The sequence below is a fragment of the Rhineura floridana genome, chromosome 9 (assembly GCF_030035675.1).
Source record: "Rhineura floridana isolate rRhiFlo1 chromosome 9, rRhiFlo1.hap2, whole genome shotgun sequence".
NCBI classification, from domain to species: domain Eukaryota; kingdom Metazoa; phylum Chordata; class Lepidosauria; order Squamata; family Rhineuridae; genus Rhineura; species Rhineura floridana.
The window spans coordinates 68,847,466-68,991,644 of NC_084488.1; the positions used below are offsets into that span (position 1 = coordinate 68,847,466).

Here is a 144,179-nt window from a genome sequence, read left to right on the forward strand (position 1 = left end):
CCGGAAATTACAGGCCAGTTAGCTTAACTTCTGTCCCTGGAAAACTGGTAGAAAGTATGATTAAAGCTAGATTAACTAAGCACATAGAAGAACAAGCCTTGCTGAAGCAGAGCCAGCATGGCTTCTGCAAGGGAAAGTCCTGTCTCAGTAACCTATTAGAATTCTTTGAGAGTGTCAACAAGCATATAGATAGAGGTGATCCAGTGGACATAGTGTACTTAGACTTTCAAAAAGCGTTTGACAAGGTACCTCACCAAAGGCTTCTGAGGAAGCTTAGCAGTCATGGAATAAGAGGAGAGGTCCTCTTGTGGATAAGGAATTGGTTAAGAAGCAGAAAGCAGAGAGTAGGAATAAATGGACAGTTCTCCCAATGGAGGGCTGTAGAAAGTGGAGTCCCTCAAGGATCGGTATTGGGACCTGTACTTTTCAACTTGTTCATTAATGACCTAGAATTAGGACTGAGCAGTGAAGTGGCCAAGTTTGCTGACGACACTAAATTGTTCAGGGTTGTTAAAACAAAAAGGGATTGCGAAGAGCTCCAAAAAGATCTCTCCAAACTGAGTGAATGGGCGGAAAAATGGCAAATGCAATTCAATATAAACAAGTGTAAAATTATGCATATTGGAGCAAAAAATCTTAATTTCACATATACGCTCATGGGGTCTGAACTGGCGGTGACCGACCAGGAGAGAGACCTCGGGGTTGTGGTGGACAGCACGATGAAAATGTCGACCCAGTGTGCGGCAGCTGTGAAAAAGGCAAATTCCATGCTAGCAATAATTAGGAAAGGTATTGAAAATAAAACAGCCAATATCATAATGCCGTTGTATAAATCTATGGTGCGGCCGCATTTGGAATACTGTGTACAGTTCTGGTCGCCTCATCTCAGAAAGGATATTATAGAGTTGGAAAAGGTTCAGAAGAGGGCAACCAGAATGATCAAGGGGATGGAGCGACTCCCTTACGAGGAAAGGTTGCAGCATTTGGGGCTTTTTAGTTTAGAGAAAAGGCGGTTCAGAGGAGACATGATAGAAGTGTATAAAATTATGCATGGCATTGAGAAAGTGGATAGAGAAAAATTCTTCTCCCTCTCTCATAATACTAGAACTCGGGGACATTCAAAGAAGCTGAATGTTGGAAGATTCAGGACAGACAAAAGGAAGTACTTCTTTACTCAGCGCATAGTTAAACTATGGAATTTGCTCCCACAAGATGCAGTAATGGCCACCAGCTTGGATGGCTTTAAAAGAAGATTAGACAAATTCATGGAGGACAGGGCTATCAATGGCTACTAGCCATGATGGCTGTGCTCTGCCACCCTAGTCAGAGGCAGCATGCTTCTGAAAACCAGTTGCCGGAAGCCTCAGGAGGGGAGAGTGTTCTTGCACTCGGGTCCTGCTTGCGGGCTTCCCCCAGGCATCTGGTTGGCCACTGTGAGAACAGGATGCTGGACTTAGATGGGCCACTGGCCTGATCCAGCAGGCTCTTCTTATGTTCTTATGTATGCACTTTGGTGTTGGGAAGTTGCCACACTAGTGTCCAAGCAAAACAAAATGTTGGAACTTTGGCTTGTTTTGGTGAGGGGAGTGAGTGCCTGAGGGGTTGGTGGTTGGTGAGAGGAGTGGGGTTGCCTGGAGGTGTGGTGGGTGGACATGGACTGTAAGGGGAGTGGGGGTTGGGGGGGGAATTGGTGGAGGTGGGGGTTGGTTAGCAGGGGCAAGCAGAGCTAGAAGGGATTGAGGGGTTAGTGAGTGGAGCAAGCAGGGGGCAGTGCCCCCCTGGTTTTACAAAAAACAAACACAACCAAAGGTTATATCATGTTAATTGCATACTGCCTATTATACATTTATCCAGTCTCCAGAATCTAGTTCAATTTTGTTAAAAAAATTGTTTCAGCTTCTCCAGCCTTCAAATTCTTACTGAACTATTTTGTGATGTTTTCCAAAATGCTTTGTAAATGTGATGAGAGAGTCTGCAGCATGACCCACCTAATCCTCGCAGAAGACTTATTTAGTCCTTGACTGTCACAATCCTATTTGAAGCTGTGCGCAATCCTAGGAAGAATGCATTTTTTTTAAACCATGTCTCCAGGCATCAGGAAGTCCATAAATGATTATACACAACAAAAGTGAAGAACCAGATTCTAGAGCATGGGAGTAACCTTAATTAGAAAAAGAAAGAAAGCTGTAGACATAATAAATATAATTTTATTTTCCAATTGTATATTTTAACATTTTGTTGGATGCATTTATTTTCCTTTTCGCTATCCAAAGTTTCAGAAACTATACAGTAAATTCTTTCTTTTAAATCAGTGGCTCAGAAAGAAGGCTTTCAATATACGAATAGAAACTTTTATTGTTGCCTATGGTTTGGGCTTTCCCCAGCCCCAGCTCTTTCTCAACAAGTACAACTTTCCTTACGATTAAGGCACAATTATCTCAGGCAAGGTAAACAGAATGATATATTTTTATTTAGTTAGTTAGTTATTTTTGATCCTGCCCTTCCCCATTTGGGCGACCTGTACAGAGTGCAAGGATATACAAATAATTAGATCTCAATATATACACACATGCCATTGGGCTGACATAGATTTATGAGTAATATTTCATATTTTGACTTCAGTCTTATGGATATGCACATTTGGTAAAAGGTATCAAGAAAAATTCCCCATAGATTTGGGGATATATGTATCAGCATCAATATACAGAACTGCAACATGTTGGTGCCATATCATGATACTATAGGATGTTATCGTAGAGCAGCAGAGGCAACAGTCCATCTCCAACATTTATTTACTCACACTGTTCTGTCTATAGATATAGTCCTCCAGGACATGCAGAAGCTCCAATCTGCACATATAGCTCTTGTGTACAACACTTTCCCATTTAGAGCAATGTCAGGTGCAGCTACATCTATTTCCAGTATACACACAATGGTGTAGGAATTAGAAGCATCCAGCAAACTTGACACTGGGCTCAAAATCCCCAGCCCTGCACTCAGACTGCAGGTAGGCATCCATACAACTGCAGCCCTAGACTCTTAGAACTAGAAGTAAGGATGTTATGGAATCCTCCTCTACCAGATTCTTCCCTGGATTTTAAAGTTCTGTCTTACTAGATTTGTTTACCAGAATGGAACTTATCAATTCCAGGATTGTTTCAGAAAATGTGGCAAGATTTTAAATAATAATAATAATATTTTTTTTAAAATCACAAGAATGGGCATCAGCCATTAAAAATAAATGGACTAGAGTTTTTTTAAATTTTCTTTGTTTTTCTTCCTGCAAAAGTATACACCTGTGAAGGAGATTTTTAAAAACAAACAAACAAACTAGGTATCAGCAATTAAAAGAAAAAATGTTGACACCCAACTTGTGTTCCAGCAGACTGTTAAAGAAAAGGGGAGGAAAGCCGGAGCACAGAATCAGTTGCTTTTGGGGGACCATTTTAAATTGGAAGAAGCATATTAAAACTTTAACAATGTAATTCTGTGCATGGCTACCCAGAAGTTCAATGGAACTTACTCACAGGTAAATGTGTATAGGTTTTCAGCTTAAATCCCATAGTAAGTATCTTGCTTCATTTAAAATACTGATATTCAGGATTTTTATTTTCCCCCACCCCTGCAGGATGGCTATTACGAACTTATTTCTTTTTATAAGTGAATGTTTTCTAATATTTTGAAAATGATTTTCATAGTTATGTACTATCATTGCATTTTATCATACCAGGACTTTGAATAACTCACTGTTACGCTTTCAGTCAACAGAAATCTTTTTTTAAAAAAAGATTTCAAAGATGCAATATAGTCTTTTTTGCATCACAGGCTGCTTCACACTCTTTTTTCCTCATGTTGGATTTGCACCATATGGTCCTATCAAGCTTCCTAGGAATATTCAGTTAAAATGGCTTGTTAAGGACTCCAGAACCCACATTATAGAAACCAAATACAAAGAGGCTCAAGGAGATCATCAGTGTCAGTCATGAACAAAAATATAAATTTCTCCAGTCGTTACTGACAATACCCCAATCGCTACTGGAATATGGAATGACCACATTCCAAGAAAAGCTCACATACACACAACTTTTTTAAAGTCATACTAGGTTTAGCCCTATTGTGTAAACCGAGCAAACTTTTTAAGGCATCCTGACTGATGTAACAGCAGGGTTGTTGCCAAGCTTGCAATGGCTTTAACTTACCACAACCTGTTCTATTTCTTTTGACCCAGTTTTATTTTCCCAGTTCTTTACTTCTAGAGGGCAAAAAACTATTCCTTCCTGCTACAGTGGGATATCTCATTAAACACTTCCTCAGTGTCAGTTTTTTGTCTCTCTGTTGCATCGCTGTGCAACATTCTTGAAGGTTTCTATAAAATCTGTATATATTTTTTCTTCAAATGTTTCACATGGTTGGCACTTGGATGTTTCTGTGTCCTGCAAAAATAAAAGGTTAAAGACATTAGCATTATTAAAGTGAAATAAACAAAAAGTTGAGAGAGAAAGGCACATGACAGAGTTTAATAGTTCCCAATAACAGAATTGCTGGTGTAGTTAGGCTGAGAATATTTTATTATAATTTCTTAGCTACAGAACCTTTCAAAATCCTGCCAATATTCTTCAAGGACCTGGTTTAATAAAACAATTTACAATGCACTGATATCCCATAAAGTTAGTGGGATTTATACATGCAGTCTCCAATGAACATCCATAAATTCTGAAGACTGTACCCATATGCCCAAATATAGCACACTTTAACTTCTTCGCTCTCAGTTAGAAATAGGCCTGTGGTAAAATGGGCTATACACATGCAGATTTGTTTGGTGAGGGAAATTCTAGCCAGGTAGAAATTCCAGATTACTAGATTTCAGTAAGGACAGTTTTCTAGCTGTCCCTGTCTGGAATTTGTTTCCCAGTTTGGGCCAAATAGAGTTCCCAGATCTCCCTCTGGGCCACAATGCTTGTAAAAAAGATTTTTCTCTCTGTTACTTAGTAGGTTATTTAGCAAAAATAACACAAAATGCATTGTATTAGGGAAAACTGCTTGCAAAAATGTGCATATTAGGCAAAACTGCATGCGAATGTGTATATTAGAAGAAATTTACACGAAAATGCTGATGCACTTTTATGAGGACTTTTTTAAAAAAAATCACAAACTTATGAAGAAATGTGGAGAAGCAAACTTAAAAATGAGACACTAAGAGAAACCTAAATTGTCAGATTTGCCCATCCCTACTTGGAAGCCTGCTGGAGTAAAAGCAAGTTCAGCGGAAATTTCGGGGGAAGGATTCAGCAGTCCCTTCTCTCTTCTCAGTTTTCTGAGAAACAGGGCCAGCCCCAGGCATGACTGGGCCCTTGGACACTAGCCTATGCTGGGCATGTGGCTCCTGCCTGTTCCACCTACCTCTTTCCTGTGTTCTGCTGCTGCGCGCTCTGCAGACAGGGCTGCCATCAACCAATATGGCGGTGGAGGCTTCTCCAAGGGGCTAATGCCCCTGCTGCCATCTTGGTTGATGGCACACATGCACGGTACACTACGTGTGCACACATGCCTGCCATCAACCAAGATAGTGGTAGGGGCATCAGCCCCTTAAAGAATCCTCTGCCACCATCTTGGTTGTTGCACACAGCAGCAGACCACAGGAGAGAGGTAGGTGGAGTGATTAAACAGGAAGCTCCATCCCTGGAAGCTCCACCAGGGATCCTGCCACGGATCGTGGAAGGGGAGTGCTATTCTCTCACCCTGGGTCACAGGGGCCCTTGGCCATGGTCTGACCTGGCTGCCCTTTGGCGTCAGCCCTAGATACAAATCACCTCTTCTTACGGTTCTTTGCCAGGGAGAAGGGGCTGTTGGAGTTCTTTGCATGCAGCTACAGAGCATCATGTAACATATAATTTTTCCATACTTTAACACTTACCTGACTCTCTAGTAAAAGTTTTCTAACATTTCTCAATACTTTATGCACTACATTGAGAAACTCTTCATTTTTATTATCTTCCATTTCAGATTCATAAAATATTACATCCATCTCAAGTTTAAAACACTTCAGAACTGATATATTACAGCCACTCTAGAAATAAAAAATTACAGGTTTACAATATGAACCTTCTACAGTCTCACTCAGACATGACACTTCTCATGAATTCAGGCCATCCTGCCTGATTCAGAGTATGGTCTTGCTCTTACAAGAGTACCACATGAAGCCATTCACATGGACATGTTATCGTGACTGCCTAATAACCAATTAATCAGATATAAATCATTAATCATATTAATCCATTATTAATCATTTATGCTTTATTTCCATTTTTCATGAATGACTCTAGAAGGCAAATCCAAACAATGCCAGCATATCCCCCACTGCCCACCCCAACAAAAGGGAGCAGTAAATATGGGAGTCCCTGACTTTCACATTCATTGTGATCCTGGGAGATCCATCTCCAGACAATGCAGTGAGTTACTCTAATATTTCTTATCTCTGTAGGCTCAACTGCTATCAGCATCAACCATAAGTCCTTAAAGTTCATTTATGAGCCCATTTTGGTTTTTTAAAACTTTTTTTCAATGTACAAACTGATATATTTTTGTTGTCTAGACAGTCCCCTGGGTATATAAAAAACATTACATCGTTTGGGGGCCCATTCACTTCCAGATTGATAGGAACTCAATCACCCAAACTCACTATTACAGGGAATGAATTTTAACAATGGATGTTCACTAATTAAACTCGCTCACTCTGTGTATGTATATAGATCTGCATTCCACAGTTATACAGAAGGCGGAAATGATAAAATCCCATAATTTATTGCTAATTAATTAATTGCTGATTAATTACAAACTGACAATCAGTTTGTCCTTGGGGAAATCAGCTAGGCTTCCATTGGGAGCGAGTTCCAAAGGCTGAGTGCAGCTGTTGAAAAAGCCCTTTCCATGGTTCCAACCATATGTATTTCAGCCGTTGCTGGGACACACAGGATGGTCTATTGACCAACCAGGCAGGCTCAAATAGGATGAGGTGGTCTTTCAGATATTCTGCTCCTAAATTTTAACAAGCTTTAAAAGGCTATCACCAGCATTATGAACTGGACCCAGGAACAAATCCGAAGCCACTATAGTTATTTCCACAAGGAAGTCACATGTTCCCATAAGCAGCTATAGTTAATAACCTGGCCACCACACTCTGGACCAACTAAAGTTTCTGGGTGCTTTTAAAGACATCCCACACAGAGTGCATTGCAGTAGTCCAGAAATGTTGTAACTAGAATGTGTGTATATACCATGGCCAGATCTGCATATTTGTTTAAAATACTGATCAGTTGCGGGTTGTAGGTTGTATACAGCATACTTTACTGAGATCAGTTTGAATTATAAAATGTACTTACAGGATAGTTTACATCTGCAGTATATAAAGTGGCATCAATCTAAAAAGCAAAACAATTGGCTATGAAAGCAACAGTTTCAGAACTGAGTGATAATAAACTGCTACGATTTTTTTTTTACAGCAACGTCATTGCTCAAAAGATCAAATTGGAAAACATTGGACACCTAGATGCTGACTTTTTTGAGACTAGCTTAACATCTAATCAGTATGATTTGGCACTCAATGAAATCAAGAGTAAATCTTCCATTTCTTAAGTGAATGTTGAAGAAAGCTCAAAGTTGGCAGCCTTTTGATATATCTGCCTTGCAGTGCTAATTGAATCATATCTTAATCATGCTTTTAAGAAAAAAAGTTCTTTGCTAATTTATTTTTTAAATTTTAAATAAAATTTACACAATTAAAAAATGAAAACAAAGATTTAAAGATTTAAATGTTCTCAAAGAAGTGGAAATGCTGGCATCAATCATACAAAGATGTGGATTTTTTTGTAAAATATGGTACTGGAGGAGCTTGGAAGATTATTTTTTAAAAGGAATAAATTACATTTACTGTTAAATGACCCCAAAAAGGAATAAATTACAATTAACATTACAATTGTTCTGAAAGGAACTGATTACTTCACTGTTACTCAAAAGCAATCACTACAATTACAGTTTAAGTTACTTTAAAAAAAACCCTAGAATGCCTACAAGGTTCTGGCCTTAGCTGCTGCATACCTAAGTAGCCTAAAACAACATTAAAAACAAACAGAGAGAAAGAGGGGAGTAGGTTTTTTTTAATCCATAAAATAGCAATTTACTCTCCACTGGTAAGGGAAACAGAGGCTACCGCTCAGAGCTTTGTGTGCCAAACCAAGTGCAACCCCCCCCCCCACACACACACTATCTCTCAGCCACAGGGGTCATCTCTCTCAGTCAACCATCTTCGAGATCCCACCTTGCCACCAACTAAGGCACATCCGCCCAGGCAAACATATTCCCCTGGGGTACAAAAAAGTATCCAGGGAGGGTGGCAGAGGCTGCTTCATGTGCCAAGTGCAAACACAGCAGTAACACACACACGTCATCATACCTCACCTTCACAGCTCTTCATCTCCATTCTGCTGCTGCCTCCTTCATCCACCTCCTTGCCCTCCAGCTCCTTTTCCCCTCCACTCCATTCCTCTCCACCACCATCTATTTTAACAATTTTTTCTCTCTACTTCATCCCCATCTCACTCTCCACCTCCTGATTTGTTGCCTCTTAAACACCCACAGAGTACAAGAGAGGAGCGATGCTGCGCAGAAGCCCAGTTTGAAACATATTATTTTCATCCACGAATCAGATGAGCAGACTTCCCCTGCTCCCCCTCAAAAGTAATGTCCAAAAGTCATGCTGGAAACTACAATTACACCGCAAAAGTAATAACATTATTCCTCATTCTATTACAATCAAAATGTAAAGAAATTACCTACTCGTTCCTCAAAAAAGTAATAAATTACAAGTGATTCATTTTTCCTAGTAAATTACTTCCAAGCTCTGGACACTGGAAAATTTTCTAAGACTGTTAATCAGACACTTGTAATTAAAGAGGGGGAATAATAAATTGCAATTAATTTTAGTGCCTTTTATTTGCAAAGCGTTTGGTGTGAACCTCTAACAAGGAATGCAATCCTATGCATTTTTATTTGGAAATATGTTTCACTGCGTTCAGTTGAGCAACACTGCATATCCTTGATTTAGAGTGAAAGAGGAGGCCAAACTGTAAAATCCTAATGATTGCACCAAAGAAAAAACATATTTAAAATACTGAGTTTAGCCATTTATGCTCAAGCATTGTTCACTCTGGATACATTGTGAAATGTTTATATCGTGCAGCCTTGCTTGCATACATTTGACTACAATGTACTTCCCAATCATTTCTTGCCTTTCTTTATTCAACTTGATAATCTGACTCCATGCCCTAGTTTTTGATTTGATAGCATTATTCATATCTTTCAAAGCAGTGTAAAACTATTTCATATTTTGGAGAAAAATTTAAATAATTTAATAAAAAAACTTTTAAATATTAGCAAAAGAGATATTTTGTTCTCTTTTGGCCTTTATCTGCATGTATTTGAGAAAAAATGTTGAAAAGAAAGAAAATGAGATGTCCCCAGGTATTTTTCCTGTAGCAAATAATTTTATTCTCTTCTGTTTCTGATCATGGTTTTGATTTCTTTAACATTGAGGCACAGATTTAAAATCTACAAGCAAGATAACCAGCAGCTTATATAAAAACACTATAGCAGAAGTGTGTATTCATTCATTAGTATGGACTAAAGACTTAGGCACTTTTGAATCAGGAGATAATTTTGTTTTTAAAAATTTCGTATGTATGAATTAGTGTTTGTCATTGTTTGTATTAAAAAACCTTTAAAAAATTCTTTTCAAAAATCCTGTATAAATTGGAATTGTAATGACCACATACCCTAACTTTTTGTAAGATACATTTGCATCTGTTACGGTTGATTTTGAACTTTAGATCTTAACATTTGATTTCTTTAACCCCACAGGAGAGGGGCAGTGCACTTAGACTCATGTGGGCATACACTTAAACATTCACCACATATACAGCACACACAAACTCACATACAGCACACACAAACTCACATACAGAACACACTCATTCAAATCACCACGCTCAGCCCAGCCCAGCAATGAAGTGATTTCTCCATCGCAGCACTAGGCTGTATGGTCAGCTCAGCACTGCAAGGGACTGCTTGATTTTGCCAAGGGCTGGTAGGCCACCTGGTGTTGTTTAGCATGCCAGATCCAGCCTGCAAGTTCACCACCCTTGATTTAGAAGGGTGTGTATGTGTGTTCCTTGTTACCACACTGTATTTCTGTTTTGAACATTGTGTTTCTTGAGCTTACCTTCTTACGAAAGTTTTCAATCTTTTCCAGATCCTCTATAACTGCACTGAAAATGTTGGAGGGACCTACTGGATTCAAACTGCCACTGCAGGTCTGTACCTGGAGTAGATATGAACTTGGTTGAAAGAAAGCAATACAAGACATTAGAATATTTCAGTGCTATCAGAACAAGAACAAACAATGCTGAAATCAGTTATCAAAGAAATGAGCACATACTATGCACACCATCTCTTACACATAAGCCCTTTTCAGGTGTTAGCACTCCAATGATATCCAACACAGAAGTGGAGACACACCAAGTAACCCTCCCCTTTACATCTATAGTGATGGAGTCTTCACACATACACCTGGAAACACAACAACTTCCACCCAGCCCAGAATCCTGCATGATTGGGGTTGTGAGTCACATGGAAACTTCCCCTCATATGGTTGTACCTGCCAAGGCTCCATTGCTACAGACAGCTGTGCTGTCCATGCAAAGGCTAGGGGTACTTGGTGTGTACCAACTCTCATGTGTCTCCACTCCAGTGATGGATAATGTTGGTGTATTGATACCTGAAGAGGGTTACTGTGAAACTACGTGATAAATATCAAAAAGGGCTAATCATAGGAAGTATTGGGTTGACTGATTGTAAAGATTTAAAATCAGTAAATAATTGTATTTTGCCGTCCCCACTGAACTATAAACTCATATTAAAACCAAAATAGGATGGCCTGATGCTGTACAAGGTCCAGGTCTGCTGACAGAAAGGACACAACAAAGAAAAATCCAGTTTGCCTAAAATATTAAGAGTTGTTTTCTTCTTAAGCATTTCATAATAATCTAATACTAAAAGTTTTAAAAAATGAGGCAGTGCTAGCAGTATGAACATAACTTCTGTGGGCCAAGAGCTTACGACCCAGATTCTATATATGCCTGAGGTGAGTTATCTGGACTAGGGAAGGATTGCATCAAGGACATAGAACACTTTTGTGAACTGCCCTGTTAATGTGCATTTTATTCCACAGTTTGCATATCTTCTCTTAAAGCCCCACTTCGGTTGCTGGGATACCCCTTTTTCCAGTACTCAAATTGCAAAATATTGCATGTGAAGAAATGTACCTCCTAATGGCATATGCAGTGTTGCTATAATTCCTGCTTGGAATGTGGTTGTGCATTGCATTCAAGACAGATGTTCTTGAGTCACTTTTGGATGCAATTTAACTAATCATAAGGGACACAATCCTGACCTGTGCACGCATATGATTTTGTGATTATTTGAAATGAACCACCATCACCATCATCATCATTTTTATTATGGTTCCTGTTATTTTAATTCTGTAGAAGTTATGCACTCGTTCCTCACATCACCTTTGCTGCACCACTCTGGTATTGCAGCACTGATGTAGACAATTGTTTAAAGTGGTGAACACCAACAAAGCAACTCCCACTCACTCTCCACAGTTATTGTTCCTCCTTTCCTGCCTTGGAAATGGAACACACCTAGATTGTTTTTAATTGTTTTAATGCCTTATTTTAAAATTGTTGTAACCCCCCAGGGACCTTTGGATGAAGGATGGGTAATAAATGTTACTACTACTACTACTACTACTTAATAATAATATTAATAATATTAATAATAATAATAGACCACAGCAACATAAAAACATAGGAAGCTGCCTTATAGTAAGTAAGATCCATTGGTCCATCTAGCTCAGTATTGTCTACACTGACTGGGAGAAATTTCCAATGTTCAGATGGGATATTCTCAACCCTACCTGGAGATACTGGGGATTGCACCTTGAATCTTCTGCATGAAAAAAAGCAGATGCTTTGCCACTGAACTATGGCCCTTACTCAGAGCTGATTTTGTTGTTTTTTGTTGTTCTGTTTTGTTTTGTTCATTTTCATTGTTTATTTTAAAGAAAACAAATATGGCTCTAGCAAGACTTCTTCCTCACCCACCCAATGATAAAGGCAAGGTAAAGTTCTACTAGCTGTGAAAAGTATTATCACATAAAGGCTAAAATGCTGAAGGAGTATGGTTTGACTGATTGTATAGAAAGCCCCATAATATCTCTCTGCCTCACTTCTTCTAACTGGAAATGGTGATTTATACTGCAGTGTTAAGCATTTTAAATCTCTCTGGAATCATACAAGTAAATAACAAGAACATTATTACTATTTCAAACTGTAATTACCAAACTATGAAGATGGTAACTTCAGGCTCATTAATTAAAGAACTCCAGAAATAACTGTTCATAATGACATACATTTGCTACTCAAGGCAAACATTCTCAAGTGGGTTTTCTGAAAGAGATAAACCAGGGGAAAAAAGTGATTGCAACACAAATAGGTTATATAATACAAAATTGCCTTTGCTTTGCACATATTTCTCTTAATAATTAGGAAACTCATTTGGTCAAAACAATACAATGCAGGCAATATGATGATGTTGTGCATTAAGGAATATGAGATTCGCTTATTGAAAATGTGTCTAGAGATACCATATAGGGAGATACATATATTGAATTAATTTATTGTTATTGCTTCAACAAAGATGTTTTGTACCCAGGGTGGGAAAACATTTTCAGCTGAAGGGCCACATTTCCTCATGACTAATCTTCTGGGGACCACCTGCCAGTGGTTGGTGGGCCAGAGCTAGCGCAGATGGGTCCACCCCACACTTTCTCTCACACACAAACACACACACACCATACAACACATGCATACTTGCACACATTCAACCTCCTGTCGCTACAATCTCCCCCTGATTAGAAAAGAGCTAAGCAGCAGGAAAGAGCTTCAGACAGCCCACCCCACACTCTCACACACAAATGTACATGCAAATACGCTACATGTGCACATGCACAACACATAAAGTCCCCTCCTCGCAATCTCCCCCCTGCATCTCAGTTGATTAAAACCAGCCGCATTTTCAAACATACATCTCCTAGTTTATCTCTGAATGCTGTTACATTCACAAGGTGCTTTTTTGTGAAAGACAGAGTACCATCTTATTTCTAAGAGAAGGGAGTTCCACAACTGTGATGCCACAGCAGAAAAGGCCACATTCTGGGTCACTGCATTTTAACACACAAGTAGGGCCTCATACACAGTGATTAAGTCTCAGGGGGAGGGAGGGAGATTTTGGGAGATGTGCTCCTTCAAGTACTAAGCAGCCAAGCCATTATATACCAGAAGGAGGACCTTCAATTGAGCCTGGTAGTAAATTGGCTGCAAGTACAATTCTTTAAGAATCAGTGAAAATGTTCCTTGTAGTATCACTCAGAAACCTGGCAACTACATTTTGTGCCCACTAGTTTCTGGACCATCTTCAAGGCCAGCCCCAAACAGCCCACTGCATAGATCACTGCGTCTAGGTTATCTTGGTCCAGGAAAGGTCATAGATGAGGAACCAGTTAGAAATGAAAACAGGCCAATGTCGCTGCTGCCTCCAGGCCTTCCAATGGCAATGTTGGTTTCAGAAATACCTCCAAGCCACATATAAGGTTCTTCATGGGGAGTGCAAGCCCATTCAGCTTAGATCACTTTCTCAGTTTCTGGACACACCAACCCACTACCATCACCACCTCCATCTTGTCCAAATTCAGTCTGTTTGTTGGTCTTCATCCCATTACTGCCTCCAAATATTGGTCCAGCAACTACATAGCCTCCTGAAGGTCCCAGGTTCAATCCCTGGTGTCTCCTGGCAGAACTAGGAAAAGCTCCTCCCTGAAATCCTAGAGAGTGGCTGCAAGTATAAGGCAGCCTCCTATGTTCCTAGATGGTTTGAGAGACACAGCTGGGTGTACATACTGGTGATACTGCACTCCAAATTTTCAGATGTCTTCACCCTGTGGTTCCAAATAGATGTTGAAGAATGTGAGGGCCAATATGGAGTCCTGCAGGACCTCTGAAGGACCCCCAAACCAGCAATCTTTCAGTGTTTCTATCTGGTAGCAGTTCTGCAGATATGAGCAGAATCGCCATAATATGGGGCTCCCAACTCCCAACTTACTGAGGTGCCCCACAGGAATAAGGACCAATAGGGTTGTACTTCCTGTCTCTCTCTCTCGCTACAAAAGGGTCATCAATCAGAGTAACCAAAGCTGTTTCATTGCCAAAATTGGAAGTCCTATTGAAATGGGTCTAGGTAATCAACTTCATCCACTTAACACCCAAAGTCACCCAACAACTCTCTCTCAGTCGTTTTGACCCCAGTCTCTGGGGTCAGGTCAACCTAGCTGGTCCACCACCCCTACAGATCCTCATCTGCCCAAACCTCACCAGAAACTGATCTCTTCTGACCATGGGGTAACATTAACCCCTCCTGCTCTGCAACTATCAGGCCACTCCCAATCTGTCCTGTAACAAAACCAGATAGAGGGTATGCCATGCAAAATGCATTGACCATCTTTGCATTTTGAACAAATACATACCAACCACCCATTGGCTTGTCCTTTTCAGGCACATAAATGAAGTAGGCATGCTCATGTCAAATGCTCATATCATATGATACCATGGAAGACCACAACCATTTCCCACCTCTTTTTTATGATGGATTTCCTACATGTCTCCACAGTTAATTCCTAATAGCCCAATAAGCCAAATCACTGCGGAATAACTTCATTCTCATACAATGATGGGAGCCGTTCTTGTCAAAGTGCTTTTAATTTTTCTGTGAGATTGCAGAAATTGTTTTTAAGATCCTAAGGGTTAATATAAGCAGTGAGGAGGTCAACTGATCCACAAGTCATTTTGTTTGCAATTGATTTGTTACTGGAAGTCCATTCCAGTTACTTTTGTCTGCCAAAGAAGTTAGCTTCATGAAGATTTCTAGTCAAACAATTTGTGTGTGAACAATCACAAAGTGATAACCTGTATTAAGGCAAAAACAACATAAATTATATCCTCACAATTTCTCCTTAATTAGTTAGCACACACAGAAGTTAGTAGCAACTTGTTGTTAAGTGCCTTCAAGTCGATTACGACTTATGGTGACCCTATGAATCAGTGACCTCCAGGAGCATCTGTCATGAACCACCTTGTTCAGATCTTGTAAGTTCAGGTCTGTGGCTTCCTTTATGGAATCAATTCATCTCTTGTTTGGCCTTCCTCTTTTTCTACTCCCTTCTGTTTTTCCCAGCATCATTGTCTTTTCTAGTGAATCAGGTCTTCTCATGATGTGTCCGAAGTATGATAACCTCAGTTTCATCATTTTAGCTTCTAGTGACAGTTCTGGTTTAATTTGTTCTAACACCCAATTATTGGTCTTTTTCACAGTCCATGGTATCTGCAAAGCTCTCCTCCAGCACCACATTTCAAATGAGTTGATTTTTCTCTTATCTGCCTTTTTTACTGTCCAACTTTCACATCCATACATAGAGATCAGGAATACCATGGTCTGAATGATCCTGATTTTGGTGTTCAGTGATACATCTTTACATTTGAGGACCTTTTTTAGTTCTCTCATAGCTGCCCTCCCCAGTCCTAGCTTCTTCTGATTTCTTGACTATGGTCTCCATTTTGGTTAATGACTGTGCCAAGGTATTGATAATCTTTGACAAGTTCAATGTCCTCATTGTCAACTTCAAAGTTACATAAATCTTCTGTTGTTATTACTTAAGTCTTTTTGACATTCAGCTGTAGTCCTGCTTTTGTGCTTTCTTCTTTAACTTTCATCAACATTCGTTTCATATCATTACTGGTTTCTGCTAGTAGTATGGTATTGTCTGCATATCTTAAATTATTAATATTTCTCCCTCCACTTTTCACACCGCCTTCATCTTGGTCCAATCCTGCTTTCCGTATGATATGTTCTGCGTACAGATTAAACAAATAGGGTGATAAAATACACCCCTGTCTCACACTCTTTTCTATTGTGAACCAATCAGTTTCTCCATATTCTGTTCTTACAGTAGCCTCTTGTGCAGAGTATAGGTTGCGCATCAGGACAATCAGAATCTGTGGCACCCCATTTCTTTTAAAGCATTCCATAGTTTTTCATGATCTACACAGTCAAAGGCTTTACTGTAATCTATAAAGCACAGGGTGATTTTCTTTTCAAATTCCTTGGTCTGTTCCATTATCCAATGTATGTTTGCAATACGATCTCTGGTGCCTCTTCCCTTTCTAAATCCAGCTTGGACGTCTGGCATTTCTCACTCCATATATGGTAAGAGCCTTTGTTGTAGAATCTTGAGCATTACTTTACTTGAATGGGATATTAAGGCAATAGTTCGATAATTACTGCATTCCCTGGGATTCCCTTTCTTTGGAATTGGGATATATATTGAATGCTTCCAGTCTGTGGGCCATTGTTTAGTTTTCCATATTTCTTGACAAATTGTTGTCAAAATTTGGACAGATTTAGTCTCAGTAGCTTGTAGCAACTCTATTGGTATGCCATCTGTTCCCGGTGATTTGTTTCTTCCAAGTATTTTAAGAGCAGCTTTCACCTCACATTCTATAATTTCTGGTTCTTCATCATATGGTTCCTTCGGGAATGAATCTGTCATACTTGCATCTCTTTTATACAGTTCTTCAGTGTATTGCTTCCATCTTCGTTTTATTTCATCTTGGTCAGTCAGTGTGTTTCCCTAATAATTATTCAACATCCCTGCTGATGGTTTAAATTTCCCTTTCATTTCTCTAATCTTTTGGAATAGGGCTCTTGTACCTTTTTTGTTGTCCTCTTCTATTTCTATACAATAACTATTGTAACTGTTCTCTTTGTCCCTACGTACTAGTCACTGTATTGTTGCATTTAGGGTTCTGACTGTGTTTCTATCTCATTTTGCTTTCCTTCTCTCTTTAACCATTTTAATAGTTTCTTCAGTCATCTTTTAAATAAATAGCAGAGCATTACTGTCACCCGCAGTGCATGGGAATGCAAACTACTTACACGTTCGATAACTTTCTGGCAAAACATTGGGCGCTAAATTGCTAGCAATATTTCTCCCATGTACTTGGTTGTACAAATGCAAATTTGTGTTTGCCTCATCTAAGGCAAAAATACTGCAGGCCAACCCGTCAGGAGTATTTTGAATGTCTTAGGAGAAATTTCATCAGTTTGCAATTCAGTTAAAACATAATGACTGCCTTTGCTCAGATAGAAAATACCATTGTTGCAAAGTGAGGGAGATTATCCATTCAAATAATTGTGGCATCCCTGGGTTCAGATGTTACCTTCTACAGATGGCAAAGGGAGTGGAGAAGGGGAAGAAGTGCTTGAGCCTAAAACCTGCTTCCAATCTCACCAATATGGAAAAGAATTCAAATAGGCCACTATATGTCAGGCTTTGCAGCATATGCTGCAATCGGAGTTTGTGATCCTGATAGCTAGTGATGATGTGCTTTAAGGATGTATGAACAATTTTTAAAACTTAGTTTTAGGGCCAAGATTATTATAAGATTCAGTGGTCACAGTATTTTGTACTTTGCCAGCCTTTAGAAGCTATACAAAAGATATACTATACTATAGCTTTAGAAGCTATACAAAAAGGAAAGTGTAATTCTTTTCACTCCCGACAGAATCACCTAGAGAAGAAGCCAAGTTTCAGAATTTTTCTTCTCCCCCCCCCCCATTTCTTTCTTTTCCTGCCTAGGAAGAGAAGGATTTTATGATCTAATGGAAATGTCTGAAAATGAATGGAGAGGCAAATGAAAGAAATGGTTCTCCTGAAGTAGATAGATTCCTTTCAATACTGAGCCTTTAAATATTTATCAAATTTTAATGGATCAAATTTTAATGGATTATGGGACAGGAATTAAAATAAAGAGTAGGGATGCACTCAGAATCTAATATTACTAGAATATCATTGAAGGGAAAACAGCTTCCCTGACGTGGCAATTCAAGAACTAGGGAAAGCCCTTGATTGGTGCCTTCACCTCACCTGGCTTGCTAGCTTGCTTGATCACATGCTCCAGAGTGTGAGGGTGACCAGTAAAGAAGCAGAGGAAGAGACACCACTGCTGTGGTCTGTTCCCTTGGATGCTAGAAGACCTAGAAGGAACCAAGGAGAAGTCAAGGAGAAGAGACCTACCAGAATCCATTCCACAGCTGCTGCAGTGACAGAAGGAGAAAACTACCATGGTCCTCTGCACCTCCTGCTCACTGTCTCCTCCACTGTAGAATGGCAGTGGCGGTAGGAATGCTGATGAAGAAGAGGTGGTACCACTGTCCTCTAGTAAGGGAGAGAACAAAGGTAGGTGAGCAGCATCAGTGGTGGTGAGAAAGAAGGGAAAGAAGACTATAGGAGAGGTCTCAGGAGGCATCATTTGAAATTGGCTTAACAAGAGTGCTTTGCTGAGTAAAAACCCAATACTTGGAGCTAGCCCTGTAGTTTTATATCTGTGGTCATAGCTCAAAAAGAAAAGAAAAATCCAGTTCCCAGATCCAAAATTAAGCATCCTCAAACACTGACTCTCCAAGGCAAAGAAAACAATTGACAAATGTGCCTAACCACTTAATGCTTAGGCTAGTTGACAATATAAACCTAGTTATGGGACTCACTCTGCACCCTATGAGCTGCACAGCATTATCATTAACTGTGGTGGGAAAGTGTCCTTTCCCCAACAGATTCTGTGCTGTTAGAGGGAACTGATTAAACCCATGTACCACTTCACCTTCCACATATGATCTGCAATCCATTTTATTAGGTGGATAGGAAAGGACAGGAGGCAATGACCGCCTCAGAAAAAGGATCTGAAAGTCCTGCCACTAGTGCACACAGATTACACTTTTGGTGTTACTGCACATAAAGCATGAATACAACAGACATGTTTACAAATACTGGTATCACATGGTACAGTCAAATGTATACTTGGTAGCAAACTTGTTTTTGCCACCCTGGAATGTACGAAACAGAGCTAGCTTGCAGAGCTAAACTAAAGCAGCCTGGAGGCAATGCCTTGGAGGCAAATCTGGAGCTTTTTCAGACAAAAAACAAATCTGGCAGCCTTAAGCATGGACTGTTTCCATTAGCCTCATTTAAGACACAGTATGATCTGGGCTTCGAACATGGGCCCTTACTAGTCAGTTTAAATTGTGATAATTCTGATCCTACTTAAACTCAATTTCAGATGAGAGATACAGAATTATTTAATGCACGTTAAATTCCATCCATGTAGCAAGCAGCATTTATCTGGCTGATGAACTAGGGAGATGGCAGTTCAAATGCCTGGCCCAGAATCTCAGGAAATGACAATCTGACTAATTTTAGTTGTTAGCACTTCATGCTCCAAGGCATGGCAAGAATAAATGAAGATAGCCTAATTCCTTCAATATATGGATGAATTAATTAATGCTAACTAGCTACCAATGGCTGAGAAAATTGCAGAAATTGAGAATAACACATTAACCTTTGTTCTTTTGCTGAAAATATGTTTATTGGTATTTGTTTTTCAATATTTGTGTGACAGACCATATGTCCTCCGCTCCTGGGTGGGGTGGAGAGAATGGGGCAAACAGCACTACTGTATATGCCTTATTTTAATTCTTTACGTAACAAGGTCAAGCTGCCTTCTAAAGCACAGGTGCCTAATCTGTGCCAATACAGATGTTGGACCACAACTCCCGCCATTCCTGACCACTTGCCACGTTGGTTGGGAGTAATGGAAGCTTCAGTCCAATAACATCTGGAGGGCCACAAGGTCCCCCCAGCACTGCTCTATAAAGAGTAACATATTCACTAATAGGCAAAAAACCTTGCAGTTTAAGAATATACCTATAGCCCACAGATCTTTCTGCCAAATTTTTAAAAACAGGGAAATTGGGCAGCTATAGTGAATACACCAGGGGAGAAGGAGACCTGCTCAGCCCTCTGAGATATTGTACTGCCATAGAAATTTGTCAAAATGCAAACACAATTTGGGTTGGTCTTTCACAGTCCAATCCACTTCCTGTGTAGCTTGGAAGAATTTGGTAACATGTGCCTCTGAGCATATGGTGAGTGGTGGCAATACCTGCCATCTCCAAAGATGGAGAATTATATTTTTGTATGTTTGTTGGTGTTCTTCTTACTTAGCTTCTTTCCTGTGTTACTAATGTTTCTACAGAGAATCTAAACTAGAAAATTTTATTTCCCTCTGTTTTGTGTATCGCCATGAAAATTTACAGGGTTGTTAAGCAAGTGTTTCTGAGTTCAGGACTTTAAGTTTTGTAAGGTTTTGTTTTGAAAATAAATTGAAAATACCCCCATGCCATTCTGATGCTTCCCATAAGCACATTTCAAAACAAACCCTTACAAAACTTGCTTAACCCTCTAAGTTTTCATGGTGATACACAAAACAGTTCAGAGAGAATCGATGGTTCAAAGTGTAAAACAAGAGGGGAAGAATCCAGAACCCTTGTGGACTTTTTTCTGTCAGTGGTCTCATAATTTGTTGAAATTAATTAAAAGAGCCATGTTCACAGAGTACTTGTAATCCTATTACTGACCTTGGCCCATTCTCTGACCTTCGTCTTCTGCAGTTTCAAAGTTAAAAAAATGCATGGCTGATTTTTAATTAATTTAAGAAATTTAACATTGAAGTACAGGCGTACCCTGCTTAACGTCGCTTCACTTAATGTCGCCTCGCTATATGCTCCGTATGCCTGTATTTCTCCAGAAACACAGCTAGCAAACCACTTACAGGGTTAGGGTTAGGGAGAGGCACGGCAGCACAGCAGCAGAGGCTTCAGCACGTGGGGGTGGAAATAGATGCTATCGCACCACCGCAAATCAGCTGGGAGGCATGATCGCTATCAGCTGGGAGGTGCGGCAGTGCAGCAGCAGGGGCTTTAGTGCGGGGCTTTGAGGCTCCATATGAAGGAGAGGGAAAAAAGTTTTAAAAGGTAGTGCTTCACTTTAAGGACATTTTCGGTTTACATACTCACTCTGGTCCCATTGAGTACGTTAATGCGAGGTATTACTGTATATTATAGCATCGGGCATGCTCAGTAAGAACCATCAGTGTTCTAAAAGCCAGACTCACAGCTGTTTGGCTTGGCTAATCAGGTGGCCACACCCACACCAGACATTTACTTCACTTTAGATAGTCATGGCTTCCCCCAAAGTATCCTGAGTATAGTTTATGAAGGGTGCTGAGAGTTGTTAGGAGATACCTATTTCCCTGACAGAGCTCCAGTAGCCAGAGTGGTTTAATAGTCAGCCCCTCTTCTGGGTATTGTAGCTCTATGAGGGGGATAGGGCCTCCCCTAGCAACTCTCAGCACCCTTCACTAACTACATTTCCCAGGATTCTTTGGGAGAAGCCATGACTGTCTAAAGTGAAATAAAGGTGTGGATGTGGCCAGGGACAGCTTTGGTTTAAATTTGGGTGGGAGGCTACATGTACCTGCTGTAGAATAAAAAGGTGGGGAAAACGCTGAAAACAAAGATACTCTTCACAAAGTTTTTCATTTGGAAAGGAAAGGGGCTTTCCCTTTGTACAGTAGCTGACGACTCAATATCCTCCCCTCCCCCTCCCCTCTCCTTCTTCCCCTTCTCTCTCCCCCTCCCTGCCCCTTCCTCAGGTCAGTTTCACGTATCCTAAGTATGATTGTACAGGAATAAATCCCATTGAACTCAAAAAGCATGCAAATGATCAAACCTCCTCTCCCCTCCCTACTATCTCCTCCTTTTTGCCCCTTCCCTCCCGCTTCCTTCACACTCCCTCCTCTCCTCATCCCCCTCTAATCTCCTCCCCCCTCGTTCCCCCTCCTGTCCCCTCCCCATCCTCCTCCTCCTCCTCCATGGTCAGTTTTACCTATTCTACGCATGATTGCATGGAAGTAAATTCCACTGAAAACAATAAGCATACAAATGATCAAACCTGCTCTCCCCTCCCCCTCCCTTTGTCCCCTCCAATATACTTCTTCCCTTTCCCCCTCCCCTCCCCTTTTCCTTCCCCCTCTATCCTTCCCCTCCCCCTTCCCCTCTCCTTTCCTCCCCCCGTTTCTTCTTCCATCTCCCCTGCCCACTTCATCCCCTCCCTCCCTCTTCTCCTTCCTCAAGGTCAATTTCACCTACCCTAAGCATGACTGCATGGGAGTAAATCCCACTGAACTCAATAAACATGCAAATGATCATAGTCCAATCCACTTTCTGTGTAGCTTGGAAGAATTTGGAAACATGTGCCTCTGAGCATATGGTGAGTGGTGGCAATACCTGCAAATCAGAAACAAGACATGCTGTGCTGATCTTGTTTTAACAGGTATGAAGCAACATTAAGACAGTTGATATAGTTCAGATAGTCACTTTAAATGTTTCATTTACTTTGCAATTTTAGTGAAGTTTCCTATAGTAAATAATTTTCTTTTCTGTGAATATGTGAAGTACAGCAACACTTTGCAAAATTTACACTAAAAAATCTCCAAAACAATTGTGGAATAATGGCACTGACTATTCTGCAGAATAGTCTCCAATGGACATGAGGAGTGTCTCAGTTTGCACAAGGTAAAGCAGTAGGAGATGAAATATATTCTAGCAAATTTCTAGGTCTGTTCTATTTTTTTAATTGACCATGCCCACCTTCCCTTAATTGGAGTGGTTTAAGCATAGCAGGCTGAAAACATGCATCTTGGGCAGGCCAAGTTTGTTTTTCCCCAACACTTAGATTCATTGCTTAAGTAGCAACATATTGTAATCAATCTGATTTTACATCAAACTGCAGTTTCAGATTCAGCTGTTAATGCACCCAATATAGAAATAGAACATAACCTCTAGTTTGACACACAAAAGGCTGTCTTCACCATCATATGGCACTGACCAATGAAAAGGCTTTGAAATTAATAAAGATAAATTTGACACAGATTTCTAGGATGAATACTGAGAGAAATATAATTTTCTAGATTAGATTCTCTGCAGAAACAGTAGTAACACAGGAAAGAAGCAAAGTACGAAGTACACCAACATACATACAAAAATGTAATTCTCCATCTTTGGAGATGGCAAGTGTTGCTACCACTCACTATATGCTCAGAGGCACATGTTACCAAATTCTTCTAAGCTACACAGGAAGTGGATTGGACTGTGAAAGACCAACCCAAATTGTGTTTGCATTTTGACAAATTTGTAGGGCAGTCCAATATCTCAGAGAGGAGGTCAGGTCTCCTGCTCCCCTGGTGCATTCACTATAGCTGCCCAATTTCCCTGCTTTTCAAAGTTTGATAGAAATATCTCTTGGCTATAGGTAAATTCTTAAACCGCAAGGTGTTTTCTGCCTATTAGTTAATGTTATTATTAAAAGCAGCTATTTCCAAAACAGCCTACATCACCAACATTAAGAAAAATACCATGGCGGTGAATAGCATAAAACAGTAACATACATTAATAAAACAGATATAAAACACATTACAAATCAGTAGATCAACGTAACCCATCAACATTGCTGGATCACGGCTCAGGGCAAGCCTGGGTGACTATATAGATTTGTTAATGATGCTCAGGCCAGTTAGAAAAATATACTGCCTAAACCTGCAACATCATTTTAAGACCTTCAATATAGTCAGCTTTTAGATGGAGCAGAATTGAACACAGGTCATCTTAAGCTGATCTCATGTCCGAAATATTTTGCCACTACAGTGTCTTTAATATTTTCCCTCATATAACAATAAGCTTTCAGCTTTAACAGCTTTCTTCATCTACAGACAGACAAATCTTTATAGGAATACAGCCACGTATAATCAGTAGTGATTTTCCTGGAGGCAATTGACAAATTTCCAGTCTGGGGGTGCTGAGGTGTGGTACAGATAGCAAGAGTAGTTTCAGATTGTGGTGATTTGAACAATCAAACAAGAAAACAGAATATAAAGTACTATACAAGTACCCTTGACTTAAGGGTTGGAACAAAAGAACATCCTACTTATTATTTATTTATTTTATTTTATTTATATCCCGCCTTTCCTCCCAGCAGGAGCCCAGGGCGGCAAGAACTAGCTACATTTCCTTCATTGCCAAGGTTTATGAGATTTGTCAGAAGATGGGCAAATGTAACAGATAGAATATTGGAAGGGAAAGCAGACAAAATCTGGAAAAAGTCTTTATTACCTCAGCTATTTAATCATTTCTCCTAGGCATTTCTTCGGTGTCTTTATTTTATAACTTTTCTTTTATCTTCCATTCTGACCACAGTCAGCAGTAGCCTCAGTCTTGGCTATACCAAATCACAACTCTTTCCATTCACATCCTTGCTCAGCATGGACTCAGATTTTTACCTTTCAATCTTTATAGTAATATGCCTTCAAAAACACTTTTAAAAAATCAATAAACCTTGTACTGCTTTGAGCTTCTAGCTCCCACTGCTGTGTTATTTAGGAAATTATGTGCCTCAGTGTTATAGCCTGCCTAAAATAACTAGTGAGGTCCAGGGGTCACCATGGGCTATGTCTTCACCAACAGTAAGTTCTGTACAACTTTCAGTACAGTTACTATAACCATTAAAGGACAATAGAGAGGTGGGGAAAGGGAACAAAAGAGGATAGAATTAGATAAACATACAGAAAAAAAAGGTTGCAGAAGGGAAGCAAATAATTAAGCACAATATCACATTGGCAGTGAAAGGAGAACATAGGGCTCATCCAAACGGAGCGGGATAATCCATGTTTTTCATATCTGGTTCGCCATCTGACAGTCCTCACTGTTATCCCCCCTGCTTTTTTCCGATTTAAAAAATGTGTTTTTTGCGCCCGCACATGCATCAGGAAGACCTGTACATCCTTTTCGCTTTTTCCAAGCCCCGCCTGTAAAACCACCCCCATCAGCCAAATGGTTCACAAAAAAATGACACGTGCTCCTTCTCCCATTTGCAACGCACAATATCGCGCATGCGCTTGAACATTAGAGTGCAAAAGTTTGAATTTCCCTGTGGCTGTAAAAGAGTTCCTTGCTGCTTGCTACTTACAGGTCTCTCTGTGGTGCAATCAGTTAGCGCCTTCGGCTGGTGGTTTGAGCCCACACAAGGACAATTTATGTTTTCTTCTGTTGTTACCCCTCACAATTATAATTCATTTTATCTGGGTTAGAACCAATCAGGGAGCAGGAGAGGGGATGTGAAAGGACAAAACTGCTGGCTCCCTTCTTTTGGCTGCCTTCCAAAAGCAGCTCCTCAAGGAGGGGCCCCCAAAGGGGGGTTCCTGCTCCCTGCTTTTCTACCTTTATACATATTTAAGAGCATCTGCCTCGCATGCAAACGGTCCCAAATTCAGTATCCGGCATCTCCAGGATGGGCTGTGAAAGACCCCCGTCCAAAATCTTGGGGCTTATAAGCCACTGCTAGACAGGGTAGCCTGTACTGAGCTTGATAGACCGATAGTCTGACTCGGTGTCAGGCAGTTTCCCGAGGGGGGGAGGAAGACGTGGGTAAGCGAGCTCCACAAGTCAGTGGGACGGATATCCCACAACAGATTGGTTGCGGGATGCATTTTTGTCCGTAGAACTAGAGCCCATCGAACTTCATGGGGCAACGAGGCTGCAACCCCCTGCAAAATGTCTGGAGAGTAATAGAGTGGAAATTTGCTTCTGAGCTTGAATGTTAAGAGCGCAAAAGTTTGAATTTTCCTGTGGTTGTAAAGGAGTTCCTTGCCACTTGCTACTTGCAGGTCTCTCTGTGGCGCAATCGGTTAGCGTCTTCAGCTGTTAACTGAAAGGTAGTTGGTTCGAGCCCACCCAGGGACAATTTATGTTTTCTTCTGTTATTACCCATCACAATTATCATTCATTTTATGTGGGTTAGAACCAATCAGGGAGCAGGAGAGGGGACGTGAAGGGACAAAACTGCTGGCTCCCTTTTTTTGCGCTGGAAAGCTGGGACTCGGCTGCCTTCCAAAAGCAGCTCCTCAAGGAGGGGCCCCCCAAGGGGGGATCCTGCTCCCTGCCCTTCCATTTTCAAGCACGCCTTGTCACAACCACTACCACCCCTCCCTCCCATTTACCTGCGTTTCTGGAGAAATAAGTGGAATTGTCAGCCCTGTGTATCTCCAGTAACGTTAATATGTATAAAGGTAGAAAAGCATACAGCCGTTTTTGCGCTATACCGCAAATGCAAGCTAACAAAAATACAGGAAGGGACTACACTGCTCGAGGAGGGGCCCCCAAAGGTGGGTTCCTGCTCCCTGCCCTTCCATTTTCGTTTCTTTTATTAGAAGGAACATCGGAAAGCCTGGCTGCCTTCCAAAGGCAGCTCCTCAAGGAGGGGGCCCCAAATGGGGGTTCCTGTTCCCTGCTTTTCTACCTTTATACATATTAAGAGCATCTGCCTCACATGCAAACGGTCCCAAATTCAGTCTACGGCATCTCCAGGATGGGCTTCAGCGCAACAGGGCAGATCTCACCCAGAGCGGCCGCCCAGTTCACAGGCTGGCTAAAAATAAACTTGGAATTTTGCATCTGCGCAGTAGTTGCAGAACCCCCCCCAATACCCCACCATTGTGATGATTGGTTCAATTTTCCTGGGCTTCCCCCCCCTGATATTCGTGCACATGCGCAAAAGTGCAGATACATTATTGGCTGGAATGAGGAGAAGGGGCACGGGGAAACGCCCAAGAACCGCCCATCAGCTGTAAAGTCCACCATATTGCGCCCTAGCTCCTGGAGGCACAGCGGATGATTCCTGATTTTAAAAGGCAAATCGCATTTTTTGCGGTATTGCCAGGAGTTGATTTAACCCATGATAAAGCACAACAGCGCGCAACATCATATGGATGACCGAAAAATAATGAAAACACAAAGCAATCGTGTATCACATTTTGCAGTCGTCTGGATGAGCCCATAATAGCAGGGATTAACTGAAGCCAGAAATAGCAGCTAAGTAGGTGAATAAGATCTCAATCTGAAATCATTCTTTTCTGGTCTAGCAGATTGGCAATTCACATGATTTCTTGGTGGTAGCCCCATAGTTATTGAACTCATTTCCATAAGACGTTATCAGGCTCCATCGCTTGAAACCTTTACATGGGTTTTAAAGACATAATTTTTTACTGTTGCTTTCTTTTAATGGCTCATCTCTGGATATGGTTCTGGATTTTGGTATGGCCATTTTATGTTCAGTACTCTTAGTAGGTGCTAGCTTTAATAGCCTATACCAGGCTTAAAATTGTATTATGGCTCCTTTGTTGATATATATTGTTGCAACCCTTTCCATTCAAGTGCCACTCTTTAATTAATGCTCAGTTGATATATTCTTCCTATTACATATTTTTCTAAGGCTGTTGTCATGCTGTAGTTTGCAGCGCCATGTACCAACAGATGGTGCTGCAAACTACAGCATGATGACAGCCTTCTAAATGCTGTTGAGCCATGCTGAGGGCAGCAGCGGCAGCAGGCGACTCAGCTAAACCACAGAGGAACAGTTATGACAGGCAGGGCAGCTCCTCAGCAACATCCTGCCCTGCTGTCACTGTTCCTGCCCACCTCACAGACAACACCGCTTCAGCATCTGCAGCAAAAGGCGAGGAGGAGAGAAGTGGTGGGAAACCAGGACAGTTGCTGAGGAGCTGCCCCGGCCTGTCCTGAGTGTTCCTGTGCAGCTCACCTCCCTTCTCTGCTTCCCTCCTTCTCTTGAGAGAAGGTCTGAAGGGGGAGCAGAGGCACAGCAATCTGTAAAGGAAGGGAGGAGGGAGGCTTGACCAGGTCGAACGGAAGGGGGATTTTGGTGAGTCCTAGAGGTAATGGGGGGTTTGGCAAGGGAGGGATAGGTGGGCCTGGCATTCCATTGCACCTCCAACACTAATATTACAAAACACCAGTGAGCCTCCAGTGAGCTCAAAGGATGTGTTCTGTAAAGGAATGTTGGAGGGTATGGATATCTGTGATACTAAATACTAAAATATATGTTTTGCCCTCATTATGAAGAGCTTTGAGTTATCAGGCAATTTAAATGAGGGAATCAGAATATTTATGCAGCACATAAATTATGTGTCATTTTCTAAGGACAGACATAAAACCTTGTGCATCTGAAAGCTATTTTCCATTGCTGGAGAGCAAATGATCAGTGAATTGTATTACCTCCCCCATCAGAGTCCTGCCCACCATTTTGAGATGAGCAAAGGAATTTTGCAATTCTATGCAAAATTTTATAGGAACACTCATGAAAAAATGAGGATGTGAAGGGAGGAAAAACCTGATGTGGTCAATATGCATATGTTATCAGCCCTATACAACCATAAATTTATGTTCCATTCAGATGCCACTCTTTAATTAATAATAAATGCTGGCAACAATCATTTTTAAGGTGCAAGATTATGTGCCACTTCTTATAATGTTAGTCATGCACGAAAGAAAAAGAAAAGAATAAGACAGTTGTAGTCTTATTCAGTATGCTGTTAAAAGTCATTGGTGTCAATTGTACTTGGTGATTTAATCATGCCAGTATCCAAAACATAAAACATTAACTGTTAATAGGTAGTTATCATTTATCAGTCATGTAAGAGAGCACTTGGCTAAATAAGGCATTCAAAGTATTTGGTGACCTTTTTAGGTGTTTAGTTTTACCTTTGTCAAAATGAACAATGAGATGAAGATCAAAATGAACAATGAATATATGAATTTGTTTATGGAACGCAGAGAAAGAGAATGCATGAAATACTCAGACTTTGTGCTTTTGGGTTGCCCAAGAGACTGAGGTAGAGATGGGGTAGAGAAGATATTGTTTTGTGCCCCAGGTGAGAGATAGGGTGGAATGCCTGTATAATATATTGCATACTTTGCTCAGATGAATGGTGGATTTATTTATTTAGTGGGCCCTATGAGTTCTGGCTATTGTAATTTGATGTTTACATGGCCTCATGGGATGATAAATTGTGTGTTTGAACCATTTTAGAGGGTGTTCTGTATACAAATTGTAACTCAGGGGAAGGAAAATGGTGTTGCAGGTTCTCAGTGATCCATCTCGGTGACTGAGGGGAAGGGCAGGTATGGTAAATGGAGACATTGGAGGCATGATGATAGGTGCTTGCACCTGATATGCCCCACTGAGCCCTTTTGCTCAACAACCTCCTTAACTGAGGTTGGTCTCAGAAGTGGTGCTGGAGGAACCCAGAACAATGATTTTGGTGATTTCAACATTCACACTGAGGTCCAGCTCAGGATTTCATAGCCTCCATAGCAACCATGGGTCTGTCTCAAATTATCATTGATCCAACACAAAGAGTAGGGCATTCCCTTAAATTTGTCTTTGCTCCATGTGGGGAGGGGGTGGTCTAGAAATAGATGGGATGGATACTACCCCAATGTCATGGTCAGACCACTTCCTAGTGTGGCTTGGATTTGGGACAACTGTTCTCCCCTGCAGGGGTGGGAGACCAGTTAGAATAGTCTGGCCCTGGAGACTAATGGAATCTGACAGATTCCTGACCATTCTAGAGGAGTTTTCCAGTGGATAGAGCAGGTGATTCTGTTAAGGCCCTAGATATGTAGGGCCACTGATACAATCACTCCTGAGGGCCCTCTCCAGTGTTATGGAACCTGGTTCGGTATACTGAGGAGCAGTGGTTGATGAAAGAGATTGGGCAAGGGCTAGAGTGATACCAATCTCACTCCACACTCAACCAAACAAGTGTTTGGGTTCATAATCGGGCCCACCATGTTGCTGTGAGCACATCAGATTTGGGACAAGTGGGGTTGCCATATTGCCCGATTAGCTGGGTTTTACCCGGATTCTTTGTATGCCACCCAGCGCCCGTTTAGCCCCTTAGGTGGCCCGGATTCTCAGCTTTAATTTAAAAAAAAATTAAGTTTCTAGGTGGTCCGGTTCTTGAGATAAAAACATCAGCCATCCCTTGACTGTTAAATCTTTCTTTAAACAGTACTGTATAGCACTTCGTAGCTTTAACCCCGCCCATTCAGGATTGCAGCCAATCAGTGAAGCCAGGGTTGTGTTTCAGTTTGATTGACCTGAGGCAGTGTCTAGAAAACCTCATTGCAATGCCAGAAAATGGTGGTTTCCACCCGTTTATCTGAAAATCTCATAAATTGGGTAAGTATATACATTTCAGTTTTTTTTCCCTCTTGTGTGCAGGAGTCAGATCCTGGGCAGTGTTTTGAAAACCTTCCCAATACTTGCTTTTGTAAAAGCAATGCTAATCCCATACGCCCAGAGTAAATCCCATTGAATTCAATAGGACTTACTTTTGAGTAGACATGGTTATGAATGTGCTGAAAATCAATGGGACTTTGGGGTGAATGTAAAAAAGAACTGTGTTTGTGTTCTAATTCTTTCTGTCCCCCCTCCAGTCCAATTTTAAAGCAAGTAGGCAGGGCTTACTTAGGTATTACAGTTTTTATTCTGTAGGAAACTAATACAGGTTTTTTTAAAACTAATACTGATTTTTCTGCAATGACCAACTGGTTTGACAATAAACTATTATATGGGCTGTATGTATTTATACATCTGCAGTGTGTGTGTATGGAGTCTTTCCAACAACCCTGTGAGGTAAGGTTGGAAACCAAGGCAGCTCACAACAAGAAATAAAGCCATTTAAAATCAAATAACCATAAAAACAAGTATAAACTGTTGCAAAACAGTGTAAAGTGCCATTATTTGGAATTTTGGGTTGTGTGAATGAAGTTGCTTATCACTTGAGGTTACATTTCTGTCCCTGTTTGGGTAAGCCCCACTGAATACACTGGGACTTGCTTCTGGATAAATAAACCTAGGATTGCACTATAAATATCTTTACAGTTTGTGTAAATAATAAATATATTTGATAGTCATGCTTATATAAACATTTCTTCATTTATCATATTTTTGGTTTTTGGTTAGGAATCCTGACTGGTTGTGAGATGCTTAGTTTTCTGCCTTACTCATAGGAATCTTGTTGTGGTTGGTATGGTATTGCATTCAGGAAAGTGTTACTGCCTTTTGTGTTGTTGTTTTCCTATTTGCATTTCATTTATCTTTAACCTCACTCCATTACAGCCATAGAAGCAACAGCAGCATATACAAGATAATTAACTCCCATTAGTGATAAGAGCAAGAATTTATAATTATTATTTTAATTAAAACAAGAGGCTTATCAGTACTATGAAGAGGACCAGATATTTATTTTCTTTCTGAGCCCAGGACTGGGTCTTTCATGATGCCCGGTGGGGGGGGGGAGCAGGAGAGTAGTCGATAAGACAGACATCCTGATGTTGGTAATCTAATTAGCAAGGTATGTGTGGGGTTGTTGTACACTTCCAGGCCCAGTTTCATTTTGAGTAGGGAGGTGGAACCTGTGTAGATGTGGTTGATCAAAGGGAGAAGAAATTTTGAGTTAAGCAAAGCTCTGCTTTTGTAAAAGCTAAGAAACATACAGATACTTTGAACGTCTGAGTGCCTGCACCAGTGGAATACTGGAGGAACTTGTAAAACTTGCTGCAACAGTATTTAGAACTGAGCATGTGGTGTGAAAGACTCCTTTTCCTAACATTTTGGCTTATTGTTTTTCTCCACCCACCACATCTCTGAAATATATCGTATATGTAATGGTTAACCGTACTGGTGCCCTGACTTACTTTATGTTTGTTGCTATTTTGTGTTTTTATTATGTTTTTATATTGATTGTGCATTTTTATTGTTTTTATTATATTTGTAAGCTGTGCTGACCTCTGTTTTTAACAGCAGAAGGGCAGGATATAAATCCTCTTAATCAATCAATAAATATTCCATAGTGTTGGAAACTAGAGTCTAGGCATTTAAGGCTGAAAATGTTGCTTTTTAAAAAAAAGATTTCTCACATCTTTCCCCAGTTTTTGGTGGTAATTCCTAGGCACAAAAACAAAACAACTGGACAATCCAAATATTAATATGCAAATAATATGGATAATATGCATATAATATGCATAATATGCAAATTAGCCTGCCCGGATTTGTGGAACTGGAATATGGCAACCCTAGGGACAAGTAAAACTGGATTTGGAATCTTGCTGAATAAATTTTTGAGAATAATTTTTAGACTCGCTCCTGGGGCATAATCTGCTCTTCTTAAAGCTAAAATAGGGTTATCATCTACTGCAACAAGAATTGATCTGTTTTCCTGAGATAATGGAGTAGAATAAATGAAATGTCTTTTAATATGTCTTTTAATATCTTTAACCCTTTTTTTAAAGATGTTTTTAACATTTTTAATGTTTTTACGTTGTTTTGTTCTGATGTATTTTAAGGTCTTTTTATGATGTTTTAAAGTGTTTTTAGTGTTTATGTTTGCAGCCCTGGGCTGCTGCTGGAAGGAAGGGCGGGGTATAAATAAAATAATAAATAAATAAATAAATAAATAAATAAAATGGAGAATATCAGCCTTACCAAATTTTGTTGTTTAGAATAATTAAGGGTAGGCGTTATGTCAATGTAAACAAGCAAATGATAACTACTGAAGGATTTGGGGCAGTAAGGCATTGTTGCACCAAAGGAAACTTTGTTGTTGTTGTTGTTATGATCCCCAGAAATATGCATTTTTAATAGTATGGTACTATGGTAAACCTAAGAAAGATCATGTCACAACATACTGTTTTCTAACACTAACCTTTCCCCAGTTACAGAGGGCCTTGGCATGCTGGACTTTGGCCAGGAAGACTGGGGTTTACATCTCTGATCAGTTTATCACCATATCATAAAGTATCAGGGTAATTTACAAGGTTACAACAGAAAACACCATTTAAAAAAATAAAAATAAAAATACAGATAATCATCAGGGTAACTGGCTAGTAGCCAGAGCTCAGAGGTAATTAGCTACAAAAATGAATTGCAATTCATTACTTTTTTGAGGAGCAAGTGGGTAATTTCTTTACATTTTGACTGTAATAGAATGAGAAGTAATTTTATTACTTTTGGGGAGTAATTGTAATGTTTCCAGCATTACTTTGGGGCATTACTGGAGGGGAGCAGGGGAAGTCTGCTGCTCCTCTGATTCGTGGCTGAAAATCATGTGCCTCAAACTGGGCTTCTGCACAGCAGCGCTCTTCCCTTGTGCTCTGTGGGTGTTTAGGAGGCCACAAGGAAGGAGATGGAGAACAAGATGGGAGTGGAGTGAAGAAAACAATTGTTAAAAAAATGGACAGTGCGGGAGAATAATGGAGTGGAGGGAGAAAGGGGCTGGAGGGCAAGGCATGTGGATGAAGGAGAAGAAGGAGGCAGCAATGGGATGGAGATGAAAAACTAGGAGATGAGAAACAACGTTTGTGTGTGTGTGTAGTGTATGTGTTAATACTGTGTTCGTACTTGGCACGTAAAGTGGCCTCCGTCACCCTCCCTGGCTACTTTGCTGCATTTGCAGTGTTTTAACTTTTTTGCACCCCAGGGGAAAATGTTTGCTTGGGTGAGTGTGCCTTAGTTGGTGGCAGGGCAGGGTCTGGGAGGTGGTTAAGTGAGAGAGATTATGCTGGCTGGCTGAGTGGGGAGGGGGGGTTGCATGTGGTTTGACATGCAAAAATCTGAGTGGTGGCCTCTGCCTCCCCTCCCTGTCTCCCTTACTAGTCAAGAGACCACCACTGCTATCTTATGGATAAAAATAATTATTCTATTACCTCTGTGTGTGTGTTTATTTTTAATGTTGCTTTAGGCGACTTACATGTGCAGCAGCCAAGGCCAGCACCTTGTAGACACTCTATAGGTTTTTTTAAAGTAACTTAACTATAAACGTTTCAGTAACGGTAAAGTAATCACTTCCTTTCAGAACAATTGTAATTGTAATGGTAATTTATTCCTTTTGGGGCCATGTAATAGTAATTGTAATTCATTCCTTTTAAAAAGTAATCTTCCAAGCTCTGCTAATAGCAATAAAAATTAAATAGCTGTAAATGCCTATCAGCAGAAAAAGGTATTCAAAAGACTCCTGAAAGTCAAAAGCAAGGATACCTACCAAATCTCTGCTGGAAGAGCATTCCACAGTATAGGACTGGTCACACGAAATGTTTGATTTCTAATTGAAGCCTATTAGGCCTGTGTGACACAGGGAACAACTAATAGTGTTCCTTCAGATGATCTCCGATAAGCCATGAAGTTTACTGGGTGACCTTGGGCCAGCACTGCCTTAGTCTAGCCCATCTAACAAAGGACTCATGGGCCAGGCCAGACTTTTCCTCCAATCTCCCAAGTTTGCCCCACTGGCAACTAACACTTCAGGAAGTTATTCCATCGCTCCTGTTGTGAAAAAAGGACCAGAGTTATACTCCCAGTTGTTGCTGCTGTTATATTTCTTTGTCACTCACTACAAAAAAATTTATCTCAAAGATGTCCTGTTCCACTGTACCACTGGTCTCAGTGTTTAGATAAAATACCACAAGTGTGTTTATTACTATTAATAACTCAAGTATTAATGGATAATCAGTTTTATATTACTTACACGGTGGCACTAATTGCCAGTGTATGCATAAGAAACTACGTGCACATTTTAAAAAAGTTTTTTTGGGGGTTATCTGAACTGATTTGATTAGTATGACGTGTATGCATTTTTAACTTTGTTTTTAATCATGCTCAGTTTTATGAATATTGTTAGCATATTTTGTCAATATATATTATAATTCTTGATAGCTTATTTATGTAACGGACAGATGAAAAGTTTGCAAAGTCCTTTGGCTCAAGGCATTTTTAAAGTAAGAGTTGTGTGTCCAAATGGACACCTGTCCTAGTTTTTGGACACCCAGTGGAGACAAATGGACACATAATTTAATCAATGAATCAAGAACACGGACCACCAGGGGGCGCGTGAAACCTGGCTGCAGCTCAGAACGACTTATCTGATTCCCGCCAAGCGCTTAACGGCAACTACAATGACTTTGTGGTAACACTTCTTGTTTCTTTCTTCGACCCCTGTTAAATGAAGCCCTGTAGCACGTTTGTGAGCACAATTTGCTAAGCTTTAAGGCCTTTTACTATCTTAATTTAGTGTTTTAAAAAATCGCACCTAACAAAGGCCCAAAATGGCGGCGAAAAACAGAAAAGCAGGGCAAGGGGAAATGGCATCTGTTAATATAGAAAACCTGTTGGAAATAGTAATGACTCGAGTTCAGAGCATGCATACCCTATTAATAGCTGAATGGCAAAAAGCCTTTGAATCCACAAAGGAAACACTGGATAATTTAGCACAAAAAACCCTGGCTATTGAAACGACAGCTAACGAAGCCATGGAATTAAGTGTTAAAACCTCTGACAAAGTCCAACTACTTTAAAAGCTAATAGAGAATTAAACACAAAATTGGACGAACAGGAGAACAGAGCAAGACGTCGGAATGTACGCTTTCGTGGGGTCCCCGAAGAAAAGGAACAGGGAGACATGATTACATTTCTTACAACATGGTGGTCCAAAGTACTCCCTGAAGTCCCTGTCACTGCACTAGATTTGGAGCGTGCTCACCATAGCTTAGCACCCAAACCTAAAAGTACTGCAATGCCACGAGATATCATAGTGGCTTTTACTCATTTTCAGTTAAAAGACAGATTTATGAGAGCCATTAGAGACAAAGGAGGCTTGAGATACGACAATAAAGAAATCATGGTTCTCCAAGACCTGAGTCTGGAAACTCTGAGGAAAAGACGAGAACTGAGGCCAGCAACAGAAAAACTGCAAACTGCTAAAATCAAATATCGCTGGGGTTTTCCTTTTCGTCTCTGCGTTGAAGTAGATGGCATATTACACACAGCTACCACAAAAAAAGAAACATGCCACATCCTTCGCCTATTAAACTTAGAAATTCCTTGGGACACTGAAGAACTGGATAAAGAGGAACAGCTAGATTTCCAAGATTCTGAAAAATGGAATACAGTCTTCTCCAAGAAAAAACGCCTCAGACTCAACAAACAAACAGAACCACTCTGCGCTCCACATCCTTTACGATCCAACTCTATCACTCAGAGAGGAAAATGAAATTCATAACCAAATTCACAGGTCTAATATAACACGGTTTGTGTCATGTTTAACACCTCACTGAAGCAAATTTCATTATTACAGGTCACCTTTTCTTTTAAATGCGACCTGGTTTTTCAATTTAGCCATGTTAGGGCTTAAGACATTCTGTTGTAAAATATATATGTTATTTAACAATATTAAATATACAATAATTATAAAAAGGGGGAGAAGTAAGGGGAGGGGAAAAATAAAAATAAATAAATAAATAAATAAAACAAGTCAAATTAAAAATGGCGGGAACGGGGGGGGGAAATAATGTTAACTAGTGGTTTTTTATTTTATAACGGTTTTACCTGCATAGGATAACACACTCTTAAAGAGGTGTTACAGAGTCCCACCAAGAAATAGGGACTCTGCCAAAAGTGGGTTCAATGGTTGTATTTTGTATGATGTTAACAGTTGTTATTGTTTCTCTCTGGCACATATCTGGCAAACTGAATTTGCTGATACTATGGGACATAAGTTATGTGGGCCGAAGCTGGGGATTGATGCATCCCTCATATCATCCTTAATCTGATTATGGAAGGTAATGTAAAAATTTACACTCTGAATGCTAAAGGTTTGGGCAACCCAGTCAAAAGAAGAAGAATTTCCAATTTTATTTTAAAAGATAAGCCACACATAATTATTCTCCAAGAAACACACCATAGCAAAGAGATTTCACGACTCTTACCCCATAACTATTATAAAGAGCAATATTCCTCTCATGGTTCATCCAAAAGCAGAGGAGTAGCTATACTGATAGCACGGTCTCTCCCTTTTAAACACATACAGACCTATAAAGACACAGAAGGTCGTCTAATATTTGTTAAAGGATAACTGGGAAATCAAAAGTTGACTTTAGCATCCCTATATGCACCCAACAAAAAACAATTGCATTTCCTTACCTCTTCCTTATCAAAATTATCTAAATTTGCAGAAGGTGAATTGATAGTGGGGGGAGATTTAAACTGGGCTGCTGATCCAATATGGGACAAATCAGTAAACACCGCTTCAGCTATACCTACTCAGTCTACCAACAAAACTAACTTTCAAGATATCCTATCTAAATTCAACTTAGTGGATGCTTGGAGATCTTTACATAAAATGGACAGGGACTACTCTTTTTACTCCTTTAGATATAAACATTACTACAGAATAGATTACCTCCTCATAACTGACACTTTACAAACTACTTTACAGGAATCACAGATTGGGTCTTTCTTAATATCAGATCATGTCCCAGTATGGGCAATATTAACTATAAGAGAGAAAGATGAAATAACACCTACCTGGCAATTTGATAACTTTTTACTTACCAATCAATTAGCAACAGATGCTATCCAATTGGCCATTAAGGATTACTTTACACACAATACAGGGATAGGAGTTAAAGAAAATATCATTTGGGATGTAATGAAAGCGGTAATACGAGGATGCTGTATTACAGAGAAAAATAAACTACAAAAACAAAAATCCATCCTAAAAAATAACCTATACGAAGAACTACAAAAGCTGGAACTTCAACATAAACAATCAGGCTCTATTAAAATTAGACATGAATTAGACACCATAAGGAAAAAAAATAGAAGCCCTAGAAATCTCAAAAATATCAAAATCCATGATTTATCTCAAGCAAAATTTTTATGAAAAAGTAATCGAAATTCCAAACTTCTAGCTAATCAACTACGTCATAAACTTTCTTCAAACAAAATATGGTGTGTGCAACAAGATAATGGCCAACTTACATATAAAACCAAAAAGATTCACTCTGAATTCATGTCTTACTACCAAACAAGCCCCAGAACCTAAGAATACAAGTATACAGCCTTTTCTCCAAAACTTAAAGCTTACAAAGCTAGATCAAGACCAACAATCTATTCTAAACCAAAAGTTCACCGAGACTGAAATTAATGAAGTCATCAAGAAACTGAAAAATAATAAATCCCCTGGGCCAGATGGCTTTTCTACAGATTTCTATAAGAAATTCAAGGCACAACTGGTCCCCCATCTATCACGGTTATTTAACACTATTTGGGAGGGTAAAGATATCCCGTTAACTTGGAAAATATCACGCATAATAGTAATTCCCAAACCAGGGAAAAATCTGAATGACAAGAATAACTATAGACCAATTAACTTGTTGAACCAAGACCAAAAGATCTTTATCTCAGTTCTAGCAAACAGGCTTAGCCTCATCATGCCCGCTATTATCAACCCAGACCAAACTGGCTTTATTAAAGGCAGACAAATTTCAGACCCAATCAGACGGCTATTGAACATTATTTGGCATAGCAAAAAATATTATAAACCATTAGCAATATTTAAACTAGATGCCCTAAAGGCATTTGACTCGCTACACTGGGACTTTCTTTTTCAGGTCTTGCAACACTACAAGTTTGGAAATACCTTCATTAACATTATACAAAGCCTATATAAACAAGGCTTAGCCAGCATCAGAATTAACGCATATGAATCAAGATTTATGAAAATTGGACTTCCGGGAAGGGTGACTTCGCTTGTGCCTGCTTTTGGGACGGGCTCCCGCCTCAAAAGAAGCTTATTCAGATATAAATCAGTCAGAACATTTTTTTTTTTTGGACTGATGAAATTTCTCCCGGGCAGGGAGAAACATAGAGATCAACCTCAAAGCCTGTTTTTGTTGGGAGGACTGGATTTCATTAATTTATGAGATAAGGTCCAGCCAACAATGCCGGACGGACTTCCTAACAAGCTCTATCTGCTTAAGCGATACGTTTATCTTTTCTTTAAAGAGAGAACGGACTAACAGGCAAGCACCCTTCTTTCTATTATTTTTTTTACTTGGTTTAAATTGTTGCAGCAAAAGGAGATTTGTCAGATTGATCGGCTTTGGACAACTTCTGGGTGAGATATAGCTTTTCTCTGTTATTCACGAAATTAACAGCTTATCTCTGTTTCTGTCGCAAAAAGCTGTCCTGGAAGTGCATTCTAAAGATAATAAACAGAAGAGGGATTTCTATTCCTGATTTCTATTCCGAGGAATATTATATTGTCTGGGACTATTCTCTTTTTGATCTATTTTATTTTGACGAATCTGCTTCTTCACGACGCCACTAACTGTTTTGATGCTGGCAACTAAATTTATTTTGCATTCTTGAACATAGAGAGATAAGGCAGGTTGCTCTGTTTATACTGTGATGTCATCAAGCCTGGAATATTAACCCAATTGTTGCTGAAATAAGAAGTGGTTCTTCTTTATTTTTGTTTTGCTTTGTTTTCGTGGTTTTAAAAATGGCAATCAAGAAAGTGGCTGAGAATCTGGAAGTAATTATGTTTCAGAAAATAATGGATGAGATTGAGATAACGAAACAAACCCTGCGACAGGGTAGTAAGGAGCTGAAAATTGAACTGAGCAAAATGACGCAGGAGTTTAACGAAATAGGGGACCCTGTGAGAGAGGAGAATGAGATCAGAGATGAGAAAAGAAAAAATAAAGGGAAGATACAAGCCCTGGAGATTGGAATAAATGTGGAATTGGAAAAAGATCTGGAGTTTATGGATTTTAGAAATAAAATCTACTGTTTGGAATTTAACGTTATCTCTGAAGAAATTAATGAAGATATTAGAGATAAAGTTATCAATGGCTTGGATAATCTTCTGGACTGGAATGACGTGATGGAGCTTGATATAGAGAAAATCTATGGAATTAACTGCAGTCATGTGACAATGGAAAAACTCTTAAGAGATGAGCCAGTGCATTTTCTAAAAAAGAAGAACACAGATATGAATTTACAACAATATTTCAGCAACTTATTCAGAATGGATGGCAAGAAAATATTTGGGATAGAGGAAATTCCCATCAGACTCTTATTATATGACTATGGCTACAACAGCAAGATTATTATGGAATACTGATAATGGAAGATTGGACACTGAAATTACTGGACTTAACAGGACTATTGAAGATGGAAGATGGAACTAATAGGGATAATGGAATAATGGCTATTGAAATTATTGGACCTAACAGATTCTGATGAGATGGATTAATCGAAATGTTTATTTGGACTATGATTATGACAATAAGATTATTATAATTATTAACGAGATGGATTAATTGACATGTTTATTTGGAGAAAAATTGATAGATATATTTCTTAAAGAATTGAAACCTCTCTTTGACTTTTTGTGGAAAGAATAAAGTAATGTTTATGAGATTTGATGATTAATTAAGATAACTACTGGAGGAAAGTGATTTTATAATATGATTTAAGAGACAGGATTGTTATATATTGTAGACCTATAACTGATTTGATATGTGACAAATGGGAAGTCAACATTTTATTTTTTTTTGTTTAATCTTTTTTGTTTTGTTTTGTTTTTTGTCTTTGAATGTTTTATGATTTTGTTTTCTATGTTTTATGAAAATTTGAATAAAAATTATTGTAAAAAAAAAAAAAAGATTTATGAAAATTGAAAAGGGAACGAAACAAGGATGTCCCCTATCGCCACTTTTATTCGCCTTAACCATGGAACCTTTGGCTCAAGCAGTGAGAGAGGAATCCACCATAGAAGGATACAACTTTAATGGATCCACTCACAAAATAAGCCTGTTTGCTGATGATGTGGCCCTCCTTCTCTCAGATCCACTAGCGTCCTCAGATAGCTTAAAAAACTTATTTCAAAAATATAAGGACATGTCGGGATTCACCATTAATTACACCAAATCCGAATCCCTGTTTATAAACATAGGTCCTAATACACAAAAATTAGTTAAAGCAGCATTGGGAATCTCTATTTGTGCTAAAAAAAATTAAATATCTAGGGGTCATTATATCAAAAAATATAAATAAATTGTTTTATTTAAACTATAACCCAATTATTAGAAAACTTAAAAGTAATCTCAAATCTTGGAAAAATAACTCTCTCTCAATGCTAGGCAGAATAGCTGCATTACAGATGATGCTACTTCCTCGATTCCTATTTCTATTTCAGGTTTTACCTATCCATATATCTAGCGATGTCATAAAATCATGGCAACGTACAATTATCAAATTTATTTTTCAGCAGAAAAAATCTAGATTAACCCAAACTTTAATCTATAGAAAATCAAATTTAGGGGGATGGGGCATTCCAAATCTAACATATTATCACAATGCCTTTCAAATTCGTCAAATGGTGTACTTAATTAAAAACATAAAGGAGAAACACTGGGTGGAGATGGAAATCAACCTTGCCGCTGATGCTTCACTTAGGTCCTTACCCTTTCTCTCAGTAAGACAGCAAACTATCAATAACATGGCCAATCCATTTACTAAATGTATGTTTCAGATCTGGAAATTATGGCAGAACAGATTGGCCCCCATAATTTTACCTTTGATACCTATTCCTTTTCATCCCAAATTTTATACTACTGACAGGGAATATCAGCTAAAAGAATGGAGTATGAGGGGACTCCGTAGATTATGTGATTTCTTTGCAAACTCTCTTCCCCTTTCAGTTGAACAATTAAAACTGAAATTGAGAGGAATTTATTTATTTTTATTTTATTTTATTCTATTTCTATACCGCCCACAGCCCGAAGGCTCTCAGGGCGGTGCACAACATAGGATAAAATACAACAGAATCACAAAAAAATAAAAGCATACATATTAAACAATTAAACGACCTGATATACATTAAAAGCTAAAAGATAGAATTAAAATTAAAATTAAAATGCCTGGGAGAATAAAAAGGTTTTAACCTGGCACCGAAAAGATAAAAGTGTAGGCGCCAGGCGCACCTCATCCAAGAATAAAACTAGACTGGCTAACATTAGCCCAGGTCCGCAGCTTTATTATTGTAAAATACACGAAACAACAAGCAACAAGATCTCTAACACAATTTGAGCACTTACTCCAAGATACACACAAAGGAGAAAAAGGTCTGGTCTCTAAAATTTACTTCATTTTGCTTAACTCATCTCTAAAATCCACTCTTTCTCTCAAGGAAATATGGGAGACAGATCTGGGCTCTGAAATACAACTTCGAGATTGGGATAGGTTATGGGAAACGAAACCGTTTAAGACTGTCTCTAGCTATGTCAAAGAACATTCATTGAAAATGATACATCGATGGTATCGCACACCTGTCCAGGTATCACGCATGTTTTCCACGGCCTCTCCACTATGCTGGAGAGACTGTGGGAACAAAGGAACATATTTTCATCTCTGGTGGGAATGTGAAACAATACAAGCTTTTTGGCTCAGGGTTTATGATGAAATGTTGTTGATTTCTAAAGAACACTTTGATTTTATGCCAAAATTATTGCTATTAAACATATTTGATGCTACAAACGCAAAGCTGCTCTCCAAAGAATTGATCATTTACATGACCTTAGCAGCAAAATTAACAATTGCATCGCAGTGGAAATCAGCAAATGACCTCTCAATAAAACAATGGTATAACTCCCTCTGGAATATAGCCATAATGGAAAAACTTACACATGAACTAAAACTAAGACAGGGTAAGGAAAAACCAGACTCCTTTTATTTAACTTGGCACTCCTTTATTGAATACACTTCGGAAGATACGTTTATGCATCGTCCATCAATGGAAGCCTGCCGGATATGGAGACACTTATAAACGATGTAATGGCCTAACAGAAAGGAAACAGAATTTATTCACAATCATTTTGACTGCATATCAGTTTAGTCAGAGGTTGAGTGTCTGAGAGATTTTATTTTCTTTGTTAGCATTTGAATACTTCTTTCTTTGTTGTTGTTGAATAACTATTGCTTCTTAATTATACTGGTGTCTGATGTAAATGAGAAAATTCATGTCATATAAAGATACATGTGAAGAAACAAAATAAAAAATAAAAAATCTATTAAAAAAAAATGAATCAAGAACACAATTGGATTCTAAATAGATGTTGGAGGCTGGGGCGGGGAGAGAAAACCTCCTTTGCAGAAAGGTAAAGTATTGCTATTTTTCTACAAAAATATAAACATGAAATAACAAATATTTTCTTTTCAGTCTTATCTAATCCCAGAACAATTCTTCTGTAATCTTAAATTCTGGCATTAGTATTTTTCGTTTGTATTGTGTACTATGCAGTTAATACCTTCTCCAAGTTACTGCAAAACAAAAATAAAAATAATCCCTAAATATATTTTAATAATACCAGAACAGTTGTTTTTAACCAATTTTTCTAAGTTCTGAAGTGAGAATTTTTGAGATGATTATTATACTTTTTAATTCATGTATTTACTGGTGGGTGGTGAGGCTAGTAAGAATTTTGGTAGACTAGTAACTTGTGTAAATGCATTTGCAAGGCTATATTCACTCCCTTTTTTTAGTCTCAACTACTTTTGCCTCAATCCAAATTGTACATGGTAAAGAGGCTTCTACATGCAAGTAATCTGAATGAAAAAATGGGCACTCAGTAACAATTCCTTCTTTAAAAAATGCACTGCTTTGGCTATATGCAATAAAGCCATGTCAGTTCACTTGCCCATAAAAGTGTTGTTTTCTTCTTGTAGCTCAATGTGGTAGAAAACTGTCTATACTTATCACTCCATAAATAATAAATAAAAAGGCTAGAGCCTTGCTTTTTTAAACATGAACATTTCAGAACATTCCCTGCAGCCTCTCACTCTCATGGAATGCTAGTAAACTATATACAAGTGCCAATACAAGATTTACTGAAGAGAAGAAAGTTCAATGATCATAATCTACATAACTATACAAACAACTCAAGCTGCAGCCTAGTTCAGGGAAACAGTACTCTGATCTTGGAAAGAAGAAAAACAAGCAGGTGCTATTTCCTTCTAAGGTGAAATTGTGACAAAAATGCTTAATTGTGGAATAAACAGTTTCTTTCATATGGGCGATATCAATTGTTACGTCATCTTCAGAGGAGACCCACTAAAATCAACAGGTCAAGTCCGAGTATAAGTTGAATATCATCCTATGATTAGCTTTCTTTATATTACTATGGCTGCTGTGTGACCATCATTTCTAAAGCTAATTGTTTGCTAACAAGGACAATTGTTTGAAGTTTTCTTAATAGGATCCTTGGAGTTGGGGATGGAGAAGCCATTTGGGCAATTTGAATTATCTCCTGAGCAAACATTTACTGAAAATGTTTTGCAAAGCTCATTGCAAAGAAGCAAATTTGTATCCATTTCTTTTTGCAAACTAACTAATATATTTAAGACTGTTTAGAATCATATTGTTATTCAGTGTAATCCTATGCATGCATGACTAGGATTAAGCACCACTGCACACAGTGACACTTCTCAGTAAACATGCACATGAACATATATTACATAATACATTATAAATTCATAATAATGTTGCTCAGTGTTTGGTTTCTGTATCAGAAATAAACAAATACAAACATCTCAAATACAAAAAAAATCAGCCAAACATTTGACAATTTTGTACTTGCATTTGTACGGCATCCCCAGCTCTGTTTTATCAGCTGTGCAAGAGTCCACCACTATGATCAAAGTTAAGAGGATTGAAAAGATCCGTTAGTTCTAAGGAAGTCGTCTGGTTCCTTGTATTCAGAGAGCAGATGTTTGCTTCATTTCCTTGCTTCCAGCAAATACCAACTTCTTTCCTTCCATTAGAAATATTTACAGAAATGGGTGGAGTCACACTGTAAGGCTGTACAAACACATAGCTTCTCTTTAAGGTGGCTCTGATTATATATATTTTTTAAATTGTGATTTAACTTTACTGCTCTGTAAATAAGGTTAACACAAGAAACAAACCAAAATGAAATGAAATAATGAATTTGTGCAAAAACTACTTTATATCTATTATTAAATGATCTGGATAATTTGTTAGAATAAATATTTATAAAAAGGGTTTGTTCACTACATGACGTGGCTTTTTCTGGGCAGCATAAGTATCGTTTAGTAGGGGCTATGCCCCTGCTGCTTTGCTCACCAACCCCGCCTACCCTCACAACTCACCAAACTCCCCCTACCCCTCACCAACCCACACTCCCCCCTGGGAACCCCTTGGACATTACACTTTCACCTCCTGCAACTGCTAAGGCCCCGTAAGCCCAAGGCACTCACAAACCACCCCCTGGCACTTTCAACCGCCCCCCCAGGCACACTCAAACTACCCCCTCCCAGGCACACTCACAAACCTTTCTGGCCCCCGATCCTCCCAGGCACACTCACAAACTGTTCCAGGCCACCTCTCCACTTGCCTCCTGGCCACTTATCTTCTTTCTCCATAGCCGCCTGCTCACCTTGCTCACCCGCCCCACAGCCTCTTGCATCGCTCATCTCCCCTTCATTCATCCACCCCACAGCCATTCACCTCATTCATCTGCCACATAGCTGATCACCTCTCGTATCATTTGTCTAACAGCTGGTCATCTGCCTCACAACCGCTTGCCTCAGTTGTCTACCTCTTGTTCATCTGCCCTACAGCCACTAGCCTCATTTACCCACCCAAAACCGCTCGCCTTGCTTGTCTTGCTTGTCTGCCCCACAATCACTCCTCCATCTCACAGCTGCTCACCTCACTTGCTCGTCCCTGTTTGCCTCACTTGTCTTCCCCTCATTCATCTGCCTCACAGCCACTCACCTTGCTCACTTTCCCCCACACAGCCACTTAGCTTGTCCACCCCTTGTTCATCCGTGCCACAGCTGCTCACCTTGCTTGCTTGTCCACCCCACAGCCACTCTCCTTGCCCGTCCACCCCATAGCCACCTAGTTGCCTTGATCCTATGCCAGCCATATTTGTTTCCTTGATGCCTTGCTAGCTGCCCTGCTGCACACATGCCCCCATGTCACACTATATCCCATCATGTTACGTGACTGTGTAACTTCTTACATTTTTATTATATAGGAAGAGATTAAATCATGGGGAAAGGAGTCTTATGAGGGTAGACCCTAAAGCATCATCAAAAGAAAGAAGACAAAAGAGGAAATGTAGGTGCATAAAATATGGCTATGGTAATGTTATGTATAGATGCAAATTCAGAAATAATTACTAAAATTTAAATTGGAATACAATACATTTCACCACAATGGGGAAGAATGTGGCCAGGTGACCAGTGTGCCTCTTCAGTCTGCTGTCCAGATGCTAAGTGGGCAGGTCAAGGGTGCACATAACTATAAGCTCCTGAAAGGACCATCATTGGCCTGAGAGAACTACATACCATAATCATTTTATTTGTTTAGCAATATGCCATTACAAACATAGATCATTCAAAGCTGAGATAGCTCTTAAATTCCTAGCTGCCTGGGCAAATAAGGAAATGCACAATGAGATGTATATTTCTTTGTCTGATAACAAAAACTACACAAACTCACTTGGTGAAACAAAAATTTTCCAACAACTGAATTCAGACAGATATTTCTCATGAGGACCTTTATATAAAGGACACTGGGTAACATAATGAATGACATCCTCTATAGCTGTTTTACAAAACACACAAAACCAATGGTCTAAGGGAAGTTTTTTATAACAACCATCAAGAAAGGCAGAGGGCATGACATTAAACCTTAACTCAGTAAAAGCGATTCTGTGTGGAGCTAAAGTAAAGCATGGATACAGCCTGGAGAATCTTGAAGAATGGATAGTTAGCATATAAGCTAAAGAAGCTCTCCTGTACACAAACAGCTTTAACTGTACTTTAGACACTAAATGAATCTCAGTCAGCTCAGTATCAAATTCTCTAACAAGTGTATGTAAAGCAGCAACTCTCTTTTGGGCATTTAAGGGCGACCCATAAGCTATGGAGACCAGGTGGGAGGGTGGCAAAGCTAATATTCTGTTGTGAAAATTTAGGAGATGAACCTGTATTCTGGCCTGGACTGAAGGCCAACCCACTTCTGCACGAACATGTGTAGCAGGAGTACCAACAGGTAGTCCCAAAAGCTTCTTTAAAAAAGAGCCTTGAACCTTCTCCAACTCACAAATTAGTGAGTGGCTAAGAACCCAAAGCTCTACACCATATAACATAGAAGTGACCTTTGCCAAAAAAATTTTTAGGGCTGGAACAACCAATTTCCCACCCTTGGTGTAAAAGAATTTCAGAATAGCGCCATCAAGACATCTTGCTCTAGCAGCAATAGTGTCCATGTGAACCTTCCAAAAGGAATTTGCTGCACAATGGACTCCTAAATAGCAACATGATTTAGTTGTTGGATAGGATTATTAAAAATTGACCAACTGAATATAGGAAATCTCTTACCAAATACAACCACTTTAGTTTTTGAGAAGTTGATAACGAGCTGTTCCTGCTGACAATATTTAGCCAACAAATCCATCTACTTGTTCAGGCCACCCCTTGTTAAGGATAATACAACCATGTCATCTGCATATAAGAGAATACTGACCCTCCTATTTCCTATAGCTGGAGGACATGCATCCAAATTCCCAAGCAGTTTGGCCAGATCATTTATATAAAGACTAAAAAGGAGGGGGGCCAGAACACATCCCTGTTTGACACCCTTCTTAATTGGGATAGGGTCAGACAAAAGGCCAGTCTTACCAACTCTGATTTTAGCTATGGCATCTAGATGCAAACTTAGGATCTGTATCAAGAACATGCAGTTTGGACCACAAGAGGTTTCTGTCAATTGAGTCAAAAGCTGATGGGTCAACAAAAACTGCATAGAGTCTTGAATTGTTTTTCAAGGTTTTCTCAATAAGATGGAACAAAACATAGCAATGATCGATGGTGGAGAAAGAGTTCCTAAAACCAGCTTGCTCTTCACACAAAATCGAACTGGAAGAGACCCACTACTGTAGTTTGTTAAGTAAAAAGGAAGTATATATTTTAGAAAAGATATCTGGCAGACTAATCAGACTAATCAGTCTGTAATTCTGGGGAAGTTACCCTTTTTGAAAATAGGACAGACAGACAGACAGACAGATAGAGCAAGCGAGCGAGCACATCTGGGCCCATCTTCTCTGGGACTGCTTCAGATCTGTGTGCCCTGAGGGCAGGCAAAAGAGAGGAAACCCAGGTCCAGGAGCTAGTGCCATCAGCTAATCACATTGACCTGATAACATTTCATAACATTTGCTTGTTTTGATTTTTTAAATTGTATACCACCTTTGGGGCCTTGGAAGAAAGGCGGTAAATAAATGCAATAAATAAATCTCTCCCTTCTTGTGGTTATCTTTAAACCAGACTTGGACTGGATAGCCCTTCAAACAGGACATTTTCAAATTCAAATTCTGACTGCCATTCCAATAGAGGACTATCCTCTGTACAGTAGGCCATGTGGGCACCCTATTTAGTGGCAGGAAAGCAGGATTACCATAGAAACAAGTTGTCGGGGTTTTTACTTACTTCAGACATGTAAATCTACTTTTTGTTTTACAGACTTCTCTAACATGATTGCCTTTATTGGCTTGTTTATTTGCTTTGTTTCTGCATTCCTATCCCAACTTTTAGCCAGAGGCTTGGGGCTGTCAAGGCAGTTAGAATCATATGGGAATATGCTAACTTTCCTTCTGCTATCCACTTCTACATTTGTGGTTTTGTTTAGTCAGCGCTGCTTGATTTTTTCAGTGTGTCAGAATGCATTCCTTCTCTTTTAAATGCATTATTTTCCATTGCTCTGCTCATTTTCTTTCCCCAAGCCTTTATGTGTGTGTGGGGGGGTGTCTCTTCTTTGCACTCTTTTTGGATCATTCCTCTTTGCTCATAACTCTTTCACTTTTATTAGGTATGGAATAGAGCTAGCCAGAATTTCCCTGCCTGTTTTCAGGTACCATTCTTCCACGGCTATGAAATTATCCTCATTCCACAGGGAAGGAAGAAATACAGTAATACCTCCTCAGTTAACACATCCTCCAGGAAAGCTCTTTTTAACAAAGCCTTTTTTGGGTGCGAGAGGCAACACTTTGACATAGTCAGAATGTGGCTCTTTGTCTACAGCATTGTGGCTGCAGCAGGCAGCTCTCTCACACGTGGCTGGAATGGCACTCCTTGCCAGGTGGGGCAGATACCTCGGGTGCCCTGGAAACACTGGGCACTGCAGACGTGTCTGCTGGAGTGCAGGGGAGTATGGCAGAGAGAGAGAGACCAAGCATAGGGTGGTGGCTGACCCTTGCCAGCCTGCTCGAGTGTACACAGAGGAGAACTGTGCTCAAAGCTGTAACAAGATGCTACATGATGAAAGAAAAAAGGCAAGGCTTATCTGACCTGTTTTTTTCATTTCAGACATGTATATTGTTCATTTAGAATAAAATGTCTGCTGAAATATGTTGAACTGCTCTTCTTTTCTGTGGTGCAGGAACCTATCCCTATTCTTTCCATGTTATTCCTACCTCTAGTACCAAAGTTTCTATTAAAGAAGTAATGTCTAGGAATGCATGTACGTCATTATTAGTATATCACAAAATTTAGCTGAGGGGAGAATTTAGCTTACCTTACTCCTTGAAGAAGCTGAGGGTTTTCTTTAAAAAAAAAAAACCTTGTAAACAAGCATCATGCAGCTACCCAGGGTGAACATGAGGGGCACCGCAACCATCAGATCCTGCTGTGCTCCATGCTGAGCACAGCCAGAATGTCTTTTTGGTGATGCTCCCATAGGGCGCCATGGGGAACCCCAGGCTGGAGGTCACCTGAAGGATCTCTATTCCACCACCCCATGCAGGCTTTTGGCACCAATGGAAGCTTTTGAAAAGCCTAATTACCTTGCAGACAGGCCATTTTTGAGCAACTGAGGAGGAAAGGGTCAAACTTGCCCTCCTCATGCACTGAAAACACTCCCATTTGGCGATAGGAGCAAATGGGAGCCAGTTTCCAAGCCTAACTGAAGAATGGGTGGTAGTGGTGGTCACAGTTGGAAAGGGATGGGGTCCTCCTCTCCCCTGTTCATGCATTGTGACCCCACCATCACCCAAAATGCCTCCTGTGCAGCAATTAGGCTTCAAAGAGCTTCCCATCGACTCCAGTGGGAGACATTTTGCCACATGGGGGGGGGGCTTTGTGAAGATTGGACTGCAGTTGTGAAGGGAAGAATTAATTCCCCTCTTCATTCACTGCCATTTCCACTGAAGATTCCTCTCGCCTCTTCATGCCAATTTTCCTCCCAAGCCTGACTGTGGAGGGTGATGTGTGTGTTACATGTGAGGGAAAAAGAGGAGTGTTATGTGTGGATGTGTATGAATGTGTGTGTGTGTTTGGGTATGTGGATAAAGATATGTATGTATATGAGAGAGGGGGAGGGACAATGTTGTTTACATTGGGCCAACTGGTGTGAACTGGCTAGACCTTTTGCAATGTAAGGAGGTCAAACTAGTCTCTAAATAAATTTCTGACTGTCTACCTAGACCACTGACATCAGAGATGGAGTATATCTTTCAATGGGAGCAAACTTAGGGGGCAGATTTGTTTGGTCTCAAATTCCCATAAACAGATGAGGCATGTTTTAAATTGTTTTTAAAAGATGTGTTTTAAACTTGTATATGTTTTTAATGTTTTTAGTTTCTGTAAACCGCCCAGAAAGCTTCGGCTATGGGGCGGTATACAAATACAATAAATAAATAAATAAATCACTTCAGTATTTAGTCTCTTGGAAACATCTAGCTAGATGAACAAAGATGCCCTCCCTCAGATTTCCCAAATAAAATTCTGCAAGAAATTCTCCACATGCTCTGAAACTCCACAATCTGCTCAAGCAGGTAACATACTAAGCTAGGCTGCAATCCTAACCCCTAACCCCCACCAGCAGGGCTTTGTGAGCCATCACCGCATCCACAGCCTGGATGCTCATAGCAAAAGAGGGGGTGGCAAGATAATTGTGCCTGATCCCTGCATCGGTTCCAAGCTGGCACAGGGATTAAGTCTGGATTGGGCCGCATGCCATCACCTGCCAACAGCTCCTACTGGGAGGAAGGGCAGGATATAAATCAAATAAACAAACAGCGAGACTGGCTCAGGATCCTCGGCATGCCTTATTTTGGGAGTTTCTGCTGGCATCCCACCCACCCATTCAGCGGACAGAAGTGGGAGGTTGGCACTGACAGAATGACACCAGCGTTACTTTGCCCCTCTTCACATGTTACATTCAACTAGTGTACAGTCCGTGTACCCATGTACACAAGTAGTTGAACTGTACACTCGCAGTTATTCACATGTAACATTCAATGAGTGTACAGTCTATGTACCAAGGTAGCTGGCCTGTACACTCATACAGTTATTCACATGTACAATCTCCGTTGTATACACATTTACTGCCAGGGAAAGAAAATGGCTTCAATGACACTTATTAAATGCGCCATTGAAGCAATTCCCTTTTACTGGCAACAAGGCAAGGCATGCTGGGTCTGTTATACTTCCTGAAACTGTTTCCTGTCAAGGGGTGCATTCAATAGAAAGAATTTTGGCAGAAACAGGAATGTAGTTTTACTCTATTCATTTTTCCTGCAGATTCTTAAGTTTTTAAAATCAAAACACCAACTTTTAAAAAGAAAATACCAGACTGTAACTATCATAATTATAGCTATTAAAATATTGCATTTTTCATTGCCTTTTGTTGGTTTCATTGCCGTATGTATGGTTTTTGAGGTAGGCTTTCATGGAACAATCATATACATGTCTATACAGTCCTACAGAGATCAATGGGACTTACTCATAGATAAATCTGTGAAAGTGCAGACCTAAATCTATTGAATATTTATATATGAAAATATTTTGAGGGGGCTGCAACAAAAACAAGCTGCTTAAAAGTTTATGAACTAAAACTATTCTTCCAACATGGTACACCTGATTCTTTCTTGAGGATATCATGTGTTTTAATACACAAAACTACACTCAAAGTATAAATGTGGGGGAAATTATTTATCAATTGGGCTTTCCAGGCTGCTGCTCCCACTGTAATATACTCTGTCCCCTGGAAAACCTTTCCTGGTATTTGGAAAAGCTCTGCGCTGTGGTTTTTGTGGTTTTTGAGTGGAAATTTTTGTAGCTCAGTATCAAAAAGTGATGATCAGTATCTCTTTTTATAGTCTATGTCATAACGTTTAGCTTTTGGATAGCACTTTAAATGCAGGGTGGGCAGAAAGCAGATCAAAATGTATTGGTGTATCTCAGGATGACTCGCAGAAGATCAGTGAGGATTTCAGACTCCTGTTTCACAATGAAAACAAGAAAATGACCACCCCACCATTATACTGCTGAAAAGAAGAAAATGGGGGGGGGGTAATCAGGAGTGGATATTTGTGTGGAAATACTGTGAGCTCAGTTCAATTTTGGAACTCAAAACAAATTCCTGGGCTAAGAATTATTTAACTCTAAGTGTATATATTTTGTGGCCTGCTTTGGTTGGTGGATCTTGGTTTTTTTTAATAATAATAATAAAAATCAATACCAAAAACCTGAAGTCTAACCATCCTGATCTAGAGTATTAGATCCTGATCTAGTCTAACCATGAAGTCTAACCATCCTGATCGAGAGTATTTGCCCTGGGCTCCTGCTGGGAGGAAGGGCAGGATATAAATCAAATAATAAATAAATGAACATTACAACCCTACAAGGCAGGTTTGTGTTACCATAAAACCATGTGATGCAGCTACTTCTAACAACAGTTTCTAATGGAGGCAGCCATTATCATGCATTTGGCCATCAGGTGTGTCTAATTTTGATGCATGACACTTGACACAGAAGGTAAGAGCTGCACAGAGATGAGCAAATCCACAATTTTTCTTCTCAATTTCTGGATATGCAGTAGAAAGGTGACATTACTTTTTTGAGAATGCCTTCTTTGGCAATGTTTTGAAGAGTCTTACCTGTGCTATTGTAGTTTCATTCTTGCAAGCACTCCTTTGAACCATGCTACAACAACCCTGCAAGGTAGGCCTGTGCTCACACAAATGATTTAGTGCAGGGATGGCCAGAAGATAGACTGTAATCTATTGGTAGATCCCTAGGAGATTTGTAGTCATTTGGCAAGCGCTTCTGGCTTCCAGTTGTTTAACAATAGCAACAAAAGGACACACACGCATTTGGAAATTTGACAATTGAAATTAAGAATACTGTGGAAAGTAGGAATAGATCTATGTGTGGAAAGACTGTGAACTCATCTCAGTTCTGATAACCCTGCACTCAACAACTTCTCAGAGACACCATGTTCTTTTATACTAGATGTTTTTTGCAGCTGGTTGTAGTTGGTGGCTCTTGAGGTTCTAGTAAAACACAGGGTAGATCCCAGATTCTGCAACAGCAGTGCTCTCTCAGTAATGGCAACATTGCCACTCACTGAATGGGACAAGGTGCCTGCAAGTTCAGGGCTGGTGGCATCACCATCCTGCAGCAGGTGGGCATACACCTGCAGGCTTGTGCTGCATTCCACCAAAGTACCCCCAACCTTGCCATCTCTGTGCCACTGCCATTCTGCCCCCCCCCCATGTATCACTGCTGACCTATGCCATCAAATTATTGGAAGAGTCCTGGCTATATTTCTCTCTCTTGACCTTTAGGAGGAAATATAAAGCACACAACAGAATTTACTTACCACTGATTTCAGTAGGTTTTAAAAGACCAAGAAAGAAAAGTATAGCGGGTAATTTATATTGGATTTATAGAGGTACTGTAGTGTACAAGTTCTGCAAAAGCCAGTGTGGTGTAGTGATAAGAGTATTGGGCTAGGGCCTGGGAGACCTGGATTCAAATCCTCATTCAGCCATGAAACTCACTGGGTAACTTTTGGGCTAGTCACCTTCTCAGCCTAAACTACCTCATAGGGCTATTCTGAGGATATATTGGGGAGGTGCAGGACTATGTATGCCACAGTGAGCTCTTTGCAGAAAAGGTGAGACATAAAGGAAATAAGGCATTAAATAAGATTAAGGCTACAATCCTATGCACAATTACTTGAGAGTAAGCTCCATTGAACTGTGAAAGTTACTTTTGATAAACCTGTTTGGGATTATGTTGTTAAGATACAAGGGGTAACTATTACCCAAAGTTTCTATTATGTATTGATAACTATAATTTCTGAGCAATGCGTTACCTAGCCATTAAGTTAGTTTATTATTATAGTTGTAACTGCAGCTATTATTCATTACGACACGGGGTTTGGAGCCAGTTTAAAGCAGACTTTTTGGAATCTATTTGTGGCACTATCCTGAAGAGTAGGTGTACTGCTTGTAACAAGAAACAATAAGAGTCACATGATAACACATTGAACATTTAACAGACATTATACATTTTATAATATTTATTGATAAATCACCTAGTATTTAAAGGAAAGGATTGAATTTAGAACTTAAAGGCTGTAATTCTATGTTCACTTTCAGTTCAGGAGTAAGGCGCAATAAACTCAGTGGAACTTACTTCTGAATAAACATGGTTAGGACTGCACTGTAACTTCAAATTCCTAAATCTTTCTCCCCATCCCTTTACTAGATTACTGGTACATTCTCCCGCCTTCTCTCAAGATAGCAATTTTCACTTGTCTGAGCCCACAGGGCCAAACAATTGTTCACGATCAGCTCCACGTGGACAGCATGCAGGGAGAATCAACACATGAACAAAAGATGTCTTTTTTCAGGACGTGGTGATTTTTCAAATCATGTGTAGACTCTTTCTCAAGAGCAGCTGTACCCAGGTACAGGGGGCTTCTACCTGGGTACAGAGTAACGTGTGAATACCCCCTTTGTCAGCAGTGTTCAACAGGAGGCATCTGCTCAATCCAAACCCTCCCCACAGCCTGGCATGGGGGGGGGGCTTTGAATGGACTGGTTTGCCTGTTTAATTTCATTTTAAGTCTCTCTGTGTGATTGTTTGCAATTGTTGTTTTCCCTTCCACTTCCCCACTCCATTCCCAAATAAAATTTATAGGACGTTTAGCTTCAGTGGTTTTAAAACAGGAGTTTTTCACTGAAATCTTCCTCATACACTAAAACTGCATGGTGGTTAAGCTACCTCATGTATTCTAAATATATTTCACAAGGTTTTGTTAAATTTCTATATGCGCCAGCCTTGCTGAAAGTAAATCCAAATCTCCTTACTAATTAATATTTCCAGAGCTGGGCTCAAGTGAAGGAGTCATTTTCAGTAAGCCTCTTAAAATTTCCAGATAGTTAAGACAGCTTAGACGTTTCGTGAGAGTTCAGCCTAACTGGTGTAATTTATCAAGAAGAACCCTTTTTTGCAAACCCTTATATATTTATTTAATTTATTTGTCACTTTCTAAAAAAAGACTCAAACTGATATGCAGCAATAACAATCATGCAAATGCAACATTTAAAACAACACATTAAAAGGGCTCATATTTAACAATTGTTAATAAACAAAATATCCTCTCTCCACAAAACGTAAGGATAATCACCAAGAATACAACTAACACGCCTGCAACCACCACCACCACAATATTATCATCCAAATGTCTAGGAGGGGGAAAAAGTATTTACCTGGCACCAAAAATATGTTATTAATGTTGGTGTCAGTCAAGCTTCCTTGAGGATGCATTCCACAAACAAGAGGCTGCCATCAAATAACCTCCTTCTCTTATTGTCACCCTCTGGAATTCCTTCACAAAAGAGGGTTCACTGTAGAGAAAGTGCCCTCCTTCCCAACCACATCAATAATTTATGGTTGGCATTCAATGGTAGTCTTGCTTAGAGTAGACCCACTGAAGTTAACACACACGACTAACTTAGCTTCATTAATTTCAATGGGTCTACTCTGAGTTTTATTGCAAATTATAATATGAAAAGGGCACTCACAACTAGCATATGAATATTCCATATTTAGAACAGCTGTATTGTAAGTGTTTGCTGAAAGGAAATTCCTCTCTTTTTCCACCTAATAATTCTAGATATGCATTCCACATTGTGAAAATGTTCAGCATTCTTGATGTTGTACAGGAACATCCCTAATTCACTAATCGAAGCAGATGATCTCATCTAGGAGTCTTTTTCCCCTCAAAATTAGATTATATTTTTGTTTATAAAACACCTATAATTAAGCAAAATAAAATAGGGGCAGTCTCTGCATTGTAAAAAGAATGTTAAAAGTTGTACAAAACTAGAAAGACATCTGAAACAACAGAGAAAGGAAATAGAAAGGGAAATCTGAACAGTCATCTAAAATCACAGGTAGCATCTTAAATCATGTTAACTAGGGAATCAACAAATTTGATGAGATTGCTCAACAAATTCCTGCCAGACTAGAAATCAGATCCCAGTACTCATATCAATAATTATGTTACAACTCTGAAGATTTTACAATTAAATCAGTTCATAGTGCGCTGTTAGCGAAGTGATGGGTCACATTGCAGCAATTCTGAGATCTCTGCAACTGCAGGGTATGCTCTATTCCAGTTTTTTAATGTTCACTGCTCTTTAGTACTGTGTTAGAAGATACAGTATATAGAACCAGGGATTTTCTGGGTTTATATTCGTCTATTTTCACTTGCTTTTTCTGCACAAGCCAGGCAAAATGCCTACCAAAGACATGATCTCATATTTATCTCAGTTTTAAGGATTTCTTGTACCTCAGAGTCTTAAGGATGCTTACTGAAAAGCAAGTTCCACTAAATTAAGCTCTACTAAATATATTTACTTCAGATTTACTTCAAGGTAAATGTTTTCTGAAACAGGAAGCTACATTGCATGTCTACAATTGTCCTAGGACCCCATTAAGTCATACAGGCTTACAGCACTTAAGCCACACATTCTAACACACATCTACACTTGACGCATGATCAGATGTTCCTGAGCAAATTTGATTATCACATGAATTCAATATTTTAAATAAAGAAATCCGCTTTTTATTTTATTTTTTAATGTCCATATAGAAAATTCAGTTGTCACAATTCTCCAATTTTGCTCAATCTACAGTTTCAAATAAAGTTGTTGTTACCAAACCCGGAAAGTTCCCAAGGCAACCCCCCCACACACGAAGTAGCAGGTGTATAAATCATATTAAGGAATTTTGCTTTGCCAGCAATGGAGCATTTCTTATTCTGCCAATGTCCAATAGAATCAAGCGACGTTTCGACAAAGTCTTCTTCAGGAGAGCTGAAAAAGATGGCGGCAGAGCTGGTCGAGTGTTTGTTTTGCTCCTATATCAATTTTACATTTCTGCGGCTGTGAGCTGTCTAATACAAGTGGAATTATCACTGGAGCTGGGTGACTCCTGTACTTCTGCTGGGCTCCTGAATTCTCTGAACCTTGAACTGTAGCATTGCATTTTGCGGGATTTATCTTGAAAAGAAGAGGAGGGGAACTGGAGAGATAAGTTACGAACCGGTTCATGCTGGCGTCTGGAGGAGTGAAACTCTTGGAGCAGGAAACTGAAAACATCTACGTTTGTTTAAGCTTCTTGGAGTTGGAAGCTGAAAGACTCTTGTTTCCCTAAAAGATCTCCTCACAGCTGAACAAACTAAAACCCAGCCCACACAGACAGGTATTTATTATTATTTACCACCACACTGTGTGGTATTCTGTCTAACTAGCCTAAATACTCATATAGTAGCAGCAAACACGGAGAAGCTTTGAAGTATTGAATTAACGTAGGAGGAAGAGCAAGAAAGCAGAGATAAACCTGAGCTCTTCTCCCCTGCTGCTTATGGGCGTTGAAAAGCGAAAGAGAATAAGGAGGGGGGAATAATCTACACTGACTGCCAAACAGCTACACCAGCAAGCCTGGCATTGTTGTATTTTTTGCACTTTATGTACCTTTCCTGCCTGCCCCCCCCCATGAAGGCAGTTGTGATGCTCTTCCCCTTTGAATTTGTGGCAATAGAGAGCAGCAAAAAGAACTTCAAGCGTGACATCATAAACAGTGTACCAGGGGGAAGAAGAGTACGGTGAAGAGACCATGCTGCTGGAGGTTCTGCTGTGAATAGCTGCTTACAGATAGAGTGTGCAGCTTGGCCAGCTCAACTGCAGGTTATCTCTTAAATTAGGCAAAATAAAATAAGGTTGCTTAAAAGCCTGTCCTTAAAAGTAATAACTACACAGATCCCCCTCCAACAAAGGCGGGATTTGGTCTGAACCTTTCTTCACCCCTTCTGACACATAGCTTGGAAAAGGGGGCTTAAGAGCTTGGTTTTAATTTAATTTTGTATCTATTTGTATTTGTGTAATTTTATTAATTTTAGCTAACGAAAACAGAGTTGTCTTACCATAGTTTTACTCATTGAAGACTAGATTGGTCTCCAGTTTTAATATGGTTACTATGCGTGCTCAATATCGTAGTGCCACATTTAATAGCTCACCATCTACCTTAGTTCAAAAATCAATATTAGACTACTGTGAGCAAAAAAACAAAGGAAATGAGTCAAAAGCAAAAGAGCACCGGATGGACCAAGAAATCCTAGAACTGCCATCTACGGAGAGTTTGGGCTTTCTAGATAGTGTCTGTGTAACAACTGAGGTAGGAGATAACACAGCCCATAGAAGAAACTCAAACATGCACTCCTTTAGCGAAGGCCCAACAAATTGGTCTATTGACCCAGACCTGAGAGAAGGCAATTCCTCATCACCTAGGCAAATCCAGTATTCTGCATATAAAGAAATATTAAACATTCTCAAGAACAGCATAGGTTAGCCCGATTTAGGAGAAACAGGAAGAAGCTCCCTCTTTGTGGGGGCTTTTACAAGATCAATGCTTTTTATCTAAGCAGACAGCAGAAAGAATTTTTTACAAAATGGATAAGTTGCAGCAGGAAGTATCTGGTTTGAAAGCCACTATTGGAACATTAGTTGGTCTCATAGAGTTGGAAATCCTGACTGTAGCCTCTCAGACAAGTTGCCCTACTCAAGGAATGGAGGACAGTGTGGGACAGGAAGAACACCATGCCAGGGATAAGCCAGATACTGAGGAATTAGACAAAAATACAGCAACTCAACAACTAAACGACATATTTGAAGATTGGAAAATGAACTCAGAAATTTACTTTCATGCCCGCAGTAATGAGCAAGCCCTCAGCATTGATAATACTTCTTTCATTTTAAACCTTACACCTTCTGATCCAAGGCTGTTAATAGCAGATAAATACTCAGACAAGGCCTCTTCTCCAATACCAGAGAAACATAAGAGCATTTCGCCTAGTGTCATCACACAAAGCCCTAAAATGTTATCTGCAGAAGAAGATTTGGATATGATACATCGGCCATCCACCTGTCCGGTACAGCAACGTAGTCTGGGGGAAACTGTGGAGTACGGAGGGTTATCAAATCTCCTAAAAAACAAAGAAAAAAGAGGAAAAAAGAGCAATTTCAATCCCTATTTTTTTAAAAAAGGAGCTTATCCAGGGAGAGACCTCCGGATGAACTCCAAGTGGTTATTCATAATTGGCCAGTGAGAGAACTAGGAGGAGGAATAAGATATGAGACTGAACTCTTAACTGAAATTCAATCGACATTGGGGGTAGCCTTGCACCTAAGAAAAGGAGTTTTCTGCAAATGCCTGTCCTTTCATGGACAGAGAGGCAGCACTGAACTAACATTCCAGGATCCGGAGCTACGATGTAAATTTTGGTCTTCCAATAGAGGGTTACTATTTGAGTTGAAAAGACTACAAAAAAGTCCTATCAAGGGCATAGCAACTCTCCATCATGGGTATCTAAGAGAGAAAGAGAAAGACTGCCTAAAAACAGCACCTGGAAAAGTAGGGGATGGAAGAAGTTGAGAAATAAGATCCCTCCATTCGTCACATACCCAAATAATATCAGGTTGTATACCTACAGACAAGAAAATCAGAAAAATCATTATATGTCTATTACCCAAGACAAATATTGGCCCAAGGATAGTAATAGAAGGTTTAATGATCAGCTTCCTAAAACTTTTTCAGTCAACTCCAATTGACTAGATACAAAGCACAAAGGGCTGAATATAATCTCTTTGTATTGTGGCGGGATGGGAAAATAAAATGGCAGATAAAGAACTTATTGAAATGTTTCAACAATATGATATAGTCTGCCTGCAAGAGACCTGGACTTATGAATCTAACCCCCCTCTTTTAATGGGTTATAAAACATTTAGCCAGCCAGCTATAAAGAAATCTAAGAAGGGTCGAGGTATGGAGGCCTGGTATCCTTGATATCTTTGGAATTAGCAGGAGAATCTCAATTGGCCAACTTTGGACTACAGAACAACTACCTTCTGTCACTACAATTAAAAACAGAGACAGGAGATCCCTTTTTTTGCATAAATACCTATTTTCCATCTACTACCTGCCCGTTAATAGCCCCTAAGATATGGAAAGATCTATTTCTTTTGCTGGAGCAGATAGATTAGAAGTTCCCACAAGCATATATTTTTATATGTGGAGACTTCAATGCCCGAATTGGGGCAGATTCTGAAGGTTTCTTACAATCGTTGGGCATAGATTTGGAAGATATTTTTCTTACATCCCATATCTCTATGGACGGTAAATATAATCAGCAAGGATTAAAACTTTTAGCATTTATATACCATCTGAATTTATACTCGCTGCATGGGAGCTCACTGGATAAAACTAGAGGCTTTTTCACCTACTTGAGTAAACTTGGTGCTAGTGCTATTGACCACGTTATGGTCTCTGCCTCACTATTTCCGTTAGTAAATAGCTTTGAAATTCTTGGACGAACTGAAAGTGACCATTTTCCCATATCGGTGTCCTTAAGCCTACTGCTTGAACATGTATCACCAACTAAAACAATAAACTTGATTGGGGAAATTTTAGGTGAGAGGAGACTGAAATGGTCCTGCAGACTAAGTAGCACTATCCAGAAGAAACTACAAAATAATTATTTGCTGAGCAAGCGACAATTATTTTGGGATAAATCCTTGAATCACATAGATATCTTCCAGCAAATTGCCACAGAGCTCAGGCCCTGCTTTGTAATATCTAAAGATAAAAGTACACAGATAACTTGCTATGGCTGGTTTGATGCTGAATGTAAAAAGGCCAAGAAAGTATTGGCAAAAAAAATAAGAGAATCCCGCAAGAAATCATCAGAAGAAACAATGAAAGACTTAATTAAATGTAGGATGGAATACAAAAGATTACTCAAAAATAAGAAAGGGGCATACATAAAAGCCCAGTGGCAGGAACTGGGACAAGCAGTAACGGAACGGAATGAAGGTAAATTCTGGGAGCTGGTCTCCCGTGGTCTAAAAGAAACAAGGTCTACTTTAGAGGCTGCAGTCTCTGCCTCCTCATGGATTAAGCACTTCTCAAATATATTCGGAGGATAGCTTAATGACAGGGTAGAGAAGAGGTATATAAAGATCTTGCTAACCTACCTGAGTGGCAACCAGTTACCACTCACGAGGTAAAGATTCTTATTTCTTCTTTGAAATCAAAGAAAGCACCAAGAGAAGATATGCTTCCTCCAGAACTTTTCAAAGAAAACGCAGATTGGTGGACGCCTATTTTAGCTGGATTATTCACCACAATAAACAGCACTGGTCAAATGCCTCTCGGGTGGAAAACAAGTATAATATTTCCAATGTATAAGAAAGGGGACAGGAATGACGCACAAAATTATCAGCCAATTAGCCTGTTAGACATTCCTTCAAACCTTTATGCCCGATATTTACTCCAAAAACTAACAGATTGGCTGCAAGAAAATCAAATCATTCATGAAGAACAAGCAGGATACGATAGATCAATGCTTTACCCTAAATTACATCATAAAGAAATATACCAAGAATAAAAAGCATCTTTACACCACCTTTATCGATCTTTCTGCTGCTTTCGACTCTATAAAGAGATCCAGGCTATGGGAGAAATTACAAGGTACCAAAATTGACCACAGACTCTTACAGTTGATTCAAGAACTATACAGCAACACAGAATTGAGGGTTAGAGTAGGCTTAAATGGTGCTCTGACAGAAGCCCTTAAAACAACATGAGGCGTGAAACAGGGATGCGTTTTGGCTCCCACTCTTTTTAATATCTATATTAATGATTTGGTGCCCTGGCTAGCTTGAGTAGACTCTCCAGCAATCAGTAATAGAAAGATCTTTATCCTAATGTATGCGGATGATTTGGTGCTCATCTCCCTTTCTCGCTTGGGTCTCAAAAATCTTCTGGACGCATTTAGTGGCTATTGTAAACATGAACATTTGACCATAAACTACTCTAAGACTAAAACCATGGTCTTTGGTAAACGTAAGCCAAAGCATAAATGGATTTTAGACCAACAGGTCGTAGAGCAAGTCCGTTCATTTAGATATTTGGGCATTATCTTCAGCGAGTCCCTCACATGGAAATGGCACAGAGAGGTGACGAAGCTGAAAGCAGAAAAAACGATAGGGGCTTTAACGAAGTTCTACTATAATAAGGGAGGACAGTTGATTGAACCTGCCTTAAAGATTTTTGGTAGCAAAGTGGACACACAAATGCTCTACGGCGCAGAAGTTTGGGGGTCTGATATAGATATCATAAAAACCTTGGAAATAGCACAGAATAAATTTTTTCGAAAGCTATATTCTCTTCCACCAGGAACTCCAGCAGCTTTTCCGAGAACTGAATCTGGTTGGCCGTCAATAAAGATAAAAGCGGAGTGGCTACAGTTAAATTATCTTAAACAAATAGCCACTCTGACAAATGAACACCTACCAGCATTGTGCTACATGGAGATGAATAATAAACAAAACTGGAAGTTAAAGTCCCATAGGCTTTTAAATAGTTACCACCTTCCCGAGTTGAATTCCCTCTTGGGTATGGATAAGAGGCACGTAAGGGACTGGCTCTTTTGGATTGATGCCAGAAGGGATTTGCAATTAATTAAGACCTCCAGATTCTCTCCATGGTTCAGTTCCGTGAAAACGGAACACTTTAGAGCCAGTTAGTTGACAAAATTAATGCCAGTCTCCCTAAGAAATGCTTTTATGGAGCTACGTGTCCAAGTTATGCCAACTGCAGTATTGGACAGACGCTACCAAAAGGTGCCATTTGAAAATAGACTGTGTATCTGTGACCAAGCTCAGGTGGAAGACATTGTTCATTACATGCTAATGTGCCCACTTTATGGACACCCAAGAGAGAAATTCCTGAAACCTCTGTTGTCTCAGGGAAGCAGGAATACCTTAGCAGAATTAGTACAATATCTCCTGAGTGATACTAACAGCCATGTGACTCACAAAGTGGCTCTTTTCGCTCTTGCTGCAAAAAAGATTAGAAAGAAAGAACTAGATAAAATAGCAATAAACTGCCAAGGAGATTCTGATTCTTAAATTTTGCTAGCCGACCCTAAGTCTGAAATTTTTATAATATAGGCCGCAACAACTTGTTCTTTGTATATTTTATATGTCTCTGTATGTTTTACATTTCACGTTTTTTTTTACATTTTAATGTATTTTAAGGTATTTGTCATGGCCTTTGGCTAGTACAATAAATATTTTTTGGAGTCTTGGAGTCTAGAATCAAGCTCCCATACAAGGAACTGATGTATCTTTCTGGTTCTTTTCACTTAAGGATCATTAATCATTACTAGTGGTCCCCAGTTAATAAGAAAGCAAATTAAATCTAAGTTGATCAATTAAATCAAGGTAATTCTTCTTTTAAAATGTCTGCCAGTTAATATTTCATGATTGATATCTTTTGTTAACATTTATACTTCCTACTTACAAGAAAACAGGTGGTTATTATTAGCTTGACTGGATAGTTTAATATTTATCTATTCAAAAACACAGTGTCCTAATTCAGCAAATGCAGCCTGCATACAGAAAGCATTCCAGTCTTCCATACTGCATACACACCATACATTTATAGATTCTCCTCCAAAGAATCTTCAGAAATGTAGTTTGTTAAGGATGTTGGAACTGTAGCTCTGTGAGGGGTAAACTACAGTTCCTGGGATTCTTTGGGGGAAGCCCTGTGCTTTAATGTATGATGTGTATGCCAACAACCAATCCTGCCAAAGCTACATTCCATAACCTATGCATTACCTCATACGAGCCCCCATGTGCCTAACATCTGCAGATGATATCATTTAAATGTAGGTGCTGCAGCATGAATTCTACATTCTGGAGATCCTACAAGGCTAGCTAGTAGCTCTGTGTGCCACAAGGAGAATCTCATCACTCTGCTGTGGTGCTGGGAGTCAGTTCTATCCCCTCCTACACAAGGGTAAGAGAAGTCACACAGGTACTTCAACACTGTCACTGAGGAAAAGACTGCCCAGAGCTGTTCATTCTTCATCCTCAGGTTTATCTTGTCCCAACTAGGCCAAGTGTATGCCACCAAATAACTAGCAAGGCTTCCATCACGCAGTCTCAATTCCAACCCATTGCTCCTTCTCCTTTTCCAGTCTGGTACACTTCCCAGTGCCTGTGCTTAGTTGTTCTTGGTGGTGGTGGTGTGTGAATAGTAATTAATCTTTAGTAATAGTTACAATGCCATTTTTGGTATACTAATGCTGTTACCAAAAACTAGGCTCATTCTTTCTCAAAATCAGTTGTACAGTTATTAGGCTTTGGGTTGTCTGTGAAAATATTCAACAGATGAAATGCAGATTCTGAAGGTATTAAGTAAAACTGCTAGCTTGTAGACCTCCTGATGTTGTCAGACTACATCTCCCATCATCCTTGACCATTGACTGCACTGTCTGGGACTGATGGGAGTTGGAATTAGCCAGTCCTAGAGGGTCACAAGTTAACCACTTTTTCATGTGAACTTACACTGCTCCTTTGGTGTAAGCAAACTACATGCAAGACAAGAAAAGGCTAAAACATTTAAGGATCATTATTAAGATTACATCAGCAAAATGGAAGAAAACAGATTTCTATCTTTATTTTGGGCACGATTGCAGAGATTACAAGAGGAACAGGTACCCTGTATAGGGTTGCCAGCCCTCCAGGTTTGACCTAGAATGACCAGAAATTGAGCTCTATCTCCAGGAGAATTGCCAATACTCCAGGTCTGGTCTGGAAGCCAGGAATTGATCTAGATCTCCACGAATCCCTTGCGGCCAATACAAGAGATGTGACTAGCTGCCACTGTGCTCACAGTGGCCTGCCACCTCAAGAGACCTGAGCAGGAACGTGCAGGAGATACAAATGGGTGTGTGTGTGTTAATAGTCAGTAAAGAGAGGGAAAAACCATGGCAACTATTTCTGAGTAAATATTGCAAAATGGAGTTAAGAGACTGGCAGAGGTGCAGAGAGAGCCAGGAGTGACAGAGAGGAGTAGCTGAGTTCCCTGTCTCTCTCTGTAGCTCAGCGTGTTGCAACTGCCTGCTGACTGAGCCAGGAGAAGACCTCTCTGCACTATACTGGTAAGTCATACAATTGTTCTTTCTTAAATTTAAACAAAAACATTCAAATCATGACAGACTGTGGTAGTAGTCAAGGACCTTCAGCCAGTGGCACAGTAAAAAAAAGAAGGTGTTTGTGCAGTTTTAATGATGAATAGTGCAAGGAAGATGTATTCAAAAATTGGCATCACAAAGTTAACACAGTTACAGCAGAATGCATTCTATGCCATCAAGGGTATTCAGTTAAGAATGAGGGCAAGAAAAGCAGTGAGAACAGGGCCAGCCCCAGGCATGCCGGGGCCCTTGGGCACCAGCCTGCCCCGGACCCCAGCACTCCCCTTCTGCAATCTGCGGCAGGATTGGTACCATGGATTGCAGTAATTCCTCCGCTCCACCTACCTTTCTCTATGCTGTTTTTTGCCACTGCACACAATGTGCGTGCAGGGTTGCCATCTATCAAGATGGCAGCTGAGGTTTCCCTAAGGGGCTGAAGCCTCTGCGGCCATCTTGGTTGATGGCACGCATGCATGCCCTGTGATCTGCGGCAGCAATCCTGCTGCAGATTGCGGAAAGGGAGCGCATAGCCCCAGGGGCCCCCGGCCAGGGCCCCACCTGGCCACCCTTTAGAGTCGGCCCTGAGCGAGAAGCCATACTGAAAGCATAAAACACAAAGAATTAGAGAAACAACAGAAAATAATGCCACAAATCTCTTCATTTTTTACCAAAAGAGACTCATCCCAAGAAGTCAGGTGACAATAGGTGAAGTAAGGCAGATTTACCAAGTTATTTCTCACCATTTAAGTTACAGAAGCCAAGACTGTGCAAACAAAATACTTCCAAGAATACCACCCGATTCTGAACTTGCAAAAAAAAAAAAAAAATTCTTGTGGGCAGACAAAAGCAAACAGGATACCTGAAAATATTTTGGCACCAAAATCACTAGAGCTTTTGCTTAAGAACTTGGCTAATGCACAATTGTATCTTACAACTCCAAGAAAGGACACAGGAAATTCTTTTCTGTATGTTACTTTTCTGTGACAGGGAATTAAGCATGGCTTACTTGATTTTTACAATGACAATGATGAGACAAGTGAGGCAATTGCAACATGGATCTCCAATAGTCTGCAGAAGAATTGTTTAAGCATTAACAGTGGAAATTTTGGAAAACACAAGTCAGTGCATCAGAAATTAAAACAGTTTAATGACCGCTTGACACAAGTGGAATACAAATGTCATATAATCCACAATTGCCTCAAACATGGAATGAAGACTTTGAGTTCTGATGTAGAAACATTTATCCTCAAGGTATACAATGAATTTAGCTTTTCAGCCAAAAAGGCAGAATCTCTTTTGTCCTTTTTTGACTTTGTAGAAATGGAATACAAATATGAGCTAGGCACGTACCAACAAGGTCACTGTCACTTCTACCCACTATTGAACACATACAACATTGGCCATGTTGAGAGCATACTTTTTTTCAGAGGAGGAAGAAAAATGTGTGAAGACTGTGTGGTCTGCTTTCAGTGAGGAAGAACAAAAATCTCTCCCTCTTTGTTATGTTTACTTTTTGCACAATCTCATGGTAATCTTTCAAGATGCTGTGAAAAAAAATTTGAAATGTAACAATGTCAGCTCCGCAGAACTCCATGGTGTCATAGAAGGCCTCCATTCAAAACTGAAGAGAAGAAGAGGACAAATTCTATGAAAGATCAGCCCAAGTCATTTTGGCCAATGTGTCTCCAGCTGACAACAGAAAATTCAGAAAGGAAGTCTATAAAACATTGAAATGATGCATTGAATGCCTGGAGAAATTGTATGATGTTGAAGCATCACTGTTTAAAAAACAAATGTCAGTTTACAATGATGTGAAACAAAAGTCACTTCACACTGATGTAAAATGGGCAAATTTACCGACTCTTGCTACAGCACTCCACATTGAGATTGACATTGACAAGCTGTATGACGACTACTGTGTTTTACAACGAATAAGGGAAGAGATTGTCTCCAAGCAGCAGAACATAGATCAGAGATGCGTGGAGGTTTTCATACAAATGCCAGAGGATAGTGGGAGCCAAATGGTCCCTTTTGCACTTTCCATTCCTGTGTCTAATGCCTACCGTGAGAGAGTTTTCAGTTTAATGACATAACGGTGGACCAAGGACAGAAACAGTCTGAGTGATACATCTGTGAAGGCAGAGATGCAAGTGAAACTGAATATTAACATAACCTGTGCAGAGATTCTAGACTTCTTTAAAAAGAATCTGGATCTGCTAAATATAGCAAGAGGCCAGCTCAAACACAAATTTAAAAAGCAGGAAGCTGAGGACAAGCTGACCCAGATAAGGTAAAACATCACATTACATTTCAACTATTTTCGTATGAAGGTGTCATGCTGGCTACCTAGCTGCAGAGAGGAAGAGGGTGACAGAAATGGCCTCCACTAGTGGTTGTCTTTGGAGATTCTCCCCAGGGTTTACGGTTTATATGTATATAACTGAGAGAAGTAAACACAAAAAGAACAAATATAATATAAAATAAATTAAAAAAATAAATAAAAAGGAGTGTGCTCTCTCGTCTCTAAAGGTCTGGTTTTCCAAGTTTGGGTTTAAACAGGAAAGGCAAATTAAAGAGATGAAATTGGGTCCTTGAATATAGAAAGGCAAAACAACATGAAATTCAATCTCAGATTGAAAAAAATCTCCAGGAATTTCCTCAGCCAGAGTTGGCAACCCTAACCCTATATCAGTTACCCCCTGCATTGAGCAGGGGGTTGGACTCAATGGTCTTATAGGCCCCTTCTAACTCTTCTATTCTATGATTCTACCAGCCTCCAACATTCTGGCAGGGCCCGTTTGCACCCTGTCCTCAACTGTGGAATTACATGATGGCAGCAGTGATGGGTGGCCATTTTAATTTCCCACAGTGTCCTAGACATAACATTACTCTAGGGCATTGTGAGAATTCATATGGAGGATGGTTCCACCAGAAAGCACACCGTTGAGTACCCCTTCAAACCTGGCGCTGGCCCTAGGGTGCAGTTGTGTTTGCGATCATCAAACCCACTGAACTGTTTTGGGCCAGCTAGGGAAGCTCCAAAATTCAAACTGTGTGAACATGCATCTACACTGTTAAATAATACTTAATTTGTTAAAAGGAATGACTGATGCAATAATTAAATCAGTCACCTCTCAAGTCACTTTAAGAGACTACCATCTGCTCAGAAGCTGCATCTGGCAATTATAAATTACAGCTAGGTTATTTAGAAACTTACAGATCCTAATTTTAAACTGTAATCTACCTAGAAACTATGCTTTAAGTCTATTAGTTAACTTTCATTAGTTTGACATGTTTATAGGAATATAAACTTAATTTCTTTCCTTTGTCATTATTTTACAAGTTAATTCATAGGATTTATTTTGTCTTTGTAAGGAATCACTCTAGCTTGGTGCATCCTTTCCTTCTCCCTGACCCCCCCCCCCCAGCACTGCTAGAACCAGACTAGAATATCTCTGAGACACTTGAAATGCCATCTATGGATGGTGGAAGTCTATAGTCACAACAAACAGCCAGGTGGAGCCTACTGGGCAGACCTGAGAGGTGGTGTCGCCAGGCAGTGAAGATGGGCCTTTTAATTTGCCCTCTGAGGAGGGAAGGAAAGCAGAGGTTACATTCACAATAGGGTTGCCTGGTGTCCCGTTTTCACCTGGAGACTCTGGATTTTTGGGGTCCTCTTCAGGTGAGTCACCTTAATCTTCGGACTCTCAACTTTCATGTTAAACAAAATTTTAGGTGGTCTGGTTCACAAGATACACACCAAAATGTCAGCCATCCCCCCCCCGCAAATTCTGTGAAATGATCTCTTAGCTGGCTGCTCTAACCATGCCCATTCAGGTTTGTAGCCAATAAGTGAAGTCAGGGTTGTGATTGTCAAGGAATTTCTTGGCCTCCAATCAGTATCTAGACCCGATTACAAAGGTAGAAATTGCTGGGTTTTTCCTGTTTATCTGAAAATCTCATAAATTGAGTAAGTATATAGCTTTCAGCAGTACCAAAAGTCTTTTTGTGAGTGTGTGTGTGGAACAGTCTGTTGAAGATGGCAGTGTTTTGAAAACCTTCCCAATACGAAGTTTTAATCCAATACTTGCTGTTGTGGAAGTAAAGTTGCAATGCTAATCCCACATACCCGGAGTAAACCCCATTGGATTCAATAGGACTTACTTTTGAGTAGACATGGTTAGGATTGCTCTGTAAATTAATGGGGCTTTTGAGTGAACATAGTAAAGAATTGTGTTTGTATTGTAAATCTTTCTCTCCCCTTCCAATCCTATTTTTAAAGCAATTGGGCAGGGCTTACATAGGTATCACTGCTTTTATTATGTAGGAAACTAATACTGATCATATTTTTTTTAAAAAAAAATGTTCTGCAATGACCAACTGGTTTTGACAATAAACTATTATATGGGGTCTATGTATTTTTACATCTCTAGTATGTGCGTGTATGTGGAGTCTTCCCAACAACCCTATGAGGTAGGGTTGGTGATTGGAAACCAAGGCAGCTCACAAGAAGAAATAAATCCCTTTAAAATCCAATAACCATAAAAACAAGTATAAACAATTGCAAATCAGCTTAAAGTGGCATGATTCTGAATCTTGGGTTGCGTGAATGAAGTTCCTTATCACTTCAGGCTGCAGTTCTGTGCACGCTTCCCTGTTTGAGTAAGCCCCATTGAACACATTGGAATTTGCTTCTGAGTAAACAATAATAGGATTGCACTACAAATATCTTTACAGGTTGTATAAATAATAAACATGTTTGACAGTCATGCTTATATAAATATTTCTTCATACTATGTCCCAATAAATAACTGATTTCACACTATGGTTGTAGAGTATTACTTCCTCTACAATTTAAGCGTGCCCTTCTTCCTTGGGGTGTTCATAGTTCCCCTCTATTGTTTTCATCCTGAGGAGCAGATTAGGCTGAGAGATGGTGAGTAGTCCATGGTCACCCAGTAAACTTTATAGTTCATTTTCATTTTAAAAAATTAATTAAAACAATGTACATGCAGGCAAAGTTTATTAAGTATATCCACACAGAATACATTAAAAGTATATGCATCTTGCATTTAAAGTGCATGACTTCCCCTAAAGAATCCTGGGAAATGTACTTTCCCCCTCACAGTTATTGTTCTCACCACTCTTAACAAACTACAGTTCCCATGATTCTGTGGTGGGATTCATGTGCTTCAAATGTGTGTTGAATGTGCTTTAAATAAATGGTGTGGATCTGACCTTGGTATGATGTGCATTCATTAATAAATTGAAAAGAACAATTTTAAAAGATAGTTTTTTTAAACAGGGAAAAGACTGTGGCAGAGCATATGCTTTGCATGCAAACGTCCAATATTCAATTTCCAGGAAAAGACTATTGCCTGGAATCCTGGAGAGCCAATGCTAGTCCATGTGATCGGTACTGAGCTAGATGGTATCAAATGGTCTGAGTCAGTATATGGTAGATTCCTTTGTTCCTAAAAGTGGAAAGAGACCCAAGTACCACAGTGACTCCAAAATTAATTTATGTATTTTATTTACAACGTTTATATACTTGTTTATTGTAAAAAAATCTCAAAGCAGTCTACAGAAGGAATTAAAACAATAAAATTATTAGCAAAAACAGTTAAAGACAGGTATTTTAAAACATTCAAAATAATAAAACCAACAACAAGTTAAAAACAGATTAAAAACACAATAGCTTCTACCTGCCTGGGTAGGCTTGCCTAAACAAAACTGTTTTTAGCAGGTACCAAATGAGTACGATGCAGGTGTCTGCCTAATGTCAATAGGTAGGCAATTCAAAAGTGTAGGTGCTGCCACACTAAAGGACTAATTTCTTACAAGAGCAGAACAAGTACTATCTGGCACCCGTAACATGGAAATCACAATTTGAACTTGGCCTGATAGCAAATCGGCAACCAGTGCAGATTTCAGAGCAGAGATGTTATGTGCTTATAGGGTCTCACTCATGTCAGCAATTATGCCACAGCATTCTGCACTAACTGCAGCCCCCGAGTCAGGTTGTACTGCATGGGGATTTCTGTGACCTTGGCTGATTGGCTGCCAGGATTTTTTTAGTTTTGGTTAGGAATCCTGACGGGTTGTGGGATGCTGAGTTTTCTGCCTTACTCATAGGAATTTTGTTGTGGTTGGTATGGTATTGCATGTGGTAGAGGAAATCATCACTGTCTCTTTTCCTTTTCTTTTTCTATTTGCATTTCATTTACCTTTAACCTTACTCCCTTACATCCATAGAAGCAACAACAGTGGTTCCATGCACTTAGCTGAACCTCCTTAAACGCACTGATAATGCACCTTGTTGGTTGCTTGACAATTTGTTTCTTGCCCAATAGTGGTAAAAAAGAATTCACATATTGGGAAGTGTGGCTGCAATTGCTATTGTTCCCAAGCTGCTGTCTGTGAAGGTAGACCGAACTATGTGTTTTTTCTGTCAGTTATTACTCACTGGAATTGCGTTGGCTGTCAAAGTGAGTTTATAGCAGCCCACAGGGTAGACAGAAAGGGTAGAGAATTTTCTTACTCTTACTCATTTCTCAAACCTCTTTCTAAAGTGAAAGGTCATATCTGTAAAGACGTTTGGAACAGCCATGTTAAAAGGAAGGGGCAGGGCATTCCAGGCAGGGTGTTGCCAATCCTGCGTGGATATGGATATCTTTGCAGAGGATCCCTAGTCAAGCTTTACCAACAGCACAAACCAAACCATATCTACTCAGAAGCAAGTCCTATTGAGTTCTATGGGGCTTAGTAAGTTTGTTTAGAATTGTAGCCTTCATGGGCATCCATCTTTACTCCTGAGCGTTCCCATCAAACATCTTCACAACACTAGGCTCCTTTCATCCTACAATGGCCTTCTGGTGACTGGCCTGGCCTGAGGGCACTTAAACTCTTCTTGCCAGAAGCAAGTAGGCTAGATTAAGTGTTCCCTACCCAGACTCCATCTTTTAGCTAAGATTTCTATCTTGATTTCCAATCAGAGGAATGTTTTTGATTGAATTGTATGCTCCAAGCAACTATGGTTGATGCTTAATGTATCATGCTTAATAACATCACTAGGGCCTGCCCCGTGACATCACTAAGGCTCACCCCTATGACATCACTAGGGCCTGCCCCATGACAGGGTTTGGGATGCTTCTGACCTGGCAACCCTAATTCACAGAGGGTAAGCAACTGGAAGAAAGAGCTAAACTGGAAGTTAACCATTTTGCAGCAATTCTGGGAGACAAAGGAGGACTCCTCTCCAGCAGAGGAGGTTCTGAAGGTCTCCAGAACTAGGGAGCGATGCCTGGATAGTGCAGAGCAGAGGCCAATACTTTATCCCACCAAGGTCAATCATCCAGATAGACAGCATTTCCAGAAAAATAGTGGTGCCTGCTACATGCCTGCTGCTATACCTGCAGGCTTCATAGGGATAAAAGAATTAAGAACCCTGACCATGGCTAGAGTTGCCAGAGTTGGTATTCCAAGCAAGGGAGGCTCAGGTGAAGAGAAAACCAAGACTGCCCTTGAGAAGCACAAACAAGAACTTGCTGAAAAGGAATGCATTTATTTATTTGTGTGTTTGTTTGTTTATTGCATTTGTATACCACCCCATAGCCAAAGCTCTCTTTCTGTGCCAAAACCAGGCCTGAAACCCAACTGAAATGGATCCAGATAATCGTCTCATCCAAGCATGTCTGGAGCTGGCCTGCCACCACTCGTTCAAGGACCTTGCCCAGAAATGGAACATTTGCTACCGGCCTATAGTTATTAAGATTTTCTGGGTCCAGGGAGGGTCTCTTCAGGAGTGGTCTCACTACCACCTCTTTCAGGCAGCCAGGGACCACCCCCTCTCGCAGAGGGGCATTAATCACTTCCCTGGCCCAGCCGGCTATTTCATCCCTCCTAGCTTTTATTAGCCAAAAAGGGCAAGGATCCAGCACAGAAGTGGTTGCACAAACCTGTACAAGCACCTTGTGAATGACCTCAAGCTGTACCAACTGAAACTCATCCAAGAAATTGGGACAAGGCTGTGCTCTGGATACTCTGCTCGATTCACCTGCTATAACACTGGAGTCTAAATCCTGGCGGATGCTAAAGATTTTATCCTGGAAGTGCCTAGCAAATTTATTACAGCGGGCCTCAGATGGTTCTACCATGTCCTTGGGGCCAGCGTGTAATAGGCCCCGGACAATTCTGAAGAGCTCCACTGGGCGGCAAATTGATGATTTGATAGGGGCAGCAAAATATTGTAAGCTTATGCCCAGAGGCCTTGCCCTCAGAGTGGGAGACAATCAGTTCAAGGTGAGGCAACCAGCAGGCAAGAGAGATTTCCTAACATGAGGATGATAATAGGAAACATGTCTGTTTAAGGGCAACCTCTAGTGATGTAACTAAGGGTGGGAATAAAAACTCACCCTGTAAAGAAACTCTCCTATGACTGCTCCTTGGTGTTGTAAATGGAGAAGGGTGGCTTTGGTACCACCCTCCCTGGAGAATCAGTAACAATATTATAGCACAATTTTATGTGGGTCTACTCAAAATTAAGCCCCACTGAGTTCAGTGAGATTTACTCTTACTACTATTGAACACAGTTGGGCTTATTTCTTATTTCTTCCTATTATTTATTGAATTTTTATTCCACCCTTCCTCCCAAAGGACCCCAGGGTGGCAAACACATCAACAAAACTTTTTTAAAAAGCATTCTTAAAATAAAACATTATAAAACATTATATCAGATTGTGCTGTTAATCATGTATCTCCTAATTCCACTGGGAACCAATAATACTGTTGCACACCCTAATCTCTGAGCGGTGAGAGACTTCCTGAGGTTCCAGCACTTACACAGGGTTTGGTTTCCTTGGAATGAAGGTCACTAGACTGGTTTCTTTGGGACATATACATATGTACAGCTTGAATATAAGATGGAAGGGCTCACAGCATTAACACTCCAACAGATCCTGCTTCCCCATTAGTTTCCTAGGGAGGCTTCCCAAAGTCATAGCCTGGGATTCAGCACACAGAGCAGACAAGCCTCTCTGTGTCTTTTCAGCCCCCCAGCTCCAGACCAGACCAGACTAAAAACACAAAGGCTACCTCCTGGTCCTAGGATGGGGTCAGGGAGGCCTACCCCTCTGTCTAAAACAGCATCACCAGCCAGTTGGTCAACAGCAGATGTGCTGTCATAGGAACAAGTCTTGAGATATGTAAATTGGGTACTTGACAAACTTGGCCAGATCATTAGCTTACCAAAGGGACTGGTTTGACCAGTTCAGTAGATTCCATCTGCTATAAATCCCACCCTTAAAGCTACAGAGTCATTAGGCTCGGTTGGAAGGTACCCACAGACATGATCCGTACCAACCCCCAATCCTATAAAAATATGAAGTTTTGAATTATTGTAATCTGCCCATTTAGAAATAGTAAAACATTTTCAAAACTTTCTATGTAGTCTTGTTTATGGCTCAGAATGCTTGTTATCCAGGCAGGCAGGATGCACACTCTGAGCCTATTAAAGAAAGAAACCAATTAATTCACCATAGGGTCCTCACTTTCCAATAGATGCCATATTCACCAGAACTCATTAATTTGGTTCTGATGGATTTGTTTCATTCATTGTGCTATAAAGAGTAGCATTGTGTGCATCTATAATTAGAAAGGAAAATATACATTCACTGTAGTGTGCATTTCATTTTAAATGGCATTTGCTCCTACAATGTATTAGCATTCATAAGCAATGTATTTGAGATTAAAAGACATTTTAGCAAAACTTGTTACTTGCATCCTATAGGTCAGCGGTTCCCAACTTTTATGGGTACTGGACCCCTTTTGTAAGTGCAAAAAAAAATGTGACCCCTCCCCCCCATGCTAACTGTAATTTTAGTCTCTGTTAATTGAAAAAGGAGCATGGCAAAATCAGATCTCCAAATATCCCTTTCCAGATATTGAGGTGTTGCTTTCTTTTCTTAATGCAAAGGTCCAACCAACTTGGTATCTTCCTCCACACACACACAGTCTGAAGATGTACAGTCCCATCTCCCAACACCAGTGGGTTGCAGCATTGTACTAAGAACCAGGTTCAAATCCCCCCCAGCCATGAAGACCACTGGGTGACCTTGGACCAAACACAGTCTCTCAGCCTGACTTATCTCACAGGGTTGGTATAAGGATAAAATGGAAAGGGGGGGGGATCATGTGCACCACCTTGAGCAACTTGGAGGAAATATGGGATATAAATGCAATAATTAAATAAATAAACAAATTTCTGCTGCAGTACTAGGATCCCAGCCAACCTGCTGACCTTTTTTTAAAAAAAATCAAGAAGCAGCAATGTGGTGGTGATGGGAATGCTAGATTGTGCACTGCAAACAGGGTGGATAGGTCGAGGAGGAGGGTTAGTGCGTTTAGGCCTTGGGATGATCATCAGAACTGATTATTTGGTTAGCGTGCACTTGGGGAATGAGAACAGAGCAGAAAACAGATCAGTGTACGTACACACACAAGCACACCTGCCCCTCCTGCAAGCATCTGCAGGCATGAATGCATCTGGGCACATGGGAGGGGGGGAGTGTGACGCCCTTCCCTGGCTCTCCCTGTCAGGTTCCTACCTGCGCGTGGCTACTGCCTGTCACTAGGCACCACCAGGGACTCCACCAGTCCGGACTGTCCTTTATTTTATTTTTTCTCTCCCCGCTCTAGCACAGATCTCAACAGATCCCCCTGCTAGGCAACCACCAGTCACATCCCAATACTAGTATTCCCAGAGACTCTGAATACTGGTATTGTTATTCTCTTCACCTCTGCCACCATTTGTTACAGTTCCCCTTCAGCCTTGGTCATTACCTTACCCTCCCTTCTGGTCTGTGAAACCCCAGCCAAGTATCAGGCCTTTGGTAAACCAAATTAAGTATTTATTAAAGATAACAAAGCTAACAAGATTAACAAGATTTCTTCTTAAGGCACATAAGCATATGGTTTTACTCAATACTAATCCGAACTCCACCCCCCTCCTTCTCCACTCTCTCCTGGCAAACCACTCTCTCAAACCCACCAAACAACCCACTCTTTCTCTTCTCCCCCCAGATTCCACTCTCACTCTTCCTTTTATACGTTCAACCATTTTAAACACTCAGCCAATCATCTAGCATTCTACTGCCCATTCACTCCCCCTCCTCTTTCACTCCACTTACCATGTATCTTCTCAACAACCAACACTTACCATATATACATTAATATAGGAACATCACATTTCCCCCCCCCTTAAACAACGGCAGAGTATTATTCCTGTTCCAGGATTTATACGTCACGTTAACAATATAAACAAGTCCCTATGGGGAAAATGTCTTTCTTTGTCCCTCCGTCTGGTCACGTCACTACAGTCCCGGCCACTTGCCTGGAAAGTCCATCGGCCAGTACATTGTCCTTGCCTTTTATGAACTGGAAGTCCACTTGATAGTCCTGTAGGGCCCAGGACCACCTCTGCAGCATAGTGTTATGGTTTTTCATAGTCTGCAACCATAACAAGGCCCGATGATCCGTAGTCACTGTGAATCTTCGTCCCCACACGTATGGGCGCAACTTGTTCAGTCCCCACACGACCGCTAGGCACTCCTTCTGGACCGACGAATAGTTTTTCTCCCTCAGCGTCAGCTTGCGACTCAGGTACGCCACTGGATGTCTGGTGCCTTCTCTCTCCTGTAGCAAGACGACTCCCAGCGCCAGGTCCGACGCATCTGTAGCCACGATGAATGGTTTCTCATAGTCTGGTGCTATTAATATGGGTCCTTGGCACAAGGCTTGCTTCAGTAGATCAAAAGCCTTCTGACATTCATCCGTCCATACCACACGCTCAGAACACTTCTTCTTTGTTAATTCATGCAAGGGGATAGGCCACAATTGCACTGCCTCTACCTTGCTCCATAAGGGGGTGATTTTCCCACTCCCCACCCCATGTCCTACACAGATTACTTCACTCACAACTTTCCCATTCACACAGCACGGTACAGATCTGACTGGGGCATGCTCTCCAGTATCAATGGAATGTATAACTATACTGGTTCGGCCAGGTTTATTACTAAAGAAATTCCTATAGGTTTTCAAAACTCTCAGAATCTCTTCTTTTACTTCCTCCTTCACCTCCTCTGACCATTCCACTTGATCTACCCCTCCTTTGTCTTTGCTTTCCTGTACCAAATCTGGAAGTTCAGGCCCACTTCCCTCAGGGAATAAGGTAACTTGCCTGGTATGGTAAGGCTTCAACATATTTACATGAACCACTTTGCTTTTGTTTAATTGGTCTGTGGTGATTATATACGTCACTGTGTCAAGCCTTTCTCTGATGGTATATGGTCCTTCCCAGTTAGCCTGTAATTTGTCATGTTTCCTGGGTGTGAACGCCATAACCATATCTCCCACATCATACACACGTTCCCTGGCTGTTCTGTCATACCAGTAACGTTGCTTCTCCTGTGCTTGACTCAAATTCTTTTTCACCACCTCCATCATTGATATTAATTTATTGCGGAATTCCAATACAAAATCTACTACAGATGTTTTGTACTCTCCCAGGGTTCCTTCCCATGAATTTTTTAATAGTTCCAAAGGTCCCCTCACTTTTCTAGTGAACATGAGTTCAAAGGGTGAGAAGCCTGTTGACTCTTGAGGGACTTCTCTATATGCAAATAAGAAGCATCCCAAACGTTCATCCCAGTCTTGTGGGTGATCTTGAACATAGCTTCTTATCATGCCCTTCAAAACGCCATTGAATCTCTCTGTTAACCCATTAGTGGCGGGATGGTAAGTAGTGGTCTTTAGATGTTTTAGACCACAACATTTCCACATACATTGCATCACTTCTCCCATGAATACACTGCCTTGATCCGTCAGCACTTCATGAGGGAAACCCAGCCTCATAAAGATTTTTAATAAAGCCTCTGCCACTACAGGGGCTTCTACAGATCTTAGTGCTTCTGCGTCTCGGTACCTGGTGGCAAAATCCACCACCACCAATAGATATTTCTTGCCATGCCTTGTGGGTTTGGGAAAAGGGCCCACCAAATCTATTCCCACTCTATAAAAGGGTTGTCCAATTATAGGAAGGGGCTTTAAGGGTGCCTTAGTCTTTACTCCACTTTTTCCCACCTTTTGGCATATTCCACAAGATAGACAATGTTGTTTTACATCTTTGGAGATGTTTGGCCAATAATAGTGTGCTGCCAATCTCCTCTTGGTCTTTTTTATTCCCAGATGTCCTGCACATGGGACATCGTGGGCTACCTCTAGCAATCTGGTTCTGTATTTGCTAGGTACTATCAATTGCTTCACTGGTTCACATTCATCCTTTCTCTCAGCGGGCATCCACAGTCTATATAAAATCCCATTCTCACACACAACTTGATTCCTCAGTTTGTCAGTGAAAGGAATGTTGGGTCAGAGCTTGTTCCTTTATCTGCTTCAAACTTATATCTTTATGCAGCTCTTCCCTGAATTGCTCTGCTTCTTTCTTATCAGAGACCACTTGATACAGTTTGTCTCCTTCACCAGGCCTGCTAGTGGTTGCTATGGTAACCAGAGGCTGGTTAACAGATTCCACCCTGTTTGTTTCAGCCCCCCTTAATATGGCTTCTTTTTCTCTGCCAATTTGCTGTCTGGTCACTACATAGATCTTTCCTTGGGCTCCCATTACATCTCTTCCCAGTATTACTGGTTCTTGTTGCTGGGCATTAATGCCTACTTTATATCGGCCCTCTCGGCCTCTCCAAGTCATTTCCACCAGGGCCACAGGCAAACTTTCTGGTTGACCCCTCACTCCTTGGATAGTCACAGTTTCCTGAGGTAATATTACCTCAGATTTTATTAAATCTGGCCTCAGTAATGTCTGAGCGGCACCAGTATCAAGCAATGCCCAATAATTTGCCCCTTGTACACTCACTTCCTCTCTCAGACTTGAATCAAGGTCTGTTACTTCTGTCCAGTTTATCTGGCAGAACTGAACCTTTTTTGCTGTTTCTAAAGCCTTGGGCTCTGTTTTCACTGCCCTTGTCTGAGCAGGATTACTAATGGGGTTGGTAACCTCACATTGAAAACGTAGGTGCCCCGGTCTACCACATTTGTAGCATAATTTCTCCTCACTTTTAGGGTACACAGATCCACTCTGGGGTGTCCTGTGCCCTTCAGATTTTAATGGAGGACTCACTCTCTGTGGTACCACATCCCTTCTGCCAGCGTTATATGGTCTGGGTTTAAAATCTCTTGATGTTTTCCCCACCCAGCCAGTTCTGTTGGGAGGTGAAGTGATCCGCCATCTCTGCGGCCTCCTGCACCGATGTAGGGGAACGGTCTTTGACCAGGAGCCTTATTTCTGGTGGTAACTGATGGTATAATTGATCCAATATCATGAGGTTTTTCACCTCCTCCACAGACTGAGCTTTTGCACTTGTCAGCCATTTCCCAAATATGTCCATCAGTTTTGCCCCCAGCTCCACGAAAGACCTCCCTGTCTGTATCTGGCAGTTTCTGAAAAGCTTTCTAAAATAATCAGGCCCCAGTCTGAATCTTTTAAACACTGCTTCTTTGAATTCAGCATAGGTGATGGGCCTGTCTGAGGGGAAATATTGGTATACCTCAGCCAATTCCCCTTTAATCAGGTTTGATAAATACTGCATGTATTTATCTTCAGGTAGCCCCCACAACTGAGCTGCTTTTTCAAAGGTGCTGAGGTAAATTTGAGGATCTTGACCAGGCTCATAGGCAGCAAAGTCCTTTGGAGTAATTTTTATTTTTGCTCCATCTCTGTCCTTTCTTGTTTCATCAGAATGAAACTTCTCTCTTTCAAATTTTAACTTTTCTGCCTGTAATTCCGCATCCACTCTCATTCTCTCAGTTTCCATCCGCAATCTCTCAGTTTCCAACTCTCGCTGTTTATCTTTTTCCTCAGCCTCCCATCTTAACTTCTCTCTCAAGTACTCTATATAAGCGGGATTGCTTAAATATCCTTCTGGGGTCTCTTCCCTGACAGGTTGTTTTTGCTGGGCAGTTGTAAATCCTATAAGTGCTACCCTCAATTCATCTACCCCTTTACCCTCGTGAGGTAAATTGAATGTTATGCACTTCTCCACCAGCTCCTCTCTTCATTTTTATGTATTCAGCCATGGTGTTTGAGTTCACACACTCTTTGCCACACACTCTTTGCCAGTCACTCTCACAAGTAATCTTGTTTTGTTATTTCTGTTTGCCACACCACTGTTAGGGATTCTCTAGTATTCGTATCTGGATTCTCTGTTGTTCGTATCCCACCGCTACTGCCACCACGTGTGACGCCCTTCCCTGGCTCTCCCTGTCAGGTTCCTACCTGCGCGTGGCTACTGCCTGTCACTAGGCACCACCAGGGACTCCACCAGTCCGGACTGTCCTTTATTTTATTTTTTCTCTCCCCGCTCTAGCACAGATCTCAACAGATCCCCCTGCTAGCAATAGGCAACCACCAGTCACGTCCTAATACTAGTATTCCCAGAGACTCTGAATACTGGTATTGTTATTCTCTTCACCGCTGCCACCATTTGTTACAGTTCCCCTTCAGCCTTGGTCATTACCTTACCCTCCCTTCTGGTCTGTGAAACCCCAGCCAAGGATCAGGCCTTTGGTAAACCAAATTAAGTATTTATTAAAGATAACAAAGCTAACAAGATTAACAAGATTTCTTCTTAAGGCACATAAGCATATGGTTTTACTCAATACTAATCCGAACTCCACCCCCCTCCTTCTCCACTCTCTCCTGGCAAACCACTCTCTCAAACCCACCAAACAACCCACTCTTTCTCTTCTCCCCCCAGATTCCACTCTCACTCTTCCTTTTATACATTCAGCCATTTTAAACACTCAGCCAATCATCTAGCATTCTACTGCCCATTCACTCCCCCTCCTCTTTCACTCCACTTACCATGTATCTTCTAAACAACCAACACTTACCATATATACATTAATATAGGAACATCACAGGGAGCCCTCACCTGCCACAGTATCTTGGAGAGAGAGATGGGGGCAGAGTGTAGGTGGAAGAAAGGAGGGCACTGGTACACACACTCAGCCTCAGAAATGGGGGGGCAAGCAAGTCCCCTGTGGAATTCCCTCCCCTTAAATATTAGGCAGGCGTCATCTCTGTTATCTTTTCTGCACCTTTTGAAGACTTTCCTCTTTCAACAAGCCTTTTAAGTTGAGACCTATCCCAGTCTGTGTCTGTGTTGGAATTGCTTTTCAATATTTTTTTTAAAAAACAATGTTTTTTTAACCCTTTTTTAAAGATGTTTTAAAAGCTTTTTAAAAAAAATGTTTTTAAAGTTGTTTTGTTTTGTTGTATTTTAAGGTCTGTTTTTATGATGTTTTGATGTGTTTTTAGCACTTCTGTTTGCCGCCCTGGGCTCCTGCTGGGAGGAAGGGCGGGATATAAATCAAATAATAAATAAATAAAATAAGTCCTGAGCTTCTTCACTGCTCCATCTGGGTCGAAGGCGAGATCTGGGCAGCCTTGCAAATAAGAATAATTTTTAAAAGGAGGTGGCAGCAAAGCAGGAGCCAAGAAAGGCAGGCCAGCTGCCAGGAAGGAAAGGGGAAAGCAGCCTTTCCTTGCAGCTTTGCTGCTTTTTGCTTCACAAAAAGCCCTCTCCTCTCGTTGTTAGTAAGGGCATCATTAGCAGCAGCAGTGTGAGGAGATGATAGTAATCTCCTCTTTTTCCTGGAATCTCTGCCCTCAGCCTCCTTCGGTGTCTGCCACGTGTTTTATAGGCAGACGCCTGCCCTTGGTGCACCTAAAAGATATTCTTCCACTTCAGCAAAAGTCCTTCCCTGTCGTTTGGAGAAAGGGGGAGGTGTCATCTGCAGCAGCAGTGGGGAGCAGATAGTGTCCAGGGAGTGAAGAACTTTTTTTAAAAAAATTAATAAATAATTCATTACTTTACTTTTCATGCCCTCGCCTGGTTTACCTTGTGGCCCCCCTGGGGATCATGGCCCCCAGGTTGGGAACCACTGTTAAAAGTTGCACGTGTCAGTGATGCAGCCACTCATTCTCTCCCCTCCCCCCTTTAAGGTCCCTCATTCCCAGTGTGGGAAAGGAACAAAAGGGAGAAGGACAAAATCTATAAACTTTTCATGAAAAAAAAACTCTAGAAAATTTCTTACGCCACCTATGAGAGTTTCTTCCATTTTTAAAGAAAATACATTCCTGTAATTTAAACCCACTTATTTGTGTTCTATTCACAACAGATAACCATGAAAACTGTGGAAGCTCATCTTTCTGTGACCAGGAAGAGGGCCTTTTCTGTTGTAGCTCTCACTTGATGGAGTTTGCATGCATGCTAAAACCTTTATCTGTTTACTGAGGCCTTTGCTGGCCACTGGTGCCAACCATTTGTCACAACATGTTTGGTTAAATTTTGTACTGACTGCTAATGCTGCTGGATTTATTTTATTGTGATTGTATTTTTAATACTTTTTATTGTGAAGTGCCTTGAGATGTTTTTATATTACGAGGTGTATACATATTTTAAAAAATTAATTAAAATACCAGTGAAGTGGTTTGAAATTGTTGTTGTCCACTTTCAACACATTAAGTAAAAATTCAGTTTAGGGTACCCAGAGTTTTCAGTTACATTATCTTAAGAAATTGGTGAAGAGCAGCAAAAATATTTGGGAGCCAGTCATTTGCCAGAAGGAGATGTACTATATAATTAAACTGCCATCCTTGTTGATAGCTTATTACCAGCAGGTAATAAGATATGTGTGTCATTACAAGCCATTGTACTGTATTTTACGCCGCAAGAGATTAGGGTACGTTTCCACCGACAGCACACAGTGATCACTTAGAGATTGTTGCCATTATGGGCATTATTAAATCACAATCTACAGTTTAATAGTTTAACAATTATCTACAGTGCCAATGCTGGAAAATTACTACCAATGAATGGCTGCTTTTCCCACTGCTAAAGAGTGAATGCTAACGAGCTATATTGAAAGAAATCCCTGAGGAATGGTAGAGGAAGCGGTTTATACTGTATAACCAGATATATAAATAAAAATAAACTACTGGTTGTTTTACAAGTACAGTCATAAGAAATTAAAAGTGAGTTCACTAGAACCAATATTTTTCTCAATGAAGAGGAGATGGCACCATAAATACATGCGTAAATATGTCTATAATTCTAACTCTGTACTTTCACATTTTATTGTAGTTCAGCAGTGTTCCTGGACTCCTGACTCCCAGCAGTCCCAGCAGGACACATGATGGGAGTTGGAGTCCAGCAACATCTGGGGGTGGGGGCAGGTTCCCCACACCTAATATAATGGCATCCAATAAACATTTAGAACTTCCCTTGTGGTTTTTTCTTCTACCTTTAGGTTTTTTTTTTTAAATCTCTCCTTATTGCTGCTTGATGGCCTGTATTTTGGCTGAGGAGAATGTTACACTATTGTGTTCAGTAATGTGGTGTGAGAGCCAGTGTGGTATAGTGGTTAAGGTGTTGGACTACTACCTGTTCAAATCCCCACATAGCCATGAAGCTCACTGGGTGACCTTGGGCCAGTCACTGCCTCTCAGCCTCATGAAAACCCTATTCATAGGGTCGCCATAAGTCGGAATCGACTCAAAGGCAGTACATTTACATTTTAATGGTTTGCTAATAATTATAAGCTCTAAAATAAAATAAAAAACTGTGATTAAGTAGGACTAGATATTGATAGACTAGATTTTAGCTTCCATGATTCACCTTCCATTTTAAAATATAATGCTACCAGACTGATTTAGCAAAAAAAGAGAGAAAGATCTCAACGGCTTTTGAAATAATATGAACAGGAGAATCCAAAAGCCATAGATTGTGGTGTTTGTTCCAACCATGTTTTCATATGGTCCATTTTGCTGGCCTTTTGATTGGCTTCCCTTGGCTCAGCAGCGACTCTGAAGCAGAGAAACCACAACTAAGCTAAGTATCTGAACAAGCTCTACGATATCAGCAGATTATTTTACCAGCATACTTTTTTGCGTGTCAATAGCCAAGGGAACTTATTATCAAAGAGTTCACAACAAACTCTTTATTTGCAGCAAACACCACTCTTTTTTCATTACATGTGACATTAGATTTGTGATGGCACAGTAAGGTTAATCAACTGTCCATTAGCTTAATTGTCTTAAAAAATAGGTTTCCAAGTTTCTGCCACACTAACATTCCACAAAGAAATTGTGTAATTCTTGGTATTTTTAGATAAGTTACATGTTTACAAATGATATTGTGGCTTTATTACAATCTTACTGGGTTGTTTCCAATTCCATCCCTCTGCTGATGGAAATCTCTTTGATCCAGCAGAGATTCCTGTTAGCAGAAAGGAGGGAGAGTAATATTCACTGGTTCCCATTAGGCTCATAGATGCCTCCCACTGGATCAAAGAGCCTTTCTTCAGTGGAGGGGCACAATTAGATAAACCCTCAATAGGAACAGTTATGACTTATTTTATTAGGAACATTTTTGGGAACAGTTACGATGACAGCCTCTTGGGATAAAACAAAATAAAGCAAATAAATAATTAATGGAATCCTGGGCAAAGATATGCAGTGTTAACATGTGGTATGGGTTTAACACAGTCTCCAATGGCAAAATAAATAATTTCCAGTCTGGGAGTCTACAGTGTGATGTAACTGAGAAAAGACAAAACACGATACTCACCCCACACTCCAGGATCACCAAGGGCATCTTTTGCCCTCACCCTAATGGTGTCGCTGGAAATATTCTTTAACTTTTACCCTCATGTATGAATGGTTGCCATTTATTCAGAGTGTAATATGATGCAACCATATTGTCAGCTGGCTTCCAGAAGCATTAAGTGGATAGCCTTTGGGAGTGGTCAAGGGCATGGGTGGATTAGGGTGGAGATCTCCAACCTGGTGCCTGCATGCCTTTTTTGGCATCCCTAAGGCAAACAACACCATCTACCAATCATGTCATTTTGTCCCCATGGAGAGCCTTTATTGATGTTTATGGGAGGTGGTGAAGGAAGTAGTAATAGAGATTGTCCTGTTTGCTCAGCTGTTTCTTGCCCACCAGTCCTGTGGCAAGCACTTGCTTAGCCCCATGGAAGGACCTTGTTTTCAAAATCTGTGGATGGGAGGAAGAAGCAACAAGGATCTTCGCATTTCCTGTTTATTTCCCACCAGACATGCGAAGCTGGCAATGGGCATTTGCTTGGCCCTGCAGAGGGGCTTTTTTCCAAGTACCTGAGGAGGATAGAGTAAGGTGCAATGGTGATTGCACTGTTTGCTCGCCACAGGGGCTTTCCTGAAGGGAGTGCGTATGCTCAAGGATGGTGTGTATGTGCTTAAGAAAGAGAGAGGGGAAGGTATTGTGTATGTGCAGTCTGTGAGAGGAACAGATGCATTTGGGCAGAGAGATGGGGATAGATGTACAGTATGTGTGGTGTGTGATGTGTGTGTGTATGTATGAGGGGGGGAGGTATATTTGTATGTATGTATAGTCTGTTGAGAGAGGGAGAGATGCAATTGGGTAGAGAGAGAGATGCATGTCCAGCTGTGTATATGTGAAGTGTGTGTGTATATGAGAGACAGATGATGCATGTCAGGTCTTTGTAAGTGCATGATGCATATGCACATGGGTGCGCTGTGTGCAAGATAGAGTGTGGTGTTGCCACCTTGTATATTTTCTCTGGTAGTCAGGAATGCTCCTTGTTGTTATTAGACAGCAACAGCATCAGTGTGTATGTGAAATCAATATTGTACAATCTACAAAGTCAGGACCAACAGGACATTGTTGACTTCCCTTTTCGAAAATGTAACAGCAATGATATATGTGTAAGTTTGTTAAAATAAAAAGTTTCTACAATTTGGAGAATATGACAGTAAATGTATTGTTATGAATTTGGGGGCTGAGATAGATGATTTCTATGAGTCCCATTCCAGCCTCTGATTTGGAACCCTGCACCTGGAGGTGGGCTCTGCATCTGAGAAACCCGCTCTGCTGGTCAGATGAGTCTCCTTTGTTAATCTAATTGAGTAGTCAGGTGGGCTAATGGGTCTGTCAAGTGCACATTACCTGGCGAATGGGCCAGGGAGATCCTAATGTTATTGAAACTCTTCAGGACATCCCACCCCCACCCGAGGCCAAATAAAAGCTTGCGTTTTTAGCTAGTTGGAGAAAAGGCTAGGAACTGGAAACATGCAGAGAGGCCTGCTCCCTGCAAGATGGCTTCAAGATGCCTCCTACAAGCCTGATGGAAAAGCAAGATCTATTGGACTGCTGATGCTTTGAACCCTTCCATCTTATGCTCAGGCTGTGAATGTGTATAAATAAACCATATTTCATAAAGGCACCATAGACTCCACTGACCTTCTTTCCAAGGAAACCAAACCCTGGGCAAGTGCAGATACCCCTGGAGACCTCCTACCGCTTGGAGATTGGGGTGGCGCTCAACAGTGTGTTCATCCAGACATCAAATCTAGACTCAGATAGTGGAACTATGGTATAAAGTTTACACTGTAAAAACCATATTCCGAGATATACCAATTCTAAACATAAGAGATGTCTACCCGACATCAGCCACATTCATTTATATGTCACAAGTCAGCTAGACTAGCAGTCCGGCATGCTGCTTAATCAAAAATAATGGAGTGGGTGACAGGGATTAAACCTTCTGCATGCAAAGCTTGTGCTCTACTACTTGATCTATGGTCTCTCCTCAAGGGCAAGTGGCTAACTTAAGGATGGCAAGTGAGGATGGTAACCTTGTCACTTGCATATCAACCATGGTCTTCTCTAAAAGTAGTAGAATGTGCAGGCTGGTGGGATCTGTGGAATGATAGCTAGGTGGAACCTCTGTGTTCGCAGCCAATATGTGACTGAATAATAGTTACTGGGCAGAAAGAGATGACTGTTTACCATTCAAGTCCTGCTTGTGGGCATCCTGGAGGCATTTGGTTAGCCACTGTGCAGGAGCCAGATTGCTGGACTAGATGGACCTTTGTTCCAGCAGGGCTCTTACATTCTTATACGTCATTCACATCTTTAAATCATCCATGATCAAGCTATAATACTTTTAAAATTAATACTACGAGGATTAAAGCACAACATTCTAATTATATCAAAGAACTTTGCAATGTCATTTTCCAAAAATGGATGGTCATGGATTCATCAATTAACAATCTCTTTATAACCACTCATTACCTAATTTGTAATCTGCCACTCATTTTAGTGAAATGAGACAGTGGGTGGTTACATAAAGTGACTGTGAACAGAATGTCTTGTACACATTTAGTGATCTTAGATGGAACTTCTGAATCACCCCAACCAAAATCCTGAGGCTGATGGCTGGTCATTTTCATTTGCATAACGATAGAAGGCAATTACATCCAACCTATGAATTGCTTAGTGACCTCAGAATCAAGTGCTCCAGCACATTTCTTCATTACTGTTACCCTCAAGTCAGATATTTCACTGCAAGCAGGGCAGAGCACAGAGTATTTGTTTTGTAAAAGGCTGGCATTGCAATGTGTTTCATTTTCACGACTGAATTTCATCATCTTTGAGCAAAATAAGACATGCAGCTCAAATCCACACACTTTTGTGGAAGTTAGTCCACTGAGTTCAAAACAAGACATTTTTAGCAAACACTTCCCCCCCTCCCCAATGCAAGGCAAGCATCAATTTAGTGAAATTTGGGGTCACAACATACAAGTGGACTAAAAAAAGAAAAGACAGATCACCTAACTTGCTTGCCTCTCTCCTCTTGGACTTGTATGCACAGAAACAAGCATTATATGGCCTCAAAAACAAGCATATTTTACTGTTTTGTGTATTTTTACTTTGTACTGTTTCACACTGTTTAATTTGTTGTTATAGTTTGTAGTTGGGATGCCACAAAGGGTCATAGAAAAATATCTAAATAAATAAATTAAATAAAAATATCTGCACATGTTCCAACACCCCCAGGGACTTTTTCTCCTACTGTGCCTCAGTTGCACATTTTCCTGTCCACACCTCAGAAGGGTTATGGCACTGCTACTACTACTACTACTACTACTACTACTACTACTACTACTTATTACATTTGTATACAGCCCCATAGCCGAAGCTCTCTGGGAAGCTTACAACAATTACTATTCCACTCTTTCTCTTTTTAACACAGTGGCGTAGTGGTTAGAGTGTTGGACTATGACCTGGGAGACCAGGGTTCGAATCCCCACACAGCCATGAAGCTCCCTGGGTGACCTTGGGCCGGTCACTGCCTCTCAGCCTCAGAAGAAGGCAATGGTAAACCACCTCTGAATACCATTTACCATGAAAACCTTATTCATAGGGTCGCCATAAGTCAGAACGACTTGAAGGCAGTACATTTACATTTATGGTGCAGCAGGATGAAGCACTACCACTTATTTCATGGCAGGGAAAATGAAATCATCCTGGAGTGCTACTTTGCCAATCTTCTGCATGCCAAATAAACTTTTCTCAGAGAGAACCCACCAAATAAGCTAAGCCTAGAAAGAGGTAACTTACATTAGCATGAATGGCTAAGGGTTAAACAGTGACTTTTATTTTGAAAAAATCCAAAAATCCAAAAAACAATGAGCAAGCTTTTGAGTCCTCAGAACTCTTCATCAGGCTGAATGTTAAGCAAAGCAGAGTGGGAAGAAGTAAGAAAAAACCTGGCTTGGTATTAATGCCATAATGTCAGACCTGGTCAAAAGCTTTTATTGTACAGTCTTAGAAGGGTAATAACGGAAAATGACATCTAATTACAAATGATCATGACATCATGTGGACCCCCTATGACATGAAAGCAAACAAACCGTGCAATTGCACAGTAATACATTGTCTGGAAGCAGCCAGTGAAATCCATGTTGATTTCACTTATATGGAATGAAGCTGCTAAAAAATGATAACTTTACACTGGCTAATCATCAAAATAGATTGCCATGGTCACACAAAAATAGAAAGAAGTAAACGAACAGTGCTAACTGTAACCAAAGCAAATAAGCTTTTCCTGTCTGTTAAGACAGATGGGGTGTTCTCTAAGAGTTTGTTTATACAATACTTTGTTCTGCGTACTTCCCAACCCTTTCCCAGCCATTTATTTATTTATTTATATACCGCCCCATAGCCGAAGCTCTCTGGGCGGTTTACAGTAACTAAAAGCATTAAAACAAATATAGAAAATTAAAACACATCTTTTAAAACAATTTAAAAACACATGCTAAAATGCCTGGGAGAAGAGGAAAGTCTTGACCTGGCGCCGAAAAGATAACAGTGTTGGCACCAGATGCACCTCGTCAGGGAGATCATTCCATAATTTGGGGGCCACCACTGAGAAGGCCCTCTCTCTTGTTGCCAGACTACCAGCTTCCCTCACAGTAGGCACCCAGAGGAGGGCCTTGGATGTTCACTGTAGTGTACGGGTGGGTTCGTATCGGGAGAGGCATTCCATCAAGTATTGTGGTCCCAAGCCGTGGAAGGCTTTATAGGTTAAAACCAGCCCCTTGAATCGAGCTCAGAAACGTACAAGCAGCCAATGCAAGTGGGCCAGAATTGGTTTTATATGTTCAAACCGTCTAGTCCCTGTTACCAATCTGGCTGCTGCATTTTGCACAAGCTGCAGTTTCCGAACCATCTTCAAAGGCAGCCCCACGTAGAGCGCATTGCAGTAATCTAACTTAGAGGTTACCAGAGCATGGACAACTGAAGCCAGGTTATCCCTGTCCAGATAGGGGCGCAGCTGGGCAACCAACCAAAGTTGGTAGAAGGCACTCCGTGCCACCGAGGCTACCTGAGCCTCAAGTGACAGAGATGGTTCTAAAAGAACCCCCAAGCTACGAAGCTGCTCCTTCAGGGGCAGTGCAATCCCATCCAGGACAGGTTGGACATCCACCATCTGGTCAGAAGAACCACCCACTAACAGCTTCTCAGTCTTGTCTGGATTGAGCCTCAATTTATTAGTCCTCATCCAGTCCACTGTCGCAGTCAGACACTGGTTCAGCACATTGACAGCCTCACCTGAAGAAGATGAAAAGGAGAAATAGAGCTGCGTGTCATCAGCATACTGATGGCAATGCACTCCAAAGCTCCGGATGACTGCACCCAACAGTTTCATGTAGATCAGTGGTTCCCAACCTGGGGGCCGCGAAGTAATCCAGAGGGGGCCGTGAACAGTAAAGAAATGAATTATTTATTATTATTTTTTTAAAGTCTTCACTCCTTCTACAGTGTATGCCTCCCACTGGCGCTGCAGATGACACCTCCCCCTTGCTCCGAACAAGAGGGGAGGCCTTTTCTGAAGCTCCAGAGCGTCTTTCAGGCGCACTAAGGGCAGGCATTTGCCTATAAAATACATGACAGATGCCAAAGGAGGATGAGGGTGGAGCTACCAGGAAGAAGAGGGGATTACTATCACTGAATCCTGTCTCCTTGCACTGCCGCTACTGGCAACGCCCTTACTTAGAATGAGAGGAGAGGGCTTTTTGTGAAGCAAAAAGAAGCAAGCCTGCAAAGAAAGGCTGCTTTCTCCCTTCCTTCCTGGCAGCCAGCCTGCCTCCCTGGGGGGAGGGTGTCACAAAAGATTTTCAGCTTATAAAGGGGGTCCCGTGCTCATAAAGGTTGGGAACCACTGATGTAGATGTTGAACAGCATGGGGGACAGGACTGACCCCTGCGGAACCCCATGAGAGTCCAGGGTGCCGAGCAATGTTCCCCAAGCACCACCTTCTGGAGCTGACCCGCCAAGCAGGAGCGGAACTACCGCCATGCAGTCCCTCCCACTCCCAACTCAGCCAGTCTTCCCAGAAAAATACCATGGTCGATGGTATCGAAAGCCGCTGAGAGATCAAGAAGAATCAACAGAGTCACACTCCCCCTGTCTCTCTCCCGACAGAGGTCATAATACAGGGCAACCAAGGCTGTTTCCGTGCCAAAACCAGGCCTGAAACCCAACTGAAATGGATCCAGATAATCGGTCTCCATGCTTACATGGAGAAACATGTCATGTAAATTCCAGGACCAGGAGTGGGGAATCTGTGACCCTCCAGAAATAGCTGAACTACAATTCCCATCATTCCTGACCACTAGCCATACTGGCTGCGGGCTGATGGGAGTTGTAGTCCAACATCTAGAAGACCACAAGTTAGCCAGCTCAGAAGCAAATCAATTGATTGTGATCATAACCTCCACAACTGGGGCAGCAGATTTTTCATCTGCAGAGGGAGTCAGACTGCAATTTACTTTTTACCATTTGACTGCCTCTCCTCACCACCAGTTCCAGCTGCTTCAAAATAATAGTGGCAGTTTGACCTTAGATATGAATGATAATGCAATCTACCCAACCAAGCTGGGAATTGAGATGTTAGGAAGGTCAATTTCACTCACTTAATATACTGAAGAGAAATAGAGTGGGAGGAGGAATGGAACAGTATACCGGAAGAAGGGAAGGGAATGGAGTGCTCTGGAGGAGAGCATGGATGTGTGACGGAACAGGATCAACCACGCTGCAACACTTGGTAGCAGCTCTCACTTGGAGATAAGCAAGATGTAAACCTTATGGGGTTAAATAGCCTCAAATGAAAGAAAAAAAAGTTATAGCGAGTAAACCACTTCACTAACACAGCCTGCCTTAGAAGTCAGTGCAATGCAATAGATAGCAGGAGATGAATTGGCTTGGAGGGGAGGGGGAGAGGAGGCAGTGACTCTTGCAGTGAAGCAATATAGGGATGTCCCAGAAGAATTTCGAAGAGTGTTCTTATTTATTTGTACCCGAGAGAAAGAGACGCAGATTTGGGAAAGCAAACTCAAAGCGGTAGAAGGCACATTGATTGAGAAGAGAATTTCCATAAGAACATAAGAGCCTGCTGGATCAGGCCAGTGGCCCATCTAGTCCAGCATCCTGTTCTCACAGTGGCCCACCAGGTGCCTGGGGGAAGCCCGCAAGCAGGACCTGAGTGCAAGAACACTCTCCCCTCCTGAGGCTTCCGGCAACTGGTTTTCAGAAGCATGCTGCCTCTGACTAGGGTGGCCCGTTAGCCTTTTTTGTTATTTTCGCCCTAGGTGACAGAAGTGACGCTTTCCTTGCCGCCCGTTTTTACTTTTGTTTGCATCAAAATAAAGGCACGCAATTGCGGTTAAGACTGAGCCACTCTCGCTGCGACAAGTGAGCCGCCCCAGAGCGCAGCTGGGTCGTCTCGGTCTCAACAGCCGAGAAAACTTCAGGCAGGTGGGGAAATGGGGGGTGGGGGAGCACAACAGGTACCTTGAAGTAGGAGGCGCGCAAAACAGTCCCAGCCTCTGAAAGTCCCGCGAAGCGCGTGTCTCTGGGGCGCTCGCAGCTAAGCGCTGTATCAGCAAGCCATAGGAAAGGGAGGGCAGGAGCTGCCACGAGTGCCTGCCTTCCCTCAGTTCGCGACGGATCTCAGCGGTTTCCTTAACGCACCAAACCGCAGGCAAACGAGTTCCCTCAAGGGGCGGGGAAATGTTCTGGATATGTCTGTGGAGAGCAAAGGTGGCCATTGGATGGAAGGGCAGGGCAGAGAAGCCGCCAAGTCCCCCACGAGGCACCTACCGCGCCTCTCTGTGCCGTGTTTGGCGGGTTCCCTCGCGCACGGCCTCCCCACCCCTTCCGCCGCACTCTGGCACCAGGTGAGAACCAGCCGGTTTGTTTCGGCACAGCCTGTAAGGTTAACTTTGCGAGAGAATTGCGAAAGGAAAGAGCACACCAGTTCAGAACAAGGCATTTTTACAGTCATAGTTGTGTGTCTGAAATGGACACCCAGTCCTATATTTTGGGCATCCAGTGGACACAAAGGGACACAACGTTTGATCGACGAACCAAGAACACAGATTTATTTATTACTTACTTATTTATTATTTGATTTATATCCCGCTCTTCCTCCCAGCAGGACCCCAATTCAAATGGGAAGCCACTGAAACACTGAATAGAGGTATAATTTTTAGTGAAATTGAATAGAAACAGTAGAACCTAGGGACACATTACACAATAATTCCTAGAGTTATTACAAGCCACCAGTCTTTCTGAAAAACTTAACAAAATACCTGTCCACCTACACTGTAATGTCTGGTTCTCTGTATGTTGCTCTTTTTCTTTTTTTTCTGGGTTTGGTTGTGTGTTTTTTGTATTTCCGGGTGGGTGGGTGGGCAGGCTAGTAAGAATTTTGCTAGTCTAGTAACTTTTGTAAGTGCATTTGCAAGACTGCATTCATTTCCTGTTTTGTTTTGATTGTTTGAGCCATTTTTGCCTGGATCCAAAGGTTAGGGCTTTTACATGGTAAAGAAGCTTTCACATGCAAGCCATTTCAATGGGGGGGGGAGACACCCAGTAATAATTTCTTTAAAAATGCCCTGGTTCAGAAAGGGGGGACAGGCTACGTTTAAGTTTATGCCACAATAAAATTAATAGTCTAAGGTGCCGCAAAACTTTTTTTCCCCTTTTGTATCAGTGTAGGTAGGAAGAGAAGGCTTCTGTGACACAGATAACCCTCTGTTATTTGTCTCCTGCCTCACTCTAACATTAATCCTGCCAGTCTTTCAGGTGGGGTAGCCAACATGGTGTCCTCCAGATGTTGTTGGACTCCAACTCCCATCACCCCAGCCAGCATGGCCAAAGGTGAGGGATGATGTAGTCCAGCAACATCTGGAGGGCACCCTGTTAGCTGCTACCCCTGCTTTAAGGAAATACAAGGTGAGTTTCTTGTTGGTGAATGCAGCAGAAACACCAGTTCCGACCCATAGGGCACTGGATGGGAGATGTGCACTAACAAAACTGCTAGTTTATATGAGGTGCATCAGACTCTTTTCTTAGATGAATGCAGCAACAGAGGATTCCTGTAACAAGCTGACACAGCTAGCCCTCTAGAATTTGGGGGGATGTGGTTTTTTTAAAAAAAAACACCACATACTTCTTGGCAGTGTTTATTTTGTAAACCATGTTTGCAAGAAACAAGAAAAAACTTGTTTGTTTTCATGGGGATATTGTTAAACAGTGGGTGTTTCATCAGAGAACTTGGAAAAGTTTGTGTGGCTTGAAACTCCTTTCCCTCTCCCAGTATCATGCCATCCAGTGTTTATATTGCTCAGGCACCAAAGAGCTGCTTAGGCTTGCCCCGTGGATTTTTTTTATTGTTTAGACAAGGAGGCTGCTTACCTAGGCAGGCTTATTTTTAAAAAATCTCTCCAATTCTATCTCTTATGGAGCTGATTAAAAGTTGATCAGGATACTGTTTCTTTGCATTTTTTAAATTTCAGTGACTTAGGCTAGAAACACACTCACTGTTCTGCTAGTTCCAGCACATATCCACCTTTCTCTTCTGAAAACAGGGGCACAGTCAAACCCTGCCCCTTTTTACTGTAAAACCTGGTAGGATCAGCTTGAGTGCATTTTTTCTAATTCAGCTTCAAAGAGATTTCCTAACTGATCAGCAGATCAATCCATTCCCCCTCCAGGTGTGGCTAATAGAAACGCTTTGCTGTAGGCAACTAGTGTGTTCATAGCCTTAATAATAATAATATTTAATTTGTTTGTCGCCTATCTGGCAAATGGCCACTCTAGGCGACGTACATTAAAATGAAATAAAATACAACAATAACAATGCAGTCATATTAATAACAGTAAATAAAATGCTGGACAGTCATCAATACATATAAAAACAATTATATTAACAGCATACGATGACAAGATCAAGGAGATTTACCCTTCCCAAGGACCTCAAAGGCCTGTTGGAATAGCCATGTCTTCAGGCTCACTGTCTGTTTATCAGTTAATGTAGAGTAAATAGTACCATAGACTCCCATACACCTAGATTAGAATTCCCATTTCATCTATAAGCATGTACAGGGAAAAGTGGATAATACTATTTATCTAACTATCCTGATTGCAAGTAAAATTCATCCCCAAAAGGGAAACCTCACTCTTTCATTAAGGAGGTGAAGATGAGGAAGTGCAGATTTACTTGACAGATTTTAGTCAAAATTTGGTTGCTTGTAGCAACTCTATTGGTATGCCATCTATTCCCGGTGATTTGTTTCTTCCAAGTATTTTAAGAGCAGCTTTCACCTCGCATTCCAAAAATTTCTGGTTCTTCATCATATGGTTCCTCCGTGAATGAATCTGTCATCCTGGCATCTCTTTTATAGAGTTCTTCAGTGTATTGCTTCCATCTTCCTTTTATTTCATCTCGGTCAGTCAGTGTGTTCCCTTGTTGATTATTCAAAATCCCTACTCTTGGTTTGAATTTCCCTTTCATTTCTCTAATCTTTTGGAATAGGGCTCTTGTACCTTTTTTGTTGTCCTCTTCTATTTCTATACAATAACTATTGTAATTGTTCTCTTTGTCCCTACATACTAATTGCTATATTACTGCATTTAGAGTTCTGCAAATACTCCATATGTTGTATGAAATAAGGAGTGTGCAGAAGCTCCAAGATTTGCCTTGTATCTGTATATTTTAAAGAATTCATATTGTTTCCCAGTTATACTCTGTGATCCCTCTGCTTTGATCTGTGTTCCAGATTCTGATCTGTTCTGTATAAAATGAAGCAGTATCTTTCCCCATTCACTATAACGGAGAATCTAAAAATGCCTATAACTTTTCCTCCTTTGAGCCAGAATAGATGAAATTTGCACACCTAGGAGCCTGCCAAATTGCATTAAGCCTGCCAAATTGCAGACAAATAGGTCCAGGGGTCTTTTGTTGCAGCAGTACAAAGGATTCACTTTCCTCCATAGACCCTTATAAGTGGAAGAACAGGGTGTTGTCTCTTTCTTACCTTAAAATAATTAAGAGGTGGCCAAGTGGCATGTACACTTGCCTGTCCATTTTAAAACTTTGCAGATTCACATCAGCCTTTTTTTTTCTGATGGTTGTGTGTGTCCTCCAATAGGCCTTACAATATGAAACTATCTAGAACATTTCCTGTGGAGTTCTGAAGACCTCTGGGTTTGTCTGTTTGATTGGTGTTAAACAGAGCAATTTAAGGTTTTTAAAAAAACTTAAATGAAGCTTTTAAATTTTGTTGTTTTTTTAAGAAAAAATCATTCTCTCCTGTACTTTAACAAAAAACACATAAAACCAGAGCTCTTCAGTGTTCCACTGGCAAGAATTTGGGCAGCTTCTTCCAAAGTCCAGGGACCTATTTAATTATTTATTACATTTATATCCTGCTCTTCCTCCCAGTAGGAGCCCAGGGAAACAAACAAAACACTAAAAAGACTAAACTATCATAAAAACAAAACATCTTTAAAACCTCTTTTTAAAAAAGCTTTAAAAACATCTTATAAGAACATAAGAAGAGCCTGCTGGATCAGGCCAGTGGCCCATCTAGTCCAGCATCCTGTTCTCACAGTGGCCAACCAGGTGCCTGGGGGAAGCCCGCAAGCAGGACCAGAGTGCAAGAACACTCTCCCCTCCTGAGGCTTCCAGCAACTGGTTTTCAGAAGCATGCTGCCTCTGACTAGGGTGGCAGAGCACAGCCATCACGGCTAGTAGCCATTGATAGCCCTGTCCTCCATGAATTTGTCTAATCTTCTTTTAAAGCCATCCAAGCTGGTGGCCATTACTGCATCTTGTGGGAGCAAATTCCATAGTGTAACTATGCGCTGAGTAAAGAAGTACTTCCTTTTGTCTGTCCTGAATCTTCCAACATTCAGCTTCTTTGAATGTCCACGAGTTCTAGTATTATGAGAGAGGGAGAAGAACTTTTCTCTATCCACTTTCTCAATGCCATGCATAATTTTATACACTTCTATCATGTCTCCTCTGACCCGCCTTTTCTCTAAACTAAAAAGCCCCAAATGCTGCAACCTTTCCTCATAAGGGAGTCGCTCCATCCCCTTGATCATTCTGGTTGCCCTCTTCTGAACCTTTTCCAACTCTATAATATCCTTTTTGAGATGAGGCGACCAGAACTGTACACAGTATTCCAAATGCGGCCGCACCATAGATTTATACAACGGCATTATGATATCGGCTGTTTTATTTTCAATACCTTTCCTAATTATCGCTAGCATGGAATTTGCCTTTTTCACAGCTGCCGCACACTGGGTCGACATTTTCATCGTGCTGTCCACTACAACCCCGAGGTCTCTCTCCTGGTCGGTCACCGCCAGTTCAGACCCCATGAGCGTATATGTGAAATTAAGATTTTTTGCTCCAATATGCATAATTTTACACTTGTTTATATTGAATTGCATTTGCCATTTTTCCGCCCATTCACTCAGTTTGGAGAGATCTTTTTGGAGCTCTTCGCAATCCCTTTTTGTTTTAACAACCCTGAACAATTTAGTGTCGTCAGCAAACTTGGCCACTTCACTGCTCAGTCCTAATTCTAGGTCATTAATGAACAAGTTGAAAAGTACAGGTCCCAATACCGATCCTTGAGGGACTCCACTTTCTACAGCCCTCCATTGGGAGAACTGTCCGTTTATTCCTACTCTCTGCTTTCTGCTTCTTAACCAATTCCTTATCCACAAGAGGACCTCTCCTCTTATTCCATGACTGTTAAGCTTCCTCAGAAGCCTTTGGTGAGGTACCTTGTCAAACGCTTTTTGAAAGTCTAAGTACACTATGTCCACTGGATCACTATCTATATGCTTGTTGACACTCTCAAAGAATTCTAATAGGTTACTGAGACAGGACTTTCCCTTGCAGAAGCCATGCTGGCTCTGCTTCAGCAAGGCTTGTTCTTCTATGTGCTTAGTTAATCTAGCTTTAATAATACTTTCTACCAGTTTTCCAGGGACAGAAGTTAAGCTAACTGGCCTGTAATTTCCGGGATCCCCTCTGGATCCCTTTTTGAAGATTGGCGTTACATTGGCCACTTTCCAGTCCTCAGGCACGGAGGAGGACCCAAGGGACAAGTTACATATTTTAGTTAGCAGATCAGCAATTTCACCTTTGAGTTCTTTGAGAACTCTCGGGTGGATGCCATCCTGGCCCGGTGATTTGTCAGTTTTTATATTGTCCATTAAGCTTAGAACTTCCTCTCTCGTTACCACTATTTGTCTCAGTTCCTCAGAATCCCTTCCTGCAAATGTTAGTTCAGGTTCAGGGATCTGCCCTATATCTTCCACTGTGAAGACAGATGCAAATAATTCATTTAGCTTCTCTGCAATCTCCTTATCGTTCTTTAGTACACCTTTGACTCCCTTATCATCCAAGGGTCCAATTGTCTCCCTAGATGGTCTCCTGCTTTGAATGTATTTATAGAATTTTTTGTTGTTGGTTTTTATGTTCTTAGCAATGTGCTCCTCAAATTCTTTTTTAGCATCCCTTATTGTCTTCTTCCATTTCTTTTGCCAGAGTTTGTGTTCCTTTTTATTTTCTTCATTCGGACAAGACTTCCATTTTCTGAAGGAAGACTTTTTGCCTCTAAGAGCTTCCTTGACTTTGCTCGTTAACCATGCTGGCATCTTCTTGGCCCTGGCGGTACCTTTTCTGATCTGCGGTATGCACTCCAGTTGAGCTTCTAATATAGTGTTTTTAAACAACTTCCAAGCATTTTCGAGTGATGTGACCCTCTGGACTTTGTTTTTCAGCTTTCTTTTTACCAATCCCCTCATTTTTGTGAAGTTTCCTCTTTTGAAGTCAAATGTGACCGTGTTGGATTTTCGTGGCAATTGGCCAGTTACATGTATGTTTAATTTAATAGCACTGTGGTCACTGCTCCCAATCGGTTCAACAACACTTACATCTCGCACCAGGTCCCGGTCCCCACTGAGGATTAAGTGCAGGGTTGCCGTCCCTCTGGTCGGTTCCATGACCAACTGATCTAGGGAATAGTCATTTAGAATATCTAGAAACTTTGCTTCTTTGTCATGACTGGAACACATATGCAGCCAGTCTATGTCCGGGTAGTTGAAGTCACCCATTACTACCACATTTCCTAGTTTGGATGCTTCCTCAATTTCATATCTCATCTCAAGGTCTCCCTGAGCATTTTGATCAGGGGGACGATAGATCGTTCCCAGTATTAAGTCCCTCCTGGGGCACGGTATCACCACCCACAACGATTCTGTGGAGGAGTCTGCCTCTTTTGGGGTTTCGAGCTTGCTGGATTCAATGCCTTCTTTCATGTATAGAGCGACTCCGCCACCAATACGTCCTTCCCTGTCCTTCCGATATAGTTTATATCCAGGGATAACCGTATCCCACTGGTTTTCTCCATTCCACCAGGTCTCCGTTATGCTCACTATATCAATGCTCTCCTCTAAGACCAAGCACTCCAGTTCTCCCATCTTGGTTCGGAGGCTCCTAGCATTAGCATACAGGCACTTGTAAGCAGTGTCTCTCTTCAAGTGTCTTTGGCACTTGTGGTTAGGCCTGTGGTAATTTTGCTCTTCTGAATTTATATCCTGTGCCCCTGCTCTCACAATGCCTACTTCTAGGCCTACCCCTTTTAACATTTCATCATTTCTTTGGTTTTTATCCCAGGGGGGAGGTTTATTCCGAACCGGACCTTTCTCAGCTCCTGTCGGGTTTCCCCCCTCAGTCAGTTTAAAAGCTGCTCTGCTACCTTTTTAAAAAGGTAATTATAAAGCAATTCCAACACAGACGCAGACTGGGATAAGTTATCAATTTAAAAGGCTTGTTGAAAGAGGAAGGTCTTCAGTAGGCACCAAAAAGATAACAGAGATATTTAAGGGAAGGGAATTCCAACAGATAGGAGCCACTACACTAAAGGTCCACTTCCATATTGTGCAGAACGGGCCTCTTGATAAGATGGTATCTGCAGGAGGCCCTCACCTGCAGAGCATAGTGATCGATTGGGTATGTAAGTAAGATGATATTTTAGGTATCCCAGTCTCAAGCTGTATAGGGTTTTATACACCAACACCAGAACCTTGAACTTAACCTGGTAGCTAATGGGCAGCCAGTGCAATTCTTTCAGCGGTGGGGTGACATGTTGGCAATACCCTGCCCATTGGACAGTTGTGCCACTGCATTTTGCACCAGCTGCAGCTTCTGGACCAACCTCAAGGATAGCCCCACTGTAATGCACTATTGCATATTAGGCAGGCACCATCTCCGCTATCTTTTCGGCGCCTTTTGAAGACTTTCCTCTTTCAACAAGCCTTTTAGGTTGAGACCTATCCCAGTCTTCATCTGTGTTAGAATTGTTTAATATGTTTTTTAATATTGTTTTTAACCCTTTTTTAAAGTTGTTTTTTTAAATGTTTTTAACTGTTTTGTTTTAATGTATTTTAAGATCTGTTTTTGTGATGTTTTAAAGTGTTTTTAGCACTTTGTTTGCCACCCTGGGCTCCTGCTGGGAGGAAGGGCAGGATACAAATTAAATAATAAATAAATTACAGTAATCCAGCCTGGAGGTTACCAGTACATGGACAGCAGTGGTCAGGCTATCCCGGTCCAGAAACAGCTGCAGCTGTCTTACTAGCCAAAGCTGGTGATAGGCACTCCTAGCCACTGAGGGCACCTGGGCCTCTAGCAACAAAGTTGGATCCAGGAACACCCTCAGACTACAAACCTGCTCTTTCAGAGGGAGTACACCACCATCCAATCAGGCAACTGACAATTATCCAAACTCGGGGACCACCAACCCACAGCACCTCCGTCTTGCTAGGATTCAGACTCAGTTTATCGGCCCTCATCCAGCCCACCATCCAGGCATAGGTCCAGGGCTTGCACCTAGAGAAACGTAGTAATACAGTGTATATAGGAAAACATAGAACTATACAGGACAGAAAAGCACAACAAGAGCAACATAAACATTTGGGGGGCCAGTCTGACTTGGGGGAGGGGGAATTATTGACATCATACCAACTCAGGAGGGGGCAGACCTCCCGAATCACCCTGATTCATCTCATTATTCGACCCCCACACAGAACTGATGCACATTCTAAGTATAAAAGCTAGTTAAAATGGAAATGGACTGCCTTCAAGTCAATTCCAACTTATGGCAACCCTATGAATAGGGTTTTCATGGTAAGTGGTATTCAGAGGAGGTTTACCATTGCCTTTTCTCTGAGGCTGAGAGGCAGTGACTGGCCCAAGGTCACCCAGTGAGCTTCATGGCTGTGTGGGGATTTGAACCCTGGGTGAATTGTTGAAAGTTGACAGGATGACTGTTTCAACTTTTTATGATATTTGTATTATTACTGAAAATGCTCTATTTGTCCCCTCACTCTGGGAAATTGCTAAACTATTTGATTATGATTGATATGTTGTACTTAACTATTGTAACCTGCCCTGGGATCTTTGGGTGAAGAATGGGTAATAAATTTACTACTACTACGAGGGTCAGCCCAGTAAAAAAAATCCTACACTCAGACCTAACTGAGAAATTGGCTACACCTAGTAATTGGTTACACCCTACCCTCATTTTTGTCATATTACAGTTTGTAAAATAATAATTAGGATGCCAAATGTTGAGTGCTGAGGTTACAGTCAAATGATGTCATGAAGGTAATTAATTCAATATTAGCTCTGAAATATAAATACTATTGTATTCCATATTGTGTCTTTTTCATATCTACCAGGCTGCAATGTGCTATACTGAAGCAACTGCGGAAAGAGGTATGTCATGGCATTGATGCTTGAGTGAGCTGCTTGTACCAAGATAAGTTACAGTAGCCAAAGGACAAGGAGACAAAACAGAAGATGGGAACTGGAAATCAATTGATAAAACTCAATTTCATCAAGAGTCAGAAGGAATGACTCAAGTGTCACTGACTGACTGTTATTGGTAGGAAACAAACTAATCATTTGAAGTTAGCACTTAAGAGGTTAAAATACATTTGCTCTTTAATTTTAGAACAAGATGATGCATACACAATTGCTAGAGGTATTCAAAAATAATGCAGGTGTCAGACAATATTGTGCTAAGGCATGTCTGCAGTACCACCTGCAATTCCTCTACATTAAAATCACATTCATTTTCTTAATGACACTGTGCTTCCTAATTACCCTAGGGACACTTAATAGCCATCAAAACACTACGAACCATAGCAAGGTGCTTATTTATAGCAGAAATTGTTCTGATGCTCTCACCATCCACAAAAAAAGTCCTTTCTAATATATGCCAGTCTCATTTCTTGTGGGCACAGGCTATTTGGCAAGATATAGATAATTACCATCACTAATGAGCAACTAGATTACAACTTAGTGATTTAAGTGCAATGACAAACAAATGGAATAGTTTATAAGAGACAAACACTAACCTGAGTTTACCAACAAACATAATTGTTAAATAAAACGTTGCCATATTATATTAGAACAGAAAATTAAGTCAGTGTCACCCAATTTGCAACAGTTTAAGGCTATCTCACCTGTCCTGCAAAGTGGATACACATTTAAGAAATTGATGCGTATCTCAAGGGAGTGCTTGCATTTCTACTATTGCCGGTCAATATCAGCTGTTAGCAGTGAACTGAGTTAGAAGGGCACTAAGCCAAAAAACAGACACACCTTTCTTCTCTTTCACACACATAGTAGCAAAACTGCAGGTACTGTAATAAAAACTAAATGGCAGAAGAACAATGGGGGCCTGCCCAGTCCTGAATGGTTTTCAACTCATTGCCCTTGGAATTTGGCAATAAACTCTCAGATTCCAAGTCTGAGGAACTTGTTTGTAAAGCGAAGACCAAGTTGCTTTCAGCTCAGATATCCTGCTTCCGTAGTTGCTGGTTTGACTACTTTCTTCCTTACCTCTCCTTCTCAGATTATTTTGCTGAGGCCAGCCTTCTGCTTTCCCTGTGTAAAGGAAAGGCTTTACTCCTCTCCTGCTATGATTGCCAGTCTGGCTAAGCCAGCCATACATACTTCCTTTATGTTCCTTCTAATCATGGGCAGAAGTGACCTGACTACACAAAGCAAATACTTATGAAGAGAGGCAGAGAGAACATCCAACTTCTACCAGAGTACCTCTGAGCATGCACAGAGTATCTTTCCCTTAGTTATGCATAATTGAAATTCAGTCTCACACAAGTAATATGTTCACCACTGCTCAACCAGCCAACCTTTCCATGGGAAACCTATGTACATGTTTACAAATGCTCATTTTATATTTAAAATTTACAAGGTATAAAACCCAGAGATGCTTTCAGGGGATTTGCACCTTTTTAATAATCAACCATTGCAACTATCTCTATGATTTTCCAGGCTTTGAAAGCTGAACCTCAAAGCTAAGGGACTTCTTAAGAGTAGGGAAGTAATGCTTCGTAAGTAGGGTTGCCAGGTTTATGGCTTGAGACTGTTCCTGTTTAGGAGAAGAGAAAGTCAGCCAAGTGCAGGTGTTCTTGCAACTCTGTAATGGGAAAAACCACAAGATGGAATTCTCCCTTCCCCCTGCACACCTTTTAAAGATACAGAAAACCTCTTGGTTGCCAGGCACGGCCTCCAAGAGGTCTTCTGTATCTTTAAAAGTTGTGCTGTGGAAAGGGAGAATTCCACCTTGTGGTTTTTCCCAATACAGAGTTGCAAGAACACCTGCACTTGGCTGACTTTCTCTTATCCTAAACATACAGGATCAGTCTCAGGCCATGGACCTGGCAACCCTATTCGTAAGCCTGCCAGTCACTCCCAACCAGACTCAATCTTCTTACTTCCATCCATCTATGTCTCCTTGCAAATCTGTACCATACACCCAAACTGGTTAGACCCATGGGTGAGGCAGATCCTGAACTAGCACCAAGTCAGTCAACATCAGGCTGAAGGTAAAGCAAATCAGAGAAATAAGAGGTTGTATTAAAACGGGTAACTAATGTTGCTGGACTATAACTCCCATCATCCCTGACCATTAGCCATGGTGGTTGAGGCTGCATGGGAGTTGGGTCCAACAACACATAGAAGGTACCACATTGGCTACCTTTGCATTAAAATAAAAACAATATTCTAACAATCCCTTGCACCTGATACAGATCCTAAATTAGTTCCAGTAATTTACAGGAAAAAACACCAATCATATAATCAGCTGAGGCACGCTCAAGAGCATAGCCACTGAAGACGATTGGATAGCTTGGGCAGGTTCATGGTGCACAATATGATAGTGCCACTGCCCTAATCATGACTAGAAAGAGGCAGGTGGGGGTTAGGGTTAGGAAAAAACATATATGACACCTTTCTCCTTTCTACCAAAGTTAGCCTCATGTTACTACATTTATATCCCTTTTATTCAAAATATCCCAGTCCATCTGGACTGAGTCATGCCTAATCTCCATTGTAAGCAATGGAGCTCAATTTAGATGTGACTAACTTCTTCCATTGTTTAAATAGGACTTTTATTTTAGTTGATTGATAGGTGCCCATCTTTTTATTTCATTTGTCAATTTTGTCTATAAGGCCTTCCCACGCCTTCTGAAACTTTAAATGGTATGTGTGTCATTTCCCAACAATTGCTGTCCTTACAGTGTAGGAAGATGAAAGCTCTTTTACACCTAAGCTATTAAGAGGAGAAAAATCAAATATTTAAGGCTTGGGGCTTTTCAAGACAACAATGTCTGTTTGGGAGAGGGGTGGGGCCATGCACCCTGCAAGTGTAAGAACATCAGGAAAGGTTAAGAATAGATGACCCCATCTTGTGTGTTATCAGGGCAAGTTTGTAGATATGCAAGTTATATCTTTAAAGCTTTAGAAAGATTTGCATTCAAAAGCTGCTATAAATTTAATTGGCTTTCATTGAACCTTTGACATCAACCACTAGGAACCCGAGAGGAATCATGTGGCTTTCCTGGAAAAAGTAAGAGCATTACTGCAAAGTTACAGAAGGGTCAAAGAGAGACATGAAAAGGAACTGAAGTGGATTATTTCAAAGTCAGGGAAAGGGTATGCTTTAAAAGTGCTGTGATTTAATATTTTATGGGTAATTTTTTAAACTCAAACATTCAGACATGCTGTAGCTGATTAATAGCTGCTGAACATTTTAACTAGACATGGACAAATTGCCCAGGGAATAATAGTAGAGTACATGAGGTAGATTTTTCACTGGGATATTGACTTGCATTCCTTGCCAGTCAGAAAGTAAGCGGCTTTCTTTCATTAACTGATGTATATGTTATTTCTTTCCTAAAGAGAGCTTTCAGTATTGATTTAAATGTTTGTAACCCATATGCCATGAAACTTCACAAATAACCTGCTATTGACTTAATAAGAGGGCAGAGAAAAATTTAGTCGCTCTTTCTGGTCCTAGTTGATGCCAGGATGTTCACGTAGATGCAAATCTGAGGCTTACTGAAACTCTACTTGCAAATGCTCCTCTTTAATATCAGAATAATTATGAAGCATCAGACCTGTGGTCCATCATCAGCTGGCTTTAAATTAATCAAACAAACAGGTATCTCCTCAGGAAATATGTGTGTCTACACATAGGTATTTTGTCCTTGGAAGTTTCAGCCAGCTTTCTCCATCTCAGAAGTTTCTTCTATGTGCTAGAATAGTGGCAAACTGCCAGGCAGAGATTATTGTCCCCTAAAAATAAAGGCAATGGAGCTCCATCTGTTACCTGGTAAGGAACCTTGGAAAACTAGTCAGACCCAAACCTGTCACTTAGGGCTGGGCAATTTCTCCCTTAAATTTAAAAAATCCATGTTGGTTTTGCATCTAAGTACACTTAATTTCTTTCAGGAAGGATCTTTGCTGTTGGAACACTTGTTTAGTGGCAGTTCTTAAGAGACTCTTAACACAGCTGTAAAACAGTGCTGCAAAATTATTAGTTGAGCAGCTTATTACAGCCATTGGGTATTTTACATGAGAAAAACAAGTGATTTCTCATATGGATATGTGTGAAGAAAGCCGCAGCCATTTGGTGTAATAATATAATAATAAACTTTAATTTGTTAGTCGCCTATCTGTCCAATTTTTGGACACTCTAGGCGACTTACAGCAGCAACAAATACAATATACAATTCAATAAATACATTACACACTGCAAAAATAACCATATTCATCAATTTAAAACTAGCATCAAAACATCAGTTAAAACATTACAACTAATCTAGCTCGAATTCCTGTAGGCCTGCCTGAAGAGCCAGGTCTTTAACGCTCGTCGAAAACTCATCAGGGAGGAGGCATGTCGAAGATCGTAGGGGAGGGAATTCCAGAGGGTGGGAGCCACTACTGAGAACGCCCTCTCTCTGGTCCACACCAGCCAAGCTGTTTTTGGCCGGTGGGACCGAGAGGAGATCCTGCATGGCTGATCTTGTAAGGCGGCTCAATTGGTGATACTGGAGGCGGTCCTTTAGATAAACCGGGCCAAAACCGTATAGGGTTTTAAAGGTCAATACCAACACCTTGAATTGGGCCCGGTAAACCACTGGTAGCCAGTGAAGATCTATCAACACCGGGGTGATGTGTTCCCGGTGACGGCTATGTGTAATCAAGCGTGCCGCCGCATTCTGCACCAGCTGAAGTTTCCGGACTGTCTTCAAGGGTAACCCCACGTAGAGCGCATTACAATAGTCTAAGCGAGAGGAGACCAGGGCATGTATCACTCGCGGGAGAAGCTGTACAGGAAGGTAGGGTCGCAGCCTCTGTATCAGATGTAACTGATACCAAGCTGCCTGGCTCACTGCCGAAACTTGAACTTCCATGGACAGCTGGGAGTCAAGAATGACCCCGAGGCTGCAGACCTGATCCTTTAGGGGCAATCTTACCCCGTTAAACACCAAGTCGATGTCTCCTAACCTTCTCCTATCACCCACGAGTAACACCTCGGTCTTATCAGGATTTAGCTTCAGCCTGTTCTCGCCCATCCATCCACTAACGGACTCCAGGCACTTGGACATGGTCTCCACAGCCATCTCTGGTGAGGACTTAAATGAGAGATAGAGCTGAGTGTCATCCGCATATTGGTGACACTGCAGCCCAAAACTCCTGATGATGGCTCCCAGCGGCTTCATATAGATGTTAAATAGCATGGGGGAGAGGATAGAACCCTGTGGCACTCCACAAGTGAGAGGCCAAGGGTCTGAAACCTCATCCCCCAATGCTACCCGTTGATACCTGCCTGAGAGATAGGAACGGAACCACCGTAGAACGGTGCCCCCCATCCCCAATCCCTCTAGGCGGCTCAACAAGATACCATGGTCGACGGTATCAAAAGCCGCTGAGAGATCCAGGAGGACGAGGAAGGTATATTCTCCCCTATCCAGCGCCCTCCTCATATCATCTACCAGGGCGACCAAGGCTGTTTCAGTTCCATGTCCAGTCCTGAAGCCCAACTGGAATGGATCTAAATAATCCGCTTCATCCAAGTGCGTCTGTAGTTGTTTAGCCACCACTCACTCTATCACCTTGCCTAAGAATGGTAAATTAGAAACTGGGTGAAAGTTCTTCAACTCTTGGGGATCCAAGGAGGGCTTTTTCAAGATGGGCCTTATCACTGCCTCCTTGAGGGCTGATGGCATTGCACCCTCTTCCAAGGATGCATTTACCACTGCCTTGATCCCTTCGCCCAGTTTCTCCTTGCAACTCACAATGAGCCACGAGGGGTAGGGTCGAGCAGACAAGTGGTTGGCTTCACAGTAGAGAACACCTTGTCCACTTCCTCAGCGAGAAGAGGCTGAAACCGCTCCCATCGGACCAGAATGCAACTGGCCGATTCTGGCCCACTACTTGTATCCACGGCATACGGAATCGTGCACTTCAGATGCTCGATTTTATCGGCAAAGTGCTTAGCAAATATGTCACAGGAGGCTTTAGAATGTTCCATGGGTTCCTGCGCAACTGGACCGACCAGGCTTCGGACCACTTGGAACAACCTCCTGGGACAACATTCTGCCGATGCAATAGAGGCAGCAAAGAAATCCCTCTTTGCTGCCTTTGTTGCCACATGGTAGGCCGCTATTGCTACTCTAACCAGTGTCCGATCGTCTTCAGTGCGAGACTTCCACCACCGGCGCTCTAGTCGTCTCACCTCCTGTCTCAGACCTCACAACCGTGGTGTGTACCAGGGTGCTGTCTGAGTTCTATTCAGGGGGAGAGGGCGTTTTGGAGCCACTTGGTCTACCGCCCTGGTAATCTCCCTATTCCAATTCATCACCAGGGTTTCAACCGAGTGACCTTCTGACAGCTCCATATCTCCCAGCGCATTCAGGAATCCCTTAGATTCCATCAGGCGTCTGGGGCGGACCATCCTAATAGGTCCTCAACCCCTGTGGAGGGTGAGCGGCATTGAGAGGCCTATATTTACCAGATAGTGATCTGACCATGACACAGGGTTAGAAGAAACAGCCCCCATTTTCAGAGCACTGAACCTACACTGCACAAGTTTTAAAATTGTCTATGTTGTCACTAGCTTTTATGCCCTTTCCCCCTTGAACTCTTTATACCTTTATAAAATACTTCTTAGGCAGGTTGTACTATATAACATTAGAACAGCCAGTTGACCTGAGCACGCAACTAATACTGTATATGGCAATTATCACATAATTTGCTTTCAGTGGGTGGGTGAAAGAGCAAATTTTATTACTCTTGCTCAGTTCCAGTCCAGCATTATTTGCTGATAAAACATATTATAATGTGAAGAGAGTTTTTTTGTAATCACTCTAATGATATGATAACCATAACTGATTCTTCATGTATATTGCAAATTTCATTGTTAATAACAATCTTAATATGCTATTCATTAGCCTGTTAATTACATCTCCATTTAAACCCCCCTACTTCCAATTAGCTTTAATGACATCAGAGCTGTTTTTCCATGCTGCCATTCTTATTTTATTTTATTTTGGGGGGGAAATTGCACCACACTTTCCCATTTGAACTGCATACTGTTATATCTTAATTAAATTTCATAACAGCAGTCATAGTTTATAGGGAACTTTTTAACCTCATTTAATGTCAGACCATTTGTACTCTCTTGAAGTAGACATCGAAAATGTCCACGTTAATCCAATTACCTCAAAAGGCAGCTGAACTCATTTAATTCACATAATTTTAGGGAAAGGCAAAACTCCTACAAAAGGTCAAAACTATATTATCTGTGCAAATATTTAAAAACCCGTGAAAAGACGAAATAAAAAAAGCAAGTAGGGGACTACAGACAATGTCCTTTCCATTATACCACAGGTATAGAGTCACAGTGTACTAATGATATACATAGCTCACATAAGCCCTATTCAGGCATTATAAGTCCAGCATGCAAAGAGGAAGCAGGGTTGTACTGAGTAGCCCCATCCCTCATGCTCAGTAGTTCCTCCCCCCGTTGTCCATATGTACATAATGAACAGCTGTGAAGCTGTTTCATACTATCTTGAACCTAAGCGAATGGGGTCCCAGATCACATAGAAGCTTTGACACATTCAACTGTATGCACAAAGTGTTTCCGCTGACATTTAGGTACTCTGCATGCATAATGTCAGGAGCAGAGCTGCTTGGCGTGGTTCTATTCCATGCTTGTGGGTTGGCTTATAACACCTGAATTGGGCTTTAGTTAATTCAGGATCTGAGAGTGATACAAAGTGGTAAGATCTTTATATGCCATTAAAGACAGGAAATATCTCAATAAGCAGGTAAAATGGAATAAAGATTTCCACCTTGGTTTCAATATTTTCAATTAAAAGGCCCTTTTGTTTAAAATTTTAGAGGGGAAAATTGAAAGTGATGTAACTCTCTCCCAAAAGGTAGACTGCAAGCCTAATGATGTCTACTCAAATGTAAGTTCCATTGAATTCAAAGTGGTTTACTCCCAGGTAAGTAGTATTGCAGCTGTTATTACTCAAGGCAGTAACATTTTTAAAAATCACAATTATGCTAGATTTTGATAGAAACTTAAGATAAGGGAAAGAACTTTAAAGCTAGCTAGGGGAAAATGCTAGGGACAAGTATTACTGAGGAAATTAATTTTCAATATTGACTGAGCTTTGTCACAATGTGTACATATAAAATATTTTTTTAATATATTGCTGGTTTTTTACTCCACATACAAAATTATTCTAACTTTAATTATGTCTCTTGAAAATGTGGAAAACCTGAAGCAGATTTCATCCACACTTGATGGACATGTGGGAAAAAAATAGCAGGTTTGGAAAATTATCCGAAGCCACGTAAGTGGCTTCATTGTATAAGCCAACTACTGTGTAAGCCCAGCAGAATATGCAATGGATTCAGTTGTATAGAGTTTATAAAAGTGAATCCCTTGCATATTCTGCTAGGTTTTCTTTAAAGTTATATCTGTCCTATACATTTGAATTTAGTGGGAAATTTAATAACTGCAGACATTTTAATAGCTACTAAATGGGGCTTGCCAACTGCAAAAGAGTGGCTTAATAAGACCTGGCATTTGGCACAATGAGCAAGTTTACTGACCTTGTATGATTACACACAAAAAGAGAAAAGAGAAAAAACGGAGAGTCTTTGGGCTGCATTTATTGTTTACATGAACCAGAAATTCAATTTGGGTCTTAAAGCAAATAAAAGTTACACTTTCTCTACTGACTTAAAGTATTGTTTCATTACATAAATTGTGTTAGAAGAATCAAGAATTATTTTTTCTTACATTTATACCCCGTCTTTCTTTTCATGATAAAAACCCAAGGTGGCTTATATATGATTCCTAAGCAGTCTCCCATCAGGCACTCACCAGACCTGACTCTGCTTAGCTTCAGCAGGGAGCTGGCCTCATGTGCCTTCAGACCATAGCCTGGGACCATAGCCTGAGGATTCTTACAAGATACATAGAGAGAGAATGTTGGATTAAACAGCATATACAGGAAGTAGGACTGACAACAATTTGGGTTCTGTATGTTTTATGTAGCATTGTGCAGGCAATTAAGAACATATTTTTTGCAACAATTGGCCTTTATTTTTACTGTAGTTGTGTTTTTATTGTTTTTTATTCTATGGTAGTGGTGGTGGTTGTTTTAAACATGCTGTAAACTGCTTTGATGTTTTTAACACAATAGCAGTATACAAATATTTTTATAAATGAATAAATCCCATGCATGTTTACATTGTAGTATGCCTCACTAAGTCCCATGGTGCTTACTCCCCAACACAGCAATGGATAACCCCCAGTTCAGGGGCTTGATCTGATCTGGGTGGGAGCAAAAACAATAAATAAAGTTGACAGCACTGGGATGGGCACAGACTAGCACCCTTTTGGGAATGCAAATTCCCCTTCCCAGTCATCAGATTAAATATTTGATGAACAGAGACAAACTTCCCTCCTCAGCTGATCTTCATGGATCAACTGAGGAAGGGGGGACTGTGTGTTCTTTGTGCATACATGCAAGAGTGTGGGGTGGCCACGCCTATTTTTGTCCATACCCACTGCTGGAATGCAATCTCCAGATGGTTGGGCAAGGGTGAGCCAAAAAAGATAAGCTACTCCTGCCCAAGTAAGTCGTTTAGGAGGGCAGACTAAATTTTGTCTGAAGTTTCTCATTTGTGAGCAATTATGTTTGAGTATGCTGCCCTTATAAGATCCAAGGTTGTCTCTCAAAAGGGAAATACAATTACCTACATTCCATGGAAAAAATGCATGAGTTAAAAATATTGATTCAGTCAGTGAACATCTATAAAGCATTTAGGCACTGATAGCTGAAAAGTTTATTGTAGTACAATGCATAACCTTAATAATTGTCTGTCTGATGGCCATTGCTGTACATAGCGCTAGTTTAACCCCTGCACCCTTTCATTTAAGTTTCTTTTAAGTTTTGTTACACCTTTGAAGAGGAAAAAAGGTGAAATACGAAATGGCAGTGTCTGTGTTAAACAAATGGAAATCTGTTAGTAACAAAATGTGCAGTAATAACGAGGGTGTTACAGCCCAGAGTGGGTGTTGAGTGCTCATCCTATTTATGACTTAGCAATGGTTCACAGCTGATGTCTTGAAAACCAGAGGTATGATAGTAATGAATTGCTCCAATTTAGATTTTGGGGTTTTAGCAAAATACAATCTTTCTTGTTTTTTATTATTTAAGCAATCCCTAGCATACTCAATGTGATAAATAATTCAAGAAGTGGTCTACTTTAAGAACAGATCCTGATATGATAGTTGCAGAATGCCTATAATTATAATATTGACATTTCAAGTGATGATAACAAAGATACAATTTGCTATGTGGTACAGAAGCCTGTATTTCTGGTAAGCAGTGACCTACTAAAATATCACCCTTTTAAAGAGCTACACACTAGCCACACCATAAGTCAAACAGATTCTAGAAAACTAAACTGTGTGGTCTGGGAACACCCAGAGAAAGAGGACTAAGAACCATCCAACATGTCAACAGAACAAAACTCAGCTGAATTGATTACAGAATTACATTTAGCTATTAGGTTATCTTAAAACATGAACTTGTAGGACAAAACATATTCCAATTATAGTCGAAACCAAAGTTAGAAATTCAGTTGTTTCATGCATTCACAGTTGTAGGGATTTGAATTCTAAATTCAAATTCAGATTAAATTTGTGAATGTGTATGCACACCAGGTTAAGTTATTAATGTGATTTTATTATCTTATCTAAATGAGGCTTCCCTTGAAGAATATTTTGAAATAGTAGCTGTTGTAGAATATGTCTGCTTATCTCCTAATTTAGGTAGGACTATGTCCATAAAACTGGTACCAGGCACTAATCACTTTACTGTTGCGAACTTATAAGGCCCCAAATGCCTGTATCCAACATATCTTAGCGGACTTCTTTACCCATATACACTCCCTATATTCTCTTAGATCAAGAAGGAGCCTGCTCTATGTTACCAGAACTCGCCAAGTATTCCTGGCAGGAATAAACGTAAGATATCTTCAGGATTGTGAAACATATCAAATTTTAGGGTTGCCAGGTCAGAAACATCCCAAACCTTGAGAGTTCAGGGGTGGGCCCAAGTGATGTCATTAAGCATCAACCACAGTTCCTGGGAGCACACAATTCAAGCAAAAACATTTCTCTGATTGGAAATTAAGAAATCTTAGCTAAAAGATGGAGCCTGGTTAAGGAACATTTAATCTAGCCTGCTTGCTTCTGGCAAGAAGGGTTTAAGTGCCCTCAGGCCAGGCCAGTCACCAGATGGCCATTGTAGGAAGAAAGGAGCCTAGTGTTGTGGAAGTATTAGGATGGGAGCCTACTCAAAGAGTAAAGATAGATGCCCCTGAAGGCTGCAATTCTAAACATACTTACTAAGCCCCAAAGAACTCAACAGGACTTCTGAGTAGATATGGTTTGGTTTGTGCTGTCGGTAAAGCTTGACTAGGGATCCTCTGCAAAGATATCCATATCCAAGCAGGGTTATCAACCCCCTACCTGGAATGCCCTGCCCCTACCTTTTAACATGGCTGTTCCAAACTTCTTTACAGATTTGACCTTTCACTTCAGAAAGGTTTGAGAAATGAGTGAGAGTAAGAAGATTCTCCACCCTTTTCTGCCTACTCTGTGGACTGCTATAAAGTTACTTTGACAGCCAACCCAATTCCAGTGAGTAATAATTGACAAAGAGAAAACACACGTGGTTTGGCCTACCTTCACAGGCAGCAGCTTAGGAACAACTGCAGCCACACTTTCCAGTACGTGAATTCTCTTTTATCACTATTGGGCAAGAAACAAACAGTCATGCAACCAACAAGGCACATCATCACTGGGTTTAAGGGAGTTGAGCTGAGCGCATGGAACCACTGTTGTTGCTTCTATGGATGTAAGGGAGTGAGGTTAAAGGTAAATGAAATGCAAATAGAAATACAAAAACAAAAGACAGTGATGATTTCCTAAATGCAATACCATACCAACCACAACAAAATTCTTATGAGTAAGGCAGAACACTCAGCATCCCACAACCAGTCAGGATTCCTAACCAAAAACCAAAACTAAAAAACTCCTGCCAGCCAATCAGCCAAGGTCATAGAAATTCCCATGCAGCACAGCCTAACCCAGGGGCTGCAGTTAGTGCAGAATGCTGTGGCACAATTGCTGACATGGGTCTGCTCTGAAATCTGCACTGGCTGCCAATTTCCTACAAGGCCAAGTTCAACGTGTGCTTTCTATGTTATGGATGCCACACAGTACTTGTTCTGCTCGTGTAAGAAATCAGTCTTTTAGTGTGGCAGCACCTATGCTTTAAAACTACCTGCCTATTGACATTAGGCAGACACCTTCATTGTACTCTTTTCAGTACCTGCTAAAAACATTTTTGTTTAGGCAAGTCTACCCAGGCAGGTAGAAGCTATTGTGTTTTTTATCTGTTTTTAACTCATTGTTGGTTTTATTTTGAATGTTTTTCTATACCTGTCTTTAACTGTTTTTGCCAATAATTGTATTGTTTTAATTCCTTCTGTAAACTGCTTTGAGATTTTTTACAATAAAGTGGTATATAAATGTTGTAAATAAAATATATAAATAAATTTTGGAGACACTGTGGTCCTTGGGTCTCTTTCCACTTTTAGGAACAAAGGAATCTCCCTTATACTGACTCAGGCCATTTAATACCATCTAGTTCAGTACTGATTACATGGAATAGCAACTGGCTGTCCAGGATTCCAGGTAATAGTCTTTTCCAGAAATTGAATATTGGACCTTTGCATGCAAAGCATATGCCCTGCCACTGAGCAACAGCCCTTCCCGTTTTAAAAAAAGTGCCTTTTAAAATTGTTCTTTTCAATTCACTAATGAATGCACATCATACATAGGGCAGATACACACCATTCATTTAAAGCACAGTCAACACATTTAAAGCACATGACTCACACCACAGAATCATTGGAACTGTAGTTTGTTAAGTGTGGTGGGAACTATAACTGTGAGGAGGAAATTGCACTTCCCAGGATTCTTGTGCTTTAAATGAAGAAATGTTTATATAAGCATGACTGTCAAATATGTTTATTACTTATACAACCTGTAAAGATATTTGTAGTGCAATCCTATGTTTGTTTACTCAGAAGCAAGTCTCAAAGTATTCAATGGGACTGTCATGGCCCCGTCAGAGGACTTCTCAGATGAGGACAACTCGGGAGTAACAGCAGCAGATCCAGGAGCAGCAGGAGACACAGAGGAGCCTCCTGAGAATCCAGCTCCTTCTGCCCCTCAGTTGCAGAGCACCCCAGGGACAGCAGAGGCCCTGCAGCCAGACACAGACAGTGAACAGGATACTCCCCCCTCACCTGCAGAACGTAGACAGCAGAAGGTCAGGCAGAAGAGAGGCAGGCCTGTCTCCTTAAGGCCCAAACGCTGAGGGCTCACACCTGCTGTCCATCCTGCTCTTTATAAGGCACACCTTGGCTGCAGCTTGTTGCTGACTGCAACATCAGGCGTGGCTTTGTGTAGACCTAGTTTCCCTGCAGCATCTCTTTGACTGACCTCCTTGGCAATTGATCCCGGACCTCCACTGACCTCGCTTCTGGACTTCTGACTCGGCAAGTACGCTTTGGATAGGCCTGGCAGATTTACAACCCGACTGCTGGCTAAGGACTTTCCTTCCCTGCCAAAGACCCAGGAATTTCCAGCCCCCCCCTGACACTGCTGAGGCAGTGTAGAGCTGACAGGGACTTACTCAAACAGGAAAGCGTGCACAGAACTGCAGCCTGAAGTGATAAGAAACTTCAGTCACCCATCCCAAAATTCAGAATCATGCCACTTCAAGCTGTTCTGCAACTGTTTAGACTGGTTTTTATGGGTTTAAAGGGATTTATTTCTTGTTATGAGGTGCCTTGTTTTCCAGTCACCAACGCTACCTCACAGGGTTGTTGCATATACACGCACACACTGGAGATGTAAAAATACATAAGCCCCATATAATAGTTTATTGTCAAAACCAGTTGGTCATGGCAGAACATTTTTAAAAAAATACAATCAGTATTAGTTTCCTACATAGTAAAAGCAGTGATACCTGTGTAAGCCCTGCCTAATTGCTTTAAAAAATAGGATTGGAGAGGGAGAGAAAGATTTACAACACAAGCACAATCCTTTGCTATGTTCACTCAAAAATCCCATTAATTTACAGCACAAATCTAACTATATCTACTCAAAAGTAAGTCCTATTGAATCCAATGGGGTTTATTCCGGGTATGTGGGATTAGCATTGCAGCTTTACTCCCAGAAAAGCAAGTATTGGATTAAAGCTTCATGTTGGGAAGATTTTCAAAACCCTGCCCTCTTCAACAGCCCAGGAAAATTTAAACTTGTTTGACTTCTGCACACAAGAGAGAAAAAGACTGAAAACTATATACTTACTCGATTTATGAAACAACCGTTTTCAGGCTTTGCAATGGGGTCTTGGTACTGCCTGGAGGTCAACACTTATTGGCTACAAACCTGAAAGGGTGGTGTTAGAGCTGCCGCTATGAGCTCGTTTAACAGATGTTGCGGGGGGGGCTGATGTTTTGGTGTACATCTCGAGAACCAGACCACCTAGAAACTTAATTTTTAAAAAAACGAAACCTGAGAATCCGGAGATTAAGGTGACTTATCCAGAGACCTGGAGAGGACCCCAAAAAGCTGGAGTCTCTGGGTGAAAACTGGACACCTGGCAACCCTATCAAATTTCCTTTCAGAAGAGAGTAACTGCCAGAGCTTGGAAGATTACTTTCAAAAGGGAATAAATTACAATTACTGTTACATGGTCCCAAAAAAGGAATACATTACAATTACAATTGTTCTGAAAGGAATTGATTACTTTACTGTTACTCAACAGTAATCACTACAATTACAGTTAAGTGACTTTAAAAAAAAAAAACTAGAGTGCCTACAAGGTGCTGGCCTTGGTTACTGCACACCTAAGTAGCCTAAAACAACATTAAAAATAAAAACACAGAGAGGTAGTAGAATAGTTCTTTTTACCCATAAGATAGCAGTGGTGGTCTTTCCACTGGTAATGGAGCCAGGGTGGGAGGCAGAGGCCACCACCCAGACCTTTGCACGTCAAATCAAGTGCAACCCCCCCCCCCCACACACACACTCAGCCATCAAAGCAAACATTTCCCCCGGGGGTGCAAAAAAGTTAAAACACTGCAAATGCAGCAAAGTAGCCAGGGAGGGTGGTGGAGGCTGTGTTAAGTGTTTGCACCTGGCACATGAACACATGCCAGGGCCAGATAGCAGCCCAGTTGGGCCCTCGTTAGGATGGGAGGGTATCACTCCCATTCTGTGATCAATGGCACTGTCGACTCCCAGCCCTTCTGCAGATTGCAGGGAGGGAGCTGCCAGACACCCCCTACAAACTGCACGGGCCCGCGATCCCTGTCCGCATGCCCCACCTACCTCTCCTGTTGCAGTGAATGCTGTGCGTGGTGTGCATGCATATCTGCCATCAACCAAGATGGCAGCAGAGGATTCTCTAAGGGTCTGACACTCCTGCCACCATCTTGGTTGATGGCAGACATGTGCATTTATACTGTAGCGTGCATGCATGCCATCAACCAAGATGGCAGTGGGGGCATCAGCCCCTTAGGGAAGCCCCTGCCACCATCTTGGTTGATGGTAGCCATGTGCTCACAGCGTGCATGGCATTCACATTCAGTCACTGAGAGAGATAGGTGAGGCATGCGGGTGAGCACCCCAGGCCCAGAGCAGGCTGGTGCCCAAGGGTCCAGTCATGCCTGGTGCTGGCCCTGACACACACACAAACAAGTTGTCTCTCATCTCCATAGTTCTTTAACTCCATTCTAATGCCTCCTCCTTCTCCTTTATTCACATCCTTGCCCTCCAGTTCCTTTCTTCCTCCACTCCATTCTTCTCCACCACTGTCCGTTTTTTTTAACAATTGTTTTCTCCACTCCACCCCCATCTTGTCACCTCCTAAACACCCACGGAGCAAGAGGGAAGAGAAACACTGGTCAGAAGCACAGTTTGAAGCACATGATTTTCATCCACAAATCAGAGGAGCAGAAGACTTCCCCTGCTCCCCACCCCAGTAATGCCCAAAAGTAATGCTGGAAACATTACAATTATTCCTCAAAAGTAATAAAACTACTCCTCATTCTATTACAATCATATTGTAAAGAAATTATCCACTGATACCTCAAAAAAGTAATAAATTACAAGTAATTTGTTTTTTGTAACTAATTGCTTCCAACCTCTGCTCACTGCTGGTGTTTCCTTTCCTCCATTAAATGGGCTAACAGCCAGATTCCTGGCACCAGGAAAAAAGCTGGTGCTAGGTGTACTCCTTTGATGCTTTATATTGTTGCGCGCCTCCCCAATCTCTGAGCGGTGAGATTTTGGGGGTCCCTGCGCTCCTCCAGGGTTTGGTTTCCTTTGGGAAGAAAGTCAGCAGAGACTGCGATGTCTTTATGAAATATGGTTTATTTATTTACACACATTCCAACCTGAGCTTAAGATGGAGGGGGTTCAAGGCATCAGCAGTCCAATATCCAGTTTTTCCATCTGGGTTGCAGGAGGCACCCCAAATGCCATGGTGCAGAGAGCCAGTTTCTCTCCTGTCTTCAGTCACCAGCCTTCTCTAGACACAAACTCATAACTATAAGCCTCTGCTGGGCTCCAGGCGGGGGGGGGGGGATGCTCTCCTGAAGAGTTTAAATGACAAAAGGGTCTTCCTGGGCCATTCACCGTTGCTGGGCAACTGATAAGCCCATTATCTTACCTGACCAATCTATTTGGTTAACAAAGGAGAGACTCATCTGACCAACAGAGTGAGTTTCTGTCCCCAAGGCATAGGATTCCAAATCAGAGGTTGGAAGGGGATCCACAGGAATCATCCATCCCAACCCCCATGCTTATAACACTATAAAAACAAAATGGACATTGCTCTTACATTTTCACAGCTGTATCAAGTTCAGTCGCTGTTCTGTGATATGTATGATTTTTGCTGCAAAAAATCATCCTTATTTAAGAATCTAAATACATGTTTTGCAATACATTGCCCTAATTATTAAGATAATGAAATGGAGATTGTTGTGTTTTTTTAAAAAACTGTTTTCCATCTAGAATGTGAAACATGCTCCCAAAGCCAATTTGTCATTATTTGGCACCAATACTACTGCTAAAAGTAACAGCCACCAGTCAATTAAACAAACAAGCACAGTGTGTGATTTTTATGGTACTTCTAATCGAACAGACTGTAATTACAAAATTTCAGCATGGCTCAGTTCTGAGCTAATCAGTGCAAATCACATAAATGTCTGAGAAATATTAGAACAAAACAGGGACTTTGCCCTCAGTCCTGTGGTCCATTTAAATGAATGAATGAATGAATGAATAAAATGCCTTGGCCAATATGAATTATTCTTAGCAATACTTTGGACAAATGATTCCCGGGATGGAGGGGGTGTGATGGAAATAGTATTCCATTTATATCCAAGTCTGATTTTGTCAGTAAAGAGGGAAATACAGGACTCAGTATGACTTTGAAAATGGAAATGTACTGCCTCTGGTTTTCATGGTAAGCAGTATTCAGAGGGGGTTTACCATTGCCTTCCTCTGAGGCTGACAGGCAGTGACTGACCCAAGGTCACCCAGTGAGCTTCATGGCTGTGTGGGGATTCAAACCCTGGCCTCCCAGGTCATAGTCCAACACCAGGCTTAACCACTACACCACACTATTGACTTTAGATGAACAAAAACATGACTTCATTTCCCATATGTGTATTCCATGTAGGCTTTTGTCTGTCTTAAAACCCTTATCTGTGAAAATATTTCCTATGCCAAATTGGAGTGACTGCTGTTTACAGTTGCTCTTTGCTCATGATCTGTCTCTTAATTAGTTGTGTATTAGGTAGTGTCTACTTCTCTGGAACCAAACTTAATTTTGGAAGAAGCAACTGTGTTGGAGGCCACTCTTTATTCTCTGACTTCTCTTACTTTTAGGAAGACTAATGCAGTTTGACTTTTGTCTTTGGAAGACTATGTTTCATCACTATTGCTTCAATCTTTTGGTCCCTTGAAGAGCATCCCAGCGATCACAGCATCTGTCAGATCTCTGTCTCTGAGGGAGTGTGTACCCCATTTTGATTGTGTGCACAATCAAAGTAAAATAATTGCACATGCTGTGTGAGCTCAACACCAGTTAACTGGGTGAACAGATACCCTCCTTGGATTATGAAGAGTAAAAGGTTAATAAAATGATTTTATATGTGAAATTATGAGTTTTAAGCTGCAGTCCTATGCACAGTTACTTGGGACTAAATCCCATTGACCTCAGACTTTTTTTACTTGCTGAGTATGCACACATAGCATTGCATTATTAATTTGATACTTCATTCATAGTCTTCGGGAGGGGTAGAAAATTTTCCCTGCTCTAGTGGGAGAAACAGGTTAGGTTTTGAGCTATGATGTTCAGAATACCTCAAAACACTCTAGTGCAATTATTTCAAGGATATATCCTCTGATGACTGCTGTGCACTTTATACTTTGAAGTACAATAAAGATACTCCAAAGACTACAGAACTCTGAATGTATGACTTCAATGCTGAAGATAACATGATCTCATGTGTTGTGGATGGAAATAATAATGTTAGAGTCTTGTAATTCCTTCAAGTGGCAAATAAATTGTTCAATTTATCCACCTTGTATTTTGTTTTGTTTTTTAAAAAAAAAATGTAATCTAGTCATGCATGAAGCCAAACTGTAGTTTTTCTTCACTTTAGCTTGTTTAAAACATATTTGCTCTGTGGCTCATATTATGGAGATAGAGCCACTTTCTTAACAAAATTCTTTACGTATATGATGGATCTCCCCTGTGCTTTCTTATGAGTCATCAGAACATGCTGTACTCTGCCAATTTGCTTTGAAAGCCGCTCTCAATGTAGTATTAGATGTAACTAAAGGTTTATTGATTTCTAGGTAACAAAAAAACCAATAGTTCTACATTCACCCCGCTTCTCTGAGCAGCAAGAACTTCCCACACTTACCCTGGTTTGATTTCCTTTGGAAGGAGGTTACTGGAAGCTTATTAGCATTTTGTATTAATTTGCACATATATAGGTTGAGCATAGGTGGAGGCACAGGTTAAGCACTCCAGCAAACAGCCAAAGTCCATGACACCCATTTCAGCTCTAGGGCAAGGATGAGAAAAAAAATTCTAGGAAGGGTTGCATTAACTCAGGGGTAATCTGTTGAGGAGAGCATACTGGTAGTGGATGGAACCAAAGCCAAAAGTGGGTGATCATACCCCTTTTCTTTCTTTTCTATCATAAATCCCACTCCATCTTTTCCCTCCCACCCACCCACCCACCCAGCTCACAGAGAGCTTCCTCCCCCTTACTGTTCTCCATCCATTTTGGCCACCCTTCTTCTTGCCAGAGGTCTGAACTGATTGCTTGCAGAGGGCTTTTCTCCCTTCCATCACTCCATGAGTTGTGGCTCTCCCTGCCTCCATCTTCCCACCACGCCCTTCCTTCTCTAACTCCAAGCTCCATCCAGCTGCATGAAATTAGGCCAATGGCTGCATGTGGCTCTTGGGACTTGGTTTCCCCACCATTGCTTTCCTAGTCTTCCTCTCAAAAATGCCGTTTTTATTGTTCTCTTTACACAAAGACACCCTTGTCTCCTTCCCTCTTGGGGGATGCACCATAGCTCAATGCATGCAAAAGGTCCCAAGTTCAATCCCCAGCATTTCCAGGTAGGGCTGGGAATGGCTCCAGTCTGAAACCCTAGAGAGAAGCTGCCACTCAATGCAGACAATGCTGCTCTAGATCAGGATCAGGCAGCCTGCTAGGTTTCCTGACAAGCGGAAGAATCCCAGTGAGTTTTCTCTTCTGACTGTCCCTTAGCCTTCTTGTATTTGTATTTCCTTTTGATGACAAAATATTCAGAGGGAAGAGTATTGGCATTGTGAAGATGATATTGTAGATAGGACTGCCTTAGTTGTCTCTTGACAGCTAGACAGTCCTTGTCGAACCATTTGGAGGTATCTGATCTGTAGGATGCCCTATTGGAGGAAAAATTGGGTACTAAGTTCATGTTTAAATTTGAGATCAAAATAGCATAATCAGTTAATATAGAGTGGGGGTTTGTAGCTTTCGCTATTCGTTCCTGTAGGGCCAATCCAAGAGGGGAGGAATTTTTTTTTGCCGCATTTGAGGCTATAGTAGGGCACCAAATAGTTTTTTTATGTGTGAAATAAGCTGAGTTGGCCAATGGGTTGTACTCTAGATCCACGTGTCCCCTTTCTGGTAGTTGTATAGAAAGAATTAAAGGGAGGTGGTTGCTATCCTGTCTATTACCTACCCTAAACTTCGGTGATAGGTTGAGTAGGTGATATGAAATTAAGGCATAATTGATGACACTACTCCCTCGGCCAGAGATGTAAGTATATTCTGCACATGGATCAAGCCAACTGAGGCCGTTCAACATTATAAGATTATGAGTGCCTATTAAACAAGTTAGGCAGATGCCTCCATAGTTAATCTTAATATCCTTTGAGACCCTAGCGCAGGAAGAGGCGTAATGGGCATTGTCCTCTCCCTCCCAGAGATTTGATGCAAATAGTGCCTCGTTGTTGGGACCGGTCCTAGCATTAAAGTCACCCATGATAATAAAAAAGGCTTTAGGAAATAAGACCTCAAGTTCTATTAAGTAACTTCCTAAATCTTCCCAATCTTGATTTGTTGATTTCCTAGAAGGATGAGGGGAAATATAGACATTGACTAGCAAAAGTGATATGGTGTTATAAGACAATAAAACTCCCATAGCAATATTTTTACCAGAGCTTGGAAAAGTTACTTTTTTGAACTACAACTCCCATCAGCCCCAGCCAGCTGGCTGGGGCTGATGGGAGTTGTAGTTCAAAAAAGTAACTTTTCCAAGCTCTGATTTTTACATGGGTGGAGACTTTTAAGATGGGCTGACCCCCTTTTGCTCTACCAGACCCCCTTTTGCTCTACCAGACCCCCTTTTGCTCTACCAGACCCCCTTTTGCTCTACCCTTTGATTTAGCTGGAGAGTATGCCGCTGGTAGGCAAATAATGGAAAAACCATCCAATGTTAAATTGTGAGTGCACCACGTCTCCTGAAGAAAGATTAAATCAAACTTGTTCAGATAGGCGATCAGATCTACATTCTTTTGTTTAGTAGCCCAACCTGCTATATTCCAAGATAAGAGATGTAACACATGCTTCGATATAGTTGTAACAATCTGGCACGGCCCAGAAGCTGTTATAATTGGGACAGATAAATTTTCATATAGTAAATTTGTTTGGGGAGAGGAATGTCATTTTAGCTCCGTAATCTGGTTTAGTGACCCAGTAACGTCCATAAAAACAGCACCTGATTTGATTGGGCGTACAGGAAATTGGGAGACACCTTTATCCGGCTGTGGGGTGGATTGTTGACAGGTCGGAGAGGCCAGTTCCCCAAGGTCCAAAAATCTTGACTTTATCCAATCCTCTCCTGCCTGGAGCGGTTTGTTTAGTTGACTGTGATTGGGGTCCTTATGGGAGGCTGTATGAAGCTTTAACTGCTTTGGAGGTGTACCTGCATTGAGATTACTAGTACGATGTTCTTTCGTTTGAAACATTATTGGTTTCACGTCTTCAAGGCGATGTATTAGATGATATAGTTTGTCAATAATCATTGATCTCTCAGTTGCTGGTAGATGAGAATATAGTTCCATTAATTGCAGTTCCTCAGGCTCCAGTTCCATTATAAAAGCTGACGTCACTTGGGAATCACTAAATAGAGTTCGAGAGAGCACTGGCTGAACAAGATTCTGCTGTTGAAAGTCCCTTTGATTAACCTCTATTGAGGACGCCTCTGACTCAACGTCAGTCGGCCTAGGAGGTTTCGGTTGATAGCTTACCAACGGTGTTGGTAATACGCTGTTGGTATAGTAATGTTGTAAGATTAAGCCCCGTTCCTTTAACTTCCCTCTTGCATGAAAAATCTGATTAGCAATGTTCGATGAATGAAAAGTAATAATCAACCGCCAGTCACCAGGCTTAAAGGATATATTTGTCATGTATTTAATGTAGTTAATACGATGAGTTTCAGAAAACAGTAGACCAAAACAGGAGTCCAAGTATAGAATGCTCGGAAAAGGAGACCGACGCCCGTGAGCCCTCAGGTGGTACGTGATTACTAGCTTTTCTGGGTGTAATACTAGATTCCATGGTTCTGGATTGTGGAGGATCAGGGATTTAGTGGGAAATGACCCAACCTCCAAGGATGGTGATTGCTGAGGGGAAGTTTCTCCTATTTTCTCTTTAGTAGAATCAAATGTAAGGGTAAGTCTCTTTTGATTTGGAGATAAGTCTTTATTTTTTTGTTGAAGTCCAATGCCATCTTTTATAAAGGGTTGTTCCTTTTTATTAGCTTCCAACGTACGTGCGTCCAGTATTTTAAACAGGGGCTTGAAGTTCATTTTCCTTAAGGAACTACACTTAGAGTTCTTGGTGTTCTTTGGTTTTTTCTGATTTTGATTTAACCGAATATGTTTCTTCAAAGTCCTAGATTTACGCTTGTTAACTCCCCCTGAAGACGATTTTGATTGTTCATGAGCAGATGGTATCGTTCCCTGTCCCCCCTGTTCACTGTTGTAATTGTGCAATTGAGGTCCCAGTGCCTGGACCAGCGTGTTAAGCAGGTTATTTGTTACTGCTATATAGTTTTTAACAGAGCGCAGTTCGTTGTACAAAAGTTCCTTCCAGTCCAGGCAAGAAGCCGTTGGAGCATCAGTGGTTAAATGATTTAGGCCATTCTCCTCTGTTCTCTCTTCAAGGGGAGGAGTTTGTTGCCCCTGAGATTCTTGGTATGAATCAATGGTAATTATCTCCGGAGGGGGGCCATTACTTGTTAATATTGTTTGATTTGGTGTGTTTATAGTACAATTAAAGCCGGCATCTTCCAATTCCTCAGCCAGACTTTTAGCTGTTGTGGAAGCAACATATGGATTTAATAAAAAGGGACGGTCTAACGACCAGTCGTGAGGAGTTTCTGGCAAAAGTTGAGAATTCAAAACAACTTGAGTCTGTGCTGAAAATTTCCCAGAGTCATGTAAGTATGGGAAAAAGTTTGTAATTTTTGTTTGAGGGTTACTTGCCATATCTGGGATCTCTTTCCGGTTATGACCGTTTGTCTGCACAGAGTGTCGTTGAAACTGCGTGAGCAGAAATTCTTCCTCTTAATCTCTGAATAAAAACCATTTAAGCATGTAGCCTTTTGGCTCTATACCCGGGGAAATTCTTTTCGTCAGTGTTGTCTCATTAGGGAGAGTATTTTATAGCCAGAGATTTATGGCATTCAGCTCCTTCGGCACAAAACCGAAAGTATTTTACGAACGTCAAACACAGCAAATGGAAGGAGCTTTATTGCCAGATTAGCAGCTACCGCACGGGTGTCTCAGCAATTAAAATTCCATTTAAAATATAAAAGTGTAAAAATAAAATAGAGTAAAAGATTAAAAGAAACAGGAGCAAAACAGGAGCAGAAGTAGACACATCTTCCCCTAGCCTTCTTAACTACCATGGAGATACACTGCAGCAGCATGTGAGGGGGCGACACAGCATTTGTAGAAACCAGAGATGGGGTAGGGCAAGATGATGATGCTGGGGCATTCTGGGTTGGTGGCAGTGGCTGCTGCTCCCATCAACCCAAAGCTCCTCCAACCTCACCATCACATCACGCTGCCTCATCCCCATACCATGCTCTGAGTGGGTTGTGTGCATGTGCTGAGCTTGCTGTAAATTAAGGTGATTCCTCTCTCCCAGCCTTCTCCAGTTGACATTCAACTTCAACTTAAAACACCATAGGATCCATTTGTGTTGCTCAGAGTGGGGAATGCAATCAAATCAGTCCCCAGTCACTTCCTGGTGGTTTCCTCCCCCTCCCAAACCTCTCTTAAGAGTCTTCTGCATCAGGAAACCTCAGCCACACACACCCAGATCCTTGGATGCTTAAAATGAAATTTAATGTCAGTTGGAGAAGGCTGAAAGAGAGGAACTGTCTTAATTTGCAAAAAGATTGGCAGATACCCCACCCTCCAGAGGATTAACCAACCCCAAATAGCATGATTATGGTGGTGATTAAAGGTCTTCTACAAATCTGCTCAGGTGAGGAGTAAACGGAAGTAGTAGTGGGCCAATAGAGGTCACCCATTGAAATGTTGGCACACATGTGACAAAACAGTCTGCAAAAAAAAAAACCTCTCAGAAGCTTCCACACCAGCAATGACTGCAGGTGTATGGTGGGTTATTGATTGATTGATTGATTTTTATATAAAGCATATTTGCTCCACTCATCAGCTGCAAAAGCTCACACAGCAGCTTACAGACTGTCTTGGGGGGGGGGAACTATTGCATGTTTTTTGGGTTTTTTTGCACTAAGGGGAAATCCAGATTAAGCAAAGCAAAAGCTGGCATTTTGATGATGACACCATGTGGACACAGCAAAAAAGAAATCCATATATGAGCATCACCAAGTGCACAATAAACTGCTATGTATCAGCACCCTATTCTACACCCCGAGCACAAAGCCAGAACTAAAAGTGCACACAGAGCAAATAATCCAAGCAGATTCTGGCAACAAACTAACAAAATTCAAGTCACATAGCATTTAATTAAGGAATTAAGCATTAGGAGACATTCTAGAAAATATTATGCAATTTTATAGATGGGATACACTGAGTCTGAGAGAGTCTAGTCCTGAGAACAATCTATGCACCTGTGACAGCGCACTCAGACATACAATCATCACCCAAGGACACCTAAAACACAGAATGGCAAACTAAAGGGTTCAGGAAGAAAAACAGATGAATGACACATGACAGAATAATAGATCTATTTATGCTACATTAATTTAGGAGATATGGCTATGGCAAGAAATCCACCCAAAATAATGATTTTGCATCTGTGCATTTTAATTGTATTATAAAGCAGTGCACCACTGCTCAAGAAGAAACAGATTTCTTGTCTGTAGACTTAGTAATTATGACTCACATGGGCAAGTTTGCCCAAGACATAGTTTATTTATAATTAAACATACTACATTTGGCTTGCTACGGCAACAGCGGAATTATATATACATTTGACCTGCAAGTACATTAGTAAGATATACTACTTCTGTGTGATTGACACCATTTTTGGACTTGATATGGAGCTTCAGCTGAAGAAGCTTGCTGAAACATATATTTAGGAGAGAAAATACCCATTCAGAGAAAACAGTCCCCCTCCCCACATGCCCCTAAGAATAGTCTTAGTTTTAACTGAACATCATCCAACACCTGTACTTGGGTACTAGCTGTATTAATATATTGTTGCGCACCACCCCAATCTCCGAGTGGTGAGATTTCCAGGGGTTCCTACGCTAGCCCTGAGTTTGGTTTCCTTGGGAAGAAGGTCAGCAGAGACTGTGGTGTCTTTATGAAATATGGTTTGTTTATTTACACACATTCCAACCTGAGTTTAGGATGGAGGGGGTCAAGGCATCAGCAGTCCAATATCCAGCTTTCCCATCAGGGTTTCAGGCCTGCCTCCAATCTCAGTCTTTCTCAGACACAACTGAAAACACAAGCCTCTCCTCAGCCCCAGGAGGATCTCCCTGGCCCATTCCCCAGTTGATGGGAACCTGATAAACCCATTAACCCACCTGGCCACTCTATTAGAATAACAAAATAAAATCATCTGACCAGCAGAGCAAGTTTCTCACCCCAAGACACAGGATTCCAAATCACAGGCTGGAAGGGGACTCATAGAAATTATCCATCTCAGCCCCCCAAACTCACAACAATATTTTTTTTCATTTTGCTACTACTGAGCCAACCATCTTCGCAAGCAGATAATATTGGCTGGAAAACGGACATCTTTCATCTCTTTATGAAATCAGCAATCTAGTTCCTTGGTAAGAGGAGGCTCATTGTTTCCAGATATGAACCCAGAAAGAAAAATAAGAATGGCAGAATCTGGATTCCAGAGGTATCAAGAGAGTTTGAAAGGTCAGTGCCAGAAGAATGAGAATTGCTACCGCATGATAAAAGACAGACTAAATGAGTCTGCAAAGAAGAAAGATGAATGTGTGCTGCTGAGGTCTACAAGCACAAGAATAGATCAGAGAACTACACACACAGAGGAATTATTTTCTCATAGCAGCAGTCAATTGCGCCTTGGTGGTTTTCAAACACAAAAGTGGACAGTGATGAGCAATAGACAGGGTTTCAAACATTTTGTGAATATTTCATACTTAACAAACGTAACGTAAAACACCATTTTTAAAAAATAAATGGGTTCCTTTGGAAGAAGCAAGAACAACAAAACAATTGCATAATATCCCCATGGGTGCAGTTTACACATCTCAAAATTACTGAGACAAAACCTGGGCGAACCTCTTGCTTGGCTCAAATTACTGAAGCTTTCTTGGAAATAATGGTACATACAGAAGTGATTCAAGAACATAGAATGCCTTTTATTTAATGCCAGTGAGCTTTCCCCCCTTTTCTATATATAATAATAGCATAGCATAGCATAGCATATATATTTTGCGAAGTTGTTTGTCTGTTTGCTAGGCATTTGCACACCTCTAAGGGCCTGTATATGATTGTATAATCTGCAGGGTTATTGCTTTGTGTCCTCATTAATTCACCATCGTCTATATGATGTTGCAAGCTAGTATGGATTTTCGCGTTCACAAATCCACATTAGAAATACCACAAAAAAACCAATATGCTTTCCTGTATCGATAATCTATCACATTAACATCCATGTGCTTGGATGCAATGCCGCAAATTTTCCTGCAATAGGCTGTCCATGGCCATTCCTCCATCATATGCCAAGCATCCTGTCTCCTTCCCACCTCCTTCCCACATCCACAAATCTGAGCATGAGTGGGAATTTTAAAAAAGGACAAACCTTTCTGCACTCTTCTGAAAAAGTGTGTGAAAAGCAAATGACTATTATGGACCAATCACTGAAAAGAGATGGACTTCAAGGAGTGGCCAATGCTACAGCGATTTAGGGGGGGAAAGGCAACATGGATGCTTGAAAATTGGGTTTTTGCAATCATCCAGCCATAAACAGGACATGGATGGATCTTGAGGTCACCAACCAAATATGGAAAACATGGATTTTGCAGCTAGGTATGGATGGACCCAAAGATGTCATAACCAAATTTTGCATAATGGCTCCTGAGAAGCAGGTTTTCATCTATGTTTGTATACAACTGGACAATGTTGTGAGTCAAGATGGCTGACTGAACTTTTCAAAACTGCACTGATTTCAAACCTACAGTGAGTTTTTGGTTTCTTACAATTCCTGAGCAATGCTGGGCACAAGGCTGCTAGTAATATAATATAATGCTACAAAACATTTTATGGAGGAAATGAGAAATTAAGAAGAAATTGGGTTGTTTAAATAGTGAGAAGTGATGTAGCAAAAGCAATTAGGAGCTATAACGCAAGGTCTGAGCAAGTTATATCAATGAGATTAAACGAGAAACCTATTAACATAACCATTATCCAAGTCTATGCTCCAATGGCAAACACAGAAGAGGAACTGGAGAGATTTTATGCAGAAGTACAGGAAGAAATTGATCACACACCAAAACAAGATGTCCTGATAATCAAGGGGGACTGGAATGCAAAAGTAGGGAACAGAGAAGACCTAGAAATTGTGCAGAAATGGGTCTTAGGAAGGGCCAGTTCTAAAGGGCAGCCAGGTGGGGCACTGGCCCGATGGTCCCTGGAGCTACAGGGGGGCCCTCAGCTGCCTCTCCGCTCCCCTTCCGCGATCCAAGCCCCCCATGCCCCCCACCTACCTGTCTGCTGTCTTTTACCATTGCCCTTAACGAAGATGGCGGCCACGGTTTCCCTAAAGTACTGAAGCCCCTGCTGCCATCTTAGTTGATGGCAGAGATGCGCGCACGTAGCACGCATGTGTGCCATCAACAAAGATACTTGAATTCTTGATTTTAACAGAAGCAAAAGCTGAGAGTAGCCATATGCGCACCCTGGACTTCAGGAAAGCTGATTTTAATAAACTCAGAAAAATTGTAAGTACAGTTCCATGGCAGGCCACCCTAATGAGAAAAGGAGTCCAAGATGGGTGGAAGTTTCTAAAAAAGGAAATTCTAAAAGCACAATGACAAGCAATTCCAACAAGGAAAAAAGGGGGAAAACAGCAGAAGAAGCCAATGTGGCTTCACAAAAAGCTTAGAGATGACCTGAAAACAAAAAAGGACACATACAGGAAATGGAAAGAAGGCCAGACCACAAAGGAAGAGTACAGGCAGGTATCATGGAATTGCCGGGATGGTGTCAGGAAGGATAAAGCTGAGAATGAGCTGCGGTTAGCGAGGGATGCTAAAAGCAACAAAAAAGCTTTCTTAAGGTATGTCCATAGTAAAAGACAGAGAAAAGAAATGGTGGCACAGCTACTCAATGAGGATGGCAAAATGATAACAGATGACAAAGAAAAGGCAGAAGTCCTCAATTCCTACTTTGGCTCAGTCTTCTCCCAAAAAAAGGCCTATGACCCTCCCAGGAAACATGAAGTGGAAGGGTCAGGATTGGAGCTTGAGATTGATAGACAAATGGTCAAGTAATACCTAATCACTTTGAATGAGTTCAGATCGGGAGGGCCCGATAAACTGCATCCTAGAGTATTGAAGGAACTGGCTGAAGAACTCTCAGAACCGCTGTCTATTATCTTTGCGAAATCATGGAGGACTGGTGAAGTGCCGGATGACTGGAGGAGAGCTAATGTTGTCCCTATCTTCAAAAAGTGCAAGGAGGAGGAACCGGGGAACTACAGACCAGTCAGCCTAACATCAACCCCTGGAAAAATTCTGGAGCAGATTATAAAGCAGTCAGTCTGTAAGCACCTTGAAAGCAATGCAGTGATTACTAGGAGCCAACATGGATTTATGAAGAACAAATCCTGCCAAACTAATCTCATCTCATTTTTTGTTCAGGTAACCTCCCTTGTAGACTGTGGGAATGCTGTGGACATAATATATCTCGACTTCAGCAAAGCTTTTGACAAAGTGCCCCATGATATTCTGATTAGCAAGCTAGCTAAATGTGGGCTGAATGGAACAACTATTAGATGGATCCACAGTTGGCTCCAGAATCATACTCAAAGAGTGCTTATGTGATTTATTTTTTTTATTTTTTATTTATTTGTTTACGGTCATAGACCCAATCTGTTACACACAGCATAGTTACGTATCCTTATACAAAAAACAATTACGTTAAAAACAGTGGATAAAACAATTCATTTAATTTATGACGTTAAAATATTATTACTTCAAAAGCTCGAGGACTATTGAGCTTCTAAGTGTTGTACTTGGACCGTATATATAAATTTAGCCACTAACAAAGTAGTTTGTTTGTTCCGACCAGATAGTAAATAACGCAGCTTATTTTTTGAAGGCATTGTAGATACGTTTTCTATAATTTTTGATAGAAATTCAACCCGTATAGAATCATACAAAGAACAATCAAATATTACATGATACATCGTTTCGGTTTTTCCAAACCCACAGGGGCATATACGCTTTTCATATGGTATACCTTGGTATCTCCCTAAGAGAAGAGCTGAATGTAAAGAGTTAAATCTGGCTTTCGTAAAAGCCAGACACAATTTTGGGAGTATAAGAAGATCTAGATATGAAGCATAATGGGACAGTGTTGGGATTAAGTTAAAATATAATAGTGAACAGGTCTTTGTGGCCATTGAGATATTATTTTGAAAATCAATGTCTTTAAGGCGTGTACATTGATAATTTGGCCATAATGGGGGTTTGTGTAGATAAATAGGCTGTTGATAACCCTATAGAAGAAAGTTTCGACCCAATATTTCTATTCCAACTTGCCGCATATGAATCGCTTCACATTTGATTTAAGTAGCCCAGGAGCTGCTCATATGATAGTTTAATCCAATATTTTGAGGCTATCAACCACGCCTGGGATTCTAAGGACGAAATACCAGTCTCCAGTCTAAGAGCTGCCACCGGAGCACATCTTGGCACACCCAGCAGGCGGCGAAGGAAGTTGGTAAGTACTGCTTCTATTGAAGCATTAAACACATGAATCCATACTGGGGTGCCATATAACAACTGGGGGATAATTTTTAGTTTAAAAACCTTGATGGCTGCTGGAACATATTTCCCCCCTTTATAAAAGAAATAGCGGAGTAGATGGTTTACTGAGATCCTTGCCTTAGCTACCATGGCTTTTATATGAGCTGTCCAGCTTAGGGACGAATGGAAAATTATACCCAGATATTTATATTGGGAAACCAGGGCTATTTGTTGGCCGTTAACTTTCCAAAAACCTGTAATTTTCTTTGTAGAGAACACTAAAATATTTATTTTAGAGTAATTAAGTGTTAGGAAATTTTGTGTGCAATAAGTCATAAAGGTTCTTATTAAGCGTTTGAGTCCCACCTTAGAAAGGGATAGAAGAACAGCGTCATCGGCATATAAAAGAAGAGGGCAGGGTTGATCCCCGATTTTTGGGGGATGGTAATCACTAGCTAAACATGACGCATTTAGGTCATTAAGATAAAGTGTAAACAACAGGGGCGCTAAGATGCAACCCTGTCTTACCCCTTTGCTTATGGGAATTGAAGTTGTTAAACTGCCCTCAAGACCACAACGAACCTGCATTGAATTTTGGCAATGTAAATTATAAATTAAGAAAAGTAACCGTTTATCAATTTGGATTTTTTCAAGTTTTCTCCATAGATGTTCTCTTGAGATGGAGTCGAATGTGGCCTTTAGATCCACAAATGCCACATATAGACCGTTACCTCTGCATTTCTTATATTTTTCTGCAAGGAAGCTTAACAACAAAGTATGGTCCAGAACCGAGCGCCCTACTCTAAACCCGGCCTGTTCATCTCCAAGTATATTTTTTTCCTCCATCCGTTTATGTAATTTAGATTTTAAATGAGCTGAATAGAGCTTTCCAATTATGGAGAGTAAACTAATTTGTCGATAATTAGTTGGGTCCTCTTTTGCTCCTTTTTTAAAGATTGGGACCACTATTGCTTTCCGCCAAACAGCAGGAATGTGACCTGTATTATTGATATTGGTAAAAACATTCGCTAGCAACGGGGCCCACCAATCAGGAAAATTTTTCAGAAGTTCCGGAGGTATTGTTATCCGGACCAGGTGCCTTAGCGGGTTTTAAAGCTATTATTAGTTCCCTGATTTCTCCATGGGTGACTGGCAACCATTTAGGCAAATCAGAAAAGTCAGGGGACGGATTGATGTTATAATAGTTAGGGCAATCATCTGCATAAAGCTCCATAAAGAATTGTTCCCATTTTTCAGGAGGGATAATAGTACATGGGCTATAAATTGATGTTCTTAGCGACTTAGAAATGATTTGCCAGAAATTTTTTGAATTTTGAGCCCTAGCCGCCTCGATGAGAGAATTCCAGTCCTCCTGAATGGCCAATCTTTTCTTTTTGGCCAAAGTCAATTTATATTTGTTTTTTATAACATAATATTCTGCAGGAAGAGATTTAAGATTTTTTCGCCGATAATGTCGATAAATTTCTCGTAGTTGATATTTTAATTCAAAACACTCATTATCAAACCAATTGGCGTTCCCTCTTAAATTTGATTTAGATTTGCTTTTTATAGTTTTGGGCAATAATGTGGAATTCGTATGCCAAATTAGCAGATCATAATCTTTGAGAAGTACGCATACATTCTCTTCTACCATTATCTTCTCACGGATGTTAATAGCCCAGGGAGTGTTAAAAAAAGTTTTCATCCTTGTATATAGGCTCGGAGACCAAATTGACTTTTTATGAATTAAATAATTGGAATTTAAAGTTGAATTATACTCAGCTTTTAATCTAAAATTCTCTGGGAGATGATGTAGGAAAATAAGGGGTAGATTATCACTATTATGCTTATTCCCCACATTAAAATTGTTGTTTGATCTTAACAACTTTTTTGATATAATAACATAATCGATTACACTGCATCCATTTTTTGAAATGTAGGTAAAATCTGCACTGCCAGATATGTGAGTAAGACCATTTAATATCTGGAGATCATGATTAGCCACGAGCCGCGTCAAACATATTCCCCCATAGTTTATTTTTAAATCTTTAGACAACCTGTCAAGAGGGGGAATATAATGTTCTATATCTTCTCCTCTCCACAAATTAGAAGTAAAAAGGGTTTCGTTGTTAGGCCCAGTTCGCGCATTGAAATCACCCATAAGAATTAAATTTGCGTTCGGGTATTTGCTTTCCAATTCTGATAGGTATTGTTCAATATCCTCCCATATCCAATTGGTGAGGTTCCTTTGGTTTGTAGGCAGAATATAGAAATTAATAATCAAATAAGCCTCTGTTTGAAAAGTCAAAAGCACTGTCATAGCAAGATTTCCCCTAGCTTGTAACTCAGTAGGTTTTGCCAACAGTGCGGTAGAGACAAACACAGCCAGTCCGCCTTTCGCTGTACCCATTTTGTTGTCAGAGGAGGTAGCAGGGAGGTGATAAGAAGCGTATCCATTTAAAAAGGGCCTATGATGTGACCAAGTCTCCTGTAGAGCAACTATATCATATCTACTAATATAGGCCAACAGTTCCGGATCTTTAGCCTTTGTTTTCCAACCAGAAATATTCCATGATAGAACAGAGATGGTCTCATTTTTTGAAGAAAGGGGTTTGTTGCGCAAAGAGAGTGAAGTCAAAATGTCGCCTATGTGGCAAGAATGATTGTTAGCAGGCGAAACATGTCAATTGGATTCGTCCAGAGAACTTTCGTTAATCGATGAGGATTTGACGTTTTCATCTATATAGACTTCTTCACTATGACAAGATGGAGATCCCAATTCTGCAGGATATAAAAACCTGGCATTGTTCCAATCATCTCCCACCATAATTGGTTTATGTCGAGTTTTGATTTTACTGATTTTAGTTAAGTTGATTGGGGGACTCCTCGTCTTTGTTGCCAATGATGTTCTAGGTTCAGAAGGAACTCTTTGATGATTTGGCTCATAGTCAAGTGACTTACAGTGGATCATCAAATTTTCCAATTTGTTAATAAGAGTAATCTGGTCTTGAACAGACAATTGAGAATATAGCTCTATTAATTCAGTCTCCTCCGGCTCCAGTTCGTTTATATGGAGTAACAACTGATTTTTCTCATTTAAACAATCCAGAACTTGTAATGACAATTCCGAAGCTGTCTGGGTAGAATCGTGACTTATAATTTCTTCTAGGGTTGCTGTTGTATCACAGTTGACAGAAGCATAGAAAGCAACCAACGGTCCAGGCGATGCGATGTTAATGAAATATCTGTTTATCTTAATACCTTTTTCTTTCATCAGAGCCTCTCTTACGTGAAAGATTTGGTTGGCTATATATCATGAATGAAAAGTTGCTATCAGTCTCCACTCGTAAGGATTTACTGAGATATTTACCAATGATTTAATGTAGTTTATTCGTGGCCCTGCATGGAACATTTTTCCGAAGCACTGATCCAGAAAGAATAAGCTAGGGAAATTTAGGCTATTTCCTCTTTTTGTCTTTTTGTACGATATTGCTAACTTATCTGTTTGTAGTGCTAAATTCCAGAGAGACGTAGGTGATTTGTAGGTGTCCCAACTGTCCTCCGAACTAAGGAAGACACGGGATGTTCCTGGAAGAGCTTGTTCTTCCTCCAAATTTACACAGGGATCAATACTTTGTAAGATATCCTTTTTGTCAGGCTTTAACTCGCTCTTTCTTGATGTATCTTTGGCAGAATTTGGCTGATGACGGGGTTTTGTAAGTTTCAATTTTGTTTGGGAGTCCATTATTTTAAACAACGGGTTAAAATTAAATTTCTTAGATTTGATTACCTTTAAATTTTTTAGATTTTTCGATTTTTTGTTTTCCTTGTTCTTCTTACGCGAAAACTGAGTTTTTATCTTTGTCTGTGTCTTTTCCTTCTTATCCTGATCATATGGGGGTTTACTGGAATTACGTGATTTTGCAATCACATCAGACTTAAGTTCTTCCCAATTTTTGCATAGACTGGGGACCATTTCTTGCACCAAAGTGGATAGAAGCTTGTTTGTTTCTAGAATATAATTTTTTAATCAGTTGTATTTCTTGTGCAATCGATTTCTGCCATTTCAGATAGGTTTCTTCCAAAATGGGATTTGTCAATTCTACTTTTGTTTTGGTAAGAGAAAAAATTTGCTCAAAATACATCTGTAAGAATCAATAGTTAGTAAATCTGAGAGGTGGCTCTCAGAGGACAGAGTTGAAGAGGCATTAAAACCTGCATCTTTTAGTTCTTCAGCAAGACTTTTAGCTGGATAGTTTGTCTTTGTGATGTTAACAATGGTGGGGAGTTCCACTGACCATTCATGAGTTAATTTCGGCGTTGAGGATGCAGTTAAACTTAACTGTGATTTAAAGGGCAAGCATGACGAGTTTGTTACTGTAGGGAAAAAACTTGTGATCTTTGGTTGAGAACTAGATGGTAATACATCATTATTTGAAATTATTCTCATTTCCTGTTGCTTGCTAACGAGGTAGGCCATTTATTTATTAATATCCGACGAATTAGTTCATAATAAATTGACTCTATTTCCTTTACTTCAGATATGGATAACAGTTATATCCGGCACTTAGTCTTTGAACTGCTTGTGAAAGTTCATGAGTTGTGTTCTTTATTTTGCAGCTAAAGGTAGAGATAACGATAATGAAAGAACAGTCTTTGTGATTTATGGCTCAGTTTCTTTATAGCGGTCACGGCCCCTCCTCCTGGTTAAAGCCTAAAAGCCTGGTTTCAGTTTAGACAATAATTGCTTTATACTGTCACTAACTTAACTTAGGCATATTGACATTTTTTTGTAGCGAGTTTTTCCTTTGTTTCAGGAGAATTTAGACATTTCCTAAGACACATAAATCACAGAGGCAAAAGAGCATCTTACCGGAAGCAGTCCCTCGACAGCCAGCCAAAGAGTGCTTATAATAATAATAATAAATTTTATTCTTCAGCCGCCTATCTGTCCGGGTTAGGGACACTCTAGGCGACAAACAACAAGAATAAAAACAATACATATAGATCAACATAATCAAATTTTAAGCTAAAAAACCATTCATTAATTCAATTATAACATAAGTTAATCTGTCCCAATCTTGTAGGCCTGCCTGAACAGCCAGGTCTTCAAGGCTCGTCGATAGCTGGACAGGGAGGGAGCATGTCTGAGATCGAAAGGGAGAGAGCTCCAGAGGGTGGGTGCCACAACAGAGAATGCCCTCTCTCTGGTCCGTACCAGCCTAGCTGTTCTCACCGGTGGGACCGAGAGAAGGTCTTGCGAGGCTGATCTCATCAGGCGGCACAATCGGTGATTCTGGAGGCGTTCCTTATGAATGGTTCCTTCTCAAACTGGGCAGAAGTAACGAGTGGGGTACCACAGGGCTCGGTCCTGGGCCCACTGCTCTTCAACATTTGTATTAATGACTTGGATGAGGAGGTACAGAGCATGCTTATCAAATCTGCAGATGATACAAAATTGGGGGGCACAGCTAATACCATGGAAGACAGAAACAAAATTCAAAAGGACCTTGATAGGCTGGAGCATTGGGCTGAAAACAACAGAATGAAATTCAGCAGGGATAAATGCAAAGTTCTACACTTAGGAAAAAGAAACCAAATGCACAGTTATAAGATGGGGAATACTTGGCTCAGCCATACGACATGTGAGAAGGATCTTGGAATTGTCGTTGATCACAAGCTGAATATGAGTCAACAGTGTGATGTGGCTGCAAAAAAGGCAAATGCTATATTAGGCTACATTAACAGAAGCATTGCTTCCAAATCGCATGAAGTATTAGTTCCCCTCTATTCAGCATTGGTTAGGCCTCCTCTCGAGTCTTGCGTCCAGTTCTGGTCTCCGCACTTCAAGAAGGATGCAGACAAACTGGAACGGGTTTAGAGGAGGGCAACAAGGATGATCAGGGGACTGGAAACAAAGCCCTATGAGGAGAGATTGAAAGAACTGGGCATGTTTAGCCTGGAGAAGAGAAGACTGAGGGGAGATACGATAGCACTCTTCAAGTACATGAAAGGTTGTCACATAGAGGAGGGCCAGGAACTCTTCTTGATCGTCCCAGAGTGCAGGACATGGAATAATGGGCTCAAGTTGCAGGAAGCCAGATTTTGACTGGACATCAGGAAAAACTTCCTAACTGTTAGAGCCATACGACAATGGAACCAATTACCTAGAGAGGTAGTGGACTCTCTGGCACTGGAGGCATTCAGGAGGCAGCTGGACAGCCATCTGTCGGGAATGCTTTGATTTGGATTCCTGCATTGAGCAGGGGGTTGGACTCAATGGCCTTGTAGGGCCCTTCCAACTCTACTATTCTATGATTCTATGAAAGATGGAGGCAGAGGCATCATCCCCTTAGGAAACTGCGGCCACCATCTTCGTTAAGGGCAATGGTAAAAGACAGCAGACAGGTAGGTGGGGGTGGGGTGGGCATGTGCACGTGCACCTGAGCACGCACAGGGGCCCAGGGCAAGCTGATGCCCAAGGGCCCTGGCATGCCATCCCTGGGCTTAGGAGATAGAAATGAAGCAGAAAGACTTATTGAATTCTGTGAAAACAACCATTTGTTTCTTGCAAACACATTTTTTGAGCAACCGAATGATCAATATAGAATTCAAATTGATTATGTAATTGTTAGCAGAAGATGGAAAAGTTCCACACTGTCTGTGAAAACAAGACCAGGAGCAGACTGTGGTACAGATCATGAACTGGTAATATCGAAATTCAGAGAAAAGCTAAAGAAGAAGAACCAAATAGTCATAATGCCAAAATACAATTGAAATAACATCCCAGAAGAAAATAAAGATCAAATAAGGAACAGACTTGAGGCGTTAAACTTAGTTGATAGAGAACCAGAAGAACTGTGGATTGAAGTCAGAAACATTATCAGGGAAGAATGCAAAAAGACAATACCTCTAGTTAAAAAGAGAGAAAGACCTCAATGGATTACTGACGAAACTCTTAAAATGGTTAAAGAAAGAAGGAAAGCAAAAGCAAAATACAGAAACACAGTCAGAACCCTAAATGCAATAATAAAGTGACTGGTATTTTGCCGCCCTGGGCTCCTGCTAGGAGGAAGGGCAGGATATAAATCTAATAATAAATAATAAATACTACATAGGGATAAAGAGAACTATTACAATAGTTATTGTATAGAAATAGAAGAGGACAACAAAAAAGGTAGAACAAGAGCCTTATTCCAAAAGATACAGAACTTAAAGGGAAATTTAAACCAAGAGTAGGGATATTGAATAATCAACAGGGGAACACACTGACTGACAGAGATGAAATAAAAGGAAGATGGAAGCAATACACTGAAGAAATATAAAAAGAGATGCAAGGATGACAGTTTCATTCATGGAGGAACCATATAATGAAGAACCAGAAATTTTAGAATGGTAGGTGAAAGATGCTCTTAAAATACTTGGAAGAAACAAATCACCAGCAACAGATGGCATACCAATAGAGTTACTACAAGTTACTGAAACTAAATCTGTCCACATTTTGACAAAAATTTATCAACAAATATGGAAAACTAAACAATGGCCTACAGATTGGAAGAGGTCAATTTATATCCCAATTCCACAGAAAGGGGAGCCCAGGAAATGCAGTAATTATCAAACTATTGCCTTAATATCCCATGCAAGTAAAGTAATGCTCAAGATTCTACAACAAGGGCTCTCACTATATGGAGCGAGAAATGCCAGATGTCCAAGCTGGATTTAGAAAAAGAAGAGGTACCAGAGATCATATTGTAAACATACGTTGGATAATGGAATGGACCAAGGAGTTTCCAAAGAAAATCACCCTGTGCTTTATAGATTACAGCAAAGGCTTTGATTGGGTAAATCATGAAAAACTATGGAATGCTCTAAAAGAAATGGGGGGGGCACAGCATCTGATTGTCCTGAAGCGCAACCTATACCCTGCACAAGAGGCTACTGTAAGGACAGAATATGGAGAAACTGACTGGTTCCCAATTGGAAAGGGTGAGAGACGGGACTGTATTTTATCACCCTATTTGTTTAATCTATGTGCAGAACATATCATATGGAAAGCAAGATTGGACCATGATGAAGAAGGTGTGAACACTGGAGAGAGAAATATCGATAATTTAAGATATGCAGACAATACCATACTACTAGCAGAAACCAGTAATGAGATTTGAAAGGAATGCTGTTGAAAGTTAAAGAGGAAAGCACAAAAGCAGGGCTACAGCTTAAAGTCAAGAAGGTTAAAGTAATGCACAGTCATTAACCAAAATGGAAACAACAGTCAAGAAATTAGAAGAAGGCTAGGACTGAGGAGGGCAGCTATGAGAGATCTAGCAAAGGTCCTCAAATGAAAAGAAGTATCACTGAACACTAAAGTCAGGATCATTCAGACCATGGTATTCCTTATCTCTATGTATGGATGTGAAAGTTGGACAGTGAAAAAAATGGACAAGAGAAAAATCAACTCATTTGAAATGTGGTGTTGCAGGAGAGCTTTGCAGATACTATGGACCGCAAAAATAATTGGGTGTTAGAACAAATTAAACTAGAACTGTCACTAGAAGCTAAGATGATGAAACTGAGGTTATCTTACTTTGGACACATAATGAGAAAATGTGATTCACTAGAAAAGACAATAATGCTGGGAAAAACAGCACGGAGTAGAAAAAGAGGAAGGCCAAACAAGAGATGGATTGATTCCATAAAGGAAGCCACAGACCTGCACTTACAAGATCTGAACAGAGCGGTTTATAACAGATGCTATTGGAGGTCACTGATTCATAGGTCGCCATAAGTCATAGTCGACTTGAGGGCACATAACAACAACAATAGTATAATACAATATTTTTTATTTCTACTTTTTATTATTCAATAAAACAAAATACAAATGTTAATTAATGCACATATAAAAAAATAATAAAAATATATCAATATTTGCCCATAGGATCTTTTTCATCCTTACAAGATGATTCAAATAACAAGGCAAGCATAAATTAAACAAGTAGGCAAATTCAAATAGATATATCTATACTTATATATATTCCCTGAGCCCTTGGAGTCCATTGTCTATTAGACCCATTTTTTCAGGTCCTGTAACGCTGTGCGTTTGGTGTCCTCTTTATGAAAAAAGGATAAAAATTTGTCTCCACATTAACAAGGGACCAGTATGTTTTAGAGCTGTATTGTTAGTTCTTGCTGTGATAATGATCTGTCTGTCTTTATAAAAGTCTTTTAATCTGTACAGGTTTTGGCCCTTCCAACCTTTCAAATCATATATTCTGGTTGCATTTGTAAAGGAGGGATGAAATGAGAGTGGGATCAGTCAGATATGCCAGGACCTAATGCTCCCTTCTTCCTCCTCGAAATTTGAAACATTAATTTAGTGAAACATTCTATCTGCTGTAGATGAGAGAACTTAAGATGAGACAGAGGGAGAGCGTAAAGCGGTACACCCACCACAGTCACATTCTCCATCTAGACTCATTGGGCATTGTTGTCTTCCGTTATTAGATATGCTAGATGCTGCAATTGATGTGCCTCATAGTATAAGGAAAAATTAAGTATTCACCATTCTCCATCCTTTGGTAACTTGTAAAATAACTTTTAAACTAATCTTGGACTTTTAGTCTCAAAAATAAACCTTTCAATTTTCCTTTGCCAGTTTTTCAACTGACCATCAGGGTTCCAGATCAGAAGTGTCTGAAAAAGATACGCTACCTTGGGCGGGTCCATCATTTTGATTATTGCTATCCTATCCATTAATGTCAGTGTCAGCTTTTTCCACCTATTAACTTCTCATATTAACATGTCACCGAACCAGCCCATAGTTGGATAATTTATTCAGATTTCTGGTGATATTAACTCCCAAGTATTTTAAATTTTGATGGCAAACAGGTATTTGTAGCAGCTAAGGCAAGTGTTTTTGTACATTGGGGGCAAGGTTTAATTCCATGAATTCAGATTTATGAAAGATAATACTCAATCCTGCCACCTGTTTGAAATCCTTAAATTCCTGTAAAAGGATAGGAGAAGCTTATAATCATAAAATAGTAGAATATTAAAGGGCCTATAACTCCATCGGGCCCAACCCTCTGCTCAATGCAGGAATCCAGCTTAAAGCATACCCGACAGGAAGCTGCCCAGCTGCCCCTTGAAGGCCTCCAGTGTTAGAGAGCCCACCACCTCCCTAGGTAATTGGTTCCATTGTCATACAGCATTTTCAATTGTCAAAATGATATAATCTGCATAAAGTCCAAGCAAATATTTTGATCCCTTTAATCAGACATTTTGCTAAGGGTTCTAGTACCAAATTAAACAACAAAGGGGACAGTGTAATGAAATTAGGCATATATAGCTTGGGAATTATAGTACATGCAGTGTTAATTTGACACAGTATAGAATGGGTTAACTTGAGATAACATAGAAGCAGGCAAACAAAATTCTAAAGGTGCCAGTGAAGGCTAAATGTTCTGCTAGCTTGTTTATCCCATGTAACTAGATACTGTTCAAGCAGATAGTGCCTGGAATGTATCGTGTCAAGGGGGGAGATAGGAACCAGCTCAAGGCCAGAAGCGCTGGTTCAATGCAAGACAATGAAGAAAGCTTGGGAAAGTTGCTGACAAAGACGGGAGGGGCTGTGTGAGGAGGCTTGAGAGCATATATCACTCCTACCCTTGTAATCATGCTTTAGACTGGTTTTCTGGCACGAGCCGAATATCTGGTCTCTCTTTTGCAAAAGATATTGGTAATCAATAAAGGTTTTGACTTATTCTTTGGTTTCCCATCTGGTGTATATTTTGGAGCTTCCTCCAGATGCAAAGAGCCATTTTTGGTGGAACAACAGGACACATCCCTGTTTCATTCCCCGAGCCAGATATACTGTTTCAGAATGTGTACCATTCATTCCAATTTATGCAGAAATAACTTGATAGATCTGCTCAATTATTCTTTCAAATTTGAGGCTGAATTGCATTGTCTTGGTAAATTCTTTTAGAAATTTTCCTTCCACACAATCAAATGCTTTGTATATATCCAGTGCTAGTAATGCCAATGGTGTATGTTTAGCTTTAGTGTAATTAATGATATTAAGCAGTTTCGGAATTGAATCAGTTAAAATACAATATATTTATAAGCTGCTTTCCTACCCTGTTAACACCAGATGGGTGCCTTTGTGTTGTACGGTTTTTAATTCCTGCTAAAAACGTTTTTGTTTAGCCAAGCCTACCCATGCATAATTATATTAAGTATATTTGTCCTTACTCTGTTGATTTTATGCATATTTTGATAATTTTATTATGTTTTTGTTTTTAAAGTCTGTTGATTTTATTAGTATTTTCTTATGCATGTTTTATACTATGTTATGTAAACTACTTACATGAGTTTGGGGGGAATTGATTAAATTAATCTTGTTAAATAACTGAATAAATAAATATCCTCAAACTGGTGGACAACAAACAAGATACAATAAAAGAAAAAAAAGAAGTGAAAACATGGACCAAATCAACAAAAAGAACAAGTATTAACATAAAAACAATACACTTCACTGGGGTGGGGTGCGGTGGGATGGAGTCAAGAATGAAACAATACTGAAGGCATGCCTTCACCAACTAACAAAGAGATAGATAGATAGATAGATAGATAACGTTTATTGCGGTCACAGACCAAACATATCAATTAGACATTCCAACATAGAAATGGTTAAAAACAATTATTTTACAGCAATTTAATACAAGTTAAAATATTAAGATATACAGGGTATCAATTTTTTCCCTACTCAGATTTACTTGGAAAAAAGAGCTTTAACCAAGCAGAGATAGATGGCCATCAAACATGTGTACAGAGTAAGTATGAATCTCCTTGTGCATAAGCTCTAAGGCCTTTACAATATTAACAAATCAGATATTAAAAGAATAAAATAAAATAAGTCATGGCAAATCTCTAAAGAGTCTAATTTCCCTAATTAAAGCGAAACCATTAGGGTTATAATGAAATCTTAGACAGCCAGC

The 144,179-nt window shown here is 40.7% G+C and overlaps 1 protein-coding gene across 10 annotated transcripts; it reads right to left on the reverse strand.

Annotated features, from left to right (window-relative positions):
• Window positions 1-2,221: 2,221 nt before the first annotated feature.
• On the reverse strand, window positions 2,222-103,097 carry IL15 (interleukin 15). 10 transcript variants are annotated; one of them, XM_061584876.1, is made up of 7 exons: window positions 103,008-103,097; window positions 18,302-18,442; window positions 12,455-12,563; window positions 10,274-10,388; window positions 7,380-7,418; window positions 5,915-6,067; window positions 2,222-4,433 (listed from the first exon to the last, which is right to left on the reverse strand). In XM_061584876.1, the coding sequence occupies exons 3-7, from the start codon at window positions 12,526-12,528 to the stop codon at window positions 4,317-4,319; spliced, it is 498 nt and encodes a 165-aa protein (XP_061440860.1). In that variant the 5' UTR covers window positions 12,529-12,563; window positions 18,302-18,442; window positions 103,008-103,097; the 3' UTR covers window positions 2,222-4,316. The 10 variants fall into 10 exon arrangements, with proteins under 10 accessions (XP_061440860.1, XP_061440864.1, XP_061440856.1 ...); XM_061584880.1 differs by lacking the exon at window positions 18,302-18,442 and adding an exon at window positions 44,512-44,562 and having other exon boundaries at window positions 103,008-103,063; XM_061584872.1 differs by lacking the exon at window positions 103,008-103,097 and adding an exon at window positions 92,582-92,656.
• Window positions 103,098-144,179: the final 41,082 nt, after the last annotated feature.

Bases quoted from the DNA above. Each gene is read 5' to 3' on its own strand.
- IL15 (XM_061584870.1), bottom strand. From the start codon at position 92,838: ATGGCCACCTTTGCTCTCCACAGACATATCCAGAACATTTCCCCGCCC. The intron at 7,419-10,273 runs GTAAGCTCAAGA...TTTGCTTTTTAG, and splicing joins TTGAAAACTTTCGTAAGAAG to ATTGATGCCACTTTATATAC. The intron at 6,068-7,379 runs GTAAGTACATTT...TTTTATTTCTAG, and splicing joins CTGCAGATGTAAACTATCCT to AGTGGCTGTAATATATCAGT.